Source organism: Gopherus evgoodei, chromosome 3, assembly GCF_007399415.2.
Source record: "Gopherus evgoodei ecotype Sinaloan lineage chromosome 3, rGopEvg1_v1.p, whole genome shotgun sequence".
NCBI classification, from domain to species: Eukaryota; Metazoa; Chordata; order Testudines; family Testudinidae; genus Gopherus; species Gopherus evgoodei.
Window position 1 is genome coordinate 6,250,529 of NC_044324.1, and position 137,011 is coordinate 6,387,539.

The 137,011-nt window shown below is 54.5% G+C and overlaps 7 protein-coding genes across 15 annotated transcripts in view; 4 read left to right on the top strand and 3 right to left on the bottom strand.

The window, feature by feature from the left end:
- PYM1 (PYM homolog 1, exon junction complex associated factor) overlaps window positions 1–622 on the top strand; it is a 4,050-nt gene extending 3,428 nt beyond the window's left edge. For all 3 annotated transcript variants that reach the window (XM_030554823.1, XM_030554824.1, XM_030554825.1), the window contains one exon: window positions 1–622. This exon is cut by the window's left edge. In XM_030554823.1, the coding sequence (XP_030410683.1) occupies window positions 1–405 (405 nt within the window). In that variant the 3' untranslated portion in view covers window positions 406–622.
- Window positions 623–5,825: 5,203 nt separating this feature from the next.
- On the top strand, window positions 5,826–11,719 carry MMP19 (matrix metallopeptidase 19). Its single transcript, XM_030554787.1, has 9 exons — window positions 5,826–6,053; window positions 7,060–7,148; window positions 7,409–7,539; window positions 7,896–8,111; window positions 8,267–8,512; window positions 8,951–9,073; window positions 9,512–9,676; window positions 9,783–9,910; window positions 11,291–11,719. Exons 1-9 carry the CDS (start codon window positions 5,961–5,963, stop codon window positions 11,525–11,527), a joined length of 1,428 nt encoding a protein of 475 aa, XP_030410647.1. The 5' UTR covers window positions 5,826–5,960; the 3' UTR covers window positions 11,528–11,719.
- Window positions 11,720–11,966: 247 nt separating this feature from the next.
- LOC115647891 (transmembrane protein 198-like) lies at window positions 11,967–19,664 on the bottom strand. 2 transcript variants are annotated; one of them, XM_030554807.1, is made up of 6 exons: window positions 19,562–19,664; window positions 16,560–16,600; window positions 15,099–15,331; window positions 13,921–14,496; window positions 13,257–13,439; window positions 11,967–12,949 (listed from the first exon to the last, which is right to left on the bottom strand). In XM_030554807.1, exons 3-6 carry the CDS (start codon window positions 15,286–15,288, stop codon window positions 12,723–12,725), a joined length of 1,176 nt encoding a protein of 391 aa, XP_030410667.1. In that variant the 5' UTR covers window positions 15,289–15,331; window positions 16,560–16,600; window positions 19,562–19,664; the 3' UTR covers window positions 11,967–12,722. The 2 variants fall into 2 exon arrangements, with proteins under 2 accessions (XP_030410667.1, XP_030410668.1); XM_030554808.1 differs by having other exon boundaries at window positions 12,738–12,949; window positions 13,291–13,439.
- A 5,627-nt stretch (window positions 19,665–25,291) lies between these two features.
- On the top strand, window positions 25,292–34,964 carry DNAJC14 (DnaJ heat shock protein family (Hsp40) member C14). 2 transcript variants are annotated; one of them, XM_030554743.1, is made up of 7 exons: window positions 25,292–25,396; window positions 26,737–28,473; window positions 29,767–29,873; window positions 30,926–31,045; window positions 31,338–31,498; window positions 31,824–31,926; window positions 32,846–34,964. In XM_030554743.1, the coding sequence occupies exons 2-7, from the start codon at window positions 26,773–26,775 to the stop codon at window positions 33,078–33,080; spliced, it is 2,427 nt and encodes an 808-aa protein (XP_030410603.1). In that variant the 5' UTR covers window positions 25,292–25,396; window positions 26,737–26,772; the 3' UTR covers window positions 33,081–34,964. The 2 variants fall into 2 exon arrangements, with proteins under 2 accessions (XP_030410603.1, XP_030410604.1); XM_030554744.1 differs by lacking the exon at window positions 31,824–31,926.
- Window positions 34,965–37,369: 2,405 nt separating this feature from the next.
- On the bottom strand, window positions 37,370–41,001 carry ORMDL2 (ORMDL sphingolipid biosynthesis regulator 2). Of its 3 annotated transcripts, none has more exons than XM_030554834.1 (4): window positions 40,919–41,001; window positions 39,263–39,437; window positions 38,588–38,739; window positions 37,370–37,913 (listed from the first exon to the last, which is right to left on the bottom strand). In XM_030554834.1, the coding sequence occupies exons 2-4, from the start codon at window positions 39,434–39,436 to the stop codon at window positions 37,778–37,780; spliced, it is 462 nt and encodes a 153-aa protein (XP_030410694.1). In that variant the 5' UTR covers window position 39,437; window positions 40,919–41,001; the 3' UTR covers window positions 37,370–37,777. The 3 variants fall into 3 exon arrangements, with proteins under 3 accessions (XP_030410694.1, XP_030410695.1, XP_030410696.1); XM_030554835.1 differs by having other exon boundaries at window positions 39,263–39,693; window positions 40,919–40,964; XM_030554836.1 differs by lacking the exon at window positions 40,919–41,001 and adding an exon at window positions 40,154–40,467.
- Window positions 41,002–41,169: 168 nt separating this feature from the next.
- On the top strand, window positions 41,170–97,638 carry SARNP (SAP domain containing ribonucleoprotein). Of its 3 annotated transcripts, none has more exons than XM_030554826.1 (11): window positions 41,170–41,257; window positions 43,332–43,431; window positions 44,046–44,107; window positions 50,966–51,033; window positions 60,182–60,233; window positions 63,780–63,853; window positions 64,884–64,912; window positions 65,570–65,595; window positions 67,025–67,093; window positions 93,242–93,331; window positions 95,220–97,638. In XM_030554826.1, the coding sequence occupies exons 1-11, from the start codon at window positions 41,222–41,224 to the stop codon at window positions 95,259–95,261; spliced, it is 648 nt and encodes a 215-aa protein (XP_030410686.1). In that variant the 5' UTR covers window positions 41,170–41,221; the 3' UTR covers window positions 95,262–97,638. The 3 variants fall into 3 exon arrangements, with proteins under 3 accessions (XP_030410686.1, XP_030410687.1, XP_030410688.1); XM_030554827.1 differs by having other exon boundaries at window positions 44,046–44,092; XM_030554828.1 differs by lacking the exon at window positions 67,025–67,093.
- Window positions 97,639–118,225: 20,587 nt separating this feature from the next.
- Window positions 118,226–137,011, bottom strand: part of GDF11 (growth differentiation factor 11) — a 29,717-nt gene continuing 10,931 nt past the window's right edge. Inside the window, exons 2-3 of the mRNA XM_030554809.1 lie at window positions 128,098–128,471; window positions 118,226–124,764 (exon numbers count right to left, since the gene is read on the bottom strand). Coding sequence (XP_030410669.1) covers window positions 124,384–124,764; window positions 128,098–128,471 — 755 coding nt within the window. The 3' untranslated portion in view covers window positions 118,226–124,383. The remainder of the gene's footprint in view (window positions 124,765–128,097; window positions 128,472–137,011) is intronic.

Genomic DNA, 137,011 nt, shown 5'->3' on the forward strand with positions numbered 1-137,011 from the left:
GAGACCGGCCTGTCCAAAACGGCCAAGAGGAACTTGAAACGTAAGGAGAAGAGGAAGCAGCAGCAGGAGAAAGGGGAGAGGGAGACAGACGAACTGATCCAGTCACTGGAGAAGGCCACCCTCTCGGGGGGCAGCAGCAGGGACAGGGACCCCCCGGGGCATGGTAAGTCGGCCCTGCAGCAGCAGCAGGCCTGCGGCGGAAAGGCCCTGGGGGACGGGGACTCCTCAGCCTCTGAGAAAACAAAGAAGATGAAAAACCTGAAAAAGAAGCTTCGGCAGGTGGAGGAGCTGCAGCAGCGGCTGGACTCGGGGGAAATAAAGCAGCCGACGAAAGAGCAGCTGGAGAAGCTGGCGCGGCGGAAAGCGTTGGAGGAGGAACTGGAGGACCTGGAGCTGGATTTGTAAGCGGGGGCCTGGGAGGGAGACTCTGAACCAGACTCTGCGCGCAGGTGACTGAATTCTGCGAGCTGTGGTGACCAGAGCCCAGCTGCCTCGTTGGGCCCGGCTGGGTGTTTTGTTGGGTGCTGCCTGCTTTTTAAGAACAATTTCCCAGCTATCGATGTTAAAACTCAACAACTTTTCACATACCTCTCTCCTTTTTTTTATTATTTTCTTTTGGGGGTGGGGGGAGGGAAGGCTGGGGATGTCGTAGGGAGGGGGTGGGTGGGGCTAGCACCCCACGGCTGTTTCCCCAGCCCCGTAGGATTCCCAGGTCCTCAGTGTTCTGTGCTCCAGCCACTCACTCACTCCTTAGATTTTTAAAAATGATGCAATAATAAAATTGCAGTAGTGACCTCGGCGTCTGGGATTTTGTTTTTTCTCCTTCGAGCCAAGCTGCGTTCAGGCCCCCGCAGAGTCTCGTTGGCTTCCCTGGAGAGTCCGTGCTCTGTGTGCTGGAGGGAAAGCAGAGAAAGCTGAGACGTGCCCCTCTCTCAGGAGAACACGCCCATCCTCCCCCCTTCAGCCCCCAGCGTGGTAAAGGCCGACCCAAAATGCGTGGCTACTTGGAGCAGATTGTGTAGCTTTCTGGAACAAGGTGATTTCTCTGTCTTCCATGATCCGATGAGCAGAGAACTAGTTCACAGTGCTGGCCTTAACGTATCTTCCCCAGCATCTGAGACCGCGCTCATTGGCATGACCCTCCAGTGATTGTTTCAGGCTCTCTGCAGACTCAGGAAGGTGCTGCTCCATCTAGGTCCCATTTTCCAAGTTTTGTCTGTGCAAGTCTCACTGCCAGAGCCTCCTATAATTGAAAGAACAGTGCGGGGAGGGGGGGCTGGCTGTGCCTCTGTCTAGTCCTTAGTGCACCCCTGGGAAGGTGAGTGCAGCACCTCCATGTGGTGGGGGTGTATTGAGCCCTCTGTAAATGGGGAGCTGTTCTGCCTGACAGTGGCCAGCAGGTGGGTCTGCAGGGCCCGAGTCCCTGGAGTAGGGTGGGCTGAAAATGAGAACCTTGCTAACTGCTCTAGTGACGCCTGTTCCCCGGCGCGCGAGCCAAATCTGAGCAGCCTCCTCCGTTCGTGGAGTGCGGGCGCCTGGGCGGGGTCTGCCAGCCCAACGGTAGCGAGTGCAGGCTGGGGTGGGCCTTGTGTTTTGGGGGTGCTGGAGGCCAAGCCGCAGCGTAACACTGCTGGAGAGGTGAGGGAGGCAGGGGACCGGGCGGGTCTGTCTTGCTGCTGCAGACACCACATGAAGATCACTATTTGTGTCTGGGAGAGGGGGTTGCGAAGAGGTTTAAACAAAACCCTTCTGGTTTGTTGGCAGCTTCGCCAGGAGCTGAGGGAGTGAGGCCTCGGTCCCCTTTGACTGGGCTCCAAAACGTGGCCTGTGGCTCCTGCCCCCTTCACCTTGTCTCAGAAATGGCTGGAGAGTTTTGGCTGAAATTCCCCAGGAGAATCCAGCAGGAGGCAGATGCCGGGTGTGGGAAATGTCAGCTCGAGCGGTTAAAGCTTAGCCAAGTTCTAAGCAACGGAAACAGGGTCTTGTAATGGGGAAGGTTGGAAAACCTTGCTCGGTGGTGCTGCTGACTCAGGACGTGGTGCCTGGCTAATTGACAATGGCAACTTGCTTGGCCATGACCCCAGTGCCTAGATCCCCCTGGCGGGTTTGTCGTCTCCAACGGCAGGCCTGGCAGAGCCCGTCTGCCTTGGGTATGTGGGGATGCTGGGGGGAGCCCCTGGGGGCAGGTTTTCTGGGTGGGTGCAGCACCCAGTGTGCTGGGCCCCCGATCACCTCTGAGTGCCTCCTAAAATACAGGGCAGAGTCCGCTGCCAGCCCCAGCTGCTATTGACCAGCCAGCCCCTCTTCAGCTCAGCACGCAGGCTGGTTCCCAGAGGTAACGCTGCCACCAGCGTCCTGCCCTGGGGCCGTGCTGGCTGCGACACCCGTGTGCACCCCCCCACCCCCCGCTGCAGGGCCAGTTTGCTTCATGAGCAGCTTGGCAAACCTGCTCCTGCCCTGGGGCCGTGCTGCGCTGACGCACGCGGGGTTGCTGGTGCAGCCGGGTGTTTGCGGGCTGTAAGTGCCCTACAGAGCTGGGCTCGGTGCTTCAGAGGCAGCACGTTAGCGTGGCCAGGTAGAGGCAGCGTGGGGGGCCCAGTGGGGGAAGCAGGGTTCTAATCACTGGCCCCTGGAGACCTTGGGCAGGTGACTGGGCAGTGCCTCGGTTTCCCCAGCTGTGCAGTAACAGCAGCTCAGCCAGGGTCCGTCCCAGTGGAAGAACCCCGCAGCAGGTAGATGTGGGGTCATCTGCCCCCTTCCTCTCCCATGCTTGAGGAGCGATGGATGGGAAAGGGGGTGGGAACTGGGGCAGACCTTGTGGTGTCCTGTGCGCGTGTGTGGGCAACAGCCCCCCTGTGTCTCATGGGAACGATATGTCCCCCCCCGATGGCCAAGTCATCCCTCCCTTGCCCTTAACGAGCTGCAGCTGTGGGGCCGGGACAGCAGCCCCCTGTGTGTGACCCAGCCTGACGGTTTTTTGGGTAGCGCTGGGTGTTTAGGGCACAGAATTGTGGCTAATTAAAAGCCGTGCAGAACACAGCTTCTCTTGTCTTTGTTGCCATAGTGAGCAGAGGGTGACTAAGCGGGAGACGTGCCAGGGTGACTGACGCGGGTCCAGTCAGTGTCACTGCGGGGGTGGGCAGAGCGCAGCGGGGGATCGGGCAGCGGGAGCGTCTCCTGGGCATGCAGAGGGCAATTTGTTACCAGCGTGGCTGCCTCTTTGGGAAACTGAGGCACAGGGGGGCAGGCATGACTTGCCTGAACCCCTGCAGTGAGATGGCAGCAGGTCTGGGAACAGAACCCAGGTGTCCTGGCTCTCAATCTGCCTGTGATAACCCCTAGACTGCGCGGCTGGGGGGGCCAAAGCCAGGGGAGTGCAGGGTCCTGCCAGGCTTGTCCTGCGGGAGGTTGGGGGTGACGGCAGCAGTGGCATGAACGCACCATGGGGCTGGGGCCACTGCTGTGTAAATACCGGCCCGTGGGCTGGCTCCTGCCCTACCTCTAGGGGGAGGGGGGGCTCTTGCTGACTGGGGGATCAGACTCCTCACAGAGCCACTCGGCCTCTGGAACATGAGCGGCTCCGGGCTGGCTGGGAGCAGAACCGGTTCTTGGCCTTTTCTCGGGCCGGGCAGGGCAGCGGTCGGGACCCGCGGCTCTGTTCCACCGCTGAGCATGGCGCTGGGCGTGAAACCCCTCGCTGCATCTACACGGGCCGAGCTGGCATCGGTGCATGAGGTGACCTGACTGCCCCCCACACCTGGGGACTGCATGAGGTCTGTTAACGCTATGTGATGGGGGGGGCACGGGCTAGCCTGTCTCCCTGCAGCCCCTACCAACTCTGGGATCTGTTAGCATTAATTGTTTTGAGCGCGGGGTCCCCGTGGGCCGGACGCTGGGCGCACACAGAGACCAGGCCCTGTCCTGGAGAGCTAAAGGCGCAGACCCAGGTGGAAATGGGGAAACTGAGTCAAGTGTGGGACAGTGACTTGCCTAAGAGCATGTAGAACCCAGGAGTCTGGACTCCCACCCTGGCGCTCTAATCGCTGGGCAGTGGGAGGAAAGCAGCTGAGCGCATTGGAGCAGGGGCTTTGTCTGGGCTAATGGCCCCGGAGCTGCGGCTGAGATACAAACGCCATTTGTCATCCCCCACCTGCTCCCCCTCCAAGCTGCACTCCTGCTCCCCCCCCGCCTCCCAGCCTGTTTGCTCTGCCAGACCAGTCAGTGCCCGCCTGGAGTTCCTGGCAGTGCTGGGTCACTGACTGTGCCCCTTGGCCCAGCTGCTCGCCTGTGCCAGCCCAAGGGGGGGCGCGAGCCCCAGGGACCAGAACGGCTTTGGGGGGTGTGTTTGGCTTTTGTGCTTGAAGGTTAAACTGTTTCCTGGGGGCTGGGTTGGGCTGGGCAGCAGACCTGGGCTGGGGTGCTTGAAGGAAGTGCTGCCCAAGGGGATGGGGGTGGGTGGGATTCCTGGGTTCTATCCCCAGCTGTGGGGTCTAGTGGTTAGAGCAGTGGGGGCTGGGCCACAGAACTGGGTTCGATCCCCAGCTGTGGGAAGGGAGGGGGCTCCCGTGGGTTAGAGTAGAGGTGGGAGTGGGAGTCTGTTTCCAGGAGTCTGCCTCCCTCTGCAGCTTCAGCCGGGGTAGGGGTGCAGGTTTTAACAGCTGCCATGTTCCGCCCCAGAGGTGGCTGCATTTCAGTGGTGGCGGGACTGATTGCTATGTGGACTCATTGGCCCTTGTAACTTTTTTCACAGCTGGGTCCTGTCCTTAGTCCTGTACATATCTAACCCCTTTAATCCTATGCCTCTGTCCGATCCTGTGCAGTGAGTTCCCCAGGTGAATTGTCCCATCACACCCCAATTCTTTCCCCCCTTCTGCAGGTGAGCGGAGGGGAAGGGGGAACCCTTGAACTGCTGTGAAGGGGGGGAGCCCTCAGACTCAGGCCGCGCAGCAGCCGGTTGTGTAATGAGCTGCCGCTTCCCAGGTGTGTGTGGGGCTCACGTCGCCATGATTGTGGGGGAAACGGGCCAGAGACAGACGAGAGATTGACAATGCTGGGGCCTTGCTGGGAGCCCTGGTCCTTTGTGCCTTTCTCCTGGGAGCTATTCCATGGTGGAGGGGGGGTTTGCTGGGCAGGGAGTGAGTCTGTGAGAACGGGCTGGGGCAACCTGACCAGTGCCCACGGGCGTCGATGGGGCCAGAGCCCAGGTGGGGCGACCTGACCAGTGCCCAACTGACTTTGCCAGCTTTACACCCACTGGGGCCCTGGAGGATGGGTCCCAGCCGGTTTCTAGGGGCACGTTGCAAACCCCCAGCGGCTGACCCCAGTGGGCTGGAGAGATCGCAGCAGGGGAGGGCTGGGCCTGTCCAGGCTGGGAGCAGAGGGTTAATCCCACAGGCTTGTTGAACTCTGCTTGGCCCCCAGGGTCAGGCCGGGGGGACACTTGAGAGCATCCCAGAGGAGTAACCTGGGCCGGGCTTGGGCAGCATCTCACAGGGAAAGTACGTGAAGGGAAACTGGGGCAGGGGGACTGTGGTTGTCCCAGGGTCACGCAGCAGAGCCAGGATTAGAACCCAGGAGTCCTGTGCACTATTCAGGTGCCCAAAGCACACAGGGCAGAGATTGTCCTGTGTGCAGCACCTGGCCCAGGGGGCCCTGCGCTGGGTCGGTCCGTCATGCAGCCCGCTCGGGAAGGGGTTAACTGTCTGTCCGTCCCCCAGGGGCTCTGGCCTGTGGTTGCAACATGGTTTAGTTTGGAATGAGTCATCTGGGCTGTTCAAAGTTTATAAACTTGGGAAAGGGGCGGGAGGGCTGGAAAGGAGCGAAGGGCCGCTGGGAACCCGGCGGGCAGGAGGGGACGAGGGACCAGGCCCCGAAAGACGGTTTCCAAGGGCTCGGAGCAGTGTCTAGTGCCCCCCCTTTGAAACCGCCATTGGCTGCTGCTGCTGGAGGCTCCGGTGAGGATGACTGGGCTGGAGCTGCTCTGCCAGGTCTGTGCCCTCGCCCTCTTCGCCAGCGCCGCTGCCAGCGACCCCTCGGAGGAGCAGGAAGCCGTGGTGAGCGTCCGTGTGCCCCAGAGGGAGTGCCGGCTCCGGGGCCCAGCCGGGACGGCGCTGGGGGGACCGGGGATGGGGCGGAATGGTTTGCTGACCAAAGTGAGAGGCAAGTGCTGAGAAACTGCCCCCAGGGCAGCTCTGCCGGGGCCCCCCAATCCCCATCCCGTTCCTGGGATCCCGCCCAGCTCTGCCGGGGCCCCCCAATCCCCATCCCGTTCCTGGGATCCCGCCCAGCTCTGCCGGGGCCCCCCAATCCCCATCCCGTTCCTGGGATCCCGCCCAGCTCTGCCGGGGCCCCTCACTCCTGCCCTGCAGCCCCATTATCCCAGAGCTGGGGTATGGGGAACTGACAGTCCTCCAGGGCTCCCCCAGCCCAACCCTGCCAGCCTTCCCATGCCAGACCTGGGACCTGTTTCAATACAGAGCCTGCCCACGTGCCAGGGCCTTGCAGCGTGGCTGGGCCAACGGGACACAGCAGCGAACCCAGGTTCCTCCCCGGCTGGGACAGGCCAGGCCCCCCACTGACGCGCCAAGCAGGCCGTGAGAATTTCCTGTCAGCTTGTTCATCCAGCTGTGCGGGCCACGCAGGCCTGGTGGCCAGGATGCTTGGGTTCTCTCCCTGGCTCTGGGAGGGGTGTATAGTGGTTAGAGCAGGGGGGACTGGGAGCCAGGACTTTGAAGTTCTGTCCCCGGCTCAGGCACTGACCTGAGGCAAGTCTCTTCCCCCTGCCTCAGTTTCCCCATTTGTATCATGGAGACAATGATCCCCCCCACACCCTGGGGGGCTGTGAACCTTAAGGGACAGCGTTTTGAGCTCCTCAAAGTAATAGGGGCTGGCAGTTCCCATAAGTGCCCAGCATGAGATCACGCAGCTCATCCCCTGCCAGGCCCAGAGCCCAGAGGTGGTGCTGCACCCCTCTGACCAGGGCCCCGTTTCCCACCTGCGGAGCGATGCCCAGGTCCCTGGGGGCCGGAAGTATCCCACTGACCTGTGCCCCCCCCGCAGCGTTACCTGCTGCAGTTCGGCTATTTGCAGAAGCCGCTGGAGAGGCTGACAGACGAGTTCGCCGAGGCCGAGCTCACCGAGGCCATGAGGTAACACGGGTGCCAAGTGTCCTAGGAGGGGACAGGGCTGGGCTGGGGCATGGGCGTGGCTGGTGGTCAGAGTCCCAGCAGGGCGTGTGCGTGACCAGAGCCACACTGCCCCTGGGCGTGCTGGGCCGTACCCAGATGTCCCTGGCATCCCCCAGCCTGCGCCATGGGGAGCTGGGCTCTTCCAGGCTGCATGTGGGAATCCCCTTCCCTGGAGTGTCGCTGCCCCAGCTGAACCTGCCGTCTGTGCCCCCCGCATCCAGGTCTTTCCAGCTGGCCTCCGAGCTGCCCCCCACCGGCCTCCTGGATGATGCCACCCTGGAGCAGATGAGGCAGCCGCGCTGCGGGGTCGAGGACCCCTTCAACCAGAAAACCCTCAAGTATCTGCTCCTGGGTGAGGGGCGGGCGGACGGATGGACTGGGACTGGGTGGGGGGAGCTGGGCTGCCTGGTAGGCTTGGGGTTACGGCTGGGGCCAGGCAGGTGTTAGGGTCGTGCTGGGTTGGGCTCGAGGTTACGGAGCTAGGGATGGGCGGGGGTCAGGTTGACATTATGGGGCTAGGCCCAGAGTTGGAGGTGAGGGGTGATGGAGCCAGCATCAGGGTGTCCCTTCGCCCCTGAATGCCAGGGCAGTGCAGGGCTGCCCCTCTCCTGCCACCGGGCACCGAGGGGTGGAGGCCGGGTCCCAGCGTTCCCTGTGGCCTCGGGAGGGGGCTGCTGGCACAGCCACTCTCCTCCTCCTGCCCCCCAGGCCGCTGGCGCAGGAAGAACCTGACCTACCGGATCTACCGCTACACCCCCGACATGGCGACCAGCGCTACCCGCCAGGCCATCCAGGCCGCCTTCAGGTACTGGAGCGATGTGGCCCCATTGACCTTCCGGGAGGTGCGGCACGGCCCAGCCGACATCCGCATCTCCTTCCACGGCGCCTACTCCTGGACCTGCTCCCGCCCCTTCGACGGACCTGGTACGCGGGGAGGGCCGGGCTCGGGGGCTGGAGGGGGGCCATGCTGCCCCCCGTGCGCGGAGGGAGCGGGGCGGGGTGGGGGGCTGCAGAGCAGGGGGCTCAGTCAGGCTGGGGGAGCTGCTCTCAGCACGTCTCTGCCCCGTCTCCGGGCGCAGGGAAGGTGCTGGCTCACGCCGACGTCCCCGAGGAGGGCACGGTGCACTTCGACGAGGACGAGCTGTGGACGGAGGGGACGTACCGTGGCGTCAACCTGCGCATCATCGCGGCCCATGAGATCGGACACGCCCTGGGCCTGGGCCACTCCCGCTACCCCGCGGCCCTCATGGCCCCCGTCTACGGCGGCTACCGGCCCCACTTCCGCCTGCACTTCGATGACATCGATGGCATCCGGGCCCTGTACGGTGAGGGACGCCAGGAGTAGCTCAGGGGTCTGAGCATTGCCCTGCTAAACCCAGGGCTGGGATTTCAATCCCTGAGGGGGCCACTTAGGGATCTGGGGCAAAAATCTGTCTGGGAATTGGGCCTGCTTTGAGCAGGGAGTGGGACTAGAACCTCCTGAGGCCCCTTCCAACCCTGCTAGTCAACAAGCTCCCCTGCCCTGGGTCCTTCCCCTCCCACACCAGTATGGCTCTATCCCCCTCCCTGAATCCTGCTGGGCCTGGTATCCCCACACCCCTCTGGTGTTCCATGGGGGTACCCCACTTCTCCTTGCCATGCCCTGCCTGCTGGGCCCCACCTCCTGCCCCATGTGTCCAGCTCCCCTTCCCCTCCAGAAGCACCTCCAGCCCCCGCCCGGTCTGTAACAGGCCAAAATAACCGCTGTCTGGTGTTACTTTAAGGCAAAAAGACTCCGCCAGTGATGCCATCCGGGACCCTGCCGGGCCTGTCGCCTACCACCCCCAGCCTGCCACCCACAAAGGTGCCCGACCCCTGCACCGACGGCTTGGACGCCCTGATGTTCGGTGAGCTGGCAGGGCTCTTTGTGGGGGAATTCCCAGGGGCCGTGAGAGAAGGAACCAAAGCCCCCTGGATTCTCTGGGGTTGGCGCATGGGGATGGAGGCAGATGCTGGGCGTTTGGGGAGGGCTGGGAACAGCTTTGGAGGAGCACGAGGGGGATCTCCCCAGCTGTGTCGGGCATCAGAACCGGGCCAGCAGCTGCCGACAGCCTGAGCTGAAATGGAGCGTTCGGGGGGGGGCTGAGCAGGACGAGTGGATTTATGAGTCTTTGGCCAGGCAGCACCGACCTACAAATCAGCGCGTGCCCCCTTCACTAACCGTGTCCTTGCTCCAGGCTGTGCAGCCTGGTCCCGAGCTCAGACACGTCTCCCCAGCGCCCCACATCTGTGAGGTTGGGGGCTGCCCACCAGGCATTAACCCTCTGCTCCCCTCTGCCTCGCAGGCCCTTATGAGCAGACCTACGCCTTCAGGGGGGGCTATGTCTGGACCGTGACGGATTTCGGGACCGGCCCCCTGAGGGAGATCCCAGCCCTGTGGAAGGGGCTCCCGGGGTGGCTGGACGCAGCCGTGCACTCCCCTCGCACTGCCAGGAGCTACTTCTTCAAAGGTGGGCCGGGCCCGGCGGGCGGTGGCAGAACACGTGGGGGAGGGGCTCGTGGGCCCGGCTTTGGGCACCATTCTGCAGCACAGACACCCCTCCGCTTCTGCCGCAGGGGACAAGGTCTGGAGGTACCGAGGCTTCGATCTGGACCCTGGCTACCCCAAGGCCCTGACTCGGGTTCCGGCCAAAATCGACGCCGCCTTCTACTGGCCGGGGAACAAGAAGATCTTCCTCTTCAAGGTAGGCGCCAGGGCCCGGGTCCTGCTGATCTCTCTGAAAGTCCTCAGCCCGGGTGCCCCCTCCAGCCCCGGCCTACCCTCTGGCCCCTGAACCAGGCGCCCCCCGGCCCAGGCAGCGTCTCTGCCCGCTCCGGCTTTAGGACCCAGCAAGCAGAGCCGGCTGGGGTGGGAATTCCCAGCGCCGCCCCTCGCCCTGCCAGCCCCTTGGGGCAGGGAGCTTTGGCTCCCGCCTTGTTCCCATGCTGCCCAGCTGTCCTGAGGGCGGGGTGATCCCAGGCCAGGAGGACGCTGGTTGGCTGGCAGAGAGTCCAGCAGGGGAGGCGTAACCGCTCAGCCAAGGACAAGTGCAGAGTCCTGCGCTTGGACGGATGAGTCCCAGGCACTGCTGCAGGCTGGGGATTGACTGGCTAAGTAGCAGTTCTGCAGAAAAGGCCCCGGGGGTTACAGTGGAGGAGAAGCTGGATAGGAGTCAGCAATGGGCCCTCCTTGCGAAGAAGGCTAATGGCATTTGGGGCTGTATAAGAAGGGGCATTGCCAGCAGATCGAGGGACATGATCACTCCCCTCTATTCAGCATTGGTGAGGGCTCATCTGCATGCTGTGCCCAGTTTTGGGCTCCACACTACAGAAGGGATGTGGAAAAATTGGAGTGAGTCCAGCAGAGGGCAAGGAAAATGCTCAGGGGCTGGAGCACACGAGTTACGAGGAAAGGCTGAGGGAACTGGGATTGTTTAGTCGGCAGAAGAGAATTGTGAGGGAGGATTCGATAGCTGCTTCCAGCTACCTGAAGGGGGGTCCAAAGAGCATGGATCTAGACTGTTCTCGGTGGTGGCCGATGACAGAACAAGGAGCAATGGTCTCACGTTGCAGTGGGGCAGGTCTAGGTTGGATATTAGGAAACACTATTTCACCAGGAGGGTGGTGAAGCACTGGATCGGGTTCCCTAGGGAGGTGCTGGAATCTCCTCCCTGGCTGGGATGATTTAGTTGGGGTTGGTCCTGCTTTGAGCAGGGGGGCTGGACTAGACACCCACCGAGGTCCCTTGCAACCCCTCCTCACGGGCTGTCTAACAGCGCCTGGGCCCAGGGCATTGTGGGAAGTGTAGTTCCCATCCTGCAGTCTCCTTCCCCTGGGGCCCTGGAACTGTGTAGCCATCCCCAAGCTGGTCCTGAGGGACTGCCCCCCCTCAGCATCCTGCCAGATGCATTCTGGGAGAATCTGTCTGGCCTGTTGTTGGCTCCAAGCCAGGAGCTGGGCAAGGCGGCTCAGCAGCCAGCCCTGCCTGCCAGGACCAGCGGCTAGTACCCAGCGCGGGGGAGGGGACCTAGCCTTGGAGAGCCAAGCCCCCAGCCCCCCTCCCCCTGCTTTGCCTTCCTGCTCAGGGCACCGGCTACTGGCAGTGGGACGAGGTGGCCTGGAGCGACTTTGGTGGCTACCCCAGGAAGATCTCCAAGCTGTTCACCGGGGTGCCCTCCCACCTGGACGCGGCCGTGGCCTGGGAGAACGGCCGGGTCTATTTCTTCAAGGGGGGGCAGTACTGGCGGGTGAACGCGCAGCTGCGGGTGGAGAGGGGGTACCCGCTGAGCACGGCTGAGCGCTGGATGCACTGTGAGGCCTAGGCGCCCCCACGGATGGGCCCGGACGCCCTGGGATCAGGAATTTGGGGTGGAGGGGTTAATAGGCCAGAGGCGCTTCCTGCAGGCAGCTGGCGGGAACGGCACTGGGACAGGACATCGGGGGGCGGGGAGGGATGGGGGCCTTGCCCAGGCACTGTATCCCTGGGAGCTGCTATTCCCTCCCTGCACAATAAATCCCGGCCCCTGTGCATCATGGGGAACCTGCGAGCTCTGCGCCAGGGCCTCCCGGGGGTGGCTGAGGAGCAGAGGCCTGGCTGTTTTTTGCCCCTCCCCCCCAAATCCAGCACCCCCCGGAGCTGGGAACCCCCGCCCTGAGCTGCTCGGCCCCTGGGGTCCTGCTGAAGGGGTCAGAACCGCCGCCCCCAGGGCTTGCAACCTGGAGGAGACTCTGCAGAGAGACACATGGAGCCAGCCAGCCACGCTTGGTCTATAAGGCAGTTTAATGTGCCCCCCACCCCCAGTACAGTACATAGGGTATAAACAGGGGGACCGGCTCCTTCCCCCCTCAGGAGCCAGGGCTGAGATGTGGGGGCTGCTGGAGCCGGTGGGGTAGGAAAGTGCTGCTAGAAGCAGCTGGGCCTTGGCTGTCATCCTTACAGGCCAGGGGATCTGGGTCCCCCCGCGCTGGGCCCAACCCTGGCAGAAGACGCCTCTCGCAGGGCGTCTGCCATGGCAGCAGTGCCTGTGTACAGACCCCCCCCCCAGCCTGCGAGCCCCCTGTACCCCCCAGGGCTGGCAGATGGGGCTCGGGCAGGGGCGGCCGCTGAGTTCCCAGAATGCTCCGTGCCAGCCCCTCTGCACGGCCTCTGGGCCCCCGCTGCTGCTCCCCACCCGGCCTGGGCAGAGCTTTAACCCGGGGCCCAAGGCAGAGCCCCCCCGGCGATGGGGCAGGGGGCTCTGCCCCCACCCCAGTACTGGGGGGGACGGGGGAGTCGAACGGGAGAGGCTGGACATTGTGGGGGACCCAGAGCAGGGTCCCCAACCTGACCCTGGGGAGCAGATCGGATGGAACCAGCTGTATCCCCGGAGCCCCGCCTCCCCTCTGGACAGGCCAATAGGGGCAGGGGAAGGCAGCTGTTTTGAATATTTAAAGGGCCAGGCAGGCAGGTACCCATTCTCCCTGGGAACTGCAGCTGCTGGACTGGGGAGAGGGCACGGGGGTGGGGTGAGGGGGGAGTCAAGTGTCACCAGCAAAACGGTCTCCCCACCCTCCCACCATCGCTGCCGCCTCCGTGCCTAAGGCACAAGTGGAATGAAGTGAAGCCCCTGCCCCGGTCAGAGGCGCCCGCTGGGCGCAGGGGCCGTCAGGGGCACGGTGGAGCCGCAGTCGTAGTCCAGGTCGAGGACGGTGTGGGTGGCGCTGCCAGTGCCCAGCTGGCGATCCCGCAGGCTCTGGATGTAGCTCTGGGTGCATGGAGGGGACAGGTCAACACAGGGTGCACCTGAGTGGGGCCCGACTGCCGCCCACCCATTGCGCGGGGATGCTCCCCCTCCATCCCCAACCCCTGGCTAGGCAGCAGAGTCCAGCATTCATCCCATAAACTGTCCGTGTGGCATTCCCCTTCCTACCTCCCCACCCCCTTAGAGACTGCCTGGGCCTCTCTGCTACCCAAACCCAGCTGGCTCTGGGGCGGAGCGTGGCAGCTGAGTATAACAGGGATCCCAGCTGAGCTATTCAGCCTCTGACAAGGATGCGGGGTTCCATGCTCACTCTGGGAAGGGGGAGAAGGGGGCTCCCCACTCACTGGTGCCAGGACGTCGCCCGCGTAGCGCTTGACGGGGTTGGGCTTGCGCCGGTAGCTGCCCTCCTGCGGGGGGAGGCTCTGCCGTTTCTTGGCCTCCTTCTGCCGGATCCGCAGCAGCTGCAACCGCTTCTGCCGCCGGCTGATGATCACTGGAAGGGTGAGTCACCGTAAGCACCCGCGCAGGCCCCCCCCCTCCGCGCCAGGCCACAGATGTGGGAAGCACAGGACCAGCCTGGGCTTGCTCCTTCAGTGCGGCAGGGAAACTGAGGCACGGCCAGGTGAGGGAATTACCCAAGATAAGGTCAGTGGCTGGGAATAGAAATCAAGCATCCTGATTCCCTGCCCCCATCTCATCCTCCCTATACTCTAACCCACCAGACCCCACTCCCGTCCCCTGCCAGAGCTCGGGAGAGAACCCAGGAGTCCTGGCACCCAGCCCCTCCCTGCTCCAAGCACTTCGTAATGAGACAGTCCAGATTTTACAGGCTTGGGGGGGGGGGGGTAAAGGTGGTCACCCCCCACCCAACCCCCAGGCTGGCTTATGGCCCCCCAGCACCACTGCTCTGCCCCCGCCCTGCAGCTCTGGGTCCCCACCCACAGGACCCCCCGTCCCGCTCCATCCCCGCTCACCGTCTGTGTGCGAGTAGCCCTCGGCTGTCAGTTTCCACTGCAGCAGGAGGCCCAGGAGGCTGAGGGCCGGCCAGAGTGCCAGGACGGCCCAGCTGTGCCAGCAGAGGGGGGGCGAGGGCGCCAAGCGCAGCCGGTCATACACGTAGCCCAGCAGCGCCAGCAGCTCCACGAAATAGTCCACGCAGCCCACGATGACGGCGGCCCCGAAGACGGCTGTGGAGAGCACGGTGAGCAGCTTCTGCCAGCGCAGGGCCAGCAGGGCACAGAGCAGCGCCAGCCCCAGCAGGCTGCCCACGGGCACCCACAGGCTCTGTGGCTGGTAGAGCGGCTCCATGGCCACCAGGGCGGCCGTGGCCAGCAGCAGCCCCAGCAGCAGCCCTGTCATGAAGAGTCCCACGCTGTGCACCAGCATGGTGACCAGCCCGCACAGCGCCCCGATGCCCAGCGCGATGCCCGCGCTCACTTCCAGGCTCAGCTGCGTCTCCAGGACTCGCTCCTTGTAGCACAGCAGGAAGATGACCAGGGAGCCGAAGAGAAGCCCCGACAGGAACATGATGGCTTTGAAGCAGCGGTAACCTAGGAAGTGGGGCCGGGGGGAGATACGTTAGCAGGATCCAATGTGTGGGGCAGGGGCTCTGGGCGGGGGTTAGGAGATGGGGGGGGCTGCAGGTCAGGAGTGAGGGGCACTGGCTGGGCTTGGGGGGGCAGGGCTGGGCTAGCAGGGGGCTGCAGGTCGGGAATGAGGGGCACTGGCTGGGCTGCTTAGCAGGGGGCTGCGGGTCGGGAGTGAGGGGCACCGTCTGGGCTGGTTAGCAGGGGACTGCAGGGCGGGAGGAGCACCGGCTGGGCTGGCTAGCAGGGGCTGCGGGTCAGGAGTGAGGGGCACCGGCTGGGCTGGTTAGCAGGGGGCTGCGGGTCGGGAGTGAGGGGCACCGGCTGGGCTGGCTAGCAGGGGCTGCGGGTCAGGAGTGAGGGGCACCGGCTGGGCTGGCTAGCAGGGGCTGCAGGTCAGGAGTGAGGAGCACTGGCTGAGCTGGCTAGCAGGGGCTGCGGGTCGGGAGTGAGGGGCACCGGCTGGGCTGGTTAGCAGGGGCTGCAGGTTGGGAGTGAAGGGCAGCAGCGGAAGTTGGGGGGGGCTTAGCAGTCACTGCCCACAGGAGGCCCTGCCGCCCACTCACCGAAGCAGCTGTAGATGACCCCGAAAAGGCAGCAGAGGGCACAGACTGCGGCGGGCACGGCCTGGTAGCGACGCTCCAGGTCCCGGCTGCAGGGGTCCAGGCCGGGGGTGCCCGGTCCCAGCTCCGTGGCCTGCTGGTTAAAGCCCCAGGGCTCGGCCGTGAGGACGAGGGGCAGGAGGTCAGGCTCCATGCTGGGCGGGAGTCAGGGCCCTGCAGCCATCCACACAGGGAGCCTGTGGGGGGCGCCTGGTGTTAGCCCTAGAGATCTGTGATTTCCCCCCCCCCAGCCCCTGACTTCCCCCCACACCCCTGTGCAGCCAGAGACAGACATGTCAAACACTGCCCCCTCCCTCTAGCCCCCACCCCATTGGCCCAAATCTACCCCGAGTCCCCCCTTCCCGGGGTCTGATCCATCCCCCCGCCCGTGAGAGGCTAATCTCTTCACACGACCCAGGCCTGGAAAAAATGACTAATTCCCCCGCAACAGCTGGAATCAACACACAAAACACCAGCCCCTCCCCCCCAACATCTGGCGGCTGCTCCAGAGCCAGGACACACGGACACATCTGGCAGCGTCTCCTCGTGGCATGTGGGGGGGGGGATTAGAGGAGCACAAGGGGGATCTCCCTAGCTGTGTCGGCTCCCCGATCTCCCCTGGGTGCTGCCCCCGGAGTGGGGCCTTGTATTGTGCCCATCCCCACTGCTTCCTGCCTGCACCCTGGCTGGCCCACGGCTCCCTGGAAGCCACCCCCACCCCATTCCATACAGAGACACCCCCCTCCAGCTTTCTCCCACCTCCCCCAAAGCCCCACACCAAGGGTTCACCTCCCCAGCTAATGGCCACGACCTGCACAGCCCCCACCTGGGGGTGCCACCCCCCTAATGAGGGGGGGGTCATTGCTCTCAGATCCACCTACACCCAAAATGAGGGAATCCCTGCAAAATCCAGGGGCTGGCAGCCTCCCCCTCTGGGGGCAGGGTCTCAGGCATCATCCTGTCAGAATCTGATGGGGAAACTAGGGTGGCCCCACCAGCCAGGGTAGACAGAGCCTGTGAGCAGCATGGGTCCTTTCTCTGCTCCCCATTACCTGCCTGCCTTGCTGGGAGTGCCAGGAGAATCCCCCCCCGGGTTCTGCTTGGGCAAGCCCTGTCCCGTTCAGTGCCTCAGTTTCCCCTTCTGTGGGGTTTGGAGAGACAGAGGGGATGCAGAGTGGCTGCAGGCTGCCCCCCAGCTGGGAGGGGAGGGGGTGGTGGAAGTGGCAGCCCCCTGCATGAAAGGGGCCAGGTGTTTTGATCCATGAATCCTGATGAACCCCCTCCCAGGGGCACCAGGAGCAAAAGGGCCCCCCCTCCCTTGGGGCCAGAGCTGGGGAGAGGGTGCAGGAGGGGGAATCATTCACCACCCCAGAGGGGTGGGTCCCTCCCGGGTGGGTCCCTCCCAGCTGCAGAGCCCAGGGGTACCTGTGAGCGAGGGGGGGGGTCACTGCTCTCCAGAGAAAGGCCTGTTGGATTTAATGGATTAGAGATTAAACCAAGAGGGAGACAGAGAAATCCCACAGACCAACAATGCCAGCAAATGGGACCCGTTCTATGACCCATCCTGTACCATTCTGTAGTGAGGAGAGAGGGGCTGCGGGTTGGGAGTGAGGGGCACTGACAAAGCCAGGGAAGGGGGGCCCGGGACTGGGAGAGCAGGGGGCTGCGGGTTGGCAGAGAGGCACCGGCAGAGCCAGGGAAGCGGGGGCCTGGGGCTGGGAGAGCAGGGGGCTGAGGGTTGGCAGAGAGGCACCGGCAGAGCCAGGGAAGGGGGCACCCGGGGCTGGGAAAGCAGGGGGCTGCGGGTTGGCAGAGAGGCACCAGCAGAGCCAGGGAAGGGGGCGCCCGGGGCTGGGAGAGCAGGGGGCTGCGGGTTGGCAGAGAGGCACCGGCAGAGCCAGGGAAGGGGGGGCCTGGGGCTGGGAGAGCAGGGGGCTGCGGGTTGGCAGAGAGGCACCGGCAGAGCCAGGGAAGGGGGGCCCGGGGCTGGGAGATCAGGGGGCTGCAGGTTGGCAGAGAGGCACTGGCAGAGCCAGGGAAGCGGGGGCCTGGGGCTGGGACAGCAGAGGGCTGCGGGTTGGCAGAGAGGCACCGGCAGAGCCAGAGAAGCGGGGGCCTGGGGCTGGGAGAGCAGGGGGCTGCGGGTTGGCAGGGAGGCACCGGCAGAGCCAGGGAAGGGGGAGCCCGGGGCTGGGAGATCAGGGGGCTGCGGGTTAGCAGGGAGGCACCGGCAGAGCCAGGGAAGGGGGGGCCCGGGGCTGGGAGAGCAGGGGGCAGCGGGTTGGCAGAGAGGCACCGGCAGAGCCAGGGAAGGGGGGGCCTGGGGCTGGGAGATCAGGGGGCTGCAGGCTGGCAGAGAGGCACTGGCAGAGCCAGGGAAGCAGGGGCCCAGGGCTGGGAGAGCAGAGGGCTGCAGGTTGGCAGGGAGGCACTGGCAGAGCCAGGGAAGGGGGGGCCCAGGGCTGGGAGAGCAGAGGGCTGCGGGTTGGCAGAGAGGCACTGGCAGAGCCAGGGAAGGGGGGGCCCGGGGCTGGGAGAGCAGGGGGCTGCGGGTTGGCAGAGAGGCACCGGCAGAGCCAGAGAAGGGGGAGCCCGGGGCTGGGAGATCAGGGGGCTGCGGGTTAGCAGGGAGGCACCGGCAGAGCCAGGGAAGGGGGGGCCCGGGGCTGGGAGAGCAGGGGGCTGCGGGTTGGCAGAGAGGCACCGGCAGAGCCAGGGAAGGGGGGGCCCGGGGCTGGGAGAGCAGGGGGCAGCGGGTTGGCAGAGAGGCACTGGCAGAGCCAGGGAAGGGGGGGCCCGGGGCTGGGAGAGCAGGGGGCTGCGGGTTGGCAGGGAGGCACCGGCAGAGCCAGGGAAGGGGGGGCCCGGGGCTGGGAGAGCAGGGGGCTGCAGGCTGGCAGAGAGGCACTGGCAGAGCCAGGGAAGGGGGGGCCCGGGGCTGGGAGAGCAGAGGACTGCAGGTTGGCAGGGAGGCACCGGCAGAGCCAGAGAAGGGGGAGCCCAGGGCTGGGAGAGCAGGGGGCTGCGGGTTGGCAGGGAGGCACTGGCAGAGCCAGGGAAGGGGGGGGCCGGGGCTGGGAGAGCAGGGGGCTGCAGGTTGGCAGAGAGGCACCGGCAGAGCCAGGGAAGGGGGGACCCGGGGCTGGGAGAGCAGGGGGCTGCAGGTTGGCAGAGAGGCACCGGCAGAGCCAGGGAAGGGGGGACCCGGGGCTGGGAGAGTAGGGGGCTGCGGGTCAGGAGTGAGGGGCACCGGCAGACCCAGGTGCGGGGGCAGGGCTGGGATTCTGCATCTGTGTCAGGCCTGGCACCCGACATGCTGCCCCCAGAGCCCCCAGTCCCCTCTGCCCTGCGCTGGGCACCCTGTGAAGGGCCAGGGGGAGCGGGAGGGGGCTCCTGGCCAGAGGGGGACTCGGTGCGGCGAGGCCACTGGACCAGGGCTGGGAGCGAGGTAGACCAGGCTGAAGATTGGGGGACACCCGTGTGGAGGGCTCGGTCCGCGAGCTGGGGCGAGCACAAGGGCTGGGGGGGCTCGGTCCCAGAGAGGCACAGGGTTGCGGGGCTCGGTCAGGGATCAGCGTGGACACAGGGGTTGGGGGGGGGTCGGGGCGAGAGCCGGGGTGGGGGCGCTCGGTCCGGGACGGGACACTGGGCTGGGGCGGGGGGCGCTCGGTCCGGGAGCCGGGGCGGCACAGGGGTGGGGGCGCTCGGTCCGGGAGCCGGGGGGGCACAGGGGTGGGGGCGCTCGGTCCGGGATCAGCGTGGACACGGGTTGGGGGGGGGTCGGTCCGGGACGGGACACTGGGCTGGGGCGGGGGGCGCTCGGCCCGGGAGCCGGGGGGGCACAGGGGTGGGGGCGCTCGGCCCGGGAGCCGGGGGGGCACAGGGGTGGGGGCGCTCGGTCCGGGAGCCGGGGGGGCACAGGGGCGGGGGGCGCTCGGTCCGGGAGCCGGGGGGGCACAGGGGTGGGGGCGCTCGGTCCGGGATCAGCGTGGACACGGGTTGGGGGGGGTCGGTCCGGGACGGGACACTGGGCTGGGGCGGGGGGCGCTCGGCCCAGGAGCCGGGGCGGCACAGGGGTGGGGGCGCTCGGCCCGGGAGCCGGGGGGGCACAGGGGTGGGGGCGCTCGGTCCGGGAGCCGCGGGTTAAGGGGCAGACGATGGGGGGCTCGGTCCGGGACGGGACACTGGGCTGGGGCGGGGGGCGCTCGGTCCGGGAGCCGGGGGGGCACAGGGGTGGGGGCGCTCGGTCCGGGGGGAGGATTCCCGGTTCTCGGGGCTTGTTTAAAAGTTTGAGGCGTCTCGCCCGCCCCCCCCGGCCGCGCTCTCTCGAGACTTAGTTTTGCTGTAAAGCTCCCGCGGGGGCCCCAGAGCCGGGTCCCGCCTCCCGGGCCGAGCTTGGGGGGCACCTAACCCCCCCGGGCACTCACCGCCGGCCGGGAAGGGCCCGCGCTCCGGGGCTAGCGGCGCATCTCAGCCCGGCCCGCTCCGGCTCCGGCTCCGGCTCCGGCTCCGGATTAAACTCCGCCGCGGCCCCGTCCTGCCCCCGCTGCGGGCTGACATCAGCCGCGGGCGGCCGCAAACCGCGTGGCCGGGCAGTGGTGGCTGGGGGCGGGGCCGGGGGGACCCAGGGGGCCGAGGCCCCCCGGCTTGGGAGAGCGGCGGGGGGGGCGCTCGCCGCTGGGGGGTTGGTTCCTACCAGCTCCGGAGAAGGGCTGGTGGGTCTGGCCGGGAAAGGGGGGAGCTGTGGGGCCGGGGGGCTCCCAGGGCCAGGAGCCCGTCGCACCCCAGGGTGCTGCCCGGGGCTGAGCCTCATTCCCAGCACCGAGCCCCACGGTGGGTCTGGCTGGGCTGGGTTCCCCTCGGGCAGGACTGCCAAGGGCCCATGGTGCAGTAACACAGTGCCCGGCCCCAGGGGCCCTGGGCCAGGCCTGGCACCCTGGCCCCATGGCAGTGCAGGGAATCCCAACCTTTCAGCAGGCAGTGTTGTCCAGTGGTTGGAGTCTGGTGCCCCGGGCTCCGATGGCCAATTCCAGCGCTCTGGGTCTCCAGGCCTGTCGCCTGGACAAAGGCCTTGTGGTCTGGAGCCAGCGTCCCACGGACGCCGTCCAGAGCCATGTCACTTCCCCAGCCCTGCTGCCTGGCGCTTCGGGGCGCCTGGGTTGCAGCCTGGCTGTAGGGTAGTGGGGTCTCATGGCTAGTGCAGGGGACGCTGGCATCAGGACGCCAGGGTCCTGCCCATGTCTACACTACACGGAGTGGTGACTGATCTGGTTTCGCTGCAGGTGGAGTCGGCCCCTTTCAGCCTCCCTCCCTGGAATGTGGAGCTGCCCTGGCCCTGTTCCTGGCAGCCCAGGCAGCCCTGCCTGTCCCTGGGGCTCGTGGTCGCTGGCCGCCTGCCCAAGCAGGTGCCTGAAGCCACGCCAGCGTCCCAGCAACGGGCCAGACACCAGCTGGGCCGCAGCAGAGGGGCCCCTCTGTCCTGCGGGGGGGTGGGAGGGGCTGGAGGGGTCAGGCAGGCCTGCTGCTCCTTCCCAGGGCCTGGCCATAATGGGAACTAGAGCACTGTGCAATAGAACCCAGGCGTCCTGGCTTCCAGCCCCCCCCCAGCCCCCCCCCCCGCTGAGGGTAGAACCCAGGAGTCCTGACTCTCAGACACCCCTCCCCCATTGCAATCTGCTCTGACCCAGCTTCAGCTGTGGGGAAAGATGGTCCCAGCAACAACCAACAGTCACCGGAACCCGCTCCTGGCTTCTGCCTCTGCCCCAGCAAGCACGAGCCCTGGGGAGACCAGCTCTTCTCCCCGGCCTGGCCTGGAGGGGCCTCAGCGTCCCTGGCCAGTGGGTCCAGTCCCACGGCGTGTCCATGACCCAGCACCGCCCTGGGCGCTGCCCGTCCCCCCATGCCCTCAGCACAGCTGGGAGCCCCCCAGATCCTGCTCCCTGCCTCGTTACTCCCCTGGTCTGGGTCCCCCTAGCCGTTCCCGCTTGGTTCAGCCTGCCGCTCCCCATGCCCCCTCCCCGCCCGGGGCCAGTGCCAGGGGGAGCTGCAGAGGAGCACCCGGCTTATTCACAGGAGCCAGGAGCCTGTGGGAGCCTGAGCTCTTGGCAGCCGGATTTTCTCAGCCTCTCCTGAGCCAGCTGGGCCAGCCCTGAGCCAGCCTCCCCGCCTGCGCGGTGCCAGGCTCCCACAGGGCCAGCGGGGTGCGAGCTGGCATCAGCGGGAGAGAGACGCCAGGAGTCTCTTTGCCATCCAGGGCTGGGGAGCGGCTGGATCTCATCTTCCTCCTTACTGGGTCGCCGGACTCCTGGGTTCCCCTGACAACGGCTAGAGAGCGCTCCTTGGAGGGGGGTGGGGGGCAGGCCTGGGAAATGACCAGGAGCCGCCATGACCAGCCCTCCAAGCCTGGGCACGGCTCCTGTGGATGAAGGGCGGGGAGTGCAGGGGGCTGCAGAGCAGGGGAGCTAGGCCAGGCAGCCCCTTGCCCACTGGTGAAGTGTGGGGCTGGCACGGGTGCCCCTCACCCCAGCATGTGAGAGGGGCAGGAACACGAAGCACCAGCTGCCCAGAGCTAAGCCTATAGCCATGCCTAGGGGTCAGGCTCGAAGCCTTGCCCAGCATGTGGCACAGCCACCGCGCCTGGGGCCCCATGGCCCTGGGCTTCCCCCAAGCAGGCTGCCACCCTCCTCGCTCCCCCAACTCCAGAGCCGACCCCCCCACCAGTGCACCTAGCCTCACCCTCCCCACAGGACAGCAGGTTTGCAGCCAGGATGTGAAGGGACTTTCTGTCTGGCTCTGCATGGATCAGGAGTGAGGGGCATTGCAGGTCTCTGAGCCGGGCTAGCAGGGGGCTGCGGGTTGGGAGTGAAGGGCACCGGCGGAGCTGGTGGGGGGTAAGGCAGGAGTCCAGGGCTGGGAGAGCAGGGGGCTGCAGGTCGGGACTGAGGGGCACTGGCAGAGCTGGTGGGGGGGCAGCCCAGGGCTCCGCTAGCAGGGGGTTGCAAGTCAGAATTGAGGGACACTGGCAGAGCTGGGGGTGGGGGGAGCCCAGGGCTGGGAGAGCAGGGGGCTGTGGGTCGGGAATGAGGGGCACTGGCAGAGCTGTTGCAGGGGTGAGGTGGGGGAGCCTAGGGCTGGATCAGGACCAAGAGAGGCATGTCAATGTCATTTTTCCTATGTTACCTGTGGGGAAACTGAGGCACAGAATGAGGACACTGGGAACAGAACCCAGGAGCCTGGACTGCCAGACTTTGGTCTAACTCAGTGCTAGCTCTCGCTGTCTCTCACGCCCCAGCCCTTGGGGAAGCGGGAGGCCACGGTGGACGCCGTGTTTCGGAACAATGCAGAACAGCACCCCTCCCCCCGCCGGCCCCCTCCTTCCTCCATGGCACAGTGGAAGCTCTCAGGCCCAGACCCTGGAGACAGAGGGAGCTTTGTGTCTCCCCAGCGCCGAGGTCGAGGGAACGCGGCACATGATCAGCCAGCCAAGCCCCACAGCCGCTGCGTCAGCCAGAGCCAGGCAGCGGGCACCTCCTGGCAGAGGGGCTGGGGCACCCATAGGGGCCTCCCCAACGCCTGCCCCACCTTCACAGTAATGGGCAGCATCCTCACACATTGAGCTGGCAGGGCCCAGGGGGGTTGCACATGCTAGCAACAGGGTCAGCAAAGTCCTCTGGCCACCACAGGTGGAGAGGTTAGTGCAGGGGGACTCAGAGCAGGACTCCTGGTTTCTCTCCCCAGCTCTGAGAGGGGGGCTTAGTGGGTTAAAGCCTGGTGGGCTGGGAACCAGGACTCCTGGGTTCTATCCTAGCCCTGGGAGTGGACTGGGGGCTGGTGGGTTGGTCCATGGGACTGGGAACAGGACTCCCAGCATCCTATGCCCAGAAGTCAGATTCTTTCTCGAGAGGTAAGGGCCAGGCTCTGCTACTGAGTTGCTGCCTCATCTAGTCACAGCCCCCATGGTGCCCTCTTCCTGGGCTGGAGAACCGGGAGCACAGCAGCCCCACCTGGCAGAGGGGGCCAGAGCAGGAGTTAACGCTGGTGAAGCCAGTCGCTACCCCTGGAAAGAAGCTGGGAAGACCAGGGGAGCCAATGATCTTTTTTCAAGGTCCAAATTTCTCGGTCAAGGTCCAGACTCCAGAGAAAATAATACAAAAATAACAATAATGATAATAAGTAAATGAAAAGACGGTGGGGTGTGTTCACAAGTGCCTGGCGCTCCGGATTTGGCCTTTGGGCTGCCTGGTGACTGTCCCAGTGCTAAGGAAACACAAAGACCCTCTGATACCATCTTCCTTTTGTTTAGCTCCTTTCATGGGGGAGTCCAACGTGATGTACAAAGTACAAATGCCAAGTGCCTCACCCAGGAGGGCAACACTTCACAGGGTTCAGCTGCCCAACACTGAAATGCAGCTGTCTCTGGGGTGGAGCCTGGTAGTTGTATACCAGGGCACAGTGACAATGAACAGAGATCAATTACCTGGGAGGGACATGTAGCTGTGTCTGGGATGGAGCCTGGTAGTTGTATACCAGGGCACAGTGACAATGAACAAGGATCAGTTACCCGGAAGGGAAATGCAGCTGTCTCTAGGGTGGAGCACTCCGGCTGTTTAACAACAGGCTGCAGTGTGATGCACATTATGGTAGAAAGGAAGAAGACGACATCCAATGGAAACAACGGGAGTTGAGGCTGGTTAATTAAGGTCACATGATGGGAAAGGACCCACTGTCTCCAGGGTTCACTTCTCTGGAGGGGCTTGACCCAGGAGGTATGAGCCAGCCCAAAGACTCGGTTCCCCTCTCTACATCCAATTCTAGGCCTAGTTCCTGGTCCTGTTTATATGGGTGTAAATCCAGATCGGCTCCAATGGAGATACTGTGGATTACAACAGGACAGCTGAGGTCAGGATCCGGCCTTATCTTTTCGGGGGCTGGAAGGGAAGTCCCGAAGTGTTGGAGGAAAGGGGCAGATGGGAGACTGGAAGGCCCCGGTCTGAACCTGTGAGGGATCATGGTCCGAATTCATACCCAGTGCAACTCAGTTGGCCCCAGTGGAGTTACACCAGGGAGAAGTTTGGCCCCACCTGTATGTGTGGGGTGTGTGTGTGGATGACTGTTCCTTCCTCTGCATCAGGTTGTTTTGCCCATGATCTAGCTGTGAAGTGTCCGGGACTCTCCTGAGCGCCATCTCTGCCTTCCTGAGTTACGGGCTCCACCAAGAAGTAGCTCGGGAGTCGCACTCGGGATCAGGGAGGTTGGAACAATGTGTATAGTGGGGGGTTGAGAACTATTGAACCAAACTGTAAACCCTGCAGATGATAGAAACCGCTTCAAGCCGGGGGTCATGGCAGCCCCCCAACCACTCCTAGTCCCAGCACCTAGGCTCAGAATGCCCTCCCGTGCAGATCTGCTTCGCATCAATGCGGCCAGACTCCCCCTTCCCTGAGCCAACTGAAACAGCAGTGGGTGCTGCCTCCTGGCCAGCAGGCTGGAACAGGGTTCGAGGGACACATTGCTCTCTGCTGGAGAAAGGGCTGATCCTTCTCATCTGGGAATCTCCAAGCAGAAACACCTGGGGAGCAGAGGGTTTTTCTCAACAGCTGTTTTATGTCCTATCTGCCTCGTAGCCCCTTTGCGCCAGGTGTGGCACAGACCCAGAAAAAGGAGATTGCCTCTGCCCCACAGAGTGTAACACTAACAGTAACACTAGCCCCACTGGGCTCTTCTCATCAAGGGGTCTCGTGGGGTGTTACGAAGTCATTATCCCCATTTTACAGATGGGGAAACCGAGGCACTGAGCGGAGTCGTGACCTGCCCAAGGTCACCCAGCCGGCCAGGGCAGAGCGGGAATAAGTCCCAGAAGTCCCGGCTCTGTCTCTTTTGACTCTTTTTCTGCGGAGGCTGCTGGGGAGGGGGCTGGGTAGCACCAAGGGTGATGGAGCATCGGGGTGCGGGGGACCGGCTGGCTCAGGGGCGTGGGGTGATCTGGCCCCGGGGGGGGAACTGGCTGGCTTGGGGAGGGGCAGGGGCCCGATTCAAACCCGCTGCCCCTGCCCCAGGCTGAGACCTGACGCGCTCAGCACATGGCGCAGCCCCGCAGAGGGTTTCTGGGGCGCTGGCCCTTTAAGGGGCAGGGGGCGGGATGCTCGGCAGCCCCGCCCTCTCCCCCGGAAGTAGAAGCCGCCGCGGTCACGGCGAGCGGAAGCCGGAAATGCAGCGAGACGGGGGGGCCAGAGGAGGAGGCGGAGACTCCCCCCCGGGATCAGGTGAGTTCCCCTCCCCCCATGTGGGGGGCAGCCCCCCCCCCGGGCCGAGCCCCCGTTCGTGGCGGTACCCGCGGGGCGGGGGTCGCTCCCAGGGGAGCGGGACGATCCCCCCCCGGTCAGTGCTGGGGCCGGGCCGGGCCTGTCTGACTCCGGCGGGGGGGGCGGCACGTGCGGTGACTGGGCCCGGCCCGGCCCCCCGCTCGGACCCAGCCCCCCCCCGGGCCGAGCCCCCGTTCGTGGCGGTACCCGCGGGGCGGGGGTCGCTCCCAGGGAGTGGGACGATCCCCCCCCCGGTCAGTGCTGGGGCCGGCCCCCCCCCCGCTCGGACCCAGCCCCCCCCCGGTCAGTGCTGGGCCCAGGCCCCCCCCCCCCTCGGACCCCGCCCCCCCCTGGGCCGAGCCCCCGTTCGTGGCGGTACCCGGGGGGTGGGGGTCGCTCCCAGGGAGCGGGACGATCCCCCCCCCGGTCAGTGCTGGGGCCGGGCCGGGCCTGTCTGACCCCGTCGGGGGGGCGGCACGTGCGGTGACTGGGCCCGGCCCCGCCCCCCCCCCCCAGCTCGGACCCAGCCCCGCACCGCGCCGGGCCGGACTCGGACCGGGACTCTCAGGCCGCGGATCGCGCCCCGACAGCGGGCGGGCGGGCGGCTCCCCGGACACGGGGCCGGTGGCGGGTCTCGCCCAGCGGACTGAGGAGCGCGGCTCGCTGGCCGGACCGGGGCAGGGCTCTGAGGGCCGCGGCCGGGGTCGCACCCAGGCGGGGCAGCGGAGGCCCGTTCCGCAGGGCGCCTGGGCCCCCTGCCCTCTCGCCTGGGGTGTGTAGCCCAGCCCGCTGCCCGCCCGCCGCTCTGTTCCCCCCGCCGTGACCCCTCGCAGCGGGTCGCTTCTCCTTCCAGCAGCCCGTGAGTGGAGCGGGGCCAGTGCCGGGGAAAGCTGCGTGCCCGGCAGTTCTGTGCAGCCACGGCTAGCACGGGCCTCCGCTTCCCACCGCCGCTGAGAGGCGAGTTCGCTGGCACCTGGGCTCGAGCTCTGAGAGCCGAATACCTGGGAGCCGGGCTGCGACCCTCTGCCGGTCTCGGTGGCTCCTCCGCAAGCAGCTCTTGGGTGGTTGCTGCTGTCCTGGAAGGAGCTGAGGGGGGGGGGGAAGCTCTGTCTCCCCTCCAGGGCCCCCAGTCTGCTCTGCTCTGCGTGTGCATCAGAAGGTTGGACTGGGGGGTTGAGAACGAGCCTTGGGGACCACTCGCGATTCATGGCCAGGGCTGCCCCTCGATCCCTCCCCTTGTGGGTCTTGGCATTAAGCCTGGTTTTGAAGCCTTTGATTTTATTTTATTTTTTAATTTACAGGATAAAGGCTACAAAATGACAGCTGTAACTTAGCCCATGCTGGGCCAGGATGGCACTGGGGGCAAGGCAGTGGAGAAGCAAATGTCTGGAGGAGGAGGGATGTGTGAAACCAAACCAGATAGTTCCTGCTGCTGGAGTGGCGAGTTCTCAGAGGGCAGGGGTGCACCAGGTGCCAGCCCTGGTGTGGATAACAGACCCTTGTTCTCAAGTTTTGGAGATCCGGGAAGCACTGGGCCTAACGGCAGCCAGTTCTTCCAAGAATGCTGCAGTCCTGAAGGCCCAGAGTGTACATCTCCAAGCCAGAGCTGGTCGAAACAGCTCCACGGAGCCACCAAAGGCTTGGAACCGATGGAGGCTCATGGGCCAGCTGCTGCTGGGACTCCTAACGTACGTGAGACACTCCTAGCCGAACCATCAGCCGAGAGGCTAGGGAAGGTGGAGGAGGCCGGCCATTCTCCCCATCAGGGCTTTCCAGAAGGCGGCGGGCAGAGGACTGCCTGCACCACAGGGGAGGGTGTTGGTTGGAATGGAAGCTGTGACCGAGTACCGATGGGGCTGCTTGAAGAGGATGGCTTGCACTTTACTGAGTACAGTGCCCCTGGCTCCGGTCTGTCCAGTTCCTGTAGTTGTCAGGGCGAGAGTTTGGATCCCTCCAGGACTTATTTGGAAAAGGGGAACTGCTCGTGTAGCATCACCTGCCAGCGCTGGGCTTCAGAGTTCCCTGGAGCTGAGGATGAAGCCTTTGGTCCTGATTCAGCGCCATCACTGCAGGGCCAGGAGGAAGACGAGGAAGATGACAGCGTGTCCAAGGCCAGCGAGGACCCTTTCGACTCTGGCAGGGTGCTCAGTGGCAGGAAGAATGGGAGACGCCAGAGGCACCGCTCTAGCACGAAGGACGAGGAGGGGAAGGAGAATGCCAAGCGGGAGGGTAGATCTGCGCCGGCTGGCGGGAAGCACAAGCAGGCCAGGAAGAGGAGCCATGCGGACCGGCAGCGCCACCTAAAAGCGGAGGTCCCCAAGCAGCTGGAAGAGCTGGCCTGGGTCTGCGTCTCCTGTTTCAAGAAGCTCATCAAGCTGGTGCTGGTCATCACCCATGAGTGTGGCGAGTACGTGGAAGCTGGTGGGAGGGTCCTGTACTCCTGCTGCCAGCTCGACGCCTGGGACCTGGGCTCCGCCCAAGCCAGCATGAGGACGTGGAGCCAGCGGGCCAAAAGCAGCTTGGGGAAGGCGGCCCGGTGGCTGGGTTCCTGGGGGAACTGGCTGTGGAGGCTGCTCAAGATGCTGGGTGCCCTGCTCTTTCTGGTGCTCATACTGCTCCTGGGCAGCCTGCGGCTTTGCTGGCGAGTCTCCAAGTCCCTGCTCCTTGCTGGGGCAGCTAAGCTGAGTAGAACCAGGAGCGTGGCCTGGCTCCTCTCGCTCCTGGACTCTCCCTTCCTCCGCAGAACATGGGCTCTCTTCAGAGAAACCAGGACATGCAAGTACGTGTCCCACTTGCTGCAAAAGTGGAGAGGGCTGCTTGGGGCATCCAAAGGACTAAGGACCGATGGACTGGGAGAGGCTGTGGCTGGCCCTGATCCTGGCATGGGGGGGCGCTACCAGCCCAGCGAGGAGGTGGCACGGCTGCTAGCCCTGGCCGACGTGCCTGAGGAAGAGCTGAACCCCTTTCAGGTGCTGGGGCTGGAGGTGACTGCTTCAGACACGGAGCTGAAGAAGGCCTATCGTCAGCTGGCCGTGCTGGTGAGTGTGGTGGGGGATGGACTTCCCAGCCAGCCCCATGGCACCCGAGCACCTGGGGGGCATGAGGCAGGAACTCCATTCGAGCTGCATTGCCCTCTTACAGGGGGGAGTGAGCCACTCTTCTCTAGCCTCTCCCCACTAAGGCTCAATATGTTTAACCCCTGCCCCCATACTACAGATGGGTAAACTGAGATGCACAATTAGGGTGACTTGTCCAAAGGCCACGTAACGTGTCTGTTTCAGAGCTGGGGTGAGACCCACATTCCTTCCTGTGAATCCCTTGCTTTAGTGGGTCCACCGCAAGGCCTTACCAGTGGCATGGGGATCTGGGTTAATCGCTGGCAGCACTGGCAGCAGCTCCCGAGTTAAGCTGGTGCTGAGATTGGCATGGGCTGCAGGGCTGAGCAGCTGACTGACTCTAGTTCCCAGAGCTGCCTGGTATCTCAGCGGGGGCCGTTGCGCTTTCCACGTCCTTTATAAAGTGAAAATTCTGCTTGACGTTTTGCCCCACGTGCTTCCTGTTTTCCTGGGTTCCTCTAAAGAGTCACAGCCTGGGGCAGCCTTCGCATGCTTCCTGGCCCCAAGGTGCATCTGCCTCCTCTTGTAATTCTGTCTCCTCCACTGTGCCCCCAGTTCAGCGCCATCAGCTGTGCTCTGACTGTGCTGGCTGGGGTGAGGCGGGACTGGCAGAACAAGCTGAGCTCTGTAGGGACCTGTCAGGTCAGGTGGACCCTGGAGGAGCAGGCCAGGGCAGCAGCGCCTTGGGGCGCTCTCCGAGCCCTGACACCCCAGGGTGGTGGCGGCATGTCCTGATGCAGCTTTGTCAGGTGGAGTCACCATGCGAGCACCGTGGAGTCGTGGCGGGGGCCGCGCTGGGAGCGCTTGATGGCTTTGAGGCTCCCCTTGGTGCTGGCCAGCCCTTCTGCCTCAGCCCATCAGCCGGGCACCCCGTTTTTGTGCAGGCCGGGATGGGGAGCCCTCCTGCCTTTGCTGCTCTGCTTGCGCTGCCTGAGAAGGAGGGCAAGGAACTGCCAGTCAGGGGTCAGGACCCCAGGAGCGGCAGGTGGGGGCTGAGGCTTGCCAGCTCAGTAGCCTGGCCTCACCCACACCAGAGTGGACCAGTTGGCCTCGTCTGAGGCCATGTAGCACCCCTCCATTCTCCCCCCAGACCCACCTGGCTGTGCTGTCCTGCCCCTGGAGGGGGCTCCATCCCAGCCAGACCCCTCGCACCAGACGAGGGCAGTGCCGAAGGAGCCTCTCGGTGTTCTCAGGTTTCCGTGTCTTGCTTCGCAGGTTCATCCTGACAAGAACAAGCATCCGCGGGCGGAGGAAGCCTTCAAGGTGCTGCGAGCTGCCTGGGACATCGTGAGCAACCCAGAGAAGAGGAAAGAGTACGAGATGTGAGTGGGGGGCCCCTTCCCACCCCCTAAGGCAGGACAGGCGAGGGATGGAGGGGTGCCTGTGGTCACTGGTGACGGATTAGAGAACATGGCCTCCTCCGTGTACTCGAGGGACGGGCGACGGGGAGGAAGGTAGTCTGGGATCTTGGGCTGTGCTAATCAGTCCCACCGTGACTTGCTGATCTGAGCTGCTCACCAAAGTCAGTGCTCTGCCATGGGACTTCTACTTCCCTGCTGACTGGGGGAGCAAGGCTGGCACCTTCGGACGGGAGTCTTGAGTGGGACCAGTCCTCTTCTAGTACTCGCCACTGCGAGATGTTGCTTTCAGGCCTGAGTGTGGGTGAACCTCCTGCGCTCGGCTGGGAAGACACAGCCAGGAATTTGTGAGTGAGGCTTTTCGTGAGCTGTTGGTCATGAGAGCAAAGACAGAGCACGAGGGCTTTAACAGAGAAACCTCCTGTACTTAAATACCCTTTAAAAGTCGCTCTTAGACTCCGGTCCCCTGTCAGAGAACTGGCACGTGGGAATTTCCAGTTATAAGTGAAATCCCTCAGGCTGTTGTTCTCTTCTCACCTGTGATCAGTGTTACGGTCGGGCCCAGGTCAGGGTGTGGGCGCTGTTGTGCTAGAAGCTGTACAAATGTGTCCTATGGACAGTCTCTGTCCTAGAGTGCTTACTGCCTTGGTTAGTGAGGAGCCGCCACAGGTGACAGGAGGAGGGCTTACCATGCTGCACAGGCTGGTGCTGCGAGCGGTGCGGTATCAGACCCAGGTTGATGGGACAGAGCGGAGGCCTCCAAGCCCAGCTGCCCAGCACGGTGGCCTCCCAAGTGCTGTTCTAGTGCCGGGCTTCTGCCACCCCCGTCTCGGCCAGCGAGGGCCTGGGGAAAAGGTAAGGATGTGTGCCCCACACTGGCCGCAGCAAGTGCCTCGTGCAAAGCCAGCCCTGTGCCGACGGGGCCTGAGCCCAGCAGGGATGGGCAGGGGCTGACTGCTGGGTGCAGAGGCTCCCTGCCTGGGGCGTGACTCGCTCCCATGCTGTTGTGATTGCAGCAAGCGGATGGCGGAGAGCGAGCTGACCAGGTCCATGACTGAGTTCCTCACCAAGCTGCGGGAAGACCTGAAGGAGGCCATGAACACCATGATGTGCAGCAAGTGCCAGGGAAAGCACAAGTAGGTGCTGCAGCCTGGGGTGTGGAGAGTTACCCCTGTCTGGGGCTCAGGAGTGGGCCTGGCTCTGCGTGGTGGCTGGAATGCAGCAGCCAGACAGTCCTGCAGCTGGTGGACTCATCTCCTGGCTTTCCCAGTTAGCTGCGCTTAAGGCCACTGTGCCTCTTCCTTCAGCACAAGTGTTCTGTGGTGCGGGTTGTCCCAGAGCATTCTGGGAATTTGGGGTGCTGTGGGAGGGAGGCCAGCGAAGCTGGCCCTGCTTGAATGGTGTTTGAAAATCTCCCTGCTGCTCTAGGAGGTTCGAGATGGACCGAGATCCGCTCAGCGCGCGCTACTGTGCGGAGTGTGGCAAGCTGCACCCTGCCAAGGAGGGAGACTTCTGGGCCGAATCGAGCATGCTGGGATTGAAAATCACCTACTTCGCCCTGATGGATGGGAAAGTCTATGACATCACAGGTACGGGGGTGTCCCTGGGGCTGCCTGACCACACCGTGAAACTGCCCAGTTGTTTGCCAGCCCCCCGACTAGCAGTTACCCCAGGCTGATTAACCTGTTTAAACCTTCCTGTGCTCCTGCTGCGTCAGGGTCGAGCACACCGAGCCCAGCTGGAGAGGAGGACATCAGCTCTTGGGGGAGGGCGGGGGTGTGGCTGCCTCTCGCTTCCCGAGCGCGTCATGGCTCCTGTGCTCCGGAGGCTTGGAGGGGAGATGGCGGCAGTTGCTTCCTGCGCTGAGCTAAGGCGGCTTCGTGCTGGCTGACGGTGTGTCCTGTCTGTCTGCAGAGTGGGCTGGCTGCCAACGGGTTGGGATCTCTGCTGACACCCATCGCGTCCCGTATCACATATCGTTTCGCTCACAGAGCTCTGGCTCGGGAGGACGCCAGAGGTTGGTACTGGATGCTGTTCTGGTTCCTTCGTGCTCTTGCCTTGGTCTGAGTGGGTGGGGATGGGTCAAATCGCTGATCTCGAGCCCTTCTGGGGGAGCTGGGGCTAACCATGAGTTCCCCCTGGCATCCTCCTCCCCCCATCCAGGCCGAAGGGAGCAGAGTTACTAGTGTCCCTGGGAGTCTCCTAGATGGGGTCAGCAAAGCTCCCCCCTTTCCTACTCGTGCTGTTGCTGGGCCCCGGAGCAGTGCCCCCTTGTGGCAGGGCAGAGCACTGCACTGCGGCTTTAAGCCATGTGGACTGAGGACAGATTATTCTGTACAGATAAAACTCCCCCTTTCTGTGGCTGTTGGAGGAACCCCCCCTCCCATCCTCGCAGACGTGCCTTAAACCAATGCCGGCCAGCGATCAGGCATCTGTCGCTCTGTCAACCTGTCCTGTTTCTAGCTGCCTGGAGTTCCAGCTGCCTCCCCCACAGGGTGGAAGGGTCACGGGAGCACAGTAATCCCAGAGACCCCTGCCAAGTGCCATTCAATGCTGCTGAAGATAACAGGAGGGCAGGTCACTGAGCCCCTGGCAAGATCTGGCCCTTTAGCCTCACATCTCCCTTGCTGTGTGGCTGCTCTCCCTGGCGAGGAGACAGGGAGTGGCCTGACTTCAGAGTCCATGATTGAGCTGAGACTAGAACCCAGGAGCCCCTGCAAACCACTTAGACCCCCACTGCCTCCCTGAAGTGGGGACAGAACCCAGGTGTCCTGAGTGCCACTCCCCCCTGCTCTAACCCACTAGCCCTTGCAAACCTCCCAGGGCTGGCCCTACAACCTAAGAGTCCTGACTTCCTGCTTTAACCACTAGACCCCACTGATGTGCCCTTTGACACCCAACTACATGTGTAAGGGCTATCTCTTGTTTTCCCCCAGAACTGCCTCTGAAGGCAGCCCTGCCTCGGCTGCAGACCTGCAGGACTTCTTCAACTGCGTATTTCAGGGGACCCCAGGGCAGATGCCCAATGGGGGCTTCTTCATGCCACCCCAAGCCCCCCAGGCAGCAGCTCCTTCTGCTTCTGCTCCTGCCCCGAAGACAGAGAGTGCAGCCCCAAAAGGGGACTCGAAGCAGAAAAGGCGGAAGAAAGTTCGCCGTCCCTTCCAGCGCTGAGGAGCGGCGTGGTCCATGGGGGCTGCTTTGAACTCAGCCTGGCAGGAGGCCGCAAGCATTAACAGGAAAAGCTCCTGTGTACGTTCCAGCAGGCAGCTGAGCGTGTCCCAGGTGCGAGGTCGGACACTAAAAGGGCTCTTTACAAGAAGAAAAATCTATTTTTTTTTTCTTTAGATATTTAAAAGTAACCAGGCGTTCAGGGAATTTCTGGCTGACGCCATTAACTTCTAGTGTAAAGAACCAGACCCAGTAATACCAAAGAACTCCAGCGAGGGGTGCCCTGCAGGATCCCTAGAGACATCAGCCCGTGTGTGTGGAAGGATGGTCTCTCTGCTGGGGCGGGGTGGGGGAAGCTGGACAGAGCCATGGAATCTCTTCAGGGTTAATTAAAAATCAGGGAATTGTTTCATTTCTGTTAAGGCCACATGTGAGATATATAGGGAGGCAGCCATGTCCCTTCCATCCACCTGCCCCCTGCCTCTCATGTGTGGCTCCCCTTCATTCCCTGCCCATTGAAGTCTGCGTCTCACAACCCTCCGACAGCTGGGAGGAGCTTAACCCGTCAGACACAGCGCGTGAGCAGCATCCCTTAGAACTGAGTCGTGATTTGGCCTCCTAAAGCTTCTGCAGCAGAGCGGATTCTTGTCCCTGCAGCTCATCACCCCAGAAGAGCCATGCCAGGCATTAAAGCCTGGTGCTGGAGGGCAGCTTGCTCAGCTCACAGCTGTCTGGAGAAGGCTCCTAGGGAGCAGCCCGGCCTTGGCCCTGGGAGCCAAGTCTAACTCTTGCAGTATGTTCTCCATACCTGCTGCTGGAGCCAGGGCATCTGGCAGTGCTCTCAGCGGAGCGGGTGGGGAAGCCTGTTTCCCCAGAGATGAAATGAGGCAGGAGGCAGTGCTCCCTTCCCACTGCGCTGGTAGCACAGGCTGGCCCTTAGCTTCATGCTTATCCCTCATCTGATTTTTGTTGCTGATTTTCCCCTCGGCCCTGCTTTCCTGCCCGCTGGGCTCTGCCACAGGCCTGAGGCCTGGGAGAGCGGGTCCTCAGTAGGTGTCTCTGGGAGCTCAGTTGAGAGATGCTGTCTTCGAATCTCCTGATCTGTGCAGCCAGTATTGAATTTACCACTCGCACACACGGGACCAGACTTTCCAAGGGAGCAAATCAAGTTTGTAAGCCCAGCCCCAATCCATCAAAAACCTGGTCTGCTTCTGCTGGGCCCTGCAAGCTCCTGTGCTCCCGGCAGTTAGACGGGTCTGGAACTGTCCAGCCTCTTCCTGAAGGATTGGTCTTGGGTTTTAACAGCTGGTTCCTCTTTGTCCATGTCTCTAGTATGTGCATAGCCCGTGTGATAAATATAGCCCAGTCCCTGACAGCAGAGGGGGGAATGCTCCCCCCCTTCCCGGGGCAGTGTCAGTCAGTTCCGTGTATTACACCTCGGCTTTCGGTTGGCACTTTCTGTAACCTCCTTCAGTTTGCTCTGCTGGTCACTAACACACACCCAGCTCAGAGAGCTGCTGCTGAATTACTTGGACCCCAGCTGGAGTAAAGCTGATTTTTAAGTTGTGCCAGGAAATAGCTCATTTGACTTGTCAGGTTGTCTTTGACATTCCACTGCTGAATTTCCAAAATGAATGGGATTTAGGGTAGGGCCTACACAAACAATTGTGGGTGTGAGCAGAAAGCTGTGCTTTAGGATTACACTCACCAGTGTAATCCTCTCTTGAATAATTACCCATCCGCCTGCAAACTCAACCCCAGTAGGTTTACGTTGGCGTATTCTCTTCACACCCAGCTTGTGTATAGACACCACACAGGTGTGGAAAAGGGAGGCCTGGCCGCTGCTAAAGCTGGATTTTGGGCTGGTGGAAGAAAACTAGGACAGTACCACAGGCCACACTGAATCTTAGTTTGTGCTGCCTTGGTCTGTTAACTAATGCCTGGCCTGGCTGCACTGGACAGGAGGGGTGAGGTCAGGTAATTCCTCATCACCTTCCTTCTAAGGCTGAGACTAAGCTCTTTAAAACAAACCCTCCCAGCTCAGCCTTCCTCTAGGACCTTTGTTAACTTGGCTGGCTTCTCTGTCAGACTTTCTCCCCCAGGTGTCACTTACCTGCAAACCCTGCTTCCTCCTCCCAGAGGGAACTGTGGGGAGCAGGGCTGAACGACGCGGGGACCAGGGCTGCAGAGCTCTTTGCTTCTGGCTACCTGGTTCTAAGGGCAGCCGAGCTGGGAGTGAGTCTCAGCATCAGATGGTTATTGGGGGCCTTATGTGAAACAAATCAAGGGTCTTTAGCCTGTTCCTTGCAGATGTGCATCCATCTCCCTAAAAATTCCAGCTACGGGGGTGCAAATGGGGGGTCCTCGGAGAGGGCAGCATGATTGTATGCAGGACCGCAGGGTCTGACCAGACCCCTGAGGAGGTACAAGCTGTGCTCCCTCGGGGGGGCAGCTTGGACTGTTTCTACCAGGGCTTTACCCGGGCTGCAGAGAGGTGGCCCATATCTGGCACCCTATCCACTCGCTCCTGAGCTCAGTAGGCAGACGTTAGCTCTAGCTTTGAAGTTGGTGGGAGGAGGAAGCAGTCTTTTAACACAGTCATTGGTGCATAATGGATGAGTGGACAATGTAAAGCCGGGCATCCAACTGCTCATTTAGAAGGGCCAGGAAGGGACCTAAGCGTAAGAACAGCTATACTGGGTCAGACCAATAGTCCCGCTAGCCCAGTGTCCTGGCTTCAGCTACTGGCAGGTGTCACGTGTTTCTGAGGGAGTGAACAGAACAGGGCAATCACTGAGAGATCAAGCCTGTCTTCCAATTCCAGGATCTGGCAGTCAGAGGTTTAAGGACACCCAGAGAATGGGGCTGTGTCTCTGCTCATCTTGGCTAACAGCCATTGATGGACCTCTCCCCTGGGAACTTAACTAATTCTTTTTTTGAACCCAGTTATAGTCTTGGCCTTCACCACATCCCCTGGCAAGGAGTTCCACAGGTTGACTGTGCGTTGTGGGATCCATTGTTGGGTTTTAAACCTGCTGCCTATTAATTTTATTGGGTGTTGCCTGGTTGGTTGATTATGAGTAGGGGTAAATAACACTTACTTTCTTCACACCAGTCATGACTTTATAGACCTCTCTCATATTCCCCCCCCATCTCTTTTCCAAGCTGAGTTGTCCCAGTCACTTTTCATCTCTCCTCACCTGGAAGCTCTTCCCAAGGGAGATCCACCTTGAGCTCTAACACATGGGCTGCTGGGGATTTGCTCTCTAGTTCTCAGCTGCAAAGGACACCTTGGCTGGTAGTGCCTCTGGGACCCCAAAATGTGCATTAAGGGGCCTTGGAAACATACCAGGAGGGCACAACTTATCCAGTAACGTTCTGGCTGCCGTTACAGGGGGCAGCTCAAGAACTGTAACATCCCCGTGGGCTGCATGTGTGTGGCTTCTTGTTGGCTCCTCTTGGGCAGCTGCCACAGCCACCTTGCTGCTCCTTATCCCTTCACGTTTAAGGGGGAGTTTCTCTATGGCTGGGCTGCCAGCCTCCTTAGCTTGCCTTTTCAGCGTGAGTGCATACAGCAAAGCTGGTTGCATTTGGCAGATGCCAGAGCCTCTCTTTCGCTGGGGCCTCCCTCCCTGTTCACTGAAAGCCAGAGGCTCACCGCTGCAGCTCTGAGCTGAGCATGCACCCAGCACAGGAGAGCAGCCACGTCCAAGGACACCTACCAGCTTGTTCTGTTCTTTTCTCCCCTGAGCTTGTGTGGCTTCTGTGGCTCTGCTGCCGGGGCTGCCTAACTCAGTTCACAGCGGAGGAGGCAGAAACCGAGTGATAGGCATGTTCCCTCTCTGCCCTGCCTCAGAGCGCCTGTCGATGTGCCTCTGCAGCTTCTCTGCACTAATGGAGCTTTGGGGAAGCTGCATCTGCTTGGGCTGCTGCAGAGCAGAGCTGCCTTAAGATGCTTACAGATGTTTTGCAGAAAAGTCAATCTTGGACAATCAATCCCTCTTCCTGCCCTGTATTGTCATGCGAGTGTTTGATGCCGGGTGCAGTCACGGTTCAGCTCCTGTGTCTCGAGGGCTGAGCACGGAGGTTTTTAAGGTGATTGTGTATCTCTTTCTTATCACTTTTGTTAAATTAAAATATGATTTGAAGAAGCCTCTCTCTCCTGCGAGGTGGGTGGGGAAGGAATGAGCAGCGGGTTGTGGGATCCTCTCCCCTGAGCGACTATCTTCTGTTCTTTACCATCACCCCTGGCTGATTCCTCTAAGCCTAGGGCCCCCTTGCAAGAACACCACTCGTCTCTAAAACGTCTTTATTACAGTAGCAGTTTATGAAACACAAGGAGGGGAGGATGCACAGACTGGCTATTTCCCCCCTGCTGGGCACGTCGCAGTTACATGAGCAGTAGACACCTGACAGGGTAGCTCATGCGACACTTAGACCCCCTCCCTCCTCACAGCTCTCTCCACCCAAACAAAAGATAAAGCCCAAATACCGATGATTATTACGGAGAGTAACTTAATCCCCTTGCAAAATCATCCCTCCGAGTGGCTCAGGCAGGGGCTGGTCCCTCGCTTGCATGGCCGCCCTAGTTCACAATCAGGACCGCACCCTCACGCTGGGTTTGTTACTCCTTTGCCAGAGCAGGAGGTTGCTGGGATGGGCCCTTTCTTCCCTTGCACCCGGCTGGGCAGCGCTGAGTCTTAGTATTTGTTGATGCCAAAGACACGCACGCCATGGAACTGGGGCAGCTTGGGCAGGAGGACGCTGAGGAGGGACGTTGTGTTGATTATAAAATGTGCAGGGTCGTATTTGGTATAAAAGCTGGTGAGGAGGTAACTGGAAGAGAGACAGAGGCAGGGTTAGTTCTGTGGCCATCCAGTCAGCGGCTGGGGTGATGGCATACGAAAGCTATTTCCGAGGCTGGATTGACAGCAGAGGTGGTCATGCAAACATCCCAGCCAATGAACCTCACACCTCATGCAGAACCATTTCCCCAGCACAGGCGGAGTTCAGTCACCAGAGCCCATGCTGCTCAGGGCACAAGCCTTCAAGGACTAGCCTGATGCTCACTGGTTTGTTTCAGGCCTGAGAGCTTGTGCCCTCCAGTTGCAACTGTCGGAGGGCAGCCACTTTGCCAAGGCATGCAGGGCTGTGGCCAGTTCATTCAAAAGCTACGTACTCTATAGCCGAAGTGGCTTTCCCTGCGTAGGAGAAGGCCCAGCATAGGCTAGTGCCTAAGTATGGCTTCACGCAGATTCCAGCAAACTCATCTTCTCCCTGAGCCATTCACGCCTGCTCAGCTAAAGCTGGAGCCTGGCATAATGTGCTTCTAGTCTCCAAGGGCTATGCAGGGGAACTGCAGTGAACCCCACTGAATGCCTGGGAGCTGCAGCGCGGGGCAGGTTTGAAGCCCTGCTATCATAGGCCCCCTGCAGAGCAGGCAGGTCCTGGAAATGAAACACCCCTGGCAGCGCTGCAGCTGACCTGCCGCAGCAGGAAGTGACACTCACAGAACTACTGGTGAGATGCTGAGGAACTTGCGGGAGGAGGTGCACTGCGTCCCATAGTCTATCTGTTCCCAGTGCGTGAGCAGGCGAGCCTTGCCCTGGTCTGGCGTCTCAAAGGGGGTTCCTTTCACAGTGTGAAGAAACCAGTACATAACCTGCAATTTCCATAGTGAGAAGGGAGGATGTAAGGAGAGGGCCTGGGTCCTTATGCTCTTCTATCATTAACACAATAGGGGGGCAGGGATCAGACAGGCCACACAGCTAGAGGGCAGTTGAGCTGTGGAACTCATTGTTACGGGAGGCCAGAGTCAAACACCACGTCTGTGTTTAGAAAAGGGCTGGCTGGGCAGGTAAGGTCTCCCTAGGTAAAGTGACTTGCCTAAAAGAGTGGCAGCTGGAAAGAGAACTCGGGAGTTCTTGCTCCTAAACTAGGAAAATGATAACGAAATGTCATGCGTCAGGCCACAGCTGATCATCAGCAGGGGTCAGGAAAGTACTTCCTATATCACCTTAAGCTTTCCCAAAAACAGCACCCTCTATAGCTAAATCTCTCTGAGTGCTGACCCAGCAGCAGGGACTGGGCCTCATCTCAGCTCCTCCAGGCCCAAAGAGCTGAGTCTAACCCTGCTCTTTCTAACAGTGCAGGAAAACGAGCTGGGAGGCTGAGATTCAACTCACCAGGTTGTGTATAACATTAGTGAGGGTCCACACCACGGGAATGCTGAAGAACGGGATGCTGAGGAGAATGATATGGAGAACTCCCACCGAGATCATGTAGGCCAGCCAGATGCCACGGCTGTTGAGCACCCGTGTGTTGGGATTCACCTCACTGTGGGCCACCCCAACATTCATCCTGAATGAGAGATGGGGTGTAGGTGAAGAGTCCAACGTTACTCATCTGAGATGCTGAAGTTTGCTGATTCCGCTGCGTGCCTGATGCCATCCTTCTGTGGGATCACGGCTTTTGGCACATGTCTGTTCCAGGTTTCTTTCTAATACTTTGTCCTTCTGCAACATCTTGCAGCCAACAGTCCCCATATGCTTTATAAACATTAATGCATGAATCATCGCAGCCCCAAGGCGGGTTGGCAAGGTCTCTGGATCCCCATCTTACAGGCAGAACATCAAGTCACAGAGAGGGGAAATGACCAGCCCACAGCCACCAACTGAGGTAGTGGCAATGAGAAGTGGGAGCCAGGCATAGCTGCCTCCTCTAGCCCCTAGACCCCACTCCTTGCCCAGAGCTGGGGAATAGAACCCAGGCATCCTAACTCCCATCCCCCTCCCCGCTCGTCCCTTTACCCCCCACCCTCATTCACTGGATGGCACTTGTTAGTGATTCTGGAAATCCCGCAAGCAAAGCTGAAATTGCAGGGACCCTATGAGTTGCTTTTGCTTGTAATTCAGGTTTTAGTTTCCCCCTATCTTTATGGCCACACAGCCCCACCGCACCCCAATACCTACAGTTCATCCTGCATCCCATATGTCCCCCTCCACCTTTCAGCCCTTATATGGCCCCGTCACCCCTTCCAGTAGAATAATACCACCACCTAGCTATTTAAAGCTCACTTTCCACCGGTGGATCTCAAAGCTTTTTACAACCGCAGGCAATATCATGCTCTCCATACTACCCATGAGGAAACTGAGGCACAGAGCCAGGAAATGACTCGCTCAAGGTCACTGAGCAGGCCTCAGGCAGAGCTGGGAACAGAATGCCGGTCTCCTGAGCCAGAGCTGTAGCCACCAGTACCGCTATAGGGGTTTGGGTGCCACCCGGTTAGAAATGGGGCCGAGGACTGGCCTTGTGCCAGAACCACTAGACTCTGCTCTCACCCTTGCTGCCCTCTAGAGGCACCACGGGCCGCCCCGCCCCCCCCACGGGCCGCCCCCTACCACTACCCCTACCAGTGCCCCCCCCCACAGGCCGCCCCCGCCCCCTACCGGTGCCCCCCCCACGGGCCGCCCCGCCCCCTACTGGGCCCCCCCACGGGCCGCCTTCGCCCCCTACCGGTGCCCCACCTCCCCCACGGGCCGCCCCCTACCACTACCCCTACCAGTGCCTCCCCCCCACGGGCCCCCCCGCCCCCTACTGGGCCCCCCCACGGGCCGCCCCGCCCCCTACCGGTGCCCCACCCCCCCACGGGCCGCCCCGCCCCCTACCGGGCCCCCCCACGGGCCGCCTTCGCCCCCTACCGGCGCCCCCGCCCCCACAGTGCCCCTGCTCCTCCATCGCTCCCTGCCCCCCGCCCCGCTACCTATAGCGGCTCCTCCCCACTTTCCTTCCCCCTTCAGAGCCCGCGGGCCCCTACAACGGGCCCCGCCGCCCTCACCCACCTAGCGGCTGATGCGGAACCTCAACACAGCTTCCCCGGCTCGTCTCCCGGAAGTGCTCCTGCTGCCGCCCTCCTCCTCCTTCTGCGCACCTATTGGCCAGCGCCGTCGTCGCTCACCTCTGTCCCCGCCCCTCCCTCTGTAGCTACCAATAGGAAGCCGCAGGGCCGGGTAGCGCTGGGCCAGTAGGAAGGCGCGATGTTGAGAGGGCGGGTTGGGCGCCCGCTCAGGAAGAGCGCGGCTGATTGGGCGGCGGGCCCTCGGGGTGGGCGGGGCCAGGCGGGAGCGACCTGAGGAAGCAAGAAGATGGCGGCGGAGACCGTGGAGCTCCACAAGCTGAAGGTAGCGGAGGGAGGCGCGCCGAGGGGCCCCGCCTCCCCGGGACCCTCACTCTCCTAGCGGGTGGGGCCTGGCCCCCGGCCTCCCTCGCCGCACCCCCGCCTGCGGGATAGGCCGAGACCCCCGGGCCGCCCGAGCCTCGCCCCTCCGAGCGCTCAGCTCCCGCCCCCCCGCTCCTGGGGGCGTCCCGGGCGGCTGGGCCGCCTCAGCGGGTGCCCCAGCTCCGGGCCGTTCCTCCGCCCCGGGGCTGCTCGGGATCCGGCGGAGCTGTGCTCTTAGCGATGAAATGGGCCTCGCACCAAGCGCTTCCCTGCCCCTGGGGACGCGCGGGGACCCCGCCCCGGGTGGTCGTGAGAGTGTCACGTGGGAAGCAAATCCGGAGAAACCCACAAAGCCCTGGGCGAGTCCTAATCTTCCAAACCTGTGGGCAGGGCGGCCGCTCCAGATCCTGCTGGGAAACCCCTCCCCCCACCCCGGGAAAGGGCCGCCTCAGCCCCAAAATATGGGATTTCAGAGGGTATTTGGGCTTAAAAAGTGGTGCATCTTCTGTTTCGTTGTGGTGAGTTCCTGCACGTGTTAGTGCGTGCTCGCGGTTGCTGTCACACCCTAGTGTGGGCAGTGCTCTAAAAACGCTTAAATGTGCGTTACTTTTACTGAAGGAAAAGAGTAAAGATGGGATCTGATTACGGGGTAGCCAAAAATCAATCATTGCACACCAGATACATATATTAACCTACCCAGAATAATCAACATTCTGGGTTTTCTCAGCATTTCCTCTAGTCATTGTCTTAGTAAGAAATATCACCAAACCTGTATGATGCTAATAAACAGGCATGTCAAAATTCTGCAGGGGAAGAAACTTGGATAGCAAGATGTTTGACTGTAATATAATCTTGCGAGGATTGCGGTTGAAGCCTGTATTTAAGACTCTTAAAATTAGCCTGGGCAGAATACTAGAAAGAGTTCACTGGGGGATAATCTTGAACTGGGCCCAGGCAGATGGACTGGATAATCTAATGGCTCTTTTGTCTCTAACTTCTGTGGTTTCAATAACATGACTATGGTGTCATACAGAAGGACCTTTCATCTTAATGTCTTTGAAACACTTAAACAGAGAGGCACATTTTTATTTATTAGGTTTGGGGGGAAACTGATCACAGGGAGATGAACTGACTTGTCCAAGGCATCAATAAATCATTGGCACAGCTGAGGGTAGTTTCAAGGAATCCTGACCCCCTGCCCCCACTCTAACCACTAGAACATGCTCCTCTCAAATCCCAGCAGTTGAGTCCCAGTCCCTGGGCACTAGGCATCATCTCTATGCTCTTATCATCAGAATTTTCAATTGACTATTACGATAACACTAATGATAGCAAGTAGTGATTGGAAGTTCTTCATATCTTGAGTATTTCGGGGTGAGTTAGCAGGTTTAATTATGCTTAAGGAGTATGACTAGCAAGATTTTTTTTTTCTGCTGTTTTTGTTAAGTATGGGGTGTAATGTCTGCAGCTACATTTCTGTTCCCAGTCCCCAGAGCAACTCAGAATCTGCAGGATGTAAAGCAGTTCTCAGGGGGAGCACAACATGGATTCAGACCCTCCATTGTTAATACATCTTATGTCCTGCTCAAGCTCTTTTTGTCCAAAGATTGTGAAGCGCCTATCTACCTCAGAGGGCTTGAGGCATTTGACAGATGGGAGAAATGGAGGCATGGAGAGGATTACAGAAATTGTGATGGAGAAATTCTAGTAGATTATCCAACTCCGTTCTAGTGCAGCACTGTTCCCTTCTAGAACATTTTCTGTGGAATCCTAGATGTCGGGTAAAGTAAATATCAAGGCTACACAAAGGGAGCCAATGAAAAAGCTGGAAATAACCCACTCATTGACTCCTGGTCCTCCCCAGTTCTAACCACTAGGCTTACTGCCTTTTCTTTTGTCAGTGCCAATGCCCTTGGTGTATCTGGTCTGCTCATTATTTGCTTGTTTTGATCCTTTTGCTTTGGTGGTGGTCCTCCTGTTCTTTGAAAACTTGAATGAATTAAGTATGCTAATGAGAAGTCTCTTCTGGTACGCAGCTTGCTGAACTGAAACAAGAATGTCTTGCCCGTGGCCTGGAGGTGAAAGGAAACAAACAGGATCTCATAAACAGACTCCAGGCCTACCTTGATGAACATGGTGGGTAATATGTTACGCTGGAGCAAGCTTTGCTGTTCGAGGATCCCTCTAGGAAGGTCGACTCAGGGCCCAGCTTTGGCCTTTTTGTTTTTACAGGAATTTTGAACTCTCCCTAATTGGTCCCTTTTTATAGATTCTAGCTCTTGTAAACAGTCCCCATTACACGGGCTTGCTGTGAGACTCTTGCAATAAGAGCTGTCTTGTGGCTGTAGCCTCTGAGAATCCCCCGATGAGACAGTCCTCAGAATTTTCTTGGTGATAGGCCCAATTCATCAGGTGTTCCTCATGTGTCGCTCTCACCCAAGTCTATGTATGGAGAGTGTCTGTAATATTGAGTAATTCAAGGTGTATTCTTTTCTTCTTTGATCTCAATTCCCACCCCCTAAAAAAGCCCACATTTATGAAGTGTCCGTGTATACATTTTGTATAACACAGGCCACAGAGCTTCTCCAAAACAATTCCTAGAGTATATGCTAACATATTGTGGTGATGGGCCTGATGTAAGAACCTGAATAGAATCTTTACAACATTAACTTACTTATTACTGTGGAGAACATCAGCCTTCTAGGAGTTAATTTCTCACTAATCTGTGGATTTTTTTTAAATTCTTTTAGCTGAAGAAGAAGCAAATGAAGAAGATGTTTTGGGAGAAGAAACAGAGGTAATTCCTGTTACTGTGAGCAGATTATCATACTATCAGTCTATTGTTAGGTGTAGCTGTGTACCAGTTTGCCTGATGTCATCTGATCTTTGGCCAGTTTCCAGCCTAGTGACAATGTACAGATTAATTACTCTATATATCATGTCAATCACTGTCGCAATTTGTGGGGAACTCCCCTGTGAATGAACTGTAATGTATTTATCAGAGGGGTAGCTCTGTTATTCTGGATCTGTAAAAAGTGAGGAGAGAGTCCTGTGGCACCTTATAGACTAACAGAAGTATTGGAGCATAAGCTTTTGTGGGTGAATAGCCACTTCGTCAGTCAGACGCATGTGGTGGAAATTTCCAGAGGCAGGTATAAATATGCAGGCAAGAATCAGTCTAGAGATAAGGTTCGTTCAATCAGGGAGGATGAGGCCTTCTGTACAGATCCAGACTAACACGACTACCCCTCTGATACTTGACACCATGCAAGGCACTGCATTTGCCCGTATAGAGTGGAAATCCATCAACCTCATGAAGAAACTTGCACAAGTACAGACAAATATCATCTTCCTTTCCAAATGCAAATGGATGGACATCATACCAAATGGACTGAAGGTGAAAAATCCATTGCTATCTACATACTGCACAGACCACAGTGAGAGATTATGCCATACCCTATCAAAGAAACTGAGGAACCACCTGATCAGCATCCTATCCTGCAAACAGGAAAACATCAAAAAAGAGCTGTCCAACCTGGAGACTCTCATAAATAACCAACCTTCCACACAAACAGGCTTCACTAAAATAAGACAGGAGATCTACATTACACACTTCACCTCTCTACAAAGGAAAAAGGATTGTGAGCTGTCTAAGATCCTACCTGCCACATGGGGCCACAGCAGTGGTACCCCTAACTCACCCAGCAATATCATCAATTTATCCAGCTAGACACAACCCGGCAGAAGAGTCTGCCCTATCTCGGGGACTCTTTTTGCCTCACTGTCCCCATGAATGTGATACAGTTCTGTGGTGATCTGGAAGCCTACTTTCGCCGTCTCCGACTCGAAGAATACTTTCAAGATAACACTGAACAACCCAAAGATACCCCATCACCAACAGCACAAGAAGAAGAACTCCACATGGACTCCTCCTGAGGGTAGAAATGACAGTTTGGACCTATACATAGAATGCTTCTGCCGATGGGCACAGGCAAAAAGTCTGGGAAAACCAACATCGCTTGCCTCATAACCTAAGTCGTGCAGAACGCAATGCCATTCACAGCCTCAGAAAAAACCCTGACATTATAATCAAAGAGGCTGATAAAGGAGGTCCGGTTGTCATCATGAACAGGTCTGACTACCAAAACAATACTCCAATACCAAATTCTATAGGCCACTTTCCTCAGATCCCATTGAGGAATATACTAAGAAACTGCACCATCTACTCAGGACACTCCCTGCACTGACACAGGAACAAATCAACATGCCCTTAGAGCCCCAGCCAGGGTTATTCTATCTACTACCCAAGATCCGGAAACCCTGGACGCCCCATCATCTCTGGAATTGGCACTCTCACTGAAGGACTGTCTGGATATGTGGACTCTTTACACAGACCCTATGCCACCAGCACTCCCAGCTATCTCCGTGACACCACTGATTTCCTGAGGAAACTACAATGCATTGGTGACCTTCCAGAAAACACCATCCTAGCCACCATGGATGTAGGGGCTCTCTACACAAGCATCCCACACACAGATGGAATACAAGCTGTCAGGAACAGTATCCCTGATGATGCCACAGCACAACGGGTTGCTGAGCTCTGTAACTTTATCCTTATGCACAATTATTTAAAATTTGGTGATAGTGTATACCTCCAGACCAGTGGCACTGCTATGGGCATCCGCATGGCCCCACAATATGCCAACATTTTTATGGCTGACCTGGAACAGCGCTTCCTCAGCTCACGTCCACTCACGCCCCTTCTCTACCTAAGCTACATTGATGACATCTTCATCATCTGGACCCATGGGAAGGAGACGCTGGAAGAATTCCACCACGATTTCAACAGCTTCCTCCCCACCATCAACCTCAGCCTGGGCCAATGTACACGGGAGGTCCTAGACACCATGGTAGAATAAGTGATGGTCATGTTAACACCACCCTATACCAAAAACCCACCGACTGCTGTGCCTACCTTCATGCCTCCAGTTTCCATCCTGGACACACCACATCATCCATCGTCTGCAGCCAAGTGCTGAGGTGCAACCGCATTTGCTCCAACCCCTTAGACAGAGACCAACACCTACAAGATCTTCACCAAGCAGTCTCAAAACTACGATACCCACACGAAGAAATAAGGAAACAAATCAACAGAGCCAGATGTGTACCCAGAAGCCTCTTGCTGCAAGACAATCCCAAGAAAGAAACCAACAGGCCATCACCTACAGTCCTCAGCTAAAACCTCTCCAATGCATCATCAGTGATCTACAACCCATCCTGGACAATGATCTCTCACTTTCACAAGCCTTGGGTGGCAGGCCAATCCTCGCCCGCAGACAGCCTGCCAACCTGAAGCATATTCTCACCAGTAACTGCACACTGCACCATAGTATCTCTAACTCAGGAACCAATCCATGCAACAAACCTCGATGCCAACTCTGCCCACATATTTACACCAGTGACACCATCACAGGACCTAACCAGATCAGCCACAACATCACTGGTTCATTCACTTGCACGTTCACCAATGTAATATACGCCATCATGTGCCAGCAATGCCCCTCTGCCATGTACATCAGCCAAACTGGACAATCACTACATAAAAGGATAAATGGACACAAATCAGATATTAGGAATGGCAATATACAAAAACCCATAGGAGAACACTTCAACCTACCTGGACACACAATAGCAGAGTTAAAGGTAGCCATCCTGCAGCAGAAAAACTTCAGGACCAGACTCCAAAGAGAAACACTGAACTTCAGTTCATTTGCAAATTTGACACCATCAGCTCAGGATTAAACAAGACTGTGAATGGCTAGCCAACTACAAAAGCAGTTTCTCCTCCCTTGGTGTTAACACCTCAACTGCTAGAAGAGGGCCCCTGAGTGAACTAACCTCGTTATCTTTAGACTGATTTTTGCCTGCATATTTATACCTGCCTCTGGAAATTTCCACCGCATGCCTCTGATGAAGTGGGTTTTCACCCATGAGAGCTTATGCTCCAATACTTCTGTTAGTCTATAAGGTGCCACAGTTCTCTGTCACTTTGTAGCATATTTGACATTGTTATTAATGGGGTTTCTTGCGGACTGCATAATCTTGGTATGTGGCTGACATTACAGAATTGGACTCTTTTAATACTAACCCTAAGTATGAAGTAAACTGAGTTAGTGTTAGGCCTCACTCACTGAAGAGCAGATTTTATCAACTGGAAAATAACGTGCTTAAGAAAAGCACCTGGTTTTTGTCCTTTTACATAGTGCTGTAAAATTGAGCAGACACGGGCATAGCCAGTTTGCCTGAGGAAGTGAGCCTCAAAACTAAGGACTTGCAGTCCGAGAGAGAGCAAAGAGCTCAACCCTGGGGAGACCAGTTAGTGTTAGGAAATCTCGTCTCTTTAGGTATTTTTATCTACCTCCAAATGTGCTGTGTTTGGATCATACATGTTGTGTATGCTGTCTTTGCTAGCTATCGCTGTGAGAGGGTAGGATGTTGTAAACTTGAGAATGTTCTCATCCCAAGCATATGTCCTATGTCCTCAGAAAATGTGGATTTTTTTATTAAGTATTAGCCTTGTCAAAACAAATATAACCCACAAGTAGATTACGTTATCCTAACACTTACGAAACCTGCTAAGACTTCATAAAAATACCTAGTATAAATAATAAGGTCCTTGAGTTTACCCACAAGCCCAGAGGAAAAATAGAACCAAAAAAAAAGTTTGCCAATGACATCTAGGTTAAATTTGGACCTGACATATCCGAGTGTGTCGCTGCTGAAGTCAAGAGTTGCATCTTTGTATGTAATTTCTAGATTTGGCCCCATGTCTGTGTTTTTAAATACATTGTTGAGTTGTTTGTTGTTACACTTTGTTTTCAGTGTCTCTAGAATTTTTGTTACTCTTAATACTATAAATTCAGTTGGAAGAAAAGCTCTAATCCTGAAAACACGTACGAAGCTTTACTCATGTGAGTGGTCTTCAGTGTTGCAGAGTCATGTCCCAAAATACTACTGTATGGAGAAGCCGGGGTAAATCTTAGCCCCTTATATCGTTCACTCAAAAAAATTAATTGCGATTAAACAAATTAATCACAATTAATTGCAGTTTTAATCGCACTGTTAAACAATAGAATACTAATTGAAACATTAAATATTTTGGATGGTTTTCTACATTTATCAAATATATTGATTTCAGTTGCAACAGAGAATACAAAGTGTACAGTACTCTATATTATTATTACAAATATTTGCACTGTAAAAATGATAAAATATATAGTGTTTTTCAATTCACCTCATACAAATACCATACTGCAATCTCTTTATCGTTAAAACGCAACTTACAAATGTACATTTTTTTGTTACATAGCTGCACTCAAAACCAAAACAATATAAAACTTTAGAGCCTACAAATCCACTCAGTCCTACTTCTTGTTCAGCCAATCACTAAGAGAAACAAGTTTGTTTACATTTATGGGAGATAGTGCTGCCCGCTTCTAATTGACAATGTCACCCGAAAGTGAGAACAGACGTTCGGATGTCACTTTTGTAGCCGGCATTGCAAGGTACAGTATTTATGTGCCAGATATGCTAAACGTTTCTATGCTGATGATGCTTGTTAAATAATGTTTAATAATTAAACTGGTGATATAATTCTTCCCCAAGGAATTCAATGTCTCCTGCTCTGTGTTTTACCTGCATTCTGCCATATATTTCATGTTGTTGTAGTCTTGGATGATGACCCAGCACATGTTGTTCATTTTAAGAGCACTTTTACTGCATATTTGACAAAACCCAAAGAAGGTACCAATGTGAGATTTCTAAAGATAACTACAGCACTTGACCCAAGATTTAAGAATCTGAAGTGCCTTCCAAAATCTGGTTGGGATGGGGAGTGGAGCATGCTTTCAGAAGTCTTAAAAGAGCAGCACTGTGATGTGGAAATGACAGAACCTGAACTACCAAAAAATAAAATCAGCCTTCTGACTCTCGTGATGAAAATGAATATGCATTGATCTGCACTGTTTTGGATCGTTACTGAGCAGAACCCATCATCAGCATGGACACGTCCTCTGGAATGGTGGTTGAAGCATGAAGAGGCTTATGAATATTTAGTGCATCTCGCAACGCTGGCCATGCGAATGCCTGTTCTCACTTTCAGGTGACGTAAACAAGAAGTGGGCAGCATTATTTCCTGCAAATGTAAACAAACTTTGTCTGAGCGATTGGCTGAACAAGAAGTAGGACTGAGTGGACTTGTAGTCTCTAAAGTTTTCCATTGTTTTATTTTTGAATGCAGTTTTTTTGTACATAAGTCTACATTTGTAAGTTCAACTTTCATGATAGAGATTGCACTACAATACTTGTATTAAGTGAATTGAAAAATACTATTTTTTATTTTTACAGTGCAAATATTTATAATACAAAATAAATATAAAGTGAACACTGTACCCTTTGTATTTTGTGTTGTAACTGAAATCAATATATTTGAAAATGTGGAAAACATCCAAAAAATTTATATAAATAGTATTCGGTTATTGTTTAACAGTGTAATTAATCACGATTACTTTTTTAAATTGCTTGACAGTGATATAATTTGCAAAATAAATGCCCAGAATATAAAATCCAGGCATTTAAATTAACACTATATGATAAATGCAGATGGCTGTAGCGACTACATTATGGGGTAAGCGTTAAGTATTGTCTTTTATGCAAAGCTTTCAGCTGTTTCTGAATGGATCTATCCTCACCGCACCCTCCATATAGTAGGGTTGTCTGCAGTGTTATCACTGTTTTTACAGATGAGGAAGGTGAGGTAGAGGTAAAGTGACTTGCCTCGATCACTGAGGAAGACTGTTTCAGAACCAAAACTAGAGACAGGCTTTGCAGTGTCTACTGAAGGTCAGCAGTCTGGCCCTGGGCTCTCATGACTAGGCTACAGCCCCCTCTAATAAATACTAGCAAGGCTTTTGCAACAGACAGTTATTCCACAGCGACATGCTTATTGGCCAGGCTACACAGACTTCTGGGGAAGTAGAGTTTGTGCTGTCCTCTGAGTTCTCTGAGGAGAGGCCCGCAGTGAGACTGCAGAATGTCCATGTGGGATGTAGCCCAGCAATTTTAGCCTTTTTTTTTTTTTTTTTTTTTTTTTTTTTTTTTTTTTTTTTTTTAGGATCAGGAGGATTCTTGAAGTACATTAAAATGGGTAGATAGGTTCACTCTTGGGCCTCTTAACCTTTAGAGAGACTCTTTCCTCAGGTGTTACTAGGGCAGCTGATGAGATGTTGCAGCTGACAGCCCTCTGGTTTAAAATGAGATAGGTCTGGGGACATGGGGGGGTCTCAGGTTAATTTTCTCCTTGTTTTGCCAGAGTCTGAGATGGTTGACCTTCAGTAAGCATTGCAAAGCCTGTCTCTTTTCCCAGGGACTGGGTGGAAAGGGAAAGTGAGATCTGATGTGCAGAGATTCAGGGAGAGAAGGGGACATTGTTGCCATTTGATTCTATATGTAATGTGGAAAAAACTTGTTTCCAAGCACCCAGAGCTCCGGGTAGATGTTTTTAAACAATCAAAATCTGTAAATGTTGACAGTGTCCCCCTCCTATGCCTCTTCCTTCCATTCAGTTGACGAGTATTAACCTGACCCACTTTCTCAACGAATTGAATTGCAGGAAGAAGAACAGAAACCGGTAGAGCCTCCTGTTAAAGAGGAAGAACCTCCTGAAAAATCAGCTGATGTGTATGTTTCTGGGGAATGCATGGCTATAACTGAATGGGGATATGTCTGGGTGTGGAGACAGTAACACTGTATGAACAGTCACTAGTTCCATAGTACCTGCTTCAAAGGAATTGAAATCTACAAGACAAGTATCATAGTTGTATGTGTGTGGAGGGGGCTTAGTGGAATAAACAGGTGTGCAATACCTTGGACTCCCTGGAATCTCAGGTTCACATCCCAGCAGGGTAGGCTCTGCCCCTCATTTGTTCCTGGCAGATAAACTGTCTTCCAAGCAGTTTAGTCTGTAGATCTTTTGGAGGAAACTTTGAAAAGCAAGGCTCTGTCTGGCCTGTGTGGTCACCAAGCATCCCTGATGCCTTCTGTGAGAACAGAATTCTGGCCTGGTGTCCTTGGCCTCACCTTGCTGTTGGACTGGCTATTGTGGTCCACCTCAGAGGTGGCTGCATTTCAGGGGAGCTGTGTATAGTTTGTGAAGGATTTGGGGATGAAATATACTATAGAAATGTGAAATATTCATCTGATTTCCAGTCAGTTGGTCTGGTTGTCCTCTTCCTTCTCTTGTGACAGTGTCTATGCTGTATATTTCCCATTCGCTCAGGCGACCTCAGTGACGTGGAGTTGGATGGAAGAGGATCAGACTAGTAAATTAGTCTCCTCACTTCTGCATCATGCCAGCAAGTCACAGCACAGGATGTCTCTTTCCATGCTTTTTTCCCTTTCATTGTGGTTCCTAAGCATGTGCTTCCAGAGCTCTGAGTTGAGTTTCCTTATTAATCCACAGATGGTTGTTTGCTGGATGCAGGGGACGTGATTTAGCAGTTACTGCAGATCTGGAATGAACAGGGTTTACTGCCACAAGGGAAATAGGAAATTAGACTGCGAGTTTTATTTTTGTTTGGCTCTGAGATGCATCATGTCTGTGCAGAGAGAGACCCTCTTTCAGATGAACTGAAGAGTGGATGTTAAACCCCAGTGCACTACTGCTAGCAATCCCTGCAACGCTCTGGTGGTGCTTTTCCTCTGCAAAGCCCTTTGCTGCTAACCCTCCCCACTTCTTGGCAGGCAAGGAAGTATTTATCCCCCTTATTTTTGTCAGATGGCAAAACTGGGGAGCAGAGAGATAAAGTGACTTGGTCTAAGACCACAAAAGGAGTCATTGTCCCTGCTGCGATTGGCATTCAGGACTTCTTTCCTCCCAGTCCTCTGTGTAGCCCTCACCTCTTGCTACAGGAGGGTGTTTCCAGCCTGTGTTTTGCTGTCCTCTATTGCCAGTTACTGCGTGCAGGTAGTCAACATGAGCTTGTTAATGTTGTCCTCTTGACATTCACTCCTGTGCTGTGGGTCAGAACAAAGCCTCACTTAAGCCATCAGGATAGCACCTATGCGGTGCATAGGCCTGGTCCTGGCCCTCTGCATAAGCAGGACTTTCACTTATTTGCCTACATTCATGCTCATGCCTGGGCTATTGGCAGTACCTGAAGGAAGCTGCAGCAATAGGAATGAAGAGCTCTTTAGAGCATCAAAATGAGACTATAGCGCAGCACATTGGCTTGTGGGCGCATGTGAGTAACGTAGTTCAGATGAAACCATGTTCTGGGGCCCCTTCATCTCAGCTGTAGACACTGGCCCAGCTGTGAGTTAAAGGTCTTATAAGGAGAAAGGGATAATTCCTTGTATCCCAACCAACATCCCCCATAACCATAAATCAGGTTCTAATGTCCTTGGCTGCCTGGGAGCTCTGGCTGAGTGTGTCATAGCTGTGTATTTGCCTGCATGATTGCTGCCTTACCAGTACTTAAATGGTTACTATGAAAGAGATGAGAGAGAACCAAACTCTCTGATGTACAACTGTCTGCTAAGGAGATAGAACTGGCTCAAGCTAATTTGAGGTCAGTACTTAATTTTGGCCAGTAGGGGGCGTCCTTTATCTGCATCCCAAACAAGTAGCTCCTGTGGGGGCTGGACAGTAACACGTCCTGGTTCCTGTTCCGAATTGCTTCCTGTGAAAGTGTAATTAAACCATTACTACCTTTCAGGGCATAAAATGAGAAAACTGTCCAGGAATCTGGAACAAAGGCAGCACATTTCTCTAAATGGGAGACCTTAATGAGACTGGTTATGACCCACTGGTTTATGGGAGTTGTTTAGGGGAGGAGGATGCTGTTTCTTTTACCCTGGGAACTTCCGAACTTTGTTTTTTCTCCCTTTGTTTTCTCCCTGAAACCTCAGCCCTATTTTCAGACACGCCCACACCATGATGTTTGTGTAAGTCTCCTTGCTGGGCTTCACTGTAGCCAACTGTGCATTGTTAAAGAAGTGTGCATTTGAAATATCGCCAGAGCTGAGGAAGCTGGTCCTGAGCTAGTGAAAGTAACCTGTGGCTGTGCCCTGAACTAGAACAGAGCGATCCTTTGTAGATGAATGGCTGTAAAGGAATAAAGTTCTACAGGGCACACGATCCAGGCTTTGGGCTTCTGATGGGAGCTGAACATTACTGCTGGGAAATGAGAGAGGTTATTCTTGGGTGTGTGGAAGACTAGTGATACTTTGCATTTCTGTGTCACCTTTCAACCAAGCTTCTCAGAGTGCCGTGTGCACACTGGTTAATCCTCACCTCTCCGCTGTGACTTGGGGAGCATCCACAGTTTCCTCAGGGCTGGAGAGACTTCTTCCCTCTCGAGGCTGCATTGGTGACAGAGCTGGGAGTAGAACCCAAGAGTTCTTGACCCCATGGATCTTCTCTGGCAGCTAGGCCACACTTCCTGTCAGAGCCCCTAATGGAGTCGAGGAGTCCTGATTGCCAGAGCCCTAGCCCACCCCACTAGTCACACTCTAGGTAGGAACAGTTGGTTCTTCTTCGAGTGATTGCTCATATCCATTCCAGTTAGGTGTACGCGCCGCGCGTGCACATTCGTCGGAAAACTTTTACCCTAGCAACTCAGTGGGCCGGCAGGTCGCCCCCTAGAGTGGCGCCACCATGGCGCTCCATATATACTCCTGCCGGCCCACCCGCTCCTCAGTTCCTTCTTACCGCCCGTGTCGGTCGTTGGAACAGTGGAGCGCGGCTTAGCTGACCTCCACTTCCCTAGCTACTCGTTTTCTCGTATATAATTATGCAGTTATAACACTTTTATATATATATATTTGTATAGTTATACGTGTTTCCTTTGCTAACATGGTTAGTTTAGTTAGCGGGGTTCAGGAAGTAGCCCCTTCCATGAGCCCAGTGCCGGAGCCATGCATGGCTCACCGGGTTTTAAGAGGGGCCCGGCTTGCCAGAAGCCGCGGCCGAAGAGAGATCTACATGACTCCTGTTTGAAGTGCCTCAGGGAATCACACTTGACAGATAAGTGCCCCATTTGCAAGGCTTTTAAGCCGAGAACACAAAGGTGCGGGACTTTCACTTACCCCTCCATCTTGGGCGCGGAGCGATGTTCAAGCGGCGGGCAGAAGCGCCTCCTCGGCACCGGACCCCGCCGGTACCGCCAAGGCCTTTCGGCACCGACCGATCGCCGGCACCGATGTCGACTCGGCACCGCTCCCTTCTTCCGAGGTCGAGAGAGTCTACGATTCCTGCTGGTGCCTGGCGGCTCCCCGGCACGCGCCGCGGTTGAGCCCCCTGCTCCCGCTACTTCCGTGCCACCTGCATCGCAGCCAGAGAGCTCGCCTAAGTTGCGTATCCGGCACCGTCACCTGCAGAGGCACCGATGACTTCGGCTCCGTCGATTCCAGTCCCCCAGGACCATGGAATCCGGTGCCTGGCAGCTCCCCGGCTCGCGCCGTGGTAGAGCTTACTGCTCCTGCTGCTTCTGTGCCAGCTGCACCACAGCTAGACAGCTCGTCTAAGATGGCTCGCCCGGCACCGACGACGTCGGCACCGTCGATCCCGGTCCCACGAGGGCCGTAGAATCCGGTGCCTGACGGCTCCCCGGCGCGCGCCGTGGTTGAGCTACTGCTCCTGCTGCTTCCGTGCCAGCGGCACCGCAGCCAGAGAGCTCGTCTAAGTCGGATCGCCCGGCGCCGACACCTGTTACGGCACCGATGACGTCGTCACCGTCGATCCCGGTCCCACAAGGGCTGTAGAATCCGGTGCCTGACGGCTCCCCGGCACGCGCCGTGGTTGAGCGTATTGCTCCTGCTGCTTCCGTGCCAACGGCACCGCAGCCAGAGGGCTCGTCTATGTCGGATCGCCCGGCACCGACACCTGCTGTGGCACCGATGACGTCGGCACCGTCGATCCCCGGTCCCGCAAGGGCCGTAGGATCCGGTGCCTGGCGGCTCCCCGGCACGCGCCGTGGTCGAGCTAAGGCTCCGGCTGCTTCCGTGCCAACGGCACCGCAGCCAGAGGGCTAGTCTAAATCGGAGCGCCCGGCACCGACACCTGCTGCGGCACCGATGACGTCGGCACCGTCGATCCCGGTCCCGTAAGGGCCGTAGAATCCGGTGCCTGACGGCTCCCCGGCACGCGCCGTGGTTGAGCTCCTGCTCCGGCTGCTTCCATGCCAACCGAAGCCTCTGAGGCACCGACAACATCGGCACCGTCGATTCCAGTCCCACAAGGGCTATCGAATCCGGTGCCCGACGGCTCCCCGGCACGCGCCGTGGTTGAGCGTATTACTCCCGCTGCTTCAGTGCTGACGGCACCGCAGCCAGACAGCTTATCTAACTCGGTTCGCCCGGCACCGACACCTACCGAAGCTCTGACGACCTCGGTACCGTGGATCCCGGCCCCACGAGGGCCGTCGAATCCGGTGCCTGACAGCTCCCCAGTACGCACTGTGGTTGAGCCTGCTGTTCCCTGCACGCCGGAGATGTTACCAACGGCGAGGGCTCTCAGTGCCATGACAGAGTCAGTGCTGCCTGACCCGGGCACCGCCGGTACGGGTAATACAGTCTCTTCAAGGGACTGTCCCCTGTCAGTATAGCAAAGCGGCACCGTTCATGATCACGGTCCCGCAGACACTCCAAGTCCTGTCGGCACGCCGGACACCACTGGCAGTCCCGGTGCTGTTTTCCTCGGTACTGGTCACACTCGCTGCACCGGTCGGTATCCCGTTCGCCGACCCGCTATCGGCACCGTTCCGACATCTGGCACCGGGGCAGGTACCTTGACTCCTGTAGCTCTTCTCCGAGCCTCGAGATCTCGGTCGACCTCCCGACACCGTTCTGGTTGCGGGTCTGGATCTCGTTCCAGGTACCGATACGCCTCCCGATGCCAGTCCCCGGTGCCGAGTTGGGCAAGGTCCGAGTGAGTCAGAGACTCGGCCCGTGCCTTCTTTTAGTACCTCCATGGCCGTCCGGACGCGCATCCGTGTCATCCCATATGCGCAGATTTTATGCTCAGGACCACGATCCTGATATGATGGCCAGCGGGCGCCAGCCCCGGCGCAGAAAGAGCCTTGGCGAATGCAAGGTGTACTCTGCAGGGGCCCTGCAGCTCTGGGTAGCAAAGCAACAAGCCTTGCTTAGCTGTGATAATTATAGCACCTGGGTGAAGGAGTTTCTCCCTCAAACCTCCCACCTGGAGTTCGCTGCCGTCTTGGGGGACGGGGGAAAGAATTTACCCCTTGTTGGTAAAGGCATCTTCGCGGCAGAGACAGCCCCAGACTGCGAAGCCTGCTGGACAATAGGGTCCTAATGCGTCTTAGCATGTATACGCCAGCGACCAAACGTAGGCCTTTATGGCCCCAGCCGCCATACTCTGTGCCTAGCCAGAGACAGAACTCTGGAAAACGGCAAGGCCAAGGTGGTCGCAGACAAACGTCAGGCCCCCTAAAAAGCCAAAGTCAAGGTCCCTCGCAATTACCACTGGGACCAAAGACGGACCTTCCAAGGTTCGCCGGAGGGCGGCGTACCAGTCGCAGGACGGGATCGCGATCCCGCTTTCTCCTGGCATGGCCCCAGTTACTTTTAGATCGCTGGGCCCTGCGCACGATGGAGCATAGGTATCACCTTTAAATTGCTCCAGCCCTGTCCCCCTTCAGCGGACGAAAGGGGCTAGGGGTTTTACTCCCGTTATGCCCTAGTCCCCCACTCGAACACAGGTCTCAGACCTCCCTGGTTCTGCATGGACTCAACCGGTTTGGGATAAGGTTGAAGTTCTGCAGGGTATCCCTGGGAACCATTATTCCATCCTTGCCTCCTGGGGGCTACTATGCCGCCCTGGATAGGAAGGACGCGTACTTTCGCAATGCCATCTTCCCTCCGCACGGGAGATGCCTCCGCTTTATAGCCAGCAGTGAATATTCCCGGTTTACGGCCATAGTCGCCGCCTACCGTCGCTGATGTCGGATATGCGTTTTTCCGTATTGGGACGATTCGCTTATCCGAGGAGACTCTGAGACACAAACCACTCAGCCCGTGGGCATCGTCACGGTCTTATTCACAGGTCAAGGCCTGATGATTACTATAGAGCAATCCACTCTGGTTCCCACGCAGAGGTTGGGCTTCCTAGGGGCTATCTTGGTCTCCTACCTAGCCGGAGCCTGCTTATCACAACTGCGGTTTTAGGCGATGGCAACAATCATCTGAGGTCTGAAGGCTTTCCCAACGACCTCAGCTCGTTCTTGTCTCAGTCTCCTGGGTCCATGGTTGCCCGCAAGTTTGTAACCAAACACGCCAAGCTCCGCCTCCGTCCTCTCCAAGTCCGGCCCACCTCGGCGTACCGCTTGGACAGGGAGCCAATGGTCATGGTAGTCACCGTTCCCTCGAACGCCTTAGGCTCCCTAGAGTGGTGACTAACTCCCTCCTTGGTGTGGACAGGGATGCGGTTTTATCCGCCCCAGCCCTCACTGCCCCTGACGGCGGACGCATCATCTCTCTGCTCGAGTGCTCATGGTCACCTCCGAGCTTAAGGCCTTCGGTCTTCTAGGGAGCTGGCATTCCTCATTAATGCCCCAAAAATGAGAGTAGTCCGCCTGGCATGCCAGGGGTTCCAGCGGCAGCTGCGAGGCCGTTGTATCTCGGTGTTTACAGCCAACACAATGGCCAGGTGCTTCATAAGCATTCAGGGGGGACATAGTCCTCCCCCCTTTTTTGTCAGGAGGCCATCCATTTCCGGGTCTTTTGCATGGCCCACTCGATGGAGCTGGCGACGTCCTTTCTCCCAGGCGTTCGGAACGTCTTAACTCTTTGACTCAGCAGGTCTTTCATGTCTTACGAGTCATCACTCTGCCCCATGTGAGGCGTCCCGCTTTCCGGAAGTGGAGATGGTTCCTCACACAGACCTATTCGCTCACCGCGAGAGCAGGAAATGCCAGGTGTTCTGCTCCTTCCAAGGTCTCTCCTCGGAATCGATCTTGGACGCATTCCTGATGCCGTGGAACGGCCAACTGCATTATGCCTTCCCACTGTTCCCACTGGTTCGTTAGGTCCTGCTTAAACTCCGCAGGGGCAGAGTGCGCATCATCATGATCACTCCAGAGTGGTCCAGGCAGCACTGGCATACCACGTTGCTCGGCCTGTCAGCCCAGACCCCATCACTCAGGGCAATGACAGGCTTCGTCACTCGGACCTGCAGCCCCTTCGCCTCACGGTGGCTCCTGCGTACCTGAGTCGGGGTGACAGGCAGCCTTCCACCTGGTCAACGTACCGGGCCAGGTGGAAGCGTTTCCTTTACAGCTGCAGTACGCTCGATCTTGCTCCTGCTGAGGTCTCGATCCCTCTATTTGGCCTGCCTCTGGCCTTCAGCGGCAGGATCTGGCGGTATCATCGCTGAGGATACTCTCAGCAGCCATCCCTACCTTCCAGCAGGCTAAAATGGACGTTCAGTGTCCCACGCTCTATGGGTTCGAGGTCCCTCAAGGGCTTGGAGCGCTTGCACCCTCGGGTGCGCCGCCCAGCCCCGCCCTGGGACCTCAACCTAGTCTTGGCCAGACGAGTCTCTGAGATCAGAGCTCTTACGAAGGTTCCGCAAAGACAAGGTGCAGTTATGACCGCACCCGGCTTTCCTCCCTAAGGTGTTTTGGCCTTTCATGTTACCCACAGCTCAACGCAATGGGCATAACCGTTGCACTCCTTGAACATCTGTGGAGTGCTCGCATTATATTGTGCTGACAGAATCATTTCCTAAGGTGCCCCAGCTCTGCCCCGGTAGCGGGCCAAAGAGAGGGCTTGCTTGTTTTCCTCTCAGAGGATCTCATCTGGGGTGATGGCGGACATCCCCACTTGTTATGATTTGGCTCATATTTCCCCAAGCCACATCACCGTGCATTCTACCAGGGCTCAGGCTTCATCTGCCGCCTTGCTGGCTCGTGTTTCTACCCACGAGATCTGTCGCGAAGCTCCATTGGTCCTCGGTCCATACCTTTGCTTCGCAGTATGCCCTGGTTCAGCAGTCAAGAGAGGCTGTAGCCTCTGGCTCAGCAGTTTTATTCTGCCACTTTTCACTCCGACCCCACCGCCTTTGTAAGGCTTGGGATTCACCTAACTGGAATGGATATGAGCAATCACTCGAAGAAGAAAAGACGGTTACTCACCTTTGTAACTGTTGTTCTTTGAGATGTGTTGCTCATATCCATTCCGCACCCGCCCTCCTTCCCCACTGTCGGAGTAGCCGGCAAGAAGGAACTGAGGAGCGGGTGGGCCGGCAGGAGTATATATGGAGCGCCATGGTGGCGCCACTCTAGGGGGCGACCTGCCGGCCCACTGAGTTGCTAGGGTAAAAGTTTTCCGACGAATGTGCACGCGCGGCGCGTACACCTAACTGGAATGGATATGAGCAACACATCTCGAAGAACAACAGTTACAAAGGTGAGTAACCGTCTTTTCTGACTGTCAAGGCTGTGGCCTCGCCAAGAGAGTACTTCCCTCTCTGTCTTACTCCTGACCGTGGGTAAGGATTGTACTTCCATACCTCGTGTTCTCTTTGGTGCCTAGGCACCATGCTTACAGAGGTTTGTCTTGCAAAGAACCTGAGAGGCACTGGTGTCCTAAGGGTGATGGCTGAGGGTGCTTTTGTTCTGTAGACCATGAACCCAGTGATGGTTGAAAAGCGTTGGTTATGCTTACAGAGGTGGAGGGAGGCAACCCAGTATATCAGGTACTGGGGCATATTATTTTAAACTAACAGGAATTCTCTGATTGGAAGTTAGATTGAGTGTAGATTCCTGGCTCTGATCCATCTCTCTTTTCCCCCCCAATCTTCTAGGGGTGCAGAAAAGAAAGTGGTGAAAATAACATCAGAAATACCACAGATGGAGGTAAGGTTCCTGTTGCCACCCCATCCCTTCCCTGCTTTTAGAGGTATCCGTTTAACCTGTGTGTGTTTTTTCACATTTGGGGATCCATCCCTTCAGTTTCTTATCAGTGTTTCCATTGTAAACCCTGTTAGGTTTTTCAGGGCTTTATACTGTGATTCTGAGTTTCTTTAGGCTGCAGATTGTCTTTAAGAGATGTCGAGCTCTTGGTGCATTTCATTTTGACACTAGATTTTAAGGTCTGTTCCTGTCAATCGTCTGTCAGTGTATGTCACTTTCCTTTCTTCCTGTCTCATTTCTGCCACTTTATTCCTTCTTGCCAGCAATCATCACAGGCCATGCATGAGTGCCACCTGCCTGGCAGCAGCAAGCTGGACGTGGAGCTAAGTGCAGCCCTAGCGTGTAACTGTAGGGCAGTCAGTGGATGAACTGAGTCCATGGCATCCTCTGATGTGAGCTGGCTGAGGGGATTGCTAGAGAAGAGCTCAAAGACAGACCTACCTCCATTATCACGTGGGCGATGTAAGCTGCATCTTTGTTCCTGATGTCTCTAAAGCCCTATCACTGGACTACTGTTACCAGTTCTGTTAGGCTGATATCCTGGATTCCTCGAGACCTGTCAAACTGGAGAGGATAGAGCCCTGCTGAGAATACGCTGTAGGGAATAATCCTGTTTCGGATGAACTGATGAGTTAACAGATTCTCATCTTTACCTTTTATGATCCTCTCTCTTCTTTTATGCTTACTTGTCTCATTTAAAATACACACACCAGAAGCAACTGATGCAGTCTCCTGTGGAAACTGCAGAATGATTCAGTCTCCAAAACCCATTCTGCTTACTCTAATGCTTTTTTCTGTCTTGATTTTTTTCTCTTGTTCTCTATAACTCAGGAGTTGGTGTGAAAACACAATTTGTGTCTCCTCACTGTTCAGCCACCACCTTGAAATTATAATCTTCGGTTTGTGATATGAACAGCTCCGCAGCAACCAGGGAGTGATGTCGCAAAGGGAGGATTATGGCTTTGGTTGGGGGAGCAATGAGGAGAAATACGTAAAAATTGATCTGAGGTGGAGTCAGAATAAATCACGAAGAAGTGTCATCTTCCACACTTTGTGTGTACCTTTGTCATTAGCTGCTTAAACAGCTCGTTAAAGGTATTTGCCGACATCATGCCTCCAGCCTTGTTTTCAGTTCCAAACTCTGCCAAGACCCATTCAGAAAGAAAACACATTTTTGTCATGTAAATTAGTTTCATGTGCCTTTTGAATCAAGGTGTGTAGACACCTACTGGAGTAGATGTGTGTAGAATGGCATCCCACTGACGGTTCCAGGACTCCTGGGTTCCAGTCCCAGCTCAGCCACTGACTTGCCATGTGACCTAGGGCAAGTCATTTCACCTCGTTGGTTCAAGCAGAATGAAATGCAAGTGTAAAATAGGAGCATAAGTAAATCACATTCTTTAAAATTCTGTTTTAATACCATAAGGAGCTTAATGTAACAAAGGGTTAGTAAGTAGTTAAGAATTGCCTGGATCAGACCAGTGTTCCATCTAGTCCAATATCCTACCCCCAGCAGTGTCCAATGCTAGCCCTTTCAGTGGGGGGTGCAGATAAACTGCCCCCCTCCCAGCCCGTAATACTCAGGCTGGCGTGTGCCCAGAAGCAGGAGGGTGTATAGACCTTCCAAAGCTCTTGTCTGTGGTTATATTGTTTGCTGTAACAACTCTGGATATTCTTGTTGTTCATATAAATGTCCAATCCTTTTGAATCTCGCTAAGGTTTTGGCCTGAATTCTACCTGGGGGCCATGAGTTCAGCAAGCTAATGCATGAACAAATATTTCTTGTTATCAGTTTTAAACATGTTGCCTTTGTTTCGTTAAACATACTCTTGTTCTTGTGCTATGGGAGTGGGTGAGTTGCAGAGCTTGGTCTAACTTCTCGAGACCATGATTTTGTATACCTCTTACTGCATCCCTTCCAAATTGCTCTCTTCGTGAAGGTAAACAGTTCCCGCCTTTCAGTCTCTCTTCACATAACTTGACAATAGTCAAGGGAACAGTTACTGCAGCTATTTTTAGTCCGAGTAACTAAAAAATTCCCAGTTGCTCTTAGCTGTAAAGCACCAAATCAGATTTATGGTCTTGTATAAATAATAATAAGGCACTGAATGGCTGATCAAATTTCTTTCCTTCTTTTTAAGTATAAAAATACTTACATACTTATTTATAACCCTTTATGTGTATGACCACACACGCATCCCTGTGCTTTCAACACTTCCATCCTTTTCTCCTTTCCAAGGCAGACTGCGTCTTGGTCTGCGGGAGCTTTGTCTTTGGGGAAAGGATGACAGACTGGGTCCTTCCTGTGGTGAATTTCAGCATTAATTGTATTTTCACTGCTAAGTGATAAACTCCACTTGAAAGGCTAAGCCAGCTGTGTGAATTGTGCTGGTCACCCTCAGAAAGACTTGTTCTAAGATTTAAGGAACAAATTCCTTTTTTTTTTTTTTTTTTTTTTTTTTTTTGAAATAACCTTTCTTTTCAAGTGTATTTATCCATCTTGTTTCACTTTTTAAAAAGAATTGTTTGCCTTTTTTTGCAAATCAGCTGAGGCTGGATAATATTCTGATGTCTTCCTGCCGCTGGAGGGCAGGTCACCGGTGCTCCTTTTGCAGTCGGTGTGAGGGCTGATGCTTCTTTGCCTTTTGGCACAAGGTTCTCCCCAGATGAGATGTGCAAGATTCTGTCTCACCGGTTTGGCATGCCAGTCTTCTGCCCAGCAGCAGATTTGTATTGTACTAATCTGAAAAAGAAAAAAGTCCATCCTTTTGCCTCTGAGTCAGTGTGCTAATCTGTCAATTCCCTTTCCATACAGATGGTTAAGTCCCCTCTGCTCAGATTTAAAGTTGGGGAGCTGCAGGTGCCCAGGACTTCACCAGAGAAAAGCTTGCTCTAGGATTAGATAGATTTTTATTATGCTGTTCATCACTGCCATAGAAATAAAGGAGAGCTACATTGCTAGGCCTGTATCTCAAAGTTTAAGGGATGGCCGTGATACAGACCATGCAAATAGCAGCTCTCTCCCACTGGCTGTGGGATGAGGGCAAAGCTGATCAGCTGCAGGTCTCTGCTCTAATGATCTGTTAAGGCAGACCTCAGATGATTTTGTGACAATTTTACACACCTTTTGTATGCTTTTCCCTTCTGTGGTGCCTCCTCTCCAAGGCTTTCCCGTCCTCACAGTGTGGATGGGAAATAGCTCTGTTTTAAGCGGGGGTGGGGTGGGGGGGGAGAAGAACTGAGGCATAAAGAAATTAAGAAACTTGCTCAGTCATGGTGAGTTTCTGGCAGAACTGGGGATGGAGCCCAGGAACTCTGCTCTCTGTCTTTAAATACCAGGCCACAAATTATGAGTGGGCTCTTGGCCTCCTAGCTCTTTGGTAATGCTTTCTTGGGATCTGAATGCGGGAATCCCCGGGTTAAGATGTGCCCCGACCTGGCTGCCAGTGTGGCTGCATTAAGGCTTGCCCTTTTTCTTCTCCGTTTCAGAGAATGCAGAAACGGGCTGAGAGATTCAACGTCCCCGTGAGCTTGGAGAGTAAGAAAGCGGCGCGAGCAGCTCGGTAAGTCTCTGCTTGGAGCGATGTCACCCTTTTTCGATTTGGTGGGAAACTGCTGGACTCTTGTCTCATTGGCAGGCCATACTGATGTGGATCCTCACCACAGCTCCGTGTTGGGGATCTGGGGCAGCGTTGGGGATTGAAAGTGTCTGGATTTTTGAGGTGTGTGTAAGGAGGAGGTGAAGGCTGCTTCCTGCCTGGATTGCCTTTCGGAAAGCTGCTTACCTGAGTTTCTGGAAGGCTTTGCCCACTTTGTAGTCCTTGTTGCTTGCCTAAGCATCTCTTGTCCTAGCACATCAGAGCATTTGTCAAATGTTAACGAGTGAAACCTCACAGCCCCTACACTGCTGCCTCCATCCATCCCCCCCCCCCCCCCCCCCCAGAGGGAAGTGGTTCTTATCACCATTTACAGCTGGGGAAACTGAGACTTGGGAAGGGGCTTGGCCAGGATCATTATTGACAGAGCTCAGAATGCAAGGTGGGAGTCCTAGAGCAGAAGCCTGGGCATTCACTGCTAGGTAACATTGCCCGCCTGCCCTCATTAGTGTCACAGGTGGCTAAGGCGGGGAGATGGTGCTCAAAATATGAGGCGAGTGTTTGTATTCAGCACCTGGACTATCCTGATTTGCTCGCACTGGCACAGCATGCTTTGGGTATGTAATCTGTGTCCCTTACCTTGATCCTAAAATACCAGGAAACTGATGCTGCCTACTCCCTGTGATGTAGAATAACAAAGGGAAAGGTGGTTATTGAGGGGCTTGCGGCTGCTTGTATGGAACAATGGGGCTGATGCTAGCCCAGCAGAGATTTCCATTTTGCAAAGTAAATACTGCAGTGATCTCTACAGTAGTAGCATTAACTGGAAGCCAGGGTTGCCGGCTAATCCCACCCAAAGACAATTTGTCTCAAGTGCTCTCATGAAGAATTTTTGAAGGAAACGCTCCTGCTACATCTTACGCTTGGCGAGTCAGACACTTTCCTACCTTATATTGCAGCTCTGAGTCTCTGATAAAACTCTGTTTACTTTCTACAGGTTTGGTATGTCCACAGCTTCAACTAAAGGTAAGCAAGTCAAGTAGAGCTAATCTGTGGAATTAACCCTTCTGCAAATATTTAACGCTTCCTATACAGAAAAAGCCAAATGGGACTTTGTGCGCTTCCAGCTGCTGATGTCCCTTTCCCTAGTGATCACCAGAATCAGTGGGCTGGAAGAACACAGGATAGGAAATGGAAATGCATTGTCTTTGTCCTTTTTCAGAGTGGCTTGGATCTACTCTACTCCAGTGTGTCTATCTTGTGTCTAAACAGGGCTAGACACTAACAGCCAGATTTTTGTGCAGCGCCTGGCTGCCATAAGCAATCAGTGGGACCTGGGCTACCTTTAAAAATACCACTCCTAATTGTCAAAGCTCTCAGCTACCTCACAAGAAGCCCATCTTATTTTTACAGGTGGGGAAACAGAATCAGGGATGAAGTGACTTATCTCCCAGGTCACCCAGCGAGACAGTGTCAGAGCCAGGATTAAAATGGACTTCAGTTCCAGCTCTCACTTGTGTTTAGCTCGCTAGAACATGAGGGCTATCCAGCTAGTTCTGTTCAATCATGATCCAGTGGAAATTGCTTAAACTACATCTTTGCCAAGAGGGTCAGAGAACTCTGTTTAAAACTGTTCTTGCCATTTCTGATCACTAACTGTGTCCTCTCCTTCCCCAATCTCAGGTCTGTCTGCAGACAGCAAGCCTATGGTAAGGAATGCTTATGCTTATAATTATAGCTGATCATGCCCTTTAATCACAATACCAAAAGTGTTTAGCTTGTTCAGACAAGTCTCCATCCCCAGGAGTAAATAGTAAACCCCCAAAACAAACCAGGTAGGATACGCATGAGGTTGCTTAAGGTTATACGAGCATTAAGTTTGCTAGGACCCCCTCCTCTGTGCAGTATTTGGCTGCCTCTCTCAGCTGACCGCACTCCTGGGTAAGCTGGCTTTAGAACTAAATGCCTGAAGGAATAAAGGCAAATATTTTATTAATATTGCATGCGAGCTTCCTGCCTGTGTGCCTGGTGTTCTGTCTTTGCCCTTTTTGCTTGAATTGATATATGCATTGCTCCAAGAACCTAGATTCTGTACAGCCTGCTATTTTTCTACAGTAAATGACCCTTCCTTTCTAATGTCCAAATGGTGCACTATTCTACCTCAGATTTCAACTGGAAATAGAAGGTATTAAAATACATGGAGGGCTGAGAGCTCTGAGCAGAGCGGGCAGCCCACTTAGTAGCTTTCTGCTCGATCATGGTGAATTATTGGTGCAAGATGCAACAGAAAGCTAATTTAAGCAGTTTTGGGTCTAATCCCAGGTTTCTCTTGTGCTGAGTGTTTTTGGAAGATGTTTTGCAAATACTGCTGAGAAGGAGGTTAGCATCAGGGACCCCATTTTCTTCCATGGCACCACACACTGTAGAAGGCTTGTCACTGAAAGCCAAAACTGGGCCTCATTAGACTGTGGGATACTTCCCCCAAGGGAAACCCTATTGCTTATTACCTGGGCAAAGTGAGGGAAAATAACTTGACCAAGGGCTTGACTAGATGTGTCCTAGTAATTCCTGAAGAGTAAGAATGAAACACAGTGGTTACTGAAAAGGGCAGGAATTGGAGAGAGATGGCTGGTGTGTTTGTCTGAGAGGCAGTACGTTTCCTTCCATTGTGTTAATTGTATCTGACTGCTGAAGGAAGAGTACGAAGTTCATTTGATTTACAGTTTAAAAAAAAAAAAAAAAAAAAAGAGGAATCTGTTGAACGAGCTGGTCCTTCAGTGGGAGAATTCACCATCTGTAGCATTGTCCTTTGGAGATGTCTGTTAATGAAGCTTGGGAGCAGAATACAGCTCTCTGAAAGCTCTTGGCTGCTTCATCTGGAGGCACTGTTTGCTTCCCCTCTGTAGCTGACAGGTGTCGCTGCTGAGTCTGCCGACCTAGCACAGAGAGGGAGTGCTCACAGGAGTGTTGCTCGCTGCACCAGGTTTTCCACAGACCCATCAGAATGGGCCACTCTCTATCCAGGGACCCTTCTCACAAGCTGCCCTCTCTCAACCACAGTTGGTCTTTTAGTTTTCGTAATCTTACAGTTCAAGTGACAATGACTTAAACGTTAAACTGTTTCCTGTGTCTTTGTAGGTAAACATGGATAAATTAAAGGAAAGGGCTCAGAGATTTGGTTTGAATGTCTCTTCAGTCTCCAAGAAGGTAAGGTGCATTGGCCTCTAGGACACTGTCTGCGCCTACAGGGTAGCACAGTGCACAGAACAGTGTAAGTTCTAAGTTGTTTACCTCCTGTCGCTGATACAGCACTCCATGCACCACGCCCCAAGAGGACTCTCATCAGTATCATTTTCCTTACCCCCATCCTTTCCTCTCTTTGTTTGGCTGTAATTTTGTTGGTTTTGAGGAAGCCTGACTACCAAGGCCAGGCTGGTGGATAGAGGGCTTCCTTCCAGGGTCTGTCAAGATAAACTCTTCATAAAATGTTACAAGTGGAAAGGAGAGACAGTTGAGGAGGCTTTATAACTGGATTGTTTTCAGGCATTTGACTTGTGTTGCATAGGTAGATAGACCTAATCAGCCTTCACAGCTGATCTTTTTCCCCAAGGTAATGACTTCCCCAGAGCTCAGTTTGAAAAGTGACTCAAAACTGTAATTCATCAAATGATTGAAAATGCTGGACAGAGCTCTAGGTCCTCTTAGCCATCAGGTTCAAAGACTCGTGTGTGTGTGCAGGATTTGACTGAGCACGTCTGTTTGGAAATACAGCGAATGAAGCACAATTCCACCTTGCCTGGAAGGACTGGATCTTTTTGGTGACAAGATGTTGAGTGAGGTGGGAAGGGAAATATAAATGTCAGGAGGGAGAGGAAGAGTGTGGGAGCACAGGCATCATCACCAGTACAATAATCCCCTGTGTAAAAATGTTCTTCAGTAGAAGAGTTGAAAATGGACAGGGGAAAAGAGATGCATCCAGTCCTGTTTGGGGGAGACAGATAGAAAAGAGAGGGATCAGTAATACTCTCTTACATCGATAACAGCCGCTTGGATCACAAAACATCACACAGGAATAACCTCCTCCTCTGGGATGAAGTGCATCTGTGACTTACCAGTGCACAATAACACTGTGCAATGCTTTAGGACAGGAAGTGAAGAAAAATCTTGTCCATTTGCAACGGCTATGCTAGCGGGGTTTGGAAACCCTTCCTCTCTCTTTGAAAGAGTGTAAGGGGGTAGGTTTGTCCTCTTCCCTCCACCACTGAGAGATAACCCCCTCTTCTCCCATGGGGTTTGTACCATGGACATTTTAATGCATCTGTTTCTTCAGCAAGTCAGAGTGAAATGCCAGGCTTTGCAAATGTGGAGCCAGGAAGTTCAGTGATGTAGAAAATAGCGTGTTGGAGGCCACTATATTCCTCCCCCACACATCCCTTTGGGGGTGGGGGAATCAGGCAAGTGCATTAAAGCTGGAATATGTGGAAGGGCAGGTCAGGGTGAGAGGCTGCTCAAACATCATTAACCCTGTCACTGGGAACTGTCGTTTTTCAGGAAGGATATATGCCTTGTCAGCATTCATGGCTGCAGCTTGCTTTGGGTGGAATAGTAGATCAGAGGCTCGGTAATAAGTCAACGTTTCTGATTACTCTTTTTGCTACAGAATCTTGAAGAGCTCCAAAGCAGCCAAGTGCTGCACCTGATCTGAACGAGTGCTTTACAAACAGAAATGCCGGGCTAAGTTCACTAATGAACTGATCCCCTTCTCCAGATGGCGGTGTACCGGGGTGGGGGAACAACATGCCCAAGGTCACAGATCCATGGCAGAGTTAGGTCTAGCATCTAGTTTGCCTGACTTCCAGGCTTGTGGTTTAACTCCAAATGCCGTCCTTGTGCCTTTGACAAAGCAAGGTGTCCAGCAGCAATGGCAGCCTTTGCAGTGCTGTGTCTTTTTTTTTGTTTCTGTTCCGTCAGGAAGCTGAGTTCATAGGCTTAGCAGTGGCTTCTCCCACTGAGCGGAACACACTCTCACATTCCTGTGAGGAATATTATTGGTTACTTTAATTAGCCTGTAGTATTGTGCTTCCCACCTGGGTGTTCTTTATAGCTTTTCATTACAGAGGAGCCTGGCAGTTGCTAATGTTTACATGTGCTGTGGCAGATTTTTATACCCTGCGTGGCAGCAAAAACTTTACAATAAACCATTGTCTCCACAGAGCCACACTTCATTTCTATTCAAATTGGTTTGGAAGAAGGGAGGGCTGGGGGGTGAGAGAATCATTGCTTAAGGGGGATTTCAGACCTGCTGAGAGCAGGGAGCAAATGCAGAGCTGCATTAGTGGCTGAGAACTCATCTGTAGCTTTGAACCCCCTGACTAGCCCTCCAGGGTGAAATCTTACAAGTTTAAAATCCTCTTCCTCTCCACCTAAAAGGGAGGAAAGGCCCCAGTAGTTCAGAAGAGACCTAGCAGGAAAAGGTTGATTTTGGCAGAACAGAGGGTAGGTGCTAGCTTGTGTCTTGGCGGTACAGACCCATCAAATTAATGTTTAAAATAAAACCAAGGGTTTATCTCCCCCTAATACTAACCCACCCTCCCCATCCTCTCTTGTGAAGCCTCCTGTTAAAACACCCTCGCTCTGACCTGAAGCTACCATCCCTTGAGCCCTACTTACCCCGTACACACATTTGTAAATTTTCCTCTCCCTGTAATGCTGAGAGCTCCCCAGGGGCCGGAGTTATAGCTGCATGTTTTATAGGTGGGATTCGTGGTAGTGTGTGATGCAGAAGCATTTCTCCAAGGCATTGGTTTGCTTTTTTTTCTATAAAGTAGCCTCGTAAGTCTCCTGCTGAGAGCGTTGCCACCAAATGGAAAGTCAGAGCTCTAGGGATAACATAAAAGCCCAAAGCCCCCCCGTGCCCTGGATTGCATTATCAGATACCTTCCCCTATCTGAGCAGATGACCAAAGTAATTGACTTTTATGTCTCTCCTTTAATGTGGAGGTCTCAAACTGCCTTACGGACAGTTGGCTGAGTAACCCTCCGCCACATGGATGTTGAGATCAGAGAGATGAAGTGACTGCTTTGAGGTCATACGCTGAATCGGGGCAGTATTGCTAATCGAATCTAGGAGTCCTGAATCCCAGTTACCTACTCTAAGCACTAGAAACACTCCATCCCAGAGCTGTGAATGGGAAAAAGGAATCTTGACTCCAAGTCTCTCTAACCACAATGAGGTGTGTGTGTGTACACACATTACTCAGTGATACCACATGTGGGAATGGTTGTCCATGGTACAGAGAGTACTGTGCTGTCCAGAACACCAGGTTGTGATGACGTCAAGCGAGTTAGGCCAGAAGAGACCAGTTGCTATGAAGAGCGCTTCTATGTATTGGACATGTCTTAGAGATGATATGGTCAGCTGGGGTTAGAGTGGGGAAAGCTGGGAGGCAGGACTTCTGGGGTCCATTCTCTGCACTGACACTCAGGTAAATCGCTTCACCTTTCTGTGTCTGTTTCCCTATGTGTAAAATGGAGTGAGAACCTGGCCATCTCCTATGGCTATTGTGATGCTTGTGTAGTGCCTGTGCAGTGCTTTGAGAGCTCCATAGACATGCCAGCTTGGTTATTAGTCAGCAGTGGTGACAGATTTCACGTTTTAGTGGAGAAAGTTGTCTTTGTGGCTAGAAAGAGTTAAATAAAAATTAACGTGGCTACTGGTCACTGCTCTGGCTTAATCCTCTTTAATGAGGATTTGTTTTACAGGTGGCCGATGAGAATTATTGCACTCATCGTTTGAGATTAGGTGGACAGAGCTGGCAGGCTGATTATTTCATGACGTTTGTGTGATATTGAGGGAGAGCAGGAGTCAGGAGCCCAGCAGAAAGTTTGTGTGTGTACAAAATATCTAAATGAGAGAGAGAGAAAACAATTGACGTAACTGTTTGCCTCCCAGCAAGTTTATAATAACATGCTGAGGAGGAATCCTTTTCCTGGATAATTTTTCTTCCTGCAATCTTTCCAAGCACCCCCGCCAATGCCGGATGTGAAAATATTAACCACCAAAGAAGCAAAGGAGGGGAAAAATGCTGATGTTGGCAGATCAGGAAGGAGAAAAATCCCTGAAAAAGAAGCCCCTTCTAGCTACCCACTAGGGATTTATATTTAATATATAATAAGACCAGCTTGGTGCTCCGTGACGTTGCTGGTAATGGCAGATGGCTTATGCTGAACAAGGATGGTGAAAGGTCATGAGCTTCATGTCAGTATTCAGTCTGAGACTTCCTAAACCCTCCATCGCTTTAGGTATCGTGAGGAGTGAAGCTTCCTCCTGACCTCTCCTATGGAGACAGCTATAAATCCACAAAGCTCAGTCGTCGGGAGCTCTGCAGTTGTTACAGGAGATATGAGGACTGGTTCCTGGCTCGTTTTAGCAGCAGGCTCCATTCCCGGTTATGTGTCTTGTTTGTTAAACTTTCTGTGGACTCTCCAGTTGTCTCCTAGACCTTGCTTGCCTCTGCTCATGTTTTAGGTCTCCCTGGCCATCCCTTCACACAATCCCAGCCCTGTTGGCCCAGGAGTCTTCTCCTCTGCAGCATCTGGAGTAGTCTGAGGACTCTCTCCAATGACACCTGAAAATGCCCCTTCTATCTTCTTCATACCTCTTAATTTCTTCTTAACACACCTCCCTTTGCTGTTGTTCTTGCCCTCTGTAGTACCTTGTGGTACAGTTTGTATAAAAGGTGCTACAGGAGAGTGTATTTACTCTGTGTGCGCTCACATGCTTGTGTACGTATGTACGTACATCTATCCCTGCACCATCGTGGTGCTTGGATCCATATAATAACTTGTGTATATCCTGTACCTTTGAGCACCTCCCCAGTGTTCTCCCTACTCTCTCTTACCCACCAGGACTGCTTGGAATATTCCAGACGTCTAAGCAGCTTCTTATAACTGAGAGTTCTTAAAAATCAGCCTGCCACAGAAACGTTTTTCTCCTAAGAGTAATGCTGAGCTGAGGTTCAGAATAGAATCATAGAATATCAGGGTTGGAAGGGACCTCAGGAGGTCATCTAGTCCAACCCCCTGCTCAAAGCAGGACTAATCTCCAGATAGTTTTTTACCCCAGATCCCTAAATGGCCCCCTCAAGGACTGAACTCACAACCCTGGGTTTAGCAGGCCAATGCTCAAACCACTGAGCTATCCTCCCCCCCCCCCCCCGCTTACTGTTCATTCCTAGACCACTACTTTGTGACAAGGTGGGGCTACAAAATGGAGCTCTACCTTTAGAAAGGAAAGATTTTCAGGGGGATGCACAGTATTTTTTTTCTTAGACCTGAAACTCCCATGATATTGACTGTTTGAATCTTATTATTTTTAGGTATTTAAAAAAAATTGCTCTGGGTAATTTGTAGAGGATTTTCTGTTTTCCTCTGAGTTATGTATACAGTAACTAAGGCATTGAGATTTACAGGTGGGGGGAATTAAAAAAAAGTTCAGTTTAAAAAACAAAATTCTAAAACATTTGAAATTTTTTTTGTTGTAACACACAGTAGGAAGAGAAAGTGTTTTGGTGTGGGATGGCATAGAAATCTTGTGAGACCTCATTTGGGTTGACCTGCACAACTTGTCTTCAGTGTTTGAGTGTGATTTGGAAGAGTCCCGAATTCATGCTGCTAAAACCCCTTATATTACATCATTACATATATTAAAAAAGGAACCTCTGCTATCTACAGTGTATAGGCATAGGGAATAGCTCTTTACATAGCCTGAGAGCCCAGTAATGGCCCTCAACATCTTCAGAAGCCACTAGAGCCCTGCCAGAGCAGCAGTGCATATATGTAGTTAGCTCTTGCATGTTGTATACATTTAGTAAACATCGTTATTTGGACCATGTTGTGCCCTTGTGATTCCTTTAACTTGAACTGTGTCATTCTATAAGGCAAAATATGAATGTGGAGATACCACTTCCTAAGTTAGGGCTTGTGGCTAATAGTTTTAGATTGTCTCTGAAGCCTTAATTTCCATGTTTGTTTCAGAAAAAGCTTGGATAGAATAACCGCATGACTCAGTGTTCAACTGTGTGTGTGTGTGTGTGTGTGTGTCTGAGAGAGTCACACACACACATGTACGCATCACAGTATCTAGCAGTCTGGTATGTTTGCCCCCCTTGCTGCTGCTCCGTCCCCCATCCCCTTAAAAACCCACGGCACTGTTTTCTAACTGAAGTGGCTGTGAATACAGGCCTTTTGGTTTAGGATAATGGGAAGTGACAAGGTGAAGAATAGTGCTGGCAGTCATGGAGATTTTAACACAAGGGTGCAGTAAGCTAGGCTGCCTCCTCCCCCCGCCCACTGGATTGCTGGGAGAAGGAGTTTCTCTACCTAATGGCTCGCACATGGCTGCGTTGATGGCATGGGCTCCATGGCTAAAGGAGGGCTGTGAGTGTGAAACATGGATTTGTTTTACCTCCTGTAATAAGAATGCTTTCTAGTCTTTTACTTAACACTCATGTCTCCCCTCTTGCATGCCCCCGCCTCTTTCCCCCCCCCCCGGCTCCTTGGTCTCAATACATGTGATCATTGTATTCAGGAATGGTGCCAGGGTTTTTGGTGCCCCAGGCGGGGGTCCTTCTGTGCTCCCGGTCTTTGGGGCATTTCGGCGGCGGGTCCCGGATCGAGTGAAGGACCTGCCACAGAATTGCCGACGACCCAGAGCGCGGAAGGACCCGCCGCCGCCGAATTGCTGCCAAGGTCCACAAAATGCCACCCTCCCAAATTCTGGTGTCGCCTAAATGGAAGCGCCGGCCCTGATTGTATTTCCTAATCGCAGCCCCTGGCTGTGTGATCATTAGCTTTCTGTGACAAAGACCTGATTTGAAACTGGACTCAGGAATAGCGTGGAGGGGGAAATGTATATTTTTGCATCTTGGTTTGCTGCTAAGTTCAGCACCAGGCCACCTCTTGACAAAGGCCAGTGAGAAGGCTGTCTCTTGCAGGCTAATACAGTGTGCTGAAAAAGAAATGCACACTCTGATCTGGGCTGCTTAATAATAGGCAGGGCAGGACTGCTCAGGATGTAGGCGTGAGAAGGAATAACTCAGTAGAGCTAGCATACACGTGGGTAATGTACTGGTTTGCTTGAGAAAGAAACTCAAACCCTAATGGGGCTTAGTGAGTAAGTGCCTAGGGGTAAGGTGAATGTAAACACTAAAAAGATATTTATAGCTGATTTTTCTCATAAAAATAGCAGCCGCACAAAAGGGAGTGTTTGAGGCTTTGGGGAGGGAGTTAAGTAGTATATTAAACTGGCAATGAGCACAGGGGAGAACTACAACTTGCTGGGGGAAATAGAGGTAGATCAGTAGTACCCCTGGTAAGTTTCACACCAGTCCTGAGCCCATGTACTCTGGCTGGCACATAGTGGAACCATAGAGGGAGATTTATGGTAAGTGATGAGTCCTCATGTGTCTCCCATTGAAAGCAAATAGGGAAGTTTGTGAAATCCAGCAGCTTATTCCCTGGAGGATTTTCAAGAACTCCAAACTGGAGGGAATAGAATCCAGGGATAGGGATTGTAAGAAGGAACCTCACTAAAAGCTCCGGGGTGGGGGAGGCTCCATTGATTATATGAGCTACTGTCGAGTCAGTACAGGAACCAAAGGTAAGATAAGGCAAAATTTCTTTACCCAGAGTAGTTGATACATAGACTAAACTACCAAGAGTTCCCACCAGAGATCTTAAAAAAACCTAACAACACATCAGTAAGCATTTGGAGGAGATGTGCTTTGGGTGACAGCAGCTTTAACAAGAGGCCCAGACTGGCTTCTGGTTCATTCACCCTAAGATGCTGAGCACCTGCAACCTCCCGTCTTATCAGGCTCCAAACTGTCACTTCCCGTAGCATGGGCTATGTAAGGATGGTCTTATCAAAGCAGAGTTCTCAGTTCCATATTGTTTGAACTCCCCAACACGTGTTTAAAAATGGCTACCCAGCCCAAACTAAGCCTGACCAGTGTTTTCCAGCATGGTTATTCCTAATGCCCTGGTTCTGAGGTGCTTGGTTTAAGTCCGCGGTCTTCGCCTCTAGTTCATTGCAAGGTTTATAGTATAACTTATCACTGTTAGATGTGGACACAAAAGCATCTTAAAGCTGTGCTACACTAATGTGGGTTTGATGCTGTTATGAGCCTGCAAGCACGCAGTTTAATTCCTCTGTAGAGAGCAGAATAAAAGGGGCCTTTATGAAATAATAGGAAATGTGAACAGACTGCAACTGTCTGAAGGTGGTCAGGTCTGTCTATCAGGTAGAATTCCTTTACTGGATTGTAAACTTTTTTGTGACAGAGACTGTCCTGATATGGTTGCTCTGTAATGCACCTAGCAGGTTTTTTGGGGTGCTAAGTAAACACCATTGCAAGAATTCCTGACTAGTAATGGTTGTATCCAAGTTATCCCACTCTGGGTACCTAGCTACCTCCCTGTGCTGACTTAGATTAATCTGTATGGTCTACTTAGCCAACACTGCAAACAGCAGTCTACATCTGAACTTAAGGTACAGGAAGTGTGGATAAAGAGCCATTGCCGTCTCTGTTTTGTGAGAACAGTGTTCTTCCACTGAAAGAAAAATAATCCTTTCCCTCCTGTCTGTAGCATTCCTGTTGCAGGGTCTTTGAAGGACACCAAAGTGCCCAGTTCCCACTGACTTTCACTCTTGGACACCTTTGAAAATTGTGTGTGCAATTGCTGCTTGAGGTGTGGGTTAAGATCTGTTGTAATTTAGACAGGCTTATTCTTTTAAGGAGTTATAGGTAGTTTTGAAAATTGCTGATTCCCCACCCCCACCTCACTCCATCTAAAACCAGATTTTAAAACATGCCCATGGTTAATCAAAATGTAATGGGAGAAGTTTGACAAAGGTCTGAATATCCCCTGAAGATTAAGTGTGTGAGTTTGAGCTCCAGCATGGAATTCATTATTCCCCGATGGTTAAAAATGAGAGCCTAATATAAAACATTAGGATGAAGTTACTTTTCTGTTTCATTCTGGACTCATATAATTCGTTTACATTTTGAATAAATAACAATTTATCCTAAGATGCATTTTGATTTTTAATTTCCTGTGAGTGCAAAAATGTAAGTAGTGTGTTGTTTTTTTTTTAATTGGAAATCTGTGTATTTGTTGAAAATCTTTGTAAACCTACTTAGAAAAATAGCATTTCCTTGAAGGATGCTGAATGCTTTGCAGAAACTGCAATGACACCAACCTGCCTTTCTGTCTCTGTGTGTGAAAATTAAATAGTTTTCACCTCCTTTGAAGAGGGTATTCTATAGCCAGGGCATTTTAAAGAAGTAGGAATCAGTAAAAGGTTGCGCTCTGAAAGGGACATCATCAGTTTGAAATCTAATTAATGTAAACAGTTTAAAGCAGCTCCAGGTATGACATCTTCCCCCGAGTCTCATCATCAGATCTTGTGGCTTTACAATCACGTTTTCCTGTTCTTGTAAATGTTTTTCTGTGTCCCTGTTGCTTTGTTGAATGAGCCACATAAATGGGAAACAGTGAAGCTGATTGATACAAGTGCAGTTAACTGCACAAAGTGGTAGGGCTCCTAGGTGTTACCTGTAACAAATCGTTCAGGGTGGTGTGATTTTTTGGGGGGGATGACTGTGCTCCTTCCAGCACAGAATCCCAATCTCATCCCCATGTGTTATAACTCTCCTGGGAAAACTCTCTCCTATGGCTTGGTAGAGATGAGGGTGCTTCCCTGGCATTCCCCTAAAAAGTCATTTGCCAGTGGAGGCTAAAACTCAGCCCCCTGTTGTGTAGGTCACTCTGTCTCTCTGGATTTTGTCCAGTTTGCTTTTCTCTTGTAACATGGCTGCCAGAGGAGGAGACAGCCGTTATTCAGACCATCACCAGTACCTACACTGGAAGGGTGGTTGGAAGTAGTCTTTGGATGACAGAGCAAACCCCTCCAGATTCTCATTCCCCTTCCTTTGCAGCCCTAGTGTCCTCTTTGTTTGGCCCCTTCATGTTCCTTTTGCAGTAATCTTGGTCATCTCTTCTCTGAGCTGCTGCGATCTCCTCATCTGGCCTTCCCTCTCCATCAGATCCAAAACTCTGCGGCTAATGTAATTTTCCACCTGCTCTGACCACATGTCTCCAGCCCTGTCACTGGCTTCCTTTCCTTCCACATCAACTTCATGTTCTCCTTCCTTGACTCAGATTTTAAGCTGCTCATCTTTCATAAATCTATCAACTACCCAAGGTGCTGAATTAACAATGGCAAGGCTCTGCGTAGCTCTGTTTTCAGGCCATCCTGTGGCCTGCATTTCCCAGTCTCCATGCTTCCTTATAAGCTCTGACCAGTTTTCCCTCTGTCAGGTATTTTCCCTATCTTCGATCCTTCCTCCAAATCCAGTTCTTCCAAGCAGGCTTCCTCTTGTTTCTGACCTACCAACCATCTCAGTGTACATTTTGATTTTTCCAAAGTTCCTATCACTGTTGTATCTAAGCAAAGTCTTCAAGGCATTCTCCATCATGTAGTGAACTTTTCACTTCTCCAAGGTTCTAGGAGTCCTCCCTCCTCTTCTTAACAAGGTTTTGCTGTCTCTGTGGCAAAGGCTTTAGTAAATGTACAGGCCTCTAGTTTACTCTTATCTCTTCTGGGAGCTCATTCCACCCCTTCTTATATATTCACAGTAGGCCGTGTAGGACTGTGACCTTTCAAGGCAGGGATGGTGTCAAGTTCAACCCATACTTGTTAGGTGCTATTTAAACATAATTCCAAGATCTAGGGGGCCAGAACCCTAAAGGGACCTCACTTTCCACAAGGGCTGAGGAACTGCTGTCTGGAAATCAGCCCCTGTGAGGTGGCTCAGGTTGGGGGTATCCAGACACTGAGGCCCAAGTATCTGTCTAGGCTAGGTCTTTCCAGTGGTGCTAGGATTTTTACCCCTTGTGTCTGTTTAGTATGTTAGCCTTTTTCTGAGTTGCTGGCAGCTTGTGTGCCATACCACTCTTGTTGTTTTTCCTTTTCTCCTGGTTCTCAAACTCTTCTGTAAAATGGACCTTAGAGAGAGAGGGGGTCTCATGGACTCCTTTTCTATTCATGTTACATCCCTGTGGCAACTCCAGCACTGAGCAGCTTATATAGAACGATAACAACAGGAAAGGCCTGAGGGTATTTGTAGCTGTTGGATACAATTTAGAAGCTGGAAATGAGGAGGAGGCAGAGCTAGGACCATGTGACCAGTGAGTGCTATTGGGAGCGGGGGAGGAACCACTGTCCTACTTGAGTTTGTGAGCATTTTTCTTCCTCCCTCTTTAACGGAAGGTCTTTTAGTCCCTCTTGATAATATTGCAGTCTCTTTCTCATGCTTCTTCAGATTTTAGATACCGGACTATAAAATCCCTCTGTCTTGTTTCTCTTGTCACACTGGCAACACCATCTGTTTTTGTCTCCCCATTTTGGTTACCAGCTTGTGAATGGTTCTCTTTTGGGGGAGGGTTGCATCTCTCTCCCCAGACCCAAACAGTACACGCTGAATAATTTCATATGGTGTGTTTCTGCTAGGCATAGGTGAAACCGAAACCCTGCATTGAAACAGTCCATAGCCTTTGCTGTGTTCTCAGTCCTAATCTGAACTATGCAGATGCCTTCTCTCAAATGGACTGAACCAACTCCTCTCCTCCAGATTTCAGGGTGTTTTGCATATTTCAGTTTGGCCATCGCTTAATGAACACAATACTCAAAGTATGCTCCCAATTTCAGATTTGTGGCAGGCTGCTTTCCCAAATAGCTGCCAGTCTAGGGGAGAGGAAGAAATGGTGAAATCTAAAACCACAGTACTTGAGTGCTTCCGGCAGGGACATTCCATTATTTTGTTGTCCTTTTGCTTTGCCTTTCCCCTTTGTAACAGCTTTAATGTTCATAGTAATGTAGTGTTTACGGTTACTCCTTTCGTCGTGTTTGTCTCTTCCCCTCCTTTTACCTCTCTGCACACGCTGACACACACACGATGTCATTTTAAAAATAAATGACGAGGAGCTGCGAGGGGTCAGCAGGACTCCTGATCTTTTCTTTATCCACGGTGCCATTTGAAAAGGATTTGCGTCCCTAACAAACCTTTAGGGAGAGGGGAAGGGGTTGCTTAAAGGGAAGACAATGCTGGGGGGGACTCTGTGACCTCACTCTGTCCAGTCATCTGGTTCTTCGTTTGTCCCTGCTGTGAAACAGAACTTATCTTTTGTCTGTAACACAAATACATCTTTTCCCCACTCCCCCTTTCCCTTCTATTATGGTTCAATCAATGATGTCATTATGTGTGCCATTCAGGGGCTGTTGAACCACTTGGCTGCAGGAATTTGGAGGAGCGACTGGGGGAGAATGGCAAACTGTGCTCTTGCTCTTAGCCTTCAAGGATCTGTTCTAATCTGAAGGAGAGAAATGAAGTCAGGTTTTTCTTTAACCCCTGTTCACCAGGGAAGACAAAAGTTAAACCAAAAAACCCAACCCACATAAAATGAAGAGCGAATGAGAGAGAGGTAGTAGCATGAACTGCTAGGGCTTTCTTAAATAAAGGTTCTTAAGCCAATAAAAGTTCTGTTTGCGCTACCACCCTCTGAATTTTTTAATAAAGATATTTAAGAAGCTTTCTCCATTGCTCTTAACCAAACTGTCAAATATCTCTGCTAGTGCTACTTGCTGTAATTTTACTCGCTTCCCTCATTCATTGGATTAATTCTCTTCCCCAACATGTTTCTGAAAGTACTGACTACAGAGGGAGTCCTCTGAGTTTGAAAACCTACCATGCAGTCAAATTAATACACTTTCAGTGAGTTGCTATGGCATTCGATTTGGAATTGGAGAACCCCTTTGGTTTACCTTTTAACACAGTCTTGCAGAACATTGTGGAGCCTCACTAAATGTAACTGATCCAAAACACATTAAATCAATGGAAGACTCCCATGGGCTTTGGATCAGGCTGTTAAGAGTATTATCATTCCAACTAATTCATCTTATGGAAAATGCTTAGTCTCACTTCATTGGAAACCTGCTTTGATTTAGTTATTTAATAAAGGGGAAAGGCTTTCCTAACTCATCCCAATTCAAGGAGATATCATAAGTGCATTAAAAAAGTTCTGTGATTACTGGAGCTTGCTCAGAGCTGCAAAATGGATTGATCCAAATCAGAATGCCATCAGATGGATCTGGATTTAGGTTCAGGCCCATCTCAGAGTAATGCCTGTGTTTATGTATGTCAGCTTTCCTACAAGAGTCCAACAGGAAATGGCTGTGTGAAACCCTACTGCCCTAGGCATAAGATGGTTTTAAATGTAGGATTAGTTTAGCTTTAAGGGGATTCTGATTCACCTGTCTTTTGCCAAAACATAGTAGATTTATATTGCTAAGTATTTTAACTCTATTTAAAACAAAAAGCAGTAAATCTTTTGAACTGAATGTATGAGTGGGTGGCCTCAGACTCCTAAGCTTGATGGTGTTCTTGGAAAAATGATTTGTATCAAGGTCTGGGATTTAACCTGACTTCAGTTACTAATAATCTGGACATTCCTAACACATCTATTCCTTCCTCTGGCTATTCCCACTAATAAAAGGTATGATGTCTTCTGGAAAAAGGAACACTTAAGATCCAAACAGAAATGAAGGAATGGTGTTTAGAGGTTAAACTGTCTTCAGTGTGTTTGGCCAGCAAATTTTTCTCTGCATGTGATCTGAAATCCATTAGAAATGTGTGTGGAGATTTAAAAACTAGCAACATTTTGATCTTGACAAAATGTTTGCAAAAAGTCTGCACCTTCATTGACCTGCCCGTCTCCCTGATTTTGGGGCTGCTTCTGTTGGCATCACAGAAACCTTAAGCCATGAAGCAAATAGAAAAGCAAATATGTGTTACTTTTCTACTGAATGTACTTCTACTGCCGCCTTATTCCAAACCAGAGAGACACTCCTGAGTATTTTATAAGGCATTTGAAGTAGCTAACATCCAGAGTAGCTGGACTAATTCGATGGATGAGATCTGGTCTGCTTGATGATAGACAAGATTTGCAGTACTTGCATCCCTTTTAAATATGGCAATGGATAAACTTTGCGTAATCAAATTCTTGCTTTCCAAGTTCAGAGTAACGGTTTTGTGGCTATGGCTCTGGACCGAGACTGGAGATCTGGGTTCAGTTCCCAGTTCTCCCACACACTTTCTGTGCTACCTGTCTATTAATCTCTGCCTTTTCCTGAGCTGCAAAGTGTAATCCACCTAATGTACATCTACAGCCATCATTACCGTAGCATCTGAGCACCATATCGTCTTTGTTGTATTTACCCTTACAACACCCCTGTGAGGTAGGGAAGTGCTGATAGCACCACTGTACAGATGAAATTGAGGCCCAGAGGAATGGTGGCAGAGGAGGGAGTTGAGCGCCTGGGTCTCTAGCATGTCCCAGGCTGGTACCCTGAATGCTGGAACTCCTTTCTCCCACCCTCTGACTTGTCTCTGAAGATTATTAGCTCTTTGATGCAAGGCCAGTCTCTTGCTCCATGTTTGGGCGGTGCCCTGCATGATGGCTGGGAACTAAGCAGTACTGTCATACAAATAACGACATCTTTCACCTTGAATAATTAAACACCAGGAATGCCTCTGCTAACCGGACTACAGGGGAATTCAGCCAAGCAAAGCTGGTCATGGAAGGGAGTTAATCAACCCAGTCTTTGTGTCTGCCTCTCTGCAAAAAGGGAAACTGAGTATAAAATGATGAACAAAGGACTCTGAGAGCTATTGCTAACTCTCTCGCTTGTGTGTGTTGGGAATCTTGCATTTAATCTGGTTTATAGATTAGTTCAAAGCCTGTCCTAATGAATCTGTGTCATGAAGGGACACTCTGATGTACTATGTGTATTGCCATTTGTTCTTTCTGGCAATATATAGACTTTTAAAGTCTAATGGCCACTGATTACTCCCAGTCTCTGCTCCCCATGTACTGAGTTGGATCCAGTCGCTTTGATATTGATACATTTTCATTTATTGTCTATTCTGTAGAATGGAAGTATTAAGTCACTGTGATGTCTAGGAGTGCTTAGCCCTGCATGAGCTCCCAGTGCTGCTATGGGAGACTGAGGGGGATTCTCTCTGGCCTCTGTCCAAATATGTAGCTCAGTACTGATTGCAGAATCACTTACAGTTGGGGGTCACAGCTGGAAGGAGCCCAGCTGCGTTTCCAGGTCCCAGGGGAAGTGTGAGAGGCCTGCAGATAGAAGAACCTTCATTTGACTTGTCAACTGAGCCAGTTTGAGCTGAAATCCTAGAGTGGGGATAAATCTGGGGACCCCACACGGCCCCTTTTACACACTCATTTTCAGCACACTAGGACTGTGCTGTCCATTTAAATGAGCAAGTATGCACTCGGATGTTTTTCCTTGCACCCCAAATTCACTGGAGTTCCAGTGCCTTAGAATGTGGTTTGATTCCACATTTATCACCACTTTAAGTAACATTGCTAGTTGATAGAATGGCTAGTTATATTGGCCTCAGCTGATAAAATACAGTTGAAATATGATCCGCTTCCCCGAACGAAAAGTTCTCCCTCCCATGAATAGAAGGATGTGGATGTGAACTGTCTCAATGCACAGGAAGGGTTAACATTGCTGTGGTGTGTTGCCGTTTTTGCGCTTGTTGGTTTTGAATAGGATGGATTTTTTTTTAATCTGGGGCTAATGTGCAATTCAAATAGTGTTTAGTAATCGCCCGATTGCTCCTTTTTAATAACAGCTGGATGCTTCAAGGGAAAACTCCCTGAACCAAGTAGCTTTAACTTGAGGTGGCCTCTTGTTTACCATAAATACCATAACTCCTAAATATGTTTTTTGTCAAGCAAAGCCTCTGGTTCCTGTGGAAATTCTGTACACTGTGGGCTTGTCAAAATCTGTGCTGGTAAATTAAAAAACAACTCTGCTGAAATGCTTTGATGATGTTTAGGACGCTGTTCTTAAGGGACTGTGAAGATGCTTCCTAACCCCTTTGCCTTGCCCTGCACCTGAGATGTCTCTCTTTCACTCTGCCATGTGGCATTCCTTACGCGGGTCTTTTTTCCTCTGACGTCTAGGTCCAAGAATGCTTTTCAACTTCAGTATTCCACTTCTGGGAGAGTTGCAGGTGTACTCTTAACACATGGCTGTGACTTTTTTGTCTTCCTCCCCTGCTGATTCCATTTGAAGAGAGCATAAACTTTTAACTGTTAAGGCCTCAGTATCTTGACACAGACAAACCTCAGAACTGCCAGCTGTTGTAACTTTTGCCCTCTACCAAAACCAGCGTCCAAAAAATACGTTAGCTAGATTCCTTCATCCTTCCCTTGCCCAATCTGTTTTTCCTGGATTTTTACTGGAAGGGAGGTGGGGAAAGGGAGAGGAGCTAAAGGTAATGCCACAGTCACTTCTTCCCCCTCAGCTAATGTATTATAGCAGAAATTTGCTTACTGTGAACTACAGAGTTGCTGTCTCAGCATAGAGGCCTGCTACTGATCTTGCCTGTACTGCATTTACATTTCACTGATTTGAATGGAGAGGCTCTCAGTTCACACCACTGTCAGATCAGAATCCGGCTCAATACGTTTTACAAGTTAGCCTCTTTGTTGTATTAGCATTCAGAAATATGTACTAGGAGTTGCTGCCCTTAAAAGTGACTGCCTTTAATACATTTTAATTTGTCCCTAGTGTTTATAAATGATTTAATAGACCACGTTAGCTGGCAAATGAAGCATCACTCCAGACCTACATGATATAGAGGCTGATTCTGTGAAAGTCCTAGTCCTTAAAGACAGCAAAATGTGTGAGAACCTTCCAAGAGGGGAGATTGGTCAGTAAACTTCCCACACCTAGAGAGGCCAGCTAAAAGTTGCATCAGTGAAACACAAATGGTCAGTTCTTAGGGCTGGAACTTCTGTGTTCTGTCACTGAGGTGCTGGGGCAATCTTGGGTGAGCCATTAGCAAAATGAGGAGGATGCCCACTTCCCATGGGGATGCAACTGAATAATGCTTGTGAAGTGCTGTGAGATCCTTCAGTGTACATGTCTTATGCTACTGTCTATAAATAATAAATAATCCCCCTCGAGTCTGGGAGGGAAGGTGATACAAAAAAGCAGAGTCTTTTTATAAGTGGGACGTGATACAAGCGTTTCAGGAATAACCCTTTTGTAGGTATCTAATATAAATGGAGTTGAAAAGGTGAACGTTTTCCACACTAGGCTGAGGGAATGTTCTCAGTGGTTAGCGTTATTTTTGAACAAGACTTTGAGCTGCTGGAAAGAGAGAGCCTCAATCTCGCCATACATCTCCCTGTAAGTAGATCCAAATGGTGAATGAAGATATAAAGTGAAGTGAACCGTACAAAATTTTGTTTACCTTCATTTCATGAGGTTGGAGATTAAAGAGCCGTGTTGACTTGGGTTGAAAGGGACAGATTGAAAACAACCAGGTGTTTGGAGGTCTTTTGTGGGCAGCAGAATGAGGGTGAGGAAGTGGAGTCTATAAAACCACCGGCTCCTTGGTTATTCCTGTAAGATAGTTTACAGTGTATGTATAGTATGAAACTGAGGTCTTGCACAGTGATAGCTCTGTGAAAAGCAATTCTGGGGAAGCAAATTGAAAGGTAAGCCACATGAGGAATGCTTATATAAAACCCCTGGGATTTCCAATTGTTTCACAGCCCCTGCTAAATATTTGCTGATGTACATTAGTTTATCAACTCCAAATGGACTCTCAAGCTCTTGAGTGGAGTCGGCAAGGCAAAGGAGCCAGGAGGTATAAATACGTTGAGATGAATTTCAAAAAGGGGGTGGGTGACAGCTGTGCGTCCCAGGATTGGAGTGTTTCTGAGAATAAAACCATCCGTTGCTGTCATTCCCTCTGGGTATGAAATTGGAAGCCCAGTTACCCTTGAGTGTTTCATAACCTTTACCTTTTGGAGGTCAAGGCCATGTCATCATTAATCTACCATCGCCTGAAAGCCTCAGGGCTCTGCTTTTCATCCTGCCATCAGTCATGCTGCAGCAAGATACAGGAGAGTAGATGACCAGAAGGGTCCATTTTTACACATACATGCGCATGCACACCCGTTCATTCTCTCAGAATGAAAGCTCCAAGGATAAGATTATGGAGGTTTGTGTCTGTATCTCTACGTTCGTGATTAGAATTCCTCTCCAGTGTTGGTCTGGAAATTCAGACTCCTTTTCTCTAGGGGACTCGTAATCTATGGAGACGGCATCATGCCCATACAATATTGTGAGGCTTGGCTTTCAGGAGTGTGAGGTATTGTACCATGGTTTTTTGTCTGTAAGGTCTAGGATTAGTGGTGAATCTAGCACGACCCCAAGATTACACAATACTTTGGTCATCCATGATCTGATGCCCGCTGTCAGAGGAGAGATTAGAGTATTGGCAGGTTCTTCAGAGCGTAGCCCCTTCCCTACCAGTTCTGTTTCCTGTATTGAGCCTGAGCCCAGTGCTCATCACCTGTCTGCTGCTACTAAAGAGAGAGATTGGTCCTCCATTCATTTCCATCTATCTTCGTTATCTGTATTGAGCCCTGCGCTGTAGCCTTGAGGTGTCATTCCAGAGCACCTTCACCCAGGCCACTGCTAAGAAATCTAAACAGCTGAGGGTTAGGAGCTGCTGCTGTGTCACTTGCTTGGGCTTCCTGGGTATCTAAGGCTAACCAGAGGGAGAAATGTGTGTTAATACGTGTTCTTATCTCTTACTGTCCCTTCAGAAGCACCCCTTCTTTGTTTGCAGTGATTGACTCAGTGCAAATGAGCTGTTCGTTGGAGCAGTTTCTGGTACCAGGGACCAGATCTCATGGACTGGCTGTTGAGAAACACTGTGTTAGAGCACAAAAGCTTGGGACTTGTGTAGGCCTAAAAGTCAAGTCAGTCTAGCTGCATTGCTCAGGGCTGTGGAAAGTTCCACCCAGAGAGATGTCGTTCAGCTGACCTAAACCCGACAAAACTAGCTTGATGGAAGAATTCTTCCATTGACCTAGCTACCACCTCTTGAGGGGGTGGATTTACCACAGTGACAGAACCCCCCCCCACACCATTGCTGTTGTGGTGTAGTTGCAGCACTTGTAGTGTAGCCCTAGCCATAGTAATTACTAGGGACATTGCAGCTGATCTGGGCCCCTCGGCCCCTAACATAGAGGACACCAAGAGGTTTCACTTGTACTGGGACCAGCTGGGAGCTGCCTCACTTCAGATGGGAGAAAGATCAGGGCTTCTCCTGTTGGAGCAGAGCTGAGTGCCGCCATTGTTGCAGGGAGCTCTTGCGTGTCATTTAAAAAGGTAACCAGCTGCGCCCTCCCCTCCCAAGTTAAAATCCAATTCTGCTTGCGGGCATGAGGTTAGTACCAGAGCTGCTCCATGCACCATGGAAACCAAGGCTTAATGCATTTTGGCATTCACCCTTCCAGCACTGAAACTGGCAACCTGCCCACCCTGTGGGGCGAGGGGAATGACCTGATTTTTAAAAGGGTCCTTTTATCTTTTGGGAATAAACTAGTATGAAATAAAGGCCAGATAAACTTGGGAGTATTTAATTCTCACAGACATTTTTAAAATCTGGAGCTATGCTGATGGCACCCCCCTGTTGAACCTCTTCAGTGGATGTACATGTTGGATTTGCCCACCTGCCCCCACTGTGTGTCAGTGTTGTTTCACGATAAGGCTGCTCCTGGCCTATTTGTCTGGCTGCAGTAAACAGGGTCTTTTAAAGCTGGCTTGGGGGTGTGACCACTCTAGAGTCTTCTGGTTCAACTGTCGAGTACCACTTTTCAGGTGAAGAGCTCAGTCCAGTGAATGTCGTCATCCTTTCAGTTTGGTCAAACCCTTTCACTGGACACTGCGCGCATGCTCCGTGAGTACGTTCCATAAGAGACATTTCGGTCCCTGTCCCAAGGTGCTTACCTCTGTAGAAGTAATCCCGCCTTCAGAATGAATGACCTGACTCTGCCTGGAGCTCAGCTGAGCTCCAGCCACTCCCATTGAAGTCATTTGGCATGGAGAGTGTTCAGCAATTTACAGGCCTAAGGGCTGATTTGAAGGATCATTGACAGTTCAGTTGCTGGCTGTAGAAAGCTGCCACTTATAAAGGAAAGAGCCAAAATCTTGATTGGGTTAGAAAAGAGCCTGAGGACGATCCATGTGGTGTGGTGACGTTATTGAGGATAGCACTGAGGTGAGCTGTGTGATTGTGGCCCTTTGGATGACTGGGTTAGCCACTTAACTTCATTCAGATGACAGGACAGGGCTAGATTGAAACGACAGTGCTGCAGGTAGGTACAGTGCAGTAGAAATATGTAGTTACACATCTCAAATTCTGCACACTCCCCCTGCCCGTTACACTTTCAAAGTTTCTAACTCTCAGGCTCGAATCATTCATGGAAAGCCCTCCACCCCCTACCCCAAAAAATCTCTCCTAGTGTGAGTGCACAGGGAGCAAAGCTAGTAACAGTAAGGTTAAAATTCGTCTGCTGCTGCTGGAAAGGTCAACTTTCCCTGCAGATGCACATGTGCCCATTTGTACACTCAGGCATGGCCCCAGGGCTCGATAAATGCAGAGATAGCAGTGTTTTGATAGAGGTAATTTTCCTCAGATGGGTTTCAGCACCCCATGAATCAAAACCTGTCAGCGAGGAGCCAAAGATGGAGTGAAGTTTATTGTAACCGTGTTTGCATCTGACACTGTCATGCTAGGGGGTCAAGTGAGCAAGATCATTAGAACAGTGTTGATTTAGTGAAACTGTTATACTCTTTGCCTGCAGGGCCACAATCGGGGGTGGAGGGGTTACCGAAAAAATAAATAAATAACCTGCAGCTCAGTGGAGTTCCCCAAGAGAGACTCCCATGTGTCCTTTTAAAGACACAGTGCTGTTGTTTCTCCTGAAGTATTTGGGCCATTCTCCCACCAGCAGGGTTCGAACAACACTTTGGCCACCCATAGCGATCGAGGAGGATGGTTGTACATGGTTAAATGAGCAGATTGGAGTGGATTTTCTCTACCAGCATCAGTGCTTGCTTATAGATTACACTTCTCCAAACAGTGACTTTTGCAGCCCCCATGATCCCAAGTGATACATAATTCTGCCCGCCATTGGTGGTTCCAAAGGCTCTAAGCTTCACAACCGCCTTTCTAGGGATGGAGAAGGTGATGTACCTACACAAGGGCTTGGCCACACTTACATTTTATAGCGCTCTAATGTGCTGGCTTGGGGGTAAATCACCCCCCTGAGCACAGCAAGTTTGAGTGCTTTAAAGCGCTGATGTGGACAGGCTCTGGGCTCCCAGCGCTCGGAGCTGTTTCTCTCGTGGAGGTGGATTACCAGCTCTTTCCCAGCGCTCATGCGGTGACCACATTCTAGTATAGACGTAGCCTTAGAGAGGATGGCCTCCTGGAGTGAGACACAGGAAAACGGGGGTCAGTTCCCTGATCTACCACAGACTTCCTGTGTGTCTTGGGAAGGTCACTTAATTTGTCTCCCCCTCTGTTCCCCAGCTGTGAAATGGGAATAATAGCATCAGACCCAGAGTGTTAAAAAGCCATGCCCAGAGAAGTACTGTGATGCTCCTGTGCTGGGGATCGTGTAAGAAACTAGGCAGTGGTAATGCTGAGTACAGAGTCCCAGTCCCTAGCAGGCAGATGAATGCTAGAGCTGCTACACTGCACTGCTTCCTTGAAATGACTGTTGTTTATAGTCCGGGTCTTGAGAGGCTTTCTGGGAAGGGAAGTTAAAGACTAAAAACATGGCAGATCTGTGGGTGTTCAAGGGCTAAGGGGATCCTGGAACAAAAGAAAAAGTTAGCAGTTGTATTTAGCAATAATTACTCCGGAGAAGTGTCATAAGTGCACAGAAAGAAATGAATGCACTGTTTGGGCCGTGACTGCCTATGGAGCCAAAACTCATGAGAAATTGCTGAGTTTTCAGTTAAAACTTTTCAGTCCCCCCCTGTTGCCACAACACATGGAGATGTCATAATTAATAATGCTGAGCTGGTTGCTATGGTGTCATTTATGTAAGGTATTGACATAACGAAGGCTGTCCAGCTGCTCGCTGAGGGGGTGTCAAGTGTCACTTTTGTCATGAAAATTGGCCACAGCACCGGTGATGTCATTAGGTCTGTTTTGCGAGTTTGCATTTAAATTGATCTTATATCTAAGTGTCCAGTTTGTTTCCTCTGCTTGGCTGGCTAACGTCAGTTTAATAAACTGGAGCAATTGGGTTAGAAGTTACTTGTTATTAATATATGAATTCTGTTAGCCATAGGCAGTGGGCCTCCTGGGTTCTTGCTCTGATGGGGTGCCTTTTTAGTAAAGCAAATGATGACGAACTTCACACCCATTTACTTAGGGTGCCTAATGGACGTGGGAAGTTGTGGATCCAGTGAGCAGTTCCAGGCACCCGCTGTATTGGTGATGGTTTCGATTTGTTTCATCTCTTACTTGTGTCATCACAAGGATGGTCTGCAGGCTTCATCTGATTGCAAATGAATGCCTTTTAGTGCCTCTGTCAGACCATGCTCTCCCAAGTCACGAAATGTAACAAATGGTGTTGGAGGGGAAGACATGAAATATACTTAGTGACAGGGGACAGAGGAGAAATTATAGGAGTGTAGCAAGGTAATTAGACAGCCTGAGTTGACGAAACTGGCTAAATGAGGACTGAAATAGCCAAAGCTAGAAATAAATCCTTGGAAAATGGATGCTTTGAGGCTTTTAAAGGGTAATGATGGCCTTGGTTATTACTGATAGTCAAGGCATCAGTGTGGGTAGTGGCAGAGGAGATAAAAGCCTCTGGTTTTGTGGAGAATCTCAAGAAATGTAGGGACGTGACGGTTCTGCAAAATGTCAGTAAAATTGTGTCCATTCAGACTGCAAATCACTGAAATGGAATTTGTGAAGGTCGGCTGAGTGAGTGCTGAGATGGTCGTGTCAAAATGGAAATGCTTTTGAGAGGAGTGGTGGCCAGTGCAGGGAACAGAAAATGTGGGCAAGAGCCCTGTGATGAGTACAGGAGCAGTTGTGTGGTATATCAGACTGTCTCCACTGGCTCTTGCTAGACTGAAAACCATTAGTCAGTCAGATCTCTCATCCTGCCAGTGGTAGCCAAATGTATTGTGTCCATAGCAAGAGAAGGACTCCTCTGAGCATGCATGCCTGCCCCTCTGCTCTTGCTGAAGGAGCGGGAAGTGAAGTAAAATATCCTAATCTGAAGCATCCCCTGTGAAAAAAGTTTGGCTTGCAAAGTGAATGTCAGCAAAAGAATGGAGTCAGGCTCCATGAGACATCCTTGCTTGCAGAAATGAGACCCTAGCATTGGATAGCAAGCCAGATTCTACCTGGGCGGTTTATTGAACCATGGCTAACAAATCCAAGGGCACTGCAGCAAATAATTCAAAGGAAAGGTGCCTTCATATTTACTGATGTAGAAAAATACCACTTGATGGGGTTGTGATATACATCTCTTGTGCAGATCCTGGAGGAGCAGCAGCTGTAGAATTTTACAGCAAATTATAGGCCTGGTCTTTTTCATCCGAGGCTGCCATCAACTTATTGGCAGTTCTACTTACTAATGATCCACAGGAAAGAGCCCTAAGCTTGTAAGTGGTAAGGGTGTAGAAACCCTTAACTGAGAATTAACCACAATCTAGTTAGGACATTCCCAGTTTTAAGGAATGTATGTTTTTTGTGAAGGCTTCAAACAGAAAGTGCCTTTCAAAAATCCCTAGTGACCCCATGCACATAGTTTACATTAACATCGTTAACACAATAGAACCACAGAACTGAACCTTACGGTCTGTTGTAAGTGTGAGAGTTTAGGGTACTTTGTGGGATGGATTATTTGTCACATCAGTCTGTAGAAGTTAAAATGTGCAAAATCAATATCTGTGCTGTCTAATCTGCCTGCTCTACTGTGCAGATGTACACAGGATATATACTGAAATGTCCTCTTGAGGCTGAACCAAAGATCTTTGGGGCCCATGCTAAGACTTTATGTCTAGACTGAGCTTCAGAAGGATTTTTCGGATTGTTCTAGTGCACTGGAAATGCTGCCTTGCAGAAAAAACTCTGCTTTGGTTTCTAAAGGATATGCTGACAGATAGTAGCATCCTCCGGGCTAGTGGGCACCTCTCTAAAAAGGGGTTTAGAAAATGCAAGAAACTGAGTGGTGGAAATAATAATAATAAAATAAATCCATATGGCCATAAAAATCCTCCTTGGAAGCAACAAAGAGAGCTCATTAGGTACCTTGTGTGAGACTTTCCAGTAACATCAACACTCCCTTATAAAGGGGGCAGAGGGTTTTCTTGATAACAGTTGAGACCATCATCATGATCCATGAAGTGGGGAGCTAGGGCTTCAAGCTCAGGCCCTGTCGCATTGGGGCAGACATGGGAAGCTATATATACAACATAGGCACCTGGGGAGCACAATGTTCCCTTGGTTTATGTTGGATGAGTCACATAGACCTGTGGCTGACATTAGCCTGCTCCTAGAGAGAGAGGGGTGATGTTGCAAACGTGGCATTATTTAACTGCAGAATCAAGTGTAAGGTTAAAGAAAGTGGGCCTGTTCAGCTTGGAAAAGAGATGACTATGGAGGGGGAGATGATAGAGGTTCGTAAAATCATGAATGATTTGGAAAAAGTGAATAAAGAAGTGTTACTTAGTCCTTCACATAACACACGAACCAGGGGTCACCCAATGAAAATAATAGGCAGCATCTGTAAAACAAACAAATTGAACTACTACTCCACACAATGCACAGTCAGCCTGTGGAACTCGTTGCCAGGGGATGTTGTGAAGGCCAAAAGAATAATTAGATTTAAAAAAGAATTAAGGAAGATCATGGAGGATAGATTCATCAATGGTTATTCACCAAGATGGTCTGAGACACAACCTTATGCCCCAGGTGTCCCTACACCTCCAACTGCCAGAAGCTGGACTGGATGACAGGATAGATCACTCAGAATTGCCATGTTCTGTTGATTCCCTTTGTGGCATCTGGGACTAGCCACTGTCAGAAGGCAGGATACTGGATACTAGATACTAGATGGACCACTGGGCTGACCCGATCTGTGCATTCTTATCATGTTGTTTGACCACATTCCTTAATTTCCAAATAAGGAAAAACATGCAGCCGGTGGGTTGGTGTTAGTTGGTGGTGATGCTCATCAAAGTGAATTGGGTTCTTCCCTTTTACTGCTAGTGTCACCAGAGCTGCTGAAGAGTGTTTATGCCATTCTATATTTTGCATTCATTCTGCAGGGAGTAGCCAGCTTCACTTTCTGCAAATTCTCTTTGTGTGGCAAACTTTACAGGGCAGTTTTCAGAATTATTTCCATTGGAGCATTTCATCGGGAAAACATTTTGATTTTACAAGATCTCACATTAAATCCTCAATGTTGGATTGGTAATAGGGATATAGAGGCTTTCACCTCTAGGTTCCTAACTGAAATCCAACCCTGGTCTGCTGCTCAATGGCCTATGTGAAATGAGTTCTGGGTTCCATTACTGAGGCCAGAGATTTAATGAGGTCATTAAGGGAGAACTTAGGAAGGGCCCGTCCCTGTCAGGATTGGGACACATTGACAGGAAACTTACAGTGCCACTGTCCAGGTACTTGTACTGCTTTGGTTAAACAGACTTGCGCTCTTAGGCTGCCAATCCAGTGCCTTTCATTTACTCCATTGGGAATATAAAGGCTTACCCTTTTCCTTCCTACCTCACTGCACCATGCCTCATTAGCTATCGTGGTGGACTCTTCTTTGACTTGGCCTGTTAAGGCATGGACAGTTAAAGATTAAACACATTTAAAGTGGAGAGGATAGAGCAGTTGCAAAGTTAGGCAGGTGCAAGGTCACAGGTTACTTAGCTTTAGCCATTAATCCCACAAACTCACTAATTTCACCACTGTGCTCCAGAGAAATAGGTTTCACTTTTCCTTGATTACCATGGAGAGAGAGCAGGTTTTGCATGGGGACCTACTTGTCATAAATGCTCCTCGGAGGTTCTTTTTAGCATCTGTTCAATAAATCCCCTCTGGACGGGGCACCTAACCATGCCAGCATGATGATGCCTGCTAACGTGTGTGTTCAGCTCTGTGCACTAATTCGTGTGCACCCCAAAATCATCTTGCAACTACTCTTTTTTTTTTTTTTTTTTTTTTCCTGGCAGCTGGTGTTGTAGCTAAAAGCAAGAAGACTGGGGGGGCAAGGAAAGGAACCTTATCAACTGTTAAATTGATTCTTTTGGGTCTGGCTGGCAAACTAAATCTTCTACCTTCTTTCCACACAGAGCGAAGATGATGAGAAGCTGAAGAAGAGGAAGGAGCGATTTGGCATTGTAACAAGTTCGGCTGGGGCTGGAGCCACAGAAGACACAGAGGTAAAATGCTATACCTGCAAGCAGAAGGACACGTGATAAGAAGTTTGGGGGTGAGAGGGCAGCTGAGAACACTTTCCATGCTGACTTGTTAGGAGAGTTGAATATCCCAGAAGATGGCACTGTAACTCTTTGCACACATGAGATCTTGCTACACAAGTAGATCTCATCCTACTGGTCCACATGCAAGTACTTATATTCAGTTCCTTCCGGTACCCCAGTGATGGTACTGCAAAGATAAATTTTCTTCTTTATGTTGATGATGAGCATCTGCCTCTTTGGGTTGCATGCATTCTAACCCCCAGTGGAGCAGCCCACGCTACAAGATCTGGCCAGTGCTGGCTGATGTGGAGGAGCTCTTAGTCTTGGAGACTAATACAGATGCCGGCAGAAAATTGGGAGCAACTGTTCTGCTCCAGTTTCCTCCACACTGCTCCCTTTATGCCTTGAGCGGCCTACTATACTACCTCCCATTCACATCCCTCCTTATGACTTCCTTTATCCAGGAAGCCCTTGGACTTTAAACTTGCTTCACTCCTTTCATCATAAGAGCCATGTAAATTTCACAACACAGAAAGGAAGGAGCAAGAAATTGATCACACCCCTTGCTTTTCTCTCTTCCATCTTTTGATTTGACACCTCTGTCCTGCTGTTGTATCTTTGGTCTGATTTTTAATTTGTGAGCTCTGCAAGACAGTGCCTCATTGTTTTATTTATGGGGGTTTATGCCTTGCTATGCTGCACCTGGTACCAGAGACCAGGGTAGATGGTCCAGGGGCAGTTCCTGCGTTCCTATTTATCGAGTACCATGAACACTATTGATGCTGCATAAATAATACTGTAGCATAAATCAGTGAGAGCTGAGCCCCCGTCACTGTCCACAGAGGGGTGCTGGATGTGGATTTTAATTTTAACAATTAATTGGCAAAGGTTGCGGGAGGGTGAGCTGTTGGGGTCTTAGAAGCTACTTAACCAGATGGCATCTGGATTCGACATACAAGAAGTGGTTTTTTGTTTGGCTCCAAAGAGTGATCTCAGCAATTCAGGTGGGGTTTGGGGGCTTTTTTTGTTCTGTTTTTGTAGCTTTTTTGATAAACGCTTCCCTTGAATGAAATGGTGCACGGCATTCCCAGCCTTCTGCAAGCAGCACTGGAGAACGAGCCCCTGTTCAGTCTGAGCAGAGGGGGTGGCTGGGGGTGAAGGATTCCATGTTTTTCCGCTAGGTCACTTATAGGTTGTGCCTGGAACAAAAAGGTCTTTTTACTAGTATTGTGTGTGCTCAAATGCACCTTTCCCCTGGAGATTCTTGGTTTGGGCTTCTGTTGCCCCCTGGCTATTTATCCTGCTAAAAATTAAGATTTATACGCCCCTCGTGTATCAAGTTAAAGGCATATCTGAGAGACGCAATAGAATATTTAATGCAGTTTAGTGTGTCCCTCTCACCTTTTCCATGAATAGAAGAGTGGTAACCCTTTGCCCTTTTAAATGTCCCACCTCCCCATTGCCTGGAAGGGTTTCCAGGCCTCTCAAGTAGGCATTGTTCCCTTTTGTAGCACGTTGCCAGCGAGATGAAGTGACTTCAGCAGCACTGTATCTTGGGCACTCTGTGCTTTTGCAACTTGATTTCAAGCTCCGTTTGTTCAAATGCTGGATTAGAATCTTCTAGCACCTTGCCAAACATTGATACCAAATACCCTCTTGAGCTAACCTTGTGATCCCCTGTTCAGGCAGGGGCTGGGTCAGTCCTGCACTAGGGTCATTTTCTGCCATCAAGTGTTTTTTTGTTTTGTTTTGGGTTTTTTTTTCAGTCTTCATCCAAATGTGTGTGGGGTTTGAATTGTGCATGTTTATTTCTTTTTGGTTTTGATTTTTCTTTCAATCCTTTTTGCAGGCAAAGAAGAGGAAAAGAGCAGAACGCTTTGGGATTGTCTGATGTCTGTCCATTTTAGGCTTTCCCTGTTGGGTGGGGAGCACGCTCACGTGTGTGCGCTCTCTCTCTCTCTCTTCCCTCCCTTCCCCCCCCCCCCCCCCCCAAGTAGCACTAGTAAGGAGCATAGGCTCTTCCCCACACAGGACCTAATAGAGAATCCCTGATAGCTGTACGGTTGTGCTGCTTATTTTTTCAATTGTGAAGTTTAAAAAAAAAATTATACAGAGCAAAGAGCAAAAATGTTGTTCTTCTATCTGTGGTGGGTAGAAATCCCAGTGCCCAGTTCTCCATTCCCCTGCCACTTGTGTAGTTGTTTACAGCAGTGCAAAGCAGGTATTTAATGCCAGTACATCAAAATTGGAAGTGTTTTACACCCATTGTGCACTGGTGTCCATGCCCACACAAGGGGCAGGTATGAACCTAGGTAGTGGGGAAGGAGAACTGGTGTGGCCAAGCATCTATCAGCTGTAGGATGAGGAAAGGTTAATGCCATTCAGGGATGAAGTTGGCTCTCCCTGCTATGTCTTGGGGAATTGCACCCTTGGGTTGAGAGGCAAGTTATGCCACTCAAAGCAGGAACTACCTTGAGCCCCCCTTTTATTTAAAAGTTGCTGTTTTTTATTGTCTCCATTTCTCTGGGCTGCCCTGGGCAAAGAAAGTCTCCTCTCCCTCCTTCAGCCCGAGGAAATCGCTTTTTAAGTTCAGCAGTGTCAGGGCGTGCACACCAGTAGCCTGGTTGCTAACATTCGTCAGCTCAAGTGCACCACGCATCCCTACATTGGTTCTGCTGTGGATCATCAGCTTCTGCGTGGGTTGCCCCTCTGATCTTGTGACATCGTGTTTGCTGCCTAGCTGTCCAGGGCAGGGCCTTTCTAGTATATTGCATGGGGTTGCCAAAAACCATAGTAGTAATTCTTGTATCAGATAGGCTTTAAACTTCATGAACCACCCCGTATGTTAAAGGGTCTTTCTCAGCTACCTCTGCTCCCAGGGCTGGACTAGTGGGGAATGGGTTGGAGCAGCAGCTGGCCATTGGCAGAAGCTCAAGGCCAAAGCCTTGGAATAAGGAGAGGGGAATACCAGAACATTTACAAATGAAACCCACTTCACCTGCCTCTAAGGGCTTTTCTGGGGCTTGTGGCATTGAGTATAAATGTTCAGATCTCCTTGAAGGCTATTCCCAGGTTGAATTTTGTGTTGTCCTCCTCAAACATCCCGGCTAGCTCAGTCAGGCTTGTTAACACCTCACACACTCTTAAACCAGCCTTCCCTGCCTCACCTCTTGCAAAGGGGAACAGCAGTAACCTTGTCCGGGGAATACATGGTTTGAAAAGGTGTTGCAGTGAACCTGTTCTGCATCTGAACTGAAGCGAATTTCCCTCCTGCACGTTAACTTCTCAATTTTCCCTGCAACATCATGCATGGTACAGCAGCGAAACGCAGCACGGCTCCAACTTGTTATGCACCTTTTGTCTGGTTAGCCTCTCAAACGGCACCTTCTCTTTTCAGGAAGCTCTAGGAATCCGTTCTCCATGTTAAGTTGTGTGGATGGAGCAAGCTTGTTAGCTAATACCAGAGAGCTGTTGTCCCATGCTTTGCTCTAGGCCTCTGAGGCCAGTAACTGTTAGCAGTGATTCAGTAGAGAAGGAAGACGGATGGTGCCTTTCTTCGTCTCCTTAATAGGTTTTCATGCACAGGTATTCCTTGTGCGTCTAGCATCTTATGTAACTTTTTTTACCCTTAAACTTATATCAAGATCCCCAGAAAAATAGAACAGCTGGGCAGATTTCCCCTTGATTGATCTTTGCTTTTAAATGTTCATTTTGGTTGAAATGTGCCTGTGCTTCAGAGATTTGCATCCTGGGTTTGTTGCTTCTGACCATACTCTCTATTGGAAAGATGTTTGCACTGGTCACACACAGTTCCTTCAGATGCTGGAGAACAGCAGCTGTATGTGTACAGTAGGCTGGGCAAAGGGGCCAGCCTGACTCTTGAAAAGCAATATATTTTTCTTTAAATGTAGAGGTCTTCAAATTGCTTGTGCTCTGCACCACCACCACTGCAGGCTGATGTCTCAGCTGTATGCCCCAGGTGATTCTAAGCAATATCTGAGGCTGGGTTGCTTGCCCAGCAACTATAGGATCCAGGTTGCATTGTGTGTCTTGGGGTGTCAATGGTAGAATGAACCGAAGCCCCCTGTCTCCTTCCAGACTTATTCTGTTTGGGGTTTTTTTTGTATGTCAGATTTCGTAATATGTATTTTCTATTCCGCTCATGACTGCTAGTTATTTGCTTGAAATGTTTTGAAGTGTGCCAGGACAAACACTGCATTTCACTCTTGGTTTCATAATAAAACTGCTTCTTCAAGGCAACACCTGTATCTGCCTATTTGGTGTGTGATGTAACAGTGCTTTTCCTGTGGTGTCAGGGCTGGGCAGTGCTAGCACAGAGCCAGATATCACTGAGGTCTGATTCTCTCTGGTGCTGCATCTTGTGGTGTTACTTACACCCATGCACATCAATCCCACGGCCAAAGACAAACGCCATTTACATCCATTCTGCCTTGGGTTAAATGGCTTCCCACGGCGTACAGTGCCCCTTACCTTCGAATGAACACACAGGTCCTGAGCACTTGTAGTCGTGAAAGATCCCATGATACTTTTTGTTAACCCCTGGCGTCTCGGACAAGCCCCAGTTCTTAGCCTATTCTGCCTCCCTAAATTCTTCCCTATAGTTTGTTGGATACAGAATTCCTCTTCGCTTCCTGTTGACCTCATTAAACTTTCTAAGCCCTTTGGAGAAGGGACTCTGCTTTTAATTGTCCTGTAAAGCATCTTGCACATGCAGGGCCTCCTTTGTTTGTTTGTTTGTTTGGTGCTAAGAAGTCAGATGTTCTCAGTTCTAGGATTGCCCTTGGTCTGCTCGGCAAGTGCAAATATCCTTTTGTAGCCTTGGCTGCTTTATTTCTGATCACTTCCTGTGCTTCTCTGTATACTACCCATGTAGAATAAATGATCGGCTGTTTGACAGTACTGCAAGGAGGGGTGCTGGTGGTACTCAAATCCCTAATCCTGCCCGGCTGGTAGGTATGTGGGGTCCCCTTTGTACAGGCTGACGTACGATAAAGGGGCTCACTTAAGATTGTACAGCAGAGTTGGGTGTAGAACCCAGGAGTTCCAATTTCCATGCTTGTGCTCTGACCACTTGATTACACTCCCCTTCCTGAGGTAGGAACAGAACCCAAGAGTCCTGACTTCAGTCTCCCGTTCTAACTAGTCAATGTTTTCTCTTCCCAGAGCTGGGAATAGAAGCCAGATATTCTATCTTGCTGTCTTGTTGTCTGACCACTGGAACCCAGCCCCTATTGCCTCTAGAAACCACACAAGCTCGGCTTGTTCAGTTTCCCTTGGGCATATGGGATCACTACAGATATGGACAGTGCCTCCATTGCACGTTCTCTCTGCCATGCCAAATCATTCCTCACGTTCTAAAGGCACTAATGCATATCCTGCCTCCCTCCTCTCCCCCGGCATTCTCTCCCTCGCACCCAGCATCAAATTGATCGCTTCCCTGTGCTCTAGTAAAACTACCCGAGTGTCTCTTGCTCCCCCATTTCACCTCCCTCTCCTTGTTCGGGATGAATTTCCTTTGGCCATGGGAGCAATATAACGGTGAACCCTGGTCTACTCCCTCCCTTCTCCTTTATCGACCACTCTCTCTCTTTGCCTGTATATAGGCAATTTCTGTATTCCCAGCCCAGGTCCAGCAGCTGCCTCCAGCAGCCAGTGCTACAGGAGGCATCACTGCCTGTAGAGATCTCCCCTCCCTTCTCTTCCCCCCTGCTTCTTTTTCCCGCTTGGTGGGAGTTTATTTTGTAGAGGACACTGCTTCTTTTAAATGCTGGGCTTTCCCCTCCGCGGTGTGGGGGGAAATCATTCTAATCACACTGTGTTTAAAACACCACCTAATTTATTTTTCCTCTCCAAGCTGGGAGCCGCTCGTGACTAATTTGGGCTGAATAGGTGGAGAAAAAAAGCAGCGGGCACACAATGAGCGGGGGAAAGTGTGGGAAAGCGAGCGAAAGAAAAGGAGGGCCAGGGCTTGCAGCGTGAGAGCTGGTAACGCCGTGCAGCGCCCAAATTCAGCATGAAGTCACTTTTCACAGCAGATGCTTGGGCTGAAAACGCAAGTGGGACTATAGGTCAGGCCAGCAGGAGGAGTGGGGGTGGGAAATGGTTGGGCTCGCACAATGTGAAGGGAAGGAGGAGGTGGGGTGAGAGAAGAGAGATGGGCACACTGTGTGCGCGTGCGTGCATGCCCCTTCACAAAGAAACACAAACACATCTTCCCGCTCGCGCTGTCCCCTTCACCCCAATGGCCTCCTGCCCCGAGTCGTCTGTGGCTGGGTTGGAAACGTCTTGTGTTTAAATTCAGAAAAATAAGGAAACATAAGCAGAGCCTGAGAACATGTGAGAGGAAGGGGTGGGGTTAATACAGAGCAATACACTTTAAGATTTCTTCTGTCCCTTCCTTGCCTCCCCACAGTTTTAAATATCTTAAAGGCCTGCACTGAAATCTCTTCTGGAGTCGCCTAGAAACTGACTGTAGGTAAACCCTCTTGCTTGAAGTTGTGTTACGTTCAAATTGATTAGATTACAGGTTATCCCCTTCCCCTGCCCCCAATTGCTTCAAGGGCTGGTTAATGTCACAGCAAGGGCCCATCCTACTCCATACTGCTGTGTCTTGAGGTGCTGCCCCTTCTGTGCACCTTAACAGTAATACTTCTGACCACGCTCTTCCCCTCCTCCCTGCATTTGGAGTTGAATGGACTGTTTGGAAAAATAAATATCTATATCCATCTTGCAACAACTGGGACTTGGTGAGCTGCTGCTGCTGCTGCGATTGGCTCAATACCTGGAGTCTCTGGCTAATCCAAGGGGTTCAGGACTAGTTAACTCTGAGTTGCGCAGCTTGCTTGGACCGTGAACCAACTGTGCTTTTCTCTTAGAAATCAGAGCTCAGGAAGACCTGTTGGTGATCCAAGGCCAGGGATGGATTTTCTATATAATCAATATAATTTCACTACCCCAAATATTTTTCGAGACAGAAGGAATGTTGCTGAATAGTTACAGCAGGAAGACTGGCATCTCTACAGCAAGGCTTCGAGTAGGGGCTTCGTGTCAGGACTCTTGGGTTCTATTCCTGTCGTCAGAAGCAGTAATGTCTAGTGTGTGGGGGCAGGGGCTGTGAGTCTGGAGTCCTGGCTTCTGTTCCAAGCTCAGTTTCTGGATTGGCTGAGTGGCTGCTGTCATGACAGTTCAGGGGGCTTCTGGGCCCCTGTCTGTGGGGAAACTTTGGCTGCATGATGTGTTTTGTGAAACATATTGAAGTGGAAGTAGCTTGACCCGGAGGGAGTTGGTGTCGGAGCTGGTGGTAGAACCCAGGCATCCTGGCTCCCCTCCTTTGCAAGAACTGCTCTGGACATTAACGCCGTGGTTGCTCCTTCAGTCCTGCCCCTTTTTGAAGTACATGTCTGTGTGTTACTCCCTCCCCCCAGCAGCTCTGTTTGCTAGGTGCACTGAAGCTGGAAGCTGGAGGGAGGGGATGTGCCATGGTTGGCCATGTGATGACCCTTCAGGACATGCTTTGGGAAGCACATGCTCTGTCAAAAGCCTGAAGAGAAGTGAGTGAGCTAGGCTGTCCTCTCTTCCCTAGATAGCTCCTGCAGTCAACTCTTCCTCCCCGGCACCTCGCCCCTTAGCTGCCAATCACACTTCTCATTGCTGTCATACTGTATCTGCTCTTGGCACTCCTGCAGTGGAGGCTTGGTGTCCAGACCTCAGCCAGGCCAGAGCCCCAGTGTGCTGGATGCTGTATGAATGTGTCATAAATTCAGAGATTACAAGGCTAGGAGGGACCACTATGGTCCTCCTTCATAGCACAGGCCAGAGAATCCCACAGTCCCTGCGCCCAGGTAGAAGGGTGGAGTGAGGGGACTCAGCAGAACCTGTTGCTTCTCTTCTGCTGAGCCAGGAGTTCCCAGAGATGAGAGTCAGATGTCAGATGTTCCCTGTTGTTCCCATGTAGTGTAATTGTCTTGTGGGATCTCAGAAGAGAAGATGTTTTCAATTCCTGAGGGATTTCCCTCCTGTCTCATCCCAGGTGCCTTGGAAGAAGAGACTCAGTGGGAAATAGAGGGAGGACCTTTATTCTCTCTCCACAGTTGTGTATGTGCCATTCTGTTCTCGCCACGCTCGTGGCAGCCTCAGGGTGACCTGCCCCTCTGCTTTCCTGCTCCCCCGCCTGCTTGGCCTTTCTCCAGCAAAGACAGCTTATCTCAGGTGTGAATCAAGGTTCAGAAGCATGTACGGCAGCAGGTGGAAGTGTCCATATGCATGGATCCTTGGCTGCTTTCTAGAGCTTTGGTCCCAGCGCCATGTGCAAAGCTGCAACTTAGCCCTACAGAATGGTAGGCTGAGGTTTATAAAGCCGCGGCTGATAGGAGACAGACAGTCAGGGCAGGTTCTGTTCTAACCTTTAGAAGACAAGGCTGTCCCTGAGGAGGAGATGGTGTAGGGCTCCAACCATCAGCTTGGAATTGCTCCCCAGCAGGGTTAGCTCAGTCCTTTGTCCTTCCACGGTGGACACACCGTGTTCAGCGGGGTCTACTGGCTGTGTACTGTGCCCATGAGACCTTGGACAAACAAGGGACACCCCACAGCTGAGTTTAGGCTGGGCCCATTGGATGACAATTGCCCCAAACCATCTGTTGTGCTGTGGCCTGGCTGCTGTCCTGTACAGCATGGTGGGACCTGTACTTTATCAGGGCTTGTGCCCACCTCTCCAGCATGATCACCCTGCGCTGCATTTACATTCCTTGCTCACAGCAGCAGGATCGCTGGATCGCAGCCAAGCTCCCTGCCTGGTGGTATAATTACTGTGAACGTTGCATGTGCACAGTCTTATTAGGCATCAGAGGGGGAAGGTTAGGAGAGCCAGATTATGGCATGGCTGGCATGGGGTTGCACCGCCTCCCTCTGACATGGCTGTGGGTGGTCACCAGGATGGAGGTAACTGGCTCTGTCCCTGTCCTAATTTGTCTGCCCTGCGTGCCTGCACCCTCTGTCTCTGAATTAGGTCAGCCGAGGGCTGGGGAAAGCAGGTGATGCGGGGCGCAGCTCCCAGCAGCCTCGGGGGAGACGTGCCCAGAACAAAAGCGAGCTCTCATTAAACTTTTGACATCGTCCTTCGAAGCAGACCAACCAACCCAACTAGGAATGTTACAAGGGGGCTGACCGACCCTAACCCTCAGCCCAGCCCCATGCGCCTCTCCGGCGCAATCACTGTTGCTCTGCTGGAGAGGAACCAAGAGATCTAGATTCCATCTAAAGCTCCAGATGCTTTGCCAGCTGCTACCATCCATCTTTGCCTCCGGCTGTGTCGTAGCTGGCAGCTTGGAGATGGGGGTTCAGTAATATTATAGACCCTTTAATAGTAACACAGTGATGGGAGTTACCTACCGGTATGCAACAAAGCCTGCAGCTGGAGCCCTCGTCTTTGAGCAATCCAGACTTAGCTAGCTCAGGTACTGATCTGATGCTGCTGTAATAGGGGACCAGGTAGGGCAGGGTCTGGCTGTTTTTCCAGGTGTCTGTACAGGTGGTCCCATGGGGTTATGATCCATTATAGGGGCTCTCAGGTGCTACCACAGCACAGCTAACGAGTATCTCAGAGATTATCTACCCTGCCTCACAGTGTCTCTGAGTACCTCACAGCTTTTAATGTATCGATTCTCGATGCCGGACAGTGCTGTTATCCCTATTGTACAGGTGGGGAAACTGAGGCACAGAAACTAAGTGTCAAGTATCAGAGGGGTAGCCGTGTTAGTCTGGATCTGTAAAAGCAGCAAAGAATCCTGTGGCACCTTATAGACTAACAGACGTATTGGAGCATAAGCTTTCGTGGGTGAATACCATGACATGCATCTGACGAAGTGGGGATTCACCCACAAAAGCTCATGCTCCAAAACTCTGTTAGTCTATAAGGTGCCACAGGATTCTTTGCTGCTTTTACAGAAACTAAGTGATTTGTCCTAGGTCACCCAGGAAGTCTGTGGCAGAGTCAGGAACTGAACCCAGGGCTCTCAAGACCCCTGTACAGGGAGGAGGGGGAGCAGAGCTGGGGTGTGGGAAGTCACTGTCCTGACTCTCTAGGCACAACCCTCTTTCCCATTTTCCTCTGAAAGCGACTGGTCTGAGAATGTAATCAGGGAGGTGAGTCGGTTGGGGATCTGGGCACCCTTGGCTGGGCTCAGCACCTCTGAAAAGTAGCTGCACGCACCTTTCAAAAACCCAACTGCAGCCGTGCCTAGCGCTGCTGGGAACGCTGGAGTGACAGCCCTCAAGGGAGGGGCATTTCACCTTTCTCCCCAGCTTGGTAGCTGTCAGACAAGGCTAGGAGCATCCAATCTCTGCTTCCTATTCAAGCTTTGTTTTCTCTTCAGAGGCCGGACAGGAGGGGCAGCTAGTGCCAATCGCAGTGCGCTAGGGGACGGTTTGTGATATGGATGCACCTGTCTAGAAAGAACTCAACTGAGCCCATCAGTGTGTTTCACACCAGGCAACTGCAGGCTCAAAGAAACACCCTAGCGAGAGAATTGAATCCTATCCAGGCAGAATGAGAATAGCGGCCAGGAAAGATGTCCAGAGACAGCCAGAGCAAGGTACCCCGTAGCCCAGAGCTGATAGCGACGCACGTGTGCTCCCTGCAGATCCGGCTCGGCCCTTGGCCTTGTCTTGAAGAAGTGGCTGTTACAGCAAGGTGGCTCTGTGGGGGGAGATTTTGGATTAAACGGACCCAGAATTGTCCCAGAGGGTGAATGGGCCAGAAATCGGGAACTGGGGCAAGAGAGAGTAGGGATGGAGAATGGAGAGTCACATCACGGGAGAGGGAAGGAGCTGTGGTAAGATGGCATGTCCATCCTGCTGGGCGAAGGTACAGAGGACTCCCCCCTACTAGGGGGTGAGGGCCAATTAGCTAATGGGAGCGGTACCCAGGCCAGCCCGTACAAGGGGCTTATGGGTTGGCATCAGGAAGTCCCCAACTGGTCTCTCCCATGTTTATTTGAGGTCCCCATAGGCTGGTCCATGCTTGAGCCAAGCTGCTCGCTGCCCCACACGTTACCCTTTGAGTCCTTCCCTCTTGTCCCACCAGCGATGCTAGCAAATCCCTCTGCTGCTCCATTCGCTCCCTCCCTCATCCTTGTTCCCTCAGCCGCGTGGCACCCATGCTCACTGGTCTATAGGTTAAGGACCAGCCTGCCTTGGGTTGGTTTAATGTCAGAGTGTGTGCCCCCTTGGTCCCCCACTCCCTCTGATCATAGATGTAATTAGCTGTGACATTCTCAGCATACCTGCCAGCTCCTAATGAGGGCTCCATAAAAGCTGCCGTGGATCTGGTTTCCTCTGGCACTTCGGGCCAGTTGTAAATCTCAGCTTTACAATTTCGAGCTGCACGAGGAGGAAGCAGCAGTCGTGTGAAGCCAGGGGTGGGAGGGTGAGTATCACCATGTGTGCGGGAGGATGTCATCTACCAGGGCATTGGGAGTCCTAGCAGGGGTGTCGAACCGCACTACTCCATATGCTGCATGCTGTGTGGACCCTTCCTAGACCCATGCCTAGGTGGGTCTCGGAGTTCAATGGCTAGAACGCTGCTCAGGCCCTGACTCAGGCCGGTACAATGATTACAGCCCATCAACGTCACTTGGCTTTGCCAACGAGCATCTGCCTTGGCAACACCAACCGCCACACTGCCCCTCTTGTCGACAGCTTTGCCTGGGCTCCTTTGCCCTGTGCTAGCGCCTGTTCAGCTGGAGATCCCAAAGCCGTTGGCCAGCAGTTATTAAAGCTCCCAGCAATTCCCCATATTAGGTGTACGAGGGCTGTGTGTATCAGGGACTGAGGCCTGGAGAGATGGGCTTGCCTAGAGTCACATGGCAGAGCTGGGGCCTGATGCAGGGTCTCCTGATTTCTAGCCTGCTGTTCTGTCCGCTGAACCATGCTGTCTACTGCAGGAAGAGCCCCTCTGTCCTATATTTTCGCAAGTGATTCTGGGGGCCCAACCTGTGGGCTCTTCGAAGAGCCCAGTTTTCACAGGGTGAATTCCAGGCACCGTCCGGTAATCGGGTCTTGTTACGTTTTCCTCAGATGGGGTACCTAGAATCACTGTTGGCTTTGGAAAAGTTAGGCCCCTTGCATTACCCAACCTGGGACTGCCCAGAACCAACTCAGACAAGTTGCTCTCCCTTCCGGAGCCCCACATGGAAGGCCAGAGCCTTGCCTGCCTGAATTAGCATAACCCTGCCCATGTTTGTGGCCTGTCCTCTCATTTTTTCCTTCCAGCCCCAAGGAAAGCGTGAGCGAGCGGCTGGCAGCCAGTGAGTTTTAGCGAAAAGATGGGACAGGGAACCACCAAATGGCAAGGTGCCTGCTGGATAGCTGTGGGCCTGGATGCCCTTTGGTTGCTGTAACCTGGGACCAGGGGGAGTGTCACATGCTCTCCTGCCAGCCTGCCTCTTTCTCTGGGGCTGAGGCAGGAGAGGGGCATTCAGGCTCCATGACTCAGTCAGCCCTTGGCCCCTCTGCTGAGGTGGCCCAGGAGGGAATGTTGGTTTTCAGGACGACGACATCTGGAGCTGGGCTGAGACCCACCAAACTCATTTCACGCAGCGGCCCCCCTGCCGCACTTTGGCTGGGAGCAGCAGACGGTCCCTGCTGACCCAGTTGGCCAAAGGCTCTGCATTGTGGTTTTGGGGAGCTGCTTTTCCCCTGGGGTTAGTAGCCAGCAGGAGCCCCCGAAATGTCACAAGCCTCTTCTGAACATGTGCGATTCTTTAACTTCCCCTGGGGGATGGCCTGGATGCTCTAACCCAGGGGTTCTCAGGCTTCTGTAGTGGGGACCTCTTTCACACAGCTAGCCTCTGCCTTTGACCCCCCCATACATTAAAAACACTTGTTTATATATTTTAACACCATTATAAATGCTGGAGGCAAAGCGGGGTTTGGGGTGGAGGCTGACAGCTCATGACCCCTCATGTAATAACCTTGTGACCCCCTGAGGGGTCGTGACCCCCCGTTTGAGAACCCCTGCTCTAACCCTTTCTGCCCTGGCTGAGTGCTGCCTCCCACCCAGACCAAGCTGTGTGAGCTTTCTCCTCTCCGTTTCTCCGCTGCCCCCCTTTGCTTCCAAAGAAAAGGACTGGAACTTTTCGCATGACAGACCAGGCATAGTTGACACTGGCTATGCAGATTCCCCTCCTTGCACAGGGGTTCCCAAAGTGGGGGATGTATCAGTGAGAACTAGCTGGAGGGGGTCATGGAAGGTGTACAAGGGAAGACTCTTAATAACCCATAGCGTGTGCAGGGGGCATGGTTGGCTTCAGGCCAGATCCTGCCCATTTGTCTGCATTAGCCAGACTTGGGGACGGCTCTCCCTTGTCCATCTCTGGAGAGCCCCTCTGCCGGGGGCGCTGCTGGAGCTGCGGTTCGCCTTCCTTGCCTGTGCTCAGGGAGAGCTGACATTAGATGGGAGTCGAGCCACCAACTCTACCCCGGGGGGCCAGTGTAGAGAGCAGTTTAACCAAGGTGCCAAGCCCACTCCTGGCACCATTTACACCCTGCAGAACCCGCGGGGCCCTGCTATTCCACTCCAGCCTGGTGTCTGTCCCCTGGACTTGCTCTGCTCTGCAGGCATTCCTAGGGGCTGGGTGCCATCTGTGCAGGGCTGGATTGCTGCTGGATGGGTCTGAGAGTAATCCTGGGCAAAGCCAACTGAGTCTAGTGTTACTGATGTCAGCTGGCTGTGGCACTTATCTGCCCCCATAAGCACCTCCCAGCCCCCGGTGAGGGGAGGTGGTGCTGGCATCTCGGTTGTACGGGAGGGTACTGAGGCACAGCATCTAAGGGCTAGTCTGCATGCAAAAGTCACGCTGGTTTAACTCCTGTCAGTCAGAGGATGATTTGTTGCCCACGTAGCAATATCAGTATAGCCCCTTGTGTGGATGCTGCTAGAGGGGGTTCTTGGGTGGGTATAGCTGGCAGCCCTACGGCTCTGAAGTACCTTTATAACTGCAGCCACGCTGGGGACAGGGTTGCCATTTGAACGAGAACAGCAGAGTCAAAGCTGTACAGTTTTGCATGTGTAGAAAAGGCCTTAGAACAGGTGCAGAGCCCTGAAGGATGCTCCTGTGTCACTGGAAGCGCTTCTGATTTGGGGCTGGTTTAACCCTGCTCCTAACGAATTTAAGCAAGTCCACCTAGGGGGTTGCCACAATTGATATTTACACCGCAGAGTAAACTGGTGCCACTTGTTCCTCTTGGCTGCCCAAGGTCACACAGGAAGGCTGTGGAGGAGCAAGAACCAGAGCCCCTGACTCTTTTGAGTGCCAGGTGAGCCCTCTACTACCTATCCTGATGGTCCTTGCTGAGACGGAGGAACCTGAAGGAGCAGCTCTGCTGACAGGCTGCTTTTTTGCAGAGCTGGGTGCATTCCTGTCTTTGCATCATTGTTAAAATTACAAAGAGAAACAGCTACAGAGCATTTAAAAAGGGAGAGAGAGGATGGCTGTGTTTGGTCTGACCGGCATATGAAAAAAAGAATATCCTGCAGCTACGGGAAATCATTCTGAGCATGGGTTTAGGCTGGATTTTCTTCTCCCAGCAGCTCCTCCATCCGCGTGGTGGACTGGTTTTATGGTTAGCATCAGGGAGTGTGGGAGAAAAGGAGAACTCGGGTCTTTGATTCTAACCAAAAACTCTCGAAGGAGGAGATGGACAGGGGAGAGCTGAAGGGATTGGATGCGCCACCACATGGGTTTGGAAGGCTCTGAGGATGTGTAGGCTCAGCTGCAAACCTCAGAAGCTTTCCAGAGCCCACTATGGAGGGAGGTGCAGGCTAAGGGCCCGATCCTGTAGGCTGCTCCCCACAGAGCCCTTGAGATCAGCTCACACAGACCAAGTCACTGGACCATGGCTGAAGTGCCTGTTCGGGCCAAGCTAATGCTGGATGCCCTTGCCTTGCCCCCAGGATATTTACAAGCCTGTTTCCTTTTTTGCTAAATCAGGAATGGTTTACGATGCGCTGGCCCATATAGTCTATAATATGTCTTGTTCCAAAGAATCCCACGGGCCTTTGCCAGCCAGGAAGAAGTTGCCTGTATTGAGCCTCCCAAGCAAAGATCTCAAAGCATGTTGCAAACAGGAATTAAATGCCCCCAGAGAGTAAAGACAGATAAGGAAACTGAGACTTAGAAAGGTGAAGTGACTGACCCAAGGTCATACAGGGAACAGAACCCAGGAGTCCTGATCCTTAGGCCCTGCCCCCCTCCTCTGATCCACTAGCCCCAACTTGCCTTCCAGAGCTGGCACGGAACCCAGGTGTTTATGGACACGCAGAGAGCGAGAGAGAGAGATTGAACCATAAACCAAATGGGAAATAAATCGAGCTCTACTTAGAGAGTTTCTAAAATGTACCAGTTGCAATCTGGGCAGCAGAACCCCCAAGTTCTTCTTCGAGTGATTGCTCACATCCATTCCAGTTAGGTGTGCGCGCCGCGCGTGCACGTTCGTCGGAAACTTTTTACCCTAGCAACTCCAGTGGGCCGGCAGGTCGCCCCCTGGAGTGGCGCCGCCATGGCGCCCAATATATATCCCTGCCGGCCCGCCCGCTCCTCAGTTCCTTCTTACCGCCGTGTCGGTCGTTGGAACTGTGGAGCGCGGCATAGCTGTCCTCCACGTCCCTAGCTCTCCTAGTTTTTATCGCTTGTTTATCGCTTATCTCTAGTTCTATATAGTTGTTAAATTAGTATTGTTAAGTAGATAGTTTAGTAAATAGCTGTTAAGTAGTTCCTGGCCGGGGGGCTTAGCCCTTCCCGGCACCGGGCGTCAGGCTCATGCCTGTTTCGCCAGGCTTCAAGCAGTGTGCGGCCTGCAAGAAGCCCATGCCTACCAGCGATCCCCACGAAGCGTGCCTGAAGTGCCTCGGGGAATCGCACAGATCTGACAAGTGCCGCATCTGTAAGGCTTTTAAGCCGAGGACAAAAAAGGAGAGGGATCAGAGGCTCCGAACTCTCCTAATGGAGGCGGCACTTGACCCGTCGACTTCGCAGACCGTGGTTTCGGCACCGGCACCGGATCGCTCCGGCACCGAGAAGACTCCTCGGCACCGACCTTCTCCGGCACCGGAATCAGAGCCTAGGCCGTCGAAGTCTAATACTCCGGCCAGGCAGACCCGGCTTGAACGCCCGGCCTCGACATCGGCCGCGGCGCCGCCGGCACCGTCAGCACCGTTGACTCCGGGCCCGGCGGGTCTGTTGAGTCCGGTGCCGCCGAGCTCCCCCATGAGATCTGGGGTTGAGATAATGGTCCCATCCACACCGGAGACCTTCGCCTCGGCTCTGGACCTTATTGCCCTGACGGAGCCTACTCGGCTGCCACCCCCGGTTCCTCCGGTGCGGGTCACGTCCAGAGGCAAGCCTATGATGTCGGCACCGCCCACGGACAGTCGTTCGCCATCCAGGCCCCGACGTCTTGGGCGCTCCAGATCCCGACGCCGCTCGCAGTCCCGGCACCGCTCCCCTCAGCGGTACCGGTCGCACTCGCGGCACCGGTCGGCATCGAGACGGTCGCGGTCAGGCTCCAGTCGACACCGGCACCGCGACTCCAGGAGCAGGTCCCGACGCTACTCGCCGCACCGGTCGACCTCCCGGCACCGAGCTGGTGGCAGGTCCCGGTCCCGATCTCGCTCGACCTCCCGGCACCGAGCTGGTGGCAGGTCCCGGTCCCGGTCGATCTCCCGGCACCGAGCTGGTAGTAGGTCCCGGCACCGAAGCAGCGCCCGGCACCGTGACAGATCCCGGTCCCGAAGCAGCGCCCGGCACCGTGACAGATCCCGGTCCCGAAGCAGCGCCAGGCACCGTGACAGATCCCGGTCCCGAGGCAGCGCCCGGCACCGTTATGACTCCCGGCACCGGTCCCCGGCACCGAGACGATCCTCCGTGCCGGCCCGCGCAGACCCGTACCATCCAGGGTCGGCCCCGCCGTGGCCCTCCAGGCAGCCGTCCGTGTCCTCTCAGACGGACAGCGGCTACGCGCTGGGCACCGACCGGCAGGCGGCGCTGTTTGCTGATCCGCCGCTGCAGGACCAAGGCCCCCCACAGTGGGGATTCTGGACACCCTGGGCGTACCATCAGGCCCAGGGCCCCCAGCAGCTCCCTGCTAGGCCGGCGACTGCGGAGCGTAGGGCCCCTGAAGCCTCTTTGTCTCGCCCCCCTCCCTCCCCGGAAGGGGACGAAGGGTCCAAACAGCAGGACTCCGCTGCGGCTCCGGAGACAGAGGCGAGGGCTGAGGAAGACCCTCAGTTGGACACTATTGTGCCTGGGGTCTCATCATCCTCCTCCCCGGATGAGGCGGTGGCGGGTACCTCCTCCAACAGTCCCCCCCCCGCTGGATCTCAGGGCGCACCAGGACCTCCTCAGGCGATTGGCTCAAAACCTGAGTCTGCAGGCAGAGGAGGTCTCGGAGATAGAGGACCCAATTGTCACCATCCTCTCTTCCGATGCTCCCACCAGGGTCGCCCTGCCGTTTATACGGACCATTCAGGCCAATGCCAATACTATCTGGCAGTCCCCGGCCTCCATCCCTCCGACAGCAAAAGGAGTCGAGAGGAAGTACATGGCCCCTTCTAAGGGGTACGAATATTTACATGTTCACCCGACTCCCGGTTCACTGGTAGTGCAATCGGTGAACGATAGGGAGCGTCACGGCCAGGAGGCTCCGGCCCCCAAATCCAGAGAAGCCAGGCGGATGGACCTCCTTGGCCGTAAGGTGTATTCGGCTGGGGCGCTGCAGCTCAGGGTCTCTAACCAACAGGCCCTGCTGAGCAGATACGCCTTTAACTCCTGGGTGGCAGTGGACAAATTTAAGGAGCTGCTGCCACAGGATGCTCGCCAAGAGTTCACGGCCATCTTGGACGAAGGCAAGAAGGTCGCGCGCACGGCCTTGCAAGCCTCCTTGGATGCTGCGGACTCGGCTGCCCGTACCCTCGCGTCAGGAGTTACGATGCGTCGCATCTCCTGGCTGCAGGTTTCCGGCCTTCCGCCAGAGCTCCAGCACACGATACAGGACCTTCCTTTCGAAGGCCAGGGCCTGTTTTCCGATAAGACAGACCCCAGACTTAAGAGTTTAAAGGACAACCGGGTCATTGCGCGGTCCCTCGGGATGCACACCCCCGTGACACAGCGTAGACCCTTTAGGCCGCAACAACAGCAGCACCGTCGGCCGTTTTCCCAGTTCCGCCAGCGGCAGGACCCTTACAGGCGCCGCGGCAGGAACGGGAGGCGCAGGCAGTCGGGGAACCAAGGGGGGCAGAACCAAGGCTCCTCAAAACCCCCGCCTGGTCCTAAGCCTTCATTTTGAAGGTGCGCTCGAGGGCGCAGTAACAGTTTCCCCTACGGATCCGTCCCCTCCGTTTTCCAACCGCCTTTCGTTTTTCCTCCCGGCGTGGTCCCAAATAACATCGGACCGCTGGGTCTTGAGCGTGGTGCAGACGGGGTACCGCCTGCAGTTTGTTTCGTTCCCTCCTTCCCGCCCTCCTTCCTCGTCCCTCTTCAGGGACCCCTCTCACGAGCAATTCCTTCGGCAGGAGGTGCAGACGCTCCTCAGCAAAGGAGCTATAGAGGCGGTTCCCGAAAACGAGAAAGGCAAGGGGTTTTATTCCCGCTATTTTCTGATCCCCAAGGCCAAGGGGGGCCTCAGGCCTATCCTCGACCTGCGAGAACTCAACAAATACCTCGTGAAGTTGAAGTTCCGCATGGTATCCCTGGGGACCATTATTCCATCCCTGGATCCGGGAGACTGGTACGCCGCCCTCGACATGCAGGACGCGTATTTCCACGTTGCCATTTGGCCACGCCACAGACGCTTCCTCCGCTTCGTTGTGGGGGCTCGTCATTATCAATTTGCGGTCCTCCCGTTTGGCCTGTCCACGGCCCCGAGGGTGTTTACAAAATGCATGGCAGTTGTCGTGGCGCATCTTCGGCGCAACCGTGTCCACGTGTTCCCTTATCTGGACGATTGGTTGATTCGGGGCACGTCGGAACAGCAGGTGTACAGCCATGTCCGCGTGATCACCGGCATGTTTGCGAGTCTGGGCCTCTTGATAAACACAGACAAGTCCACCCTGAGGCCCACTCAGAAGGTGGAATTTATCGGGGCCGTCCTGGACGCCACTGTGGGCAGGGCCTCGCTGCCTCGGCAGCGGTTCCAGACCATGGCGGCGATCGTTCAACGCTTGCGGTCAGCCCCGTTGACGTCAGTGAGGACATGTCTAACCCTGTTAGGCCACATGGCGGCGTGCACTTTTGTGACCGACTACGCTCGGCTCCGCATGAGGCCTCTCCAGCTGTGGCTTATCAGTCATTACAGACCAAGGCAACCGCTAGACATGTTAATCACAGTCCCCCAGAAGGTCTTAGATTCCCTCGGCTGGTGGGTGGACCAGTCCGTATTGTGTGCGGGTCTTCCCTTTCACCCGTCTCAGCCCTCGGTATCCCTGACAACGGATGCCTCAGATCTAGGCTGGGGGGCCCACCTAGGGACCCTGCGGACGCAGGGCCTATGGTCCCAGGAGGAGGTGGGGCTACATATCAACATGAGGGAGTTGAGAGCGGTCCGCCTTGCTTGCCAAACGTTTTGTCATCAGCTTCAGGGTCGTTGTGTAGCCGTGTTCACGGACAACACGACGACCATGTATTATATCAACAAGCAGGGCGGCACCAGGTCCTCCTCCCTGTGCCTCGAGGCGATACGACTCTGGGACTTTTGCGTAGCCCACTCCATTCACCTCAGGGCTTCCTTCCTTCCCGGAGTACGGAACACGCTGGCGGATCGATTGAGCAGATCCTTCCTGTCACACGAGTGGTCCCTTCGACCGGACGTCGCTCTCTCCATTTTCCGGAGGTGGGGTTATCCCCGGGTGGACCTCTTTGCGTCCAAGGGGAACAGGAAGTGCCAAGCGTTCTGCTCCTTTCAGGGCAGGGAGCCGGGGTCGATAGCGGATGCCTTCCTCATCCAGTGGTCGACCCACCTGTACTATGCGTTTCCTCCGTTCCCTCTGGTTCACAAGGTCCTCCTGAAGGTGCGCAGAGACAGGGCTCGTGTGATCATGGTGGCCCCGGCATGGCCCAGACAGCACTGGTACACCATGCTGCTAGACTTGGCCGTAGCCGACCCAGTTCCCCTGCCCCTTCATCCGGACCTGATTACCCAGGACCACGGGTCCCTCTGTCACCCAGACCTGCAGTCGCTGCACCTAGCGGCGTGGCTCCTGCGTGGCTAACTGGTTCCGAGCTGCGCTGCTCCACGCCTGTGAGAGAGGTGCTCTTGAGCAGCAGGAAACCATCCACAAGAGCCACATATTCGGCAAAATGGAAACGCTTCTCCTGTTGGTGCGTAGAGAGAAATCTCCGCCCTATGGAAGTTTCGGTATCCGAAATCTTAGATTATGTTTGGTCCCTCAAAGAACATGGTCTGGCCTTATCGTCGTTGCGAGTCCATCTGGCAGCTATCTCCACCTTTCACCCGGGTGCGGACGGTCGCTCCGTTTTTTCTCACCCGACGGTGTCGAGATTCCTTAAGGGGCTGGAACGGTTATTCCCTAACGTCCGTCCCCCTGCTCCAACCTGGGATCTTAACCTGGTGTTGTCCCGGCTCATGGGGCCCCCCTTTGAGCCGTTAGCTACTTGCTCCCTGCTTTACCTCTCTTGGAAGGCTGCCTTTCTAGTAGCTATCACCTCAGCTAGACGGGTGTCGGAACTCCGAGCCCTTGTGGTGGACCCCCCATACACGGTCTTCCACAAAGACAAGGTGCAGCTTAGACCACACCCTGCCTTTCTACCCAAGGTGGTCTCAGCCTTCCACGTCAACCAAGAGATTTTCCTCCCGGTTTTTTTCCCAAAACCTCACTCCTCAGGCAGGGAGCAGCAGCTCCACTCGCTGGATGTCCGTAGAGCTCTCGCGTTCTACATAGAGAGGACCAAACCCTTCCGCAAATCCCCCCAGCTTTTCGTGGCGGTAGCGGACCGTATGAAAGGGCTTCCTATCTCCTCCCAGAGATTATCCTCGTGGGTTACGTCCTGTATCAGGACCTGTTATGACTTGGCCCATGTCCCTACGGGCCGTGTGACTGCGCATTCTACCAGGGCGCAGGCGTCGTCACTGGCTTTCCTGGCCCGTGTGCCCATCCAGGAAATCTGTCGGGCAGCGACCTGGTCATCGGTCCACACCTTTGCTTCCCACTACGCCCTGGTACAGCAGTCGAGAGAGGATGCGGCCTTCGGAACTGCAGTGCTCCATGCCGCGACTTCTCACTCCGACCCCACCGCCTAGGTATGGCTTGGGAGTCACCTAACTGGAATGGATGTGAGCAATCACTCGAAGAAGAAAAGACGGTTACTCACCTTTGTAACTGTTGTTCTTCGAGATGTGTTGCTCACATCCATTCCACACCCGCCCTCCTTCCCCACTGTCGGAGTAGCCGGCAAGAAGGAACTGAGGAGCGGGCGGGCCGGCAGGGATATATATTGGGCGCCATGGCGGCGCCACTCCAGGGGGCGACCTGCCGGCCCACTGGAGTTGCTAGGGTAAAAAGTTTCCGACGAACGTGCACGCGCGGCGCGCACACCTAACTGGAATGGATGTGAGCAACACATCTCGAAGAACAACAGTTACAAAGGTGAGTAACCGTCTTTTCTATTCCTTGCATTAGGCTCTGTCATAAGACAACCAAAGAAAAGTCACCAAAGGAAAATGCATTTGCCAGGAGATTTTTTTTCCTTTTTCCTTTTTTTCCCCCCTTTTTGTTTTGTTTGGCTATATCATTTTTATTGTACAAAAAAAGTCTAAAAAAAGAAAGAAAGAAATTGGGACAGAAGCAGTGGTTATAATATATACAAATGCCTAAAGCTTAGATTATACAACATGGAAGAGAAATAACAGACAGTCATTGCGTTCTTTTTTCCCTTTCCTGTAGCTTTTCCTAGACTAGTTTATGAAAGAGAAGCTGTAAATCCCTCCGGTTCTGCCTCCTCTCATCATAAATGTGAGCTTCCTTCAGTTTTTTATCTTCCATTTTCATGTACCAGAGTTTTTTGTTGTTCTTTAGTTGATTGCGTCCGTGTGAAATTTGCCCCCTTGGTGAGAATTTTAAACAGAAATGTTTGCTGGGGGGAAGGAATTTGTTTCCTAGAGGGACATTTTAACATGGACCACATGATATATATGAAACCATTTTTTCCCCCAGAGGCTGTTAAATCCACCTCCAGCAGTGGATTCAGCTTGGAGAGTAGTTCTAGTGTTGCCTTCAGCTCAGGGACACTCAGCAGGGTAGTTTTTCTGTCTGTTTGGCGGAGAAGTGAAACACACTAAAGCTTTTTAAATTTCAAAGTCAACTGAACAGCAGCTGAGGAGGTGGCTGCTTGGAGCAGTGGGATCTCTGGTTTAAGACTAATTTCTGTTGGATCTGGGAGGTGAGGGAGTGGTGGCATTTCCTTTTAAATATGTTATACAAAAAAACCTGTCACCCAATACGTGTGTTCTCAGCATTGTATGTGGCTGTACCATGCCTGCTGCCTGTGGATTTCAAAATGCCTGGCGCAGTCATGAAGCCTCACAAGACCCTTATGAGGTAGGTATTATCTTTGTTCTACTGAGGAGGAACACAAATCTTTGCTCAAGGTCAGAAATCCTGATTCCCAGCTCTAACCACTAGACCCAATTCCCTTCCCACACCGGCTTCATAAAAGTATTTCAAAAATCAAGGTTGCTCCTTGACACACAACAACTATTTCCCTGCCCTTTCTGGAAGGGCTGTGGAGTTCTTCATAAGCAGTGGGCAGCTGGGACCCTCTCTTATGGGCTGGAAGACAGGTTATTCTCCAGCAAGACACCAATGCACAGCCCAGTTTCTTCCCGTGCTCCTGAGCCACTTATCACATGGGCAGAGCCTTCTGCTTGCTCCCAAGTGATACCTGGGGATTGCAGGGCTGGGCTGTGTGCTGGGGAACCCAGAACTGTCCCCATTTGTCAGAGAAGATCTGTGGAAGATGCAGGAGCGGGGGAATTTCACACATTGCAAGTGGAGCTGAGTGATGCTAGGAGTGCAGCAGTTACAAGCCTCCATCTGGATTCAGTCGAGTATCCTGGCACGGGTGCCCAGCCTCTGACTGCTGGGATTCCACGGACACAGAGCAGGGCAGAGGGAACCAGCTCCTCTGGCAGCAAGCAAAAAACATCAAGACGCATACGCACTAATCCTTATGCACAGCAATTACAAGAAGAGAAAGCACAGACATAAAAGCATCTCCTGTCAAGCCCTTGGTGTGTCACAAAGGGAAACCCCATACTAGTCTCTTAAATTTTCTTTAACCTTCCATAGTGCAAATGGTACCTTAGCCCAAGTCTCTCAATACAGAAATTTTTACAGTGAACATTCGGTGTTCCCGAGTCAGACGCTTTGCCTCACTCCTGCAATTTGGGAAGAATCAAGTCTCCTGTTGCCACTACCTCTGAGCCTCCAGAGCATCCCCACAGCTCGGGCTGCCTTTCGCCTCCTAGATGGATTGAGATTTTGCTTCAGTGAGAGGGAGCAGTGCAGAGGGGTTGGATGGATACATCAGCCAAGTCAATAAATGTTCCATGGATTCTTTAGGAAGCCTGTTGATGGGCACCTACTGTGGTGGCCCCTGGACCTGGAAATCAGCTGACGAAACAAGTCTAACCATTTACTGGGAATAAAAGCTACTGCTTGGTGCAGTGGCCAGTGCCTGAAAACCCAATGCTGATCCTTGCCAGAAGAATCCCTCTTGATGGGAACACATGTGCCTCTAGCTGCACTGTCTGTAATGGTGGAGCCCCATCTGAATCGCTGGCTCAGGCCCAGGGCGAGTGAGTCACAGGTGCAGGACTGGAGCGGAAAGCGCTGAACTCTTTGATTTTTTTTATTACTACTTTTTAAAATATTTTTATTTATTTATTTATTTTTGATGTTCAAGTGCTGTGTTTGGTCATGTGATTAAAACAACAACGACGACGAAAAAACAACCCAACCAATGAATGGCCTTTTGGTCATGTGATTAAAAAAAAAATCCCACCCCAACCAATGGCTTCTTTCCTGAGCCGCCATCCTTATAAACTCTTCTCTCCATCTTCAGATACCCATTGACAAAACAAACACAAGCTAAGACATTACGCACAGTAACATACACAAAGTAAATAATAAAATACTCGTAGAGCTGATCTGTACAAACACACATGAAGCAACACCTGCCTGCCCTCAGCCAGTCAGATTCCCCCGGACAATACACAGAACAGCCATGGGTGACGTTCCCCATTGCCAGAGCTAGGACTTTTCATCTCCGATGTCACCTGGCTGTAAAAATTTCCCCAAATTTCTCCATGCCCCAGCCAACAGCCAGTGAGAGCTTCCATGTTTAAGAGGGAGAGCAGGGGCCTGCCTGGCAGATGTGTGTATCTAAGAAGGGGTTGTGTATTTGCAGGGAGATGGACTGCAGGGTCTACCACACCGTTCTCATTTCTAACTTCCCTGATTCAAACACCACCATCTCACTGGTGGGTCTCCCATTGACTGGGAGAACTTAAACCAGCCTGGTGAAAGCACTAGGAAATATGCTGTAAGGAATGAAGGAGGCAGAACAGATGGGACCTAAGGATTGTTTTTCATCTCTGATGTGTAGGATTCTTTAGGCTTCATCTCTCATGGGGACGATCCCAGGGTTGTGAGTTCAGTCCTTGAGGGGGCTGTTTGGGGATTGGTCCTGCTTTGAGCAGGGGGTTGGACTAGATGATCTTGTGAGGTCCCTTCCAACCCTAATAATCTGTGATTCTGTGAAATAAGGTCCTGGTCCTGTTCTCTGTCTCCTAGCCGACCTCCCAAGCCTGTAGTTAGCATGAAGGACTGATCTCAGCTGTAGTTAGAAGGTTGCTCGAGAGCTCCCTTGGCTGCTGTGAGCAGGACATACCTGAGCTATCCTGGGATAGCCCATTGCTCAGAGCCTTTCAAAACAGCCTTGGGGAAGCATTAGAAATGTCCTGTGGGGAACAATCCTTCCCCCATAAATCTAACTGGTCTTTTCCATCTCTGATCTCTGGGTTAACATTTTCCCCCTCCATGTCTGAGTGAGGCCACCAACAGGAAACTGTACTTAGTCAGAAATAGTCTCGTCATTCACGCTAACTCCTCCCTCTGCTCCCTCGTGGCGACGGGGCACATGATGGCAAGTATGTGGCCCAGTTCCATAGCTCAGGTCCCCTAAGAATGTCTCCATCTTAAAACTGGAGTGGATTCAAGTATGTAACAATCGTCCAATCCCAGGTTGACCTGCGCAGCTTTAGAGAGGGGTTCTGGGCAAAGGTATTGAACAGATTAGCTGGGCTTGGGAAACAATGTTCTCCAGGCATGTTGGCAAGGAGTGGTTTGCCTCCTAGACGCTGAATGCTGTCTCTTGGCAAGCCAGCCCAGCTCCAGGAGAGTGAGGGGAGCAGCAGCAGCGGGATAACCCATCGCCTCCAGATCGCTGAAGCGTCGTTCCCAGTGACAATGCTGGAAGCAGCCAGAGCCCGGGCGGTGGTGGTTAGAAAATGAACCTTCCCCGTACGAGACGAGCAAACAGGAAGCGGGATAAAACTAGAGACCTGCCAGGTTACTGTTAGAGCTGTTTCCTTGAGCATGACCACTCCTGAAACACTGCCTTCATGGCACTTGGTTGTTCCTAGAGCAGGGTCTTGTGGGAGAAGCACAGAGCCAGTGATTCCTGCCAGCCACTTTCCCTTTTTACACCTCCATTTCCCCACAGGCTGCAAGGCAGGGGTGAGCCCCATTTCACAGGGGGAAACAGGCACAGCTGGGGAAGCAGCTCCCCAAAAGGACAACAGCAAGAAAGAAATCCAGGTGCCTTGACTCCCAATCACCTGGTCTAACTGCTAGACCCATGCAGCCCAGACCTTCATACTCTGAATACCTTAGTACATGCTCACTGGGGTAGGACTATCTCTTGGGTCCTTCCAACTGAGGCATACTGTGAGGGGTTAGATGCAAAGCTGCTCCGGTTCCTTTTTGCTCGGTCATGCTGTTCCAGAGGGGCAGAGGGTATCTCTGTTAGGAAGAGGAAGAGGTGTGTTCTTAGACCCCCAAACGGGGGCTGCCCTCCATGCCTGGACTGGGAAGCATCATGCTAAGGTATGAAGAGAACAGAAGGTCCCCAGCAGCAGAATTCACAGAGGAGCAGGGGCTGTTTCCTTGTCCCTGCTTCAGATGCCAGATGGGAAAATGATTCCCAGGCAGAATAAAGCAGCAGTGGACTGCAGGGAGCATGAGAATTGGCCAGTCAGCTCCTGGCTCGGTTGGCTGCTTCCTCCGGAGCTCAGAAGGTTCTTTGCAGGTGTAGATTCCAGCGCTGCCTCTTCATGAGAACCAGCAATGCAGCCACTCAGGTACCGTTGCAGGGCTCCCTGGCCGCTCGCTGACCCTATAAACCTGTCGCCCCACTGGGCCCTTCCTCTCTCTCTGCTCCATGGTCAGAAGCTGGCGGTTGTGGCTGCGGTGATGCGCGAGGCAGGCTGTGAATCCTTCTCACTCCTTTACAGCTGGGCTGGGGCTGTGTGGTTGTCACAGGAGAGAAAGGGGACAGGGATGCCAAGTCAGAAGGTGCCACTTTGGATCATAGCCACATCGGAGGGACAGGTTCTTCTAACGAGACTAAGATCTGGCTCTCTGTCGCTCAGGGCTTCAGCATGAAAACAGGATCTCTGGGTCCTCAGAGTTCATGGCTTCCTGTTGCTTTAATGACCCCTCCTTGAAACCAGACAATATTCTGATCTCCTTTCCGACCCTGCCCTGCCCAGGCCTCCCTTGGCAGTGAACGTAAAACGCTTTCTTGTCCTGCCAAGAGCACAAACTGCAGACCTCAGTTGGCTGGTGTGCAGCAGAAAAGCCCAGCCTGCTTCGGCAGTGGGGGGCTAATGAGCCAGGAGGATGAGAGTCAGGCGGATGGAATACAGGAGGCACCTCAAAGTGGCAAAGGGTCGGTGTTTCCTTCCTTTCTCTAGTAGGAGCTCAGCCTGATCCCTTTCATTGCCCATCCTTAGCCTAGGTTAACAGCCTGGCTAGAACCAGCTCATGGGCTCAGTAAGTTAGTTAATCTATGAACAGTGCTTTGAAAACGTAAAGCGCTACAGTCTATAAGTGCTAAGGAGCAAGGCGGCAGCCCAGGGGCTAAGGCCTGGACTGGGAGCCAGGAGATCTGCGGTCTGCAGCTGGTTCTGCCATTGGCTCTTTGTGCGACACTGGGACGGTGACATCCTCTCTCTGCACCTCAGTTCTCCCTCTGTCGAGCGGGGGCCATCCCCTTTGTAAAGCGCTTTGAGATCCACGGGCAAAAAGCAGGAGACAAGTGCTAAGTGTTGTGGGCCCATCCTGCTCCCCTGGAGTCAGTAGCTCAGCTGGAGCAGAACTGATCTCTCTAGCAGTGGCAGATAGCAGGATCAAAGAGATCTATTCCCAGAGCCTCTTTCATCCTGACCCACCCCTAAGTGCTTTGTAGGGTGTATACCTAGAGCCAGGGAGGCCCCAGCCCCGGGGAAAAGGCGGGTCTACCTGGCAGCCTTTCTGCCCCAGTACCTGCACACGGTATCGGGAGAGGAAAGCAAGGAGGCATTGGCTCCAGTTGACCCCTGAGAGGAGCTTAGAGAGGCCCCGCTGGAATTTGGCCAGCATGCCAGACTCAAGATAAGTGCTAGGGGCGGGAACTCTCCGGCCTTTTCCTTCCAGTGGGCCCCACTCACACAGGCAGCATCTCACCAACAGCTCCCTCCCCAGTCGCTGGCCTGGCCTCGCCCTGTGCCCACTACACTGATGTGTCCATGGCAAAGGAATGGGGCGAAAGAGCTGAGGGATTTTTAGCTTCACACAGTTCTGTAGCTGGCAGCAGGCTGAGGAGCCAGGTCTCTGCCGACCCAGCGTGGGAAGTGTTGTGCTCCAGGGGTTTTAATGACCATGAGGCATCAGGGTCTTGGTCTGACATCTGCAGTGGAACATCATCCAACTCCCCCGTGGTCCGTCAGCTCGGCGCCGGGGACACTGCCCCATGACAGCTCAGAGATGGCAACCCACGGATTCTGTTTGCATCCTCCCGATGGCACGGGCGGGGGTGGGGGGCAGTCCCAAGCAGCAGGAGCCAATGAACTCTTGCGAAACAAGGATCCTGTTTTTGTGCAAATGTTCTTAGTAATAATCCAAACAGCGAGGGCAGAGTGGGAAGCAAATGTGCTTCATCAGCAAAATTCTCCGCGGCCAGGGTTTCTGGCCAAGTTTTCCTCCTTTAGAGATAAACTCGACCCATATGCGTCCATCCTGCCGCACACCAGTAACAAACCCCAGGCTCTCCTCAGGGCAGCGGGATGAAGCTTCCTGTTTTCCTGAATAGTGATCCACTTTTTGACCAAGAAGGTAATGTCCATGGAAGTGCAAGGCTGGCTGAACCCACAGACTGGGGAGCTTGCCCTATGCCACCCCACCAGCCAACCTTGGAGATGCTCCGTTTCCAAGAGCTCTCTGGTGCCAGCAAATAGACTAGTGAATCCCAACTGCAATGGTGGGTTTTCCACCAGGACTCCCTGACTCACTTCACACAGGGGCATCCAGTTGGGGGGACCATGTCTGGTCCCTGGGCTGAATGCAAAGCAGCAACCAAGAGGCAAATCATTGGCAGCCTGATTGCTTGAGCCAGATAGCAGAGAATCTCTCCAGAACTGCCCCTGTGCCAGGAGCCGGTCGGGATCCACACACCGACTGCACAACTGGGCTCAGTTCCTCCTCACATCCAGAGCACTGAGCCTCCTACGCTGTGCACTGCTGCCTGCCTGGCTCCCATGGCGTCTGGAGACCGAGACCACCACAAAGACTGGGGCCTGGGCCGAACCCAGCAAACCTCTCGCCAGGGCGTTGGGACAAAGCTCCATGGCCCGTTAGGGTTCATCATGGAAGCACATCAAGCCATGTTCGTCCCTGTGACTCTCTTCACAGATCTCAGTGATGGAAAAGCCCTGAGAGATCCTGCCTAGTCCATCCAAACAGCCCATACGTTCAGGGCTGGATTGTTCCCTCCAGTCTGTTCCTAATGCTTTGTGTACACAGCCTAGGGAACGGTGCTTCCACAACTGCCCTTCAAGAGACTTCCGCAGGCAGAGACTGCTCCTGTTCTGGCCTCCACCTGGCTGGGAATGCAAGTGGAGCATCCAGGAGCCAGGATTCCCCATCCCTCACACACCTGCTTGGGACAGATCATCTGGCTTTCCTCCGCGTGTGCTAGTGGGCTCTCAGTCTGTTGTTAACCCTGGCAGGCTATCCCTGGTGGGCTGTGGGGTTTAGGCCAGAATCTCAGACCTAGTGTGGGGCAGGGGGTTATTTGGTGATTCCGAAGACAGCAAGAAAAGGGTTTATGTAAGTGCATTAAAAGCCACAGCCATTCACACGGCTCTGTCTAGGTGAGCTGGGAGGCCACATGCTTTTCTAGTGCAGTAGCCAGGCGAACTGTGAATTCTCACAAGCAGAATAATTAATAAATAAATAAGTTACCGCGGGAAGCTGTCTCCTTCCAGGCCGGGCCCGTGCGGCCAGCGTTCTAGCACTAGTGGCATGCACGGCACCCTGTGGGAGTGGGGCTGTGGGGGCTTGCTGGACTCCTTCACCTGCTCCTGCAGTCCTCTCGCAGCCAAGAACTCCCACCCCCCACCATATTAGGATCAAAGCTTGGCCCGGACAGGAGCTGGAGCCTGTCGTCCCTACCAGCTCGTCTCTAGCAGTACAATGGGATCAGGGAGTTTGGGGTGCACAGGGGATGGTGAGATGGGTGTGCTGGGGTGCCAGGATGGAAAGATTCGGGCTGAGATGGGGTGGTGGGGAGTTCAAGAGATGCTGGGATGCCAGGATGGGCGCATTCAGGGTGCACAAGGGGCTTGGGGTATGCAGGGGTAATGGGGGCTTGGGATGCAGAGGGGTGTCAGGGGTTGGGGTGTTGAGGGGTGATGGGATGAGGGCACTGGGGTGCACAAGGGGTGATGGGATTGGGGTGAGTTTGCTCTGGAGCAGATTGACAAGGAACAATGAGATCAGGGAGCCTGACCATAATCTGGGCTCATGGCACCTGCTCTGGGCCAGGCGGTGCAATCAGATCAGACAGTTTAACTTGTGCTGGGCCAGCAGGATCAGACTTTCCAACATTAGCAATGCAGCCCCAGCCCTCCATGTCCCCTCCTAGCTCTCCGCAGCACACGCTGGCTGCAGCCAGGAGCCCTGCCAGGGGAATTCTCTCTCTCAAAGGGCAGGCAGCTGAAATCTCCTCTCCCGTCCCCCCCCGAAACAAAACCACTGGAAGAAAAGGCCAGTGATCCAGGGTATCTTTCCTTTTTACCAGGCCGCTTTGTTCTTCGGTTCTTCTCTCGTTCTGTACAAAATATCCTGTGTGTTTCTGTCGGCGCTCCAACTCCATACAATTGTTCTGATTTTTTGTTTTTAACTTAAACACATAGAAAGCTTCCACTGCTTGTAAACGGTTGAAGAGTTGCTGTCCTGCCATCTCGGCATTAACCATTTCACTCCCAGGCCGCCCAGGGACCGGCTAGTCCTCCGAAAACCAAACCCCGGTAAGAGACACCTCTCTGAGTCGCAGCTGCTCGCTGCTGCCGATGGCCGGGTGGGGTTGAGGGGCGGGGAATAATGCCTTTGCAGACTTGCCTTGGGAGGAAAGCGGTACCCCAGCTGCCCCCCCCCCCGTGTGGGGACGTTTGCTTATTGCACAGTGCATGGCGAAGCGCGGGAGAGTTTGGGTTTGGTTTGTTTTTCTTGGGGGGTTCTGTCTCTCCCCCCTCTCCCGACATTCACAAAAGCATTTTAATGTTCGTTCTTTTTATATCTATAAAAAAGGGGGGAAGCAAAGATGACACTTGCTGGTTGGCCGGGAGCACAGGAGCGGGGCTGGGGGAGCTCCGGCTGGGTTTTAAGAGCAGCCGCATCTGTCGACCACCATGCCCGGGATCTTCCCGTAGATAATCTGCTGTTTGTCGTTGAAGTAAAGCATGTTGATGGGGGACATCTTGGTGGGGGTGCAGCAGGGCCCGGCTGAGCCCCGGGGGTTGGCCTGTTGCACCAGATGGGTGTGCGGGTACTTCTGCATGAACATGTACTCGCACTGGCCCGAGCAGTAGTTGGCTTTGTACCGCTTAGGGGCAATAATCCAGTCCCAGCCGAAGGCCTCAAAGTCAACAGTCAGCGGGTAGCGGCAGCAGCGGGACTCGGTGGAGTGCTCGTCGCAGTCCAGCCCCAGGTTGCGCCGCGAGCGCTTGTTGTTCTCCAGCACACGGAGCTCCATGAAGGGATGCTGGGGGCAGAAAGCAGACAGCTGAGCCTTGGCCCTGGGGCAGCTAGGGCCAGCCTTCGGGGAGGAGGGCATGCTGCAGGGAGCCATCCCATCGGCTCCCCTAACCAACCATCCCTCTACCTACCCATCCCTCCCTAGCTACCTGTCTACCGAGCCATCTCTTTCCACCCCACGCCTAGCCTCCATCCGCCTAGCCACCCTCCTGTATCCATCAGCCTTCTCTAGCTACCTGTTCACTGAGCCATCCCTTTCCACCCCACCCCTAGCCTCCATCCGCCTAGCCACCCTCCTGTATCCATCAGCCTTCCCTAGCTACCTGTTCGCCGAGCCATCCCTTTCCACCCCATCCCTAGCCTCCATCCACCTAGCCACCCTCCTGTATCCATCAGCCTTCCCTAGCTACCTGTCCACCGAGCCATCCCTTTCCACCCCACCCCTAGCCTCCATCCACCTAGCCACTCTCCTGTATCCATCAGCCTTCCCTAGCTACCTGTCCACCAAGCCATCCCTTTCCACCCCATCCCTAGCCTCCATCCACCTAGCCACCCTCCTGTATCCATCAGCCTTCCCTAGCTACCTGTCCACCGAGCCATCCCTTTCCACCCCATCCCTAGCCTCCATCCACCTAGCCACCCTCCTTTATCCACCAGCCTTCCCTAGCTACCTGTCCACCGAGCCATCCCTTTCCACCCCACCCCTAGCCTCCATCCACCTAGCCACCCTCCTGTATCCATCAGCCTTCCCTAGCTACCTCTCCAGCCAGCCAGCCATCTCTAGCTAATCCATAGATTTCATCTACTAATCCAGCCTCATCTGTCCTCTGCTGACTCCTGATGAGGTGTGGGAAGAGGTTCACCCTGTAGCTGGATGCCAGGCAATGCAGGCTGTGGTCTGGGATGAGCTCTGCGTCACTAGGCTGAGTGGGTCCCTCCCTCCTCCCCAGTGTTCAGCCTGGCCCTGCATTGGTCTCCAGCATGATTTGAAACCAGGGAGCTATAAATCCTGCCAGGAGGACAGCAAGAAGACTAGGAAAGGGGGCTGACCCGTCAGCTACTATTGGCCCAAGGACTCAGAGACAGGACGGGCTTGGGCAGGAGCCAGCCATCTCCTCCCTGGGTGCACAGACAGATGGTGGCAGTTGACAGAACAAGGAGCAATGGTCTCAAATTGCAGTGGGGAGGTCTAGGTTGAATATTAAGGAAAAACTTTCTCACTAGGAGGGTGGTGAAGCACTGGACTGGGTTCCCTAGGGAGGTGCTGGAACCTCCTTCCTTAGGGGTTTTTAAGGCCCGGCTTGACGAAGCCCTGGCTGCGATGATTTAGTTGGGGTTGGTCCTGCTTTGGACTAGATACCTCCTGAGGTCCCTTCCAGCCCTGATCGTCTACGACTCTCTTGTCTGAGAGGTGACACGATGCATCTCCCATGGGAAGGTGGCCGTGGGTCTGGGCAGGAGACAACCCCTCTCCCTTCTGCCCAGGGACAGGCAGAGACTGAGGCTGGCGGGTGAAAGGGGTGGGAAGGAGCATCCCCAGCAGCAGCCGTCGCTTGGCCCGCAGCACAGTGGCTTCCATTCCATGCCGGCTGCTGGGGAGCTCGACGGCTCTGGGGCGGCTGGGACAGGCCACATCCCCCGCGTCAGCCTGGCTCCCCAGGGCTCAGGCAGAAATCCCCCTTCACGGGCAGAACATGGTGAACCCAGAGGGTAACAGGTGTGCGCCTTCCGCACGCCATCGGGCTTCAACCAGTCTGGGGTACACAGTACTAAACTGGACCCACAGCCCTGGGCTCCCCCCAGCACTGCCTGTGCCCCTCAATCCCGACCCGCAGCCCCCTGCTAGCCCAGCCCTAGGCTCCAACCCAGCCATGCCAGTGCCCCATAATCCTGACCTGCAGCCTCCTCCTGCTATCCCAGGCCTAGGTTCCCCGCCCCTCACTCTGCCTGTGCCCCTCAATCCCGACCCACAGCCAGCCCTAGTCTCCCCCTCAGCGCTGCCGGTGCCCCTCACTCCTGACCTGCAGCCCCCTGCCAGTTCAGCCCTTGGTTCGCCCCCACCTTCTGCCAGTGCCCCTCAGTTCCAACCCTCAGCCCCCTTCTAGCCCAGCCCTGGGCTCCTCCTCAGCCCTGCCAATGCCCCATAATCCTGACCTGCAGCCCCCTGTTACCCCAGGCCTAGGTTCCCCACCCCTCACTCTGCCAGTGCCCCTCACTCTCGACTCGCAGCCCCCTGCTAGTCCAGCCCAGGGCTTTTCCCCAGCCGTACCTGTGCCCCATAATCCTGACCTGCAGCCCCCTGCTACCCCAGGCCTGGGTTCCCCTCACCCCCCGCTATGCCAGTGCCCCTCACTCCCAACCTGCAGTCCCCGTTGCCATCCTGGTGCCAGTATTCTGGGGCTCTCCAAAGCAGAGTTCACCCATTACATGAAATGGAGCAGAATTTATGATCTGTGCTGAAGAGAGCCCAAGAGTGGGTGCATTGTGGTCAGCACTGACTTTAAAAGGAGAGCACCCCCCACTGAGCCCCCCGCCCTGTCCCCTGCAGCACCCTGCCCCCTGCTAAGCCCCCTGCCCCCTGCAGCATGGTGCCCCCCACTGAGCCCCCGCCCCGCCCCCTGCAGCACCCTGCCCCCTGCTAAGCCCCCTGCCCCCTGCAGCATGGTGCCCCCCACTGAGCCCCCCGCCCCCTGCAGCACCCTGCCCCCTGCTAAGCCCCCTGCCCTCTGCAGCATGGTGCCCCCCACTGAGCCCCCCGCCCCCTGCAGCGCTCTGCCCCCTGCGAAGCCCCCCGCCCTCTGCAGCATGGTGCCCTCCACTGAGCCCCCCGCCCCGCCCCCTGCAGCGCCCTGCCCCCTGCTAAGCCCCCCGCCCCCTGAAGCATGGCACCCCCCACTGAGCCCCCCACCCCCTGCAGCACCCTGCCCCCTGCTAAGCCCCCTGCCCTCTGCAGCATGGTGCCCTCCACTGAGCCCCCCCCTGCAGCGCTCTGCCCCCCGCTGAGCCTCCCGCCCCCTGCAGCATGGTGCCCCCCACTGAGCCCCCTGCCCCGCCCCCTGGAGCGCAGAGCCCGCTGCTGAGCCCCCGCCCCCTGCAGCATGGCACCCCCCGCTGAACCCTGCCCCACCCCCTGCAGCGCCTGGCCCCCCACTGAGCCCCCCACCCTCTGCAGCACCCTGCCCCCTGCTGAGCCCCTCACCCCCTGCAGCCCCTCACACCCTTGCCCTGCACTGGGACACTGGGCTCAGCGCTGACTCAGCGGAGAGCTCCCCAGTCACCCATACCAAGGCAGGCAAGGCCCTGTAAGGGGCCCGGTTCCCACCCCTGTGTGTTTACCTACCAGCCCTTCTGCTCCGGGGCCGAGGGAGGTGACGGCCAGGTCGTTGCCGTTGGGGTCAAAGGCGTTGATCTCGATGCCCCAGTTGTTCTGCGGCTGCTTGAACCAGTTCTGCAGCACGTGCTTGAAATCGATGCTCTGCCAGTGGCCGAGGCGGGAGTGGAGGTCGATCTTGAGGGAGCGGATGCGGATGTGGCGGCTGCCCTCCTCGGTGACGGGTTTGAGGCGCAGGATCTGCAAGTAGACGGTGGAGGTGTGCTGCACGGGCCGCAGGTACACCCACAGCTGGGCCTTCACCACCTTGGTGAACATGATCTTGGGGCTGAAGTTGAAGTAGCAGCAGTGGGGGTTCCCCTCTATCTGCACCACCGGGTCCGCTGCGGGTGGGGGGGGGAAAGCACACGTGAGCGGAGCTGCCTCCCGGCTCTGGACACCCGCTGCCCAGCCCCAGGAGCGCTAACGAAGGGCTGAATGTGAACTCCTCCTAGATCCTTCGGAGGTGAAGGTCAGGTCATAGGTCGCTAGGCCATTTCCTTATATCTGCAGTAAGGTCTCTGAGCCCATTGCCGGGAGGTATTAATGACCCCCCTGCAGATCGAAGTGGGGCTGCACGTCGGGACTGAGGGGCAGTGGCCGAGCTGGGGGGATCCAATGCTGGAATAGTGGGTGGGGAGGGGGGAGTTGCCAAGGCAGTGAAGAGCTGTGGGTAGCAGGGGGTGGATCCCCGGGCTGACCCCAGTGGGGCAGGGCTAGGGGGCAGGATTGAGGAGCACAGGCCGAGCTGGGAGGGTGGAATCTTGCCAGGATCAGCCAATGGTGCATTTCTTCCAAGCAGCCCCTGAGCAAACCCTGCTCGGGGGGAGCAGGAATCCTGAGTCCCCCTCAACTCCCACAATGCACAGCCAGGGAACTGACGGCTTCTCTGTCAGGACAACTGGAGCCAGCATTTCCTGCATGTCTGATCTCGGGGAGTCTCAGCTGCACCCCTAAAGGGAGCAGTTCCCCCACCGAACTGGACAAACCCCCAATCCGGTGACGCACTGGGTCGTCCCTGGCTTCCAGTTTCCACCGCTTAGCACCGAGTCCGCAGGGGTGTGGAACCCAGGAGTCCTGCACCATGGGCAGCGTTTAGGGTGAATCCAGGCCGTGGTGAGGCAGAGCCCGGGGGGCAGAACGCGGCTGGTTCAAAGCAGACAGGAAGCAGCAATCCAGGGGGAATTTGGGGGATCCCAGGACTCTGTGTTTCTATCCCCAGATTTGTGTTGAGGCTCATATTTTGCAGTCCCTCCCCTTTGTTACCAGAACACCTCCACCAAAATCTAATAACCCCCTGCCCTGATCCAGCTTCCCCCCACCTCCCAGCCGGCCCTGAAATGCTGCCACCTCTGGGGTGGAACATGCCAGCTGTGTAACAGCTCCAGCAAAGCTACACAAAGAGTTAGGATGGTGAGGGAAGAGCCTGCTTCCAGCTGCAGCTCCAGGAGAAATTGAGAGGGGCAGCAGGATGAAAGTGCCAGAGCTGAGCCCTGCGAAAACTGGTAGGGACTCTGTAAAGACCATGGCCTCTCCCTGGAGCCTCACTTGCCAGATATCACCTCCAGCAGCACAGCGCCCCCTAGTGCCACGCTGGGACAGTGGGGCCAGCCCTGCCTGCTGGGGAGAGCGCCCCCTGCTGAGCCCCCCACCCTGCTACCTGCAGCACAGCGCCCCCTAGTGCCACGCTGGGACAGTGGGGGCCAGCCCTGCCTGCTGGGGAGAGTGCCCCCTGCTGAGTCCCCCACCCTGCTACCTGCAGCACAGCGCCCCCTAGTGCCACGCTGGGGCAGTGGGGCCAGCCCTGCGTGCCGGGGGAGAGCGCCCCCTGCTGAGCCCCCCACCCTGCTACCTGCAGCACAGCGCCCCCTAGTGCCACGCTGGGACAGTGGGGCCAGCCCTGCCTGCTGGGAGAGAGCGCCCCCCGCTGAGCCCCCCACCCTGCTACCTGCAGCACAGCACCCCCTAGTGCCACGCTGGGACAGTGGGGCCAGCCCTGCCTGCCAGGGGAGAGCGCCCCCCGCTGAGCCCCCCACCCTGCTACCTGCAGCACAGCGCCCCCTAGTGCCACGCTGGGACAGTGGGGCCAGCCCTGCCTGCCGGGGGAGAGCGCCCCCTGCTGAGCTCTCCTCCTCCTCTGCTGCATCTGCAGGAATGGTGTTTTTCAAATCTATATCAATTTTCAGGTTTCTACTGCCTGGGTGACCCAGGAGGGGCAGGGGCAGGCCATGGAAGCTGGGAGTGGGCAAAGGGTGTATTTGGTCCAGTCAAGTGGTCTTTGTGTAAGGACACAGGGTGCCAGCAGGGGAGCATGCTGCCTTCTTCGTATGGGTGCTGTTTGCCTGCTTACAATGGGACTAGCAGGGGTGCTGAGTCCTAAGAAGCTCATGCCACTGGTGACGTGAACCAGCAAGGCTCCTGGCAGGATGTCTGGCTCTGGGTGAACTCCCTGAACTCAGCCCTGCCCCAAAGCTGGGAGCCAGGGCGGCTGCGCTCACCACATCTCCCATATATTGTTTGTGTCTGGGGGCAAGTGTGCACCTTCCCTGGAGATCGGCGGGGTGGGGGATGCTGCCAGGAACATGCTGGCATCTGCCAAAGGAAACATTTCTCCATGCCAAACCGGCACAGCGACAGAGTGGGGAGCGGCAAACATGCTTCTGGGCCTTGCAATCCCAGGAACTCGGCAGTTCTGCAGCACTTGGCTGCAAGCAGAGCAGAACAATGGACCCAGGGAGAAAGGCAGGCCCCAGGCTGTGCGGGAGCCGTGTCAAGGCTGGGTCTGCACTGGGCTGGGAGCCCCCCAAAACTAGGGCCGTGCTGCCCTCTGCGCCAGGAGGAATTGAGGAGGAGGGGCAGTGCTGCATGAGGTGTAAACGCCAGGGCCTGCCCCTGACTGCACACAGCTCAGGGCTACAGGTGGTGAAGGCCCCAGTTCTCCCAAGGAGACCAGCTCTGTCCCTCACAGATCTCCATGCGAGAATCACTGGCTTTCTTGGCAGAGGGCTGCCCCTTCTCTGCCTGGCAGCCCTTAGCTGGGGCAGCCAGGAGATTCTCGGGGGTTAGGTTAGGAGGGCACCAAAACCTCCCGAGCCCCAGTGCTGGCTCTGCTTCAGGGGCACACGCAGGACCAGGGCTGCCAAGCCATTTCTAACAGAACCTCCTACTTCCCCTTGGAGCCGGGAAAGAAAACTACAACTGTGCTCATCCAGAGCCCAGAGAAAAGAGGAGGTGGGGCACGCCCGGACTCCTGGGTTCTAGTCCCAGTTCTGATACTGACTTGTCATGTGACCTTAGGGCGAGACGTGCCTCGTCTCTGTGCCCCTTCTGCGAAATGAGGCTATGAAGTGACCTCGCTGAGTAGTGCCCTGCTTCATTAGCTCGGGGGGGGAAGAGGGCTGCAGAGGGCAGCATGTCCTAGCTGAATTGCAGACACCAGCCTGCCGTGGGTGCTGTCGGAGTGGGGCCGGGAGCCATGGGCCCTGTCGGAGCGGGGCCAGGTGCTGTGGGCGCTGTCTTAGCAGGGCTGGGATCTGTGGGCACTGTCAGAGTGGGGTTAGGAGCAAGGTGCCGTGGGCACTGTCAGAGTGGGGCCAGGTGACATGGGCACTGTCGGAGCAGGGCCGGGAGCCGTGGGCACTGTCCGAGCGGGGCCAGGAGCTGTGGGCACTGTCCGAGCGGGGCCAGGAGCAGGGAGCCGTGGGCACTGTCGGAGCGGGGCCAAGTGCCATAGGCACCGTCCTAGTGGGGCCGGGTGCCGTGGGTGCTGTTGGAGTGGGGCCAAGTGCCATGGGCACTGCCTTAGTGGGGCTGGGATCTGTGGGTGCTGTCAGAGTGGGGCCAGGAGCAAGGTGCCGTGGGCACTGTCAGAGCGGGGCCGGGAGCCGTGGGCACTGTCGGAGCGGGGCCGGGAGCTGTGGGCACTGTCGGAGCGGGGCCGGGAGCTGTGGGCACTGTCCGAGTGGGGCCAGGAGCTGAGGGCACTGTCGGAGCGGGGCCAGGAGCAGGGAGCCGTGGACACTGTCGGAGCGGGGCCAAGTGCCGTAGGCACTGTCGGAGCGGGGCCAGTGCCGTAGGCACTGTCTGAGTGAGGCCAGGAGCAAGGTGAGGTGGGCGCTGTCGGAGCGGGACTGGGAGCAAGGTGCCGTGGGCGCTGTCGGAGCGGGGCCAAGTGCCGTAGGCACTGTCGGAGCGGGGCCAGTGCCGTGGGCGCTGTCGGAGCGGGGCCAGTGCCGTAGGCACTGTCTGAGTGGGGCCAGGAGCAAGGTGAGGTGGGCGCTGTCGGAGCGGGACTGGGAGCAAGGTGCCGTGGGCGCTGTCGGAGCGGGGCCAGGAGCAAGGTGCCGTGGGCACTTTCGGAGCGAGGCCAGGTGCCATGGGCGCTGTCGGAACGGGGCTGGGAGCAAGGAGCCGTGGGCTCTGATGGAGTGGGGCCAGGTGCCATGGGCACTGTCGGAGCGGGGCTGGGAGCCGTGAGTGCTGTTGGAGTGGGGCCAGGTGCCATGGACGCTGTCCAAGCGGGGCCGGGAGCTGTGGGCACTGTCCGAGCGGGGCTGGGAGCAGGAAGCCATGGGCACTGTCGGAGCGGGGCCAGTGCCATGGGCGCTGTCAGAGCGGGGCTGGGAGCAAGGTGCCGTGGGCACTTTTGGAGCGAGGCCAGGTGCCATAGGCGCTCTCGGAACAGGGCTGGGAGCAAGGAGCCTTGGGCACTGTCGGAGTGGGGCCAGGTGAGGTGGGCGCTGTCGGAGTGGGGCCGGGAGCCGTGGGCACTGTCGGAGTGGGGCCAGGTGCTGTGGGCGCTGTCGGAGTGGGGCCGGGAGCAAGGTGCTGTGAGCGCTATCGGTGCGGGGCCAGGTGCCGTGGGTGCTGTCGGAGAGGGGCTGGGAGCAAGGTGCCGTGGGCACTTTTGGTGCAGGGCCAGGTGCCATGGGCGCTATCGGTGCGGGGCCGGGAGCAAGGTGAGGTGGGCGCTGTCGGAGCGGGGCTGGGAGCAAGGAGCCTTGGGCACTGTCGGAGTGGGGCCAGGTGAGGTGGGCGCTGTCGGAGCGGGGCTGGGTGCCATGGGCACTGTCGGAGTGGGGCCAGGTGCTGTGGGCGCTGTCGGAGTGGGGCCGGGAGCCGTGGGCACTGTAGCAGTGGGGCCAGGTGTGGGCGATGTAGCAGTGGGGCCGGGAGCAAGGTGCTGTGAGCGCTATCGGTGCGGGGCCAGGTGCCGTGGGTGCTGTCGGAGAGGGGCTGGGAGCAAGGTGAGGTGGGCACTGTCGGAGTGGGGCCAAGTGAGGTGGGCGCTGTCGGAGCGGGGCTGGGAGCAAGGTGCTGTGGGCGCTATCGGTGCAGGGCCAGGTGCCATGGGCGCTATCGGTGCGGGGCCGGGAGCAAGGTGAGGTGGGTGCTGTCGGAGTGGGGCCAGGTGCCGTGGGCGCTGTCGGAGCAGGGCCAGGAGCAAGGTGAGGTGGGCGCTATCGGAGCGGGGCCAGGTGCCGTGGGCGCTGTCGGAGTGGGGCCAGGAGCAAGGTGCCGTGGGCGCTGTCGGAGGGGGCCAGGAGCAAGGTGAGGTGGGCGCTGTCGGAGCGGGGCCGGGAGCAAGGTGAGGTGGGGGCTGTCAGAGTGGGGCCGGCTGCCGTGGGCACTGTCAGAGCGGGGCTGGGAGCTGTGGGCACTGTCAGAGCGGGGCCAAGAGCAAGGTCAGGTGGGCACTGTCGGAGCGGGGCCAGGAGCAAGGTGAGGTGGGTGCTGTCAGAGCAGGACTGGGAGCAAGGTGCCGTGGGCGCTGTCGGAGCGGGGCTGGGTGCCGTGGGCACTGTCGGAGCGGGGCCAAGAGCAAGGTGAGGTGGGCACTGTTGGAGTGGGGCCAGGTGCCGTGGGCGCTGTCGGAGTGGGGCCAGGAGCAAGGTGCCGTGGGCGCTGTCGGAGGGGGCCAGGAGCAAGGTGAGGTGGGCGCTATTGGAGGGGGCCAAGAGCAAGGTGAGGTGGGCGCTGTCGGAGTGGGGCCAGGTGCCGTGGGCGCTGTCGGAGTGGGGCCAGGAGCAAGGTGAGGTGGGCGCTATCGGAGCGGGGCCAGGTGCCGTGGGCGCTGTCGGAGTGGGGCCAGGAGCAAGGTGAGGTGGGCGCTGTCGGAGCGGGGCCAGGTGCCGTGGGCGCTGTCGGAGTGGGGCCAGGAGCAAGGTGAGGTGGGCGCTATCGGAGCGGGGCCAGGTGCCGTGGGCGCTGTCGGAGTGGGGCCAGGAGCAAGGTGAGGTGGGCGCTGTCGGAGCAGGGCCAGGTGCCGTGGGCGCTGTCGGAGTGGGGCCAGGAGCAAGGTGAGGTGGGCGCTATCGGAGTGGGGCCAGGTGCCGTGGGCGCTGTCGGAGCGGGGCCAGGAGCAAGGTGAGGTGGGCGCTATCGGAGTGGGGCCAGGTGCCGTGGGCGCTGTCGGAGCGGGGCCGGGAGCAAGGTCAGGTGGGCACTGTCGGAGCGGGGCCAGGAGCAAGGTGAGGTGGGTGCTGTCAGAGCAGGACTGGGAGCAAGGTGCCGTGGGCGCTGTCGGAGCGGGGCTGGGTGCCGTGGGCACTGTCGGAGCGGGGCCAAGAGCAAGGTGAGGTGGGCACTGTTGGAGTGGGGCCAGGTGCCGTGGGCGCTGTCGGAGTGGGGCCAGGAGCAAGGTGCCGTGGGCGCTGTCGGAGTGGGCCAGGAGCAAGGTGAGGTGGGCGCTATTGGAGGGGGCCAAGAGCAAGGTGAGGTGGGCGCTGTCGGAGTGGGGCCAGGTGCCGTGGGCGCTGTCGGAGTGGGGCCAGGAGCAAGGTGAGGTGGGTGCTGTCGGAGCAGGGCCAGGTGCCGTGGGCGCTGTCGGAGTGGGGCCAGGAGCAAGGTGAGGTGGGCGCTGTCGGAGCGGGGCCAGGTGCCGTGGGCGCTGTCGGAGTGGGGCCAGGAGCAAGGTGAGGTGGGCGCTATCGGAGCGGGGCCAGGTGCCGTGGGCGCTGTCGGAGTGGGGCCAGGAGCAAGGTGAGGTGGGCGCTGTCGGAGCAGGGCCAGGTGCCGTGGGCGCTGTCGGAGTGGGGCCAGGAGCAAGGTGAGGTGGGCGCTATCGGAGTGGGGCCAGGTGCCGTGGGCGCTGTCGGAGCGGGGCCAGGAGCAAGGTGAGGTGGGCGCTATCGGAGTGGGGCCAGGTGCCGTGGGCGCTGTCGGAGTGGGGCCAGGAGCAAGGTGCCGTGGGCGCTGTTGGAGGGGGCCAGGAGCAAGGTGCCGTGGGTGCTGTTGGAGGGGGCCAGGAGCAAGGTGCCGTGGGTGCTGTCAGAACGGGGCTGGGAGCAAGGTGAGGTGGGGGCTGTCAGACTGGGGCCGGGTGCCGTGGGCACTGTCGGAGCGGGGCCAAGAGCAAGGTGAGGTGGGCACTGTCAGAGCGGGGCTGGGAGTAAGGTGAGGTGGGCGCTGTCGGAGCGGGGCTGGGAGCTGGCTGTGGGGCGGGAATAGGGGGAGCTGGCTGGGGGATGGGAATCGGGGAGCAAGGTGGGACGGGGTGATGCCCCCCAACTTTTTTCCCTGGTACGCACACAACACCCTTTGCACACCCATCCCCCGAAAGCGCTGCCTGCTCTGACCCTCCCTTTTGGGGAAACATCTGGGTTGAATTGAGCGGGGAATTTCTCCCTCGTCCTCGCCCGGTGCCCCCCCTGCACACGCACCGGTCAGGTTTAATAGCACCCAGCTGCAGCGCTGGGCCATTTGCTGTGAACCGAGGCCTCCACTAACAGATAGGGGTCATGACACCAACCGGGGGCCAGGAATGTCACCCGCTCAGCCCCCTACGCCCACAAGGGGCTCCCATAAACCAAAGTGACAGGGGCCGGGGGGCCTTGCGGTGCTTTGCTAACAAACCCCTCCCAGCAATTTGCTGAGCACAAGCCCCCTATTAAATCCACTCTCATGGGAGCAGCCCATAAAAAACTTTCCTCTTTGCCCCCTTCCCCCCCTCCCCGTCGGCTCTTAAAGCCACAGCACGGCTCTGCCTTCCAGGCCCCCGGCTCGCTGTGGGAGAGCCATGGCCACTAACGCTCTGCAGCGCCTCCCTCTGGCTGATCCGAGGCCACAATGGGGCTGACACCATGTGGGGGCTGGAGGGTGGGGGTCACCCGCTTGCCCCTCAGCTCCCAAAGGGCCCTGCTGTGTGCTGGACTCAGGCAGGGGGCAGGTGTGTGGCTCTCAGCAGCTGCCCCACGCCAGGCCCAGGGCAGCAGGCACAGTAGGAGGGGAAAGGCAGGACCGACAGGCGCTAGCCGGACAGGGCAGCCTCTGCAGCCCACTGAGCCCCGGGACTCTGTACTGCCCCCTGCAGTGATCAGTGTGGGGCATCGGTACCCAGAGCTGGGCCAGGCCTCACTGACCCACAGCTCTCAGGGGCCCTCAGCCAGTGGGCAGCCCCCCAGCCTGCACCAGGGACCGACACAGAGCAAAGGGGGGGAGGGTGGGCAGGGAGGTGACAATCTGGGAGAGGAGGGAGCCAGGCCAAGCATGGCAGAGACAGACAAGTTTAGCCCTGCCGGTGCCCCTCACTCCCAACCCGCAGCCCCCTGGGCGCCCCCCTTCCCCAGCTCTGCCGGTGCCCCTCACTCCCAACCCGCAGCCCTCTGGGCTCCCCCCTTCCCCAGCTCTGCCGGTGCCCCTCACGCCCAACCCGCAGCCCTCTGGGCTCCCCCCTTCCCCAGCTCTGCCGGTGCCCCTCACTCCCAACCCGCAGCCCCCTGGGCGCCCCCCTTCCCCAGCTCTGCCGGTGCCCCTCATGCACAACCCGCAGCCCCCTGTGCGCCCGCCTTCCCCAGCTCTGCCGGTGCCCCTCATGCACAACCCGCAGCCCCCTGGGCGCCCGCCTTCCCCAGCTCTGCCAGTGCCCCTCACGCCCGACCCGCAG

Bases quoted from the DNA above. Each gene is read 5' to 3' on its own strand.
- MMP19 (XM_030554787.1), top strand. From the start codon at position 5,961: ATGACTGGGCTGGAGCTGCTCTGCCAGGTCTGTGCCCTCGCCCTCTTC. The intron at 6,054-7,059 runs GTGAGCGTCCGT...CCCCCCCCGCAG, and splicing joins CGGAGGAGCAGGAAGCCGTG to CGTTACCTGCTGCAGTTCGG. The intron at 7,149-7,408 runs GTAACACGGGTG...CCCCGCATCCAG, and splicing joins GAGCTCACCGAGGCCATGAG to GTCTTTCCAGCTGGCCTCCG.
- LOC115647891 (XM_030554807.1), bottom strand. From the start codon at position 15,288: ATGGAGCCTGACCTCCTGCCCCTCGTCCTCACGGCCGAGCCCTGGGGC. The intron at 13,440-13,920 runs GTGAGCGGGGAT...TCACCCTTCCAG, and splicing joins GGGCTACTCGCACACAGACG to TGATCATCAGCCGGCGGCAG. The intron at 12,950-13,256 runs GTGAGCATGGAA...CCATGCACCCAG, and splicing joins CCCTTCTCCCCCTTCCCAGA to AGCTACATCCAGAGCCTGCG.
- DNAJC14 (XM_030554743.1), top strand. From the start codon at position 26,773: ATGCTGGGCCAGGATGGCACTGGGGGCAAGGCAGTGGAGAAGCAAATG. The intron at 28,474-29,766 runs GTGAGTGTGGTG...CTTGCTTCGCAG, and splicing joins ATCGTCAGCTGGCCGTGCTG to GTTCATCCTGACAAGAACAA. The intron at 31,499-31,823 runs GTACGGGGGTGT...GTCTGTCTGCAG, and splicing joins GAAAGTCTATGACATCACAG to AGTGGGCTGGCTGCCAACGG.
- ORMDL2 (XM_030554834.1), bottom strand. From the start codon at position 39,436: ATGAATGTTGGGGTGGCCCACAGTGAGGTGAATCCCAACACACGGGTG. The intron at 38,740-39,262 runs GTGAGTTGAATC...TGGAAATTGCAG, and splicing joins CTAATGTTATACACAACCTG to GTTATGTACTGGTTTCTTCA. The intron at 37,914-38,587 runs GTGAGTGTCACT...TCTCTCTTCCAG, and splicing joins AGCATCTCACCAGTAGTTCT to TTACCTCCTCACCAGCTTTT.
- SARNP (XM_030554826.1), top strand. From the start codon at position 41,222: ATGGCGGCGGAGACCGTGGAGCTCCACAAGCTGAAG. The intron at 44,108-50,965 runs GTGAGCAGATTA...ATTGAATTGCAG, and splicing joins CAGAGGTAATTCCTGTTACT to GAAGAAGAACAGAAACCGGT. The intron at 64,913-65,569 runs GTAAGCAAGTCA...CCCCAATCTCAG, and splicing joins GTCCACAGCTTCAACTAAAG to GTCTGTCTGCAGACAGCAAG.